This window comes from Chelonia mydas, chromosome 10 (genome assembly GCF_015237465.2).
Source record: "Chelonia mydas isolate rCheMyd1 chromosome 10, rCheMyd1.pri.v2, whole genome shotgun sequence".
Lineage (NCBI taxonomy): Eukaryota > Metazoa > Chordata > Testudines > Cheloniidae > Chelonia > Chelonia mydas.
The window spans coordinates 81855517-81999695 of record NC_051250.2 but is presented as its reverse complement, the minus strand read 5'-3'; the positions used below and the strand labels follow the sequence as shown (position 1 = coordinate 81999695).

The 144179-nt window shown below is 40.7% G+C and overlaps 2 protein-coding genes across 7 annotated transcripts; both read left to right on the top strand.

The window, feature by feature from the left end:
* The first annotated feature begins 18774 nt into the window (after positions 1 to 18774).
* Positions 18775 to 50403, top strand: GOLM2 (golgi membrane protein 2). 5 transcript variants are annotated; one of them, XR_006284176.1, is made up of 11 exons: positions 18778 to 19415; positions 24090 to 24144; positions 26028 to 26130; positions 28683 to 28773; positions 30463 to 30607; positions 31027 to 31107; positions 31513 to 31611; positions 34571 to 34747; positions 44104 to 44271; positions 48000 to 48406; positions 48895 to 50403. XR_006284176.1 is itself a non-coding variant. In XM_037910087.2 (10 exons), exons 1-10 carry the CDS (start codon positions 19089 to 19091, stop codon positions 48963 to 48965), a joined length of 1317 nt encoding a protein of 438 aa, XP_037766015.1. In that variant the 5' UTR covers positions 18778 to 19088; the 3' UTR covers positions 48966 to 50403. The 5 variants fall into 5 exon arrangements, 3 of the variants coding, with proteins under 3 accessions (XP_037766016.1, XP_037766015.1, XP_037766019.1); XR_006284177.1 differs by lacking the exons at positions 48000 to 48406; positions 48895 to 50403 and adding an exon at positions 39561 to 39725 and having other exon boundaries at positions 18777 to 19415; positions 44104 to 44252; XM_037910087.2 differs by lacking the exon at positions 48000 to 48406.
* Positions 50404 to 64584: 14181 nt separating this feature from the next.
* Positions 64585 to 137099, top strand: CTDSPL2 (CTD small phosphatase like 2). Of its 2 annotated transcripts, XM_043523758.1 has the most exons (14): positions 64695 to 64875; positions 88715 to 88756; positions 95893 to 96102; positions 101066 to 101204; positions 104809 to 104958; positions 105429 to 105644; positions 106462 to 106540; positions 106833 to 106944; positions 107877 to 107963; positions 126211 to 126273; positions 126378 to 126457; positions 130085 to 130211; positions 134392 to 134487; positions 134986 to 137099. In XM_043523758.1, exons 3-14 carry the CDS (start codon positions 95917 to 95919, stop codon positions 135049 to 135051), a joined length of 1401 nt encoding a protein of 466 aa, XP_043379693.1. In that variant the 5' UTR covers positions 64695 to 64875; positions 88715 to 88756; positions 95893 to 95916; the 3' UTR covers positions 135052 to 137099. The 2 variants fall into 2 exon arrangements, with proteins under 2 accessions (XP_037766687.1, XP_043379693.1); XM_037910759.2 differs by lacking the exon at positions 88715 to 88756 and having other exon boundaries at positions 64585 to 64875.
* The last annotated feature ends 7080 nt before the right edge of the window (positions 137100 to 144179 follow it).

Here is a 144179-nt window from a genome sequence, read left to right as displayed (position 1 = left end):
AGAGTTACAGGATTGCCTCGGCTATGGCTGAGCCATTGTGGCGCTCTCAGCTAGGGCAGTTGTGACCCTAACACAGGGTGCTCTTTCCTGTAGTGGCATTCTTCTGCCTGCTCAAAAGAAATAAATCAGACCCAAAACACATATTGCCTGTCCTCGCCCCTTCTCCCCATTCCCATCAACCGATGCTACACCACACTTGGTCTCCAATTTAAGGCAAGGCTCACAGGCCACTCAGGAAAGCAAAAGCTGGGCCCAAGAGGCCTTGCCTTCTTGAGCTCTCCATTAGTGCAGGTGATCAGGCTGAGTGATGTGACTCCAGCCCCAGGGCTTTTAGGGAGGCGGCGTCTACACGCAGTGGGATGGAGAGGCAGAAAAGGAAAGCAATCAAGCTGTTGAAAGCTGCTGCATTGCTTCTCCTCTCCTGGGATGCAGGGGGTGGAGCAACATCAAGAAAACGCAGACTCCTAGTATAGGTCCTCCATCAAGGGAAGAGAGTGAAGGCAGAAAAGGCCACTTCTGCTTCTGCTTCACAGGGAGAAGTGAGTGGCCCAGGAGAGGAAGCCCCTCCTCACACTTCCCTTTGGGGAAGGAAAGGAGGAGACCAGACCATGAGGGCCTCTCATGTTTCTCTCCTCCAGTGAAAGGGTGTTTGGGGGGTGGGGGGGCTTCCTGCATGTGGAGCAAGCTTCGGGGTGGGGGGGCGGAAAGGAAAGGGAAGTACATGGGAGACATCCTGCACAGGGGGAGTACATGTGATGGACATCAGAAGGGGGAGGAGGGCCATCAGCACCGTTCCCTAAATACCAATGCCTGTAGGAGAGTGGTCAGAGGAGGAGCAAGAGAAGCCAGTCATCAGGTTCTCCCCCACCTAGGGCAGACCCTGATGGTGCCTCCTGTGTATCTTATTTGTAAAGGGTGTCACAGGGTGACAGTGGCCCTCTGAGGGAAGAGGTCAATGCACCCATGACTCCTCAGCTGACCTCAGTTTGGCTTAAGAGAGGACACCTGAGTCACAGAAGGAGGAAAGTGCTGGTGGGTCAGAGCTGCCTTGTAGCAAAAGAACAGCAAGTGAGAGCTGCTAGGAGATGGTGGGAGGTCCCTGGAGAAACTGGAGGAGCTTCCTGGGGGAAGGCTGAAGAGCAGCAAGAGGGGTTTGCCAGCTGAGTTTCACAAGCAGAGGGCTGAAGGCAGACACCAGTGGAGGGTCTAACCCACTGGTTCTGCCACAGCCTGCCACTGGAGGTCACGCCAAGCGGGGTCACCCTAGACACGAGCTTTACAAGGACATTGTCCATAACATACTTCTTCTCTGATTACAGATTTGTCTCACCCCCTTCCCAGACTACACAATGGCTCCATGAAGCAGAGTCCCTCAGGCTAATGGATTTTCTCACAAACTCTTTTGATGCTCTGAGTAGTTTGAATCAGCAACCCTCAATATATAAACTATCCACTGTGCTGCTAACTGTCAGGGATGTGATTAAAAAGAACCAACCTTTTTATTTCCCTGCTGAGGTAGCTCTTGATGGTGAGGAGATAACATTTGATTTCAGTTTTTTCACTAGACTGATACTTGCTTTATGCATGGATTTTGTTGTGTAATTGCATGTTGATAGCTACTTTTTCACAATACAAACGGTGAAATTACTTTTTACATCCTTTTTGATTAGTTGCTAGCCCTATTCATCTAGAAACCAAACATGAAAGCGAAGAGGGATATTTTAACCCCCGACTCCCTACTGAATCTGACAATTCTCTAAGTGGTACAGTGAGGATGCATTACTATCCCTTTTTTAAACACAGTGGGATTAGGTAAATGTAGGAGACTAAAGATCCTTGGGACAAGAACTGTCTAGCCAGACACTTAATACAGTTCAGACACAAGAAAAACAGGATAAGCATCCAGTATGTTGGTGTTGTGTTTATTTTAATATGCAGAGTGGGCCACATTCTACTCTTGTAGTTGAACTGGGTGGTCACAAAGTTACTGTAGGGGGGATTGCGGTTCTGCTACCCTTACTTCTGCACTGCGGCTGGCGGCAGCCCTGCCTTCAGAGCTGGGCGGCTGGAAAGCGGCGGCTGCTGGCCGGGAGCCCAGCTCTGAAGGCAGAGCTGCTGCCAGCCGCAGCAAGGGTGGCAATACCAGGACCCCCCTAAAATAATCTTGCGACCCCCCTCTGCAACTCCCTTTTGTGTCAGGACCCCCAATTTAAGAAACACTGTCTGCCCCATGAAATCTGTAGAGTATTTGCTAAAAGCACACAAAAGACCAGATTTCACGGGGGGAAAACCAGATTTCACAGTCTGTGAGGTGATTTTCATGGCCAGGAATTTGGTAGGGCCCTACTCATGTGGTTGAGCTTTCACAGGCAACCCCACTGCAGGTGATAGGACGATTCACAGCCCAAAAAGCATTGTGCAACGTGCCCTAAATTTGGAAAAAGCCACACTGCTGTTTGAATTTAGTTCTTTCTGCAGTGCTTTCCTGGCACTTCACTTGCCAGTTGGTTATTTCCTCCTTTTTAATTCTTAGTGTTAAAATGTTTTCTTGTATCCAAAAGGTTTGTCTTTTTATTAGTTTTCATAACTGGGCATTTTTGTTAGAGAAAGCTTTCCTTAGAGATCGGGACATCTGGTCTTTACATCGCTTCTCTTTTGCAATCACAGTATTGGCACAGGGAAACATAACCACAACTGCTGTGTATTGTTAAATTTCTGACTTTGGAAGCTGTGTTCCTATTCTCAGGGGTCAACAACAGGTCATTCCCATTCCAAACTGTGCTTCCCTGTTATAAAGTATCTGCTTGTATAAACTTCACCTTCATGTGTTCATTTTACAATTTCAGTCCTGGAAATCTTGTTTAATAATTTTGTAACCTGACCCAACACCTCTGAGATTGTTCATCTTGATGCCTTGAACCAGCAGTCCACCCTTAACTTTCAAGCATGTGCACCGTCGCGTTGATTTCAGGGGGACCATCACACCCTTCAGCACCTGCCCACACAACGCTAATTCAGCTTCCTCTCAGCACTGTTCAGGGCTTGTTTAGCTCCTCTGACCAAGCAGCAACTTAGTTACTTCATTTCTCCTTCCTGACAGGACACATGTCCAATTTATTTCCCCATGCTGGACAGCACCAATTGCCCCAGTTTATCGTCACCACATCCAGTTCCAGGGCTCCACTATCGAGGTTACAAGTAACTCCTAGTGATTTCTAGCTCAGAGAGATATGGGATGCACCAACAAGAGGGGGAGACAGGATACTTTAATGGGACGTGGGCCACACAGACTTCCAAAGAAATGTACTGGAGTCCTGGTTAACAGCCTATTTGGCAAGAAGAGAGCAATCAGTGAAGACCCCAGCTGAGATAACCAGTGTACTGTGTAACTAAGCCTAGAACCGAGCTAGCTACTCTTAGTGCAGCAGTTGGTCTGTGTTTATATCCTGCTAACATCAATTTTGTTTGTGATTTTCTCATATCATATGCCAAATAAACTTGGCTTTTATTTACTGTGCCTGGGGCTTGATTCTCCCCATATGGAATTGCGAGTAACTTCTTGATTTCAAAACGCAAACAGCAGGGCCAGCTCAGAGTTACCTGATGACTTCATGTGTCCAATTCTCCATCTCTAGCATCCATTAGATTGCCATCTCGGATCCAGCATGTCTCTTGGGAAATGTGTGGGATGTGTCCCATCCCTGCCTGGTATATCCCTGTGACCCTTTAATCCGGAAAAGAAAAAAAAAAAAAAAAAACCCCATCAACCTAGTTTGATGCCCTTTTGTTGAAGGACTCCATTTTCTTCAAACTTCCAGGATGCTTTATACTATGCCCACGGGCCATCCCGGAGGTGTGGATTGCTGGAGCGCAGCTTGCTGCAGACATGCCCCTCCTTACCTCACCTCTCTCACCCTTCACAAGGTGGAGCTGCAGGCCCGGTGGCACAGGAGTTGGTTACACCAGCCCTAAAACAGCTGGCTCCCCAAGCCTGAGATCCCCAGCGAGGAAGAGCAGGCTGCTTTCCCATCCCTTGCACGCTGTGAGTAGCACAATAATGGATCCTCAGCCCTGCTCTCTTTATCAGCACAACTATGGCCCTATGGACACAATAATGACCCACAACAATTACTATTTTAGTGATACATAAATGAGATCAGAGCTGTATAAAGCTCATGTGATTAATAGGTTAATGCATAATCTATGTGGACAGTCCTTCTAGGCCTTGGGTCAACCAAACTGCTGCTTTTCCAGTATTAACTTGCAGAATCTTATTTATAATACAAAAAACCTGCCAAATTTCTGGTATGGGGTGTCCTTTACACAAAGGTGGCTTTAGCTGGGGTCCCTGGGTGCAACTGCATCCACAGAAATCAGGCTAGGTCAGAGTGGTGACCTGCAACACAGGGCAGAGGGTCGCAATGCCACCCAAACTGACAGGGAAGCTGGCCGTCTGAGCAAGCGGCATTGCGATCCTGTGTGCCAAGTTGCAGCATCACGCAGGATTGGCCCAGCTGCTCCTCTGTCATGACGGAGCAGTGAGACAGCCCAATTTGTGTGAGTGGACCTGGAGCGCAGAGTCACAGCACAGCTCAGGTTTGGGGCCCACCATAGATAGCGTGGGGAGCAGCTTGCCCTCCCTGGCTGGGCCCTGATCCCACTGGCATCGTCACTAACATCCTGCTGGGCCCAAGCTGACCTGCCAAGCCAAGACCCCAGAACTGGGAGCAGGGCTGGGGATGTCACTCCCACCAGCAGCGGGGCTGGAGCTCATGGAGATGTAGGACCAAAAGAGCACCCTGGCTACATGTAAGGCAGAGCTCCCCACATACCCACAGGCAGGACAGTGACCTGGCCTGGGCCCTATCTGACCTCCTGCACCCCAGCATGCATTGAATAGGGAAGTTCCATCTGTCCCTGCCTTTAAAAACCCTCTCGGATTCTTAAATATGACCGAAATATTTTCAGATCCATGTGATTTAATTATTTCTCCTGTTGATGAGTTGGGCCAAAAAGAGATGGAACATCTAGCATGTTTCTGGAGTGTCTGAGACTACAAAAGCCCTTTATAGATTTAGTCAGAGATACCAGAGGTTACCTAGTACACCAATAGTCTGGGATGCTTTTAATTTGTAGCTTTCTTAGACTACAAGAAAAACCAACCAGGAATCAAAACCACTAGCTAAGAACACAGAGCACAAGGAGCTGAATATTCAGGTAGCTGTATTCCTGCACTCAAACCTGAGGATTCTAATCCCCTGTTTGGTGCAAGCGCTCTAAACCATTTGAGTCATTATAAAGGAGGCAGGAGTGGGGCTCCTTCCTAATTACTTTTCACCACAGCACATTCTGCCTCCATTACAGAAAATGAAGCCTCCATGCCATCACAGATGTCACACTCAGAGCTCTGATCTGTACACACGAGTAAGCTTTTCAGCAGAGGAGCCAATTGTACCACGCAACTGAATTAATATATTGAGGTGTTGTAGATAACCCACATCACCATGAAAATTCAGGTACCAAGCCTCAAAACAAAAGGTTTCACCAAATCATAAGTAGGATACCCGTAGCATTTTGATATCTTTCATTCTACTTGCTCAAGGGGCAGAACAACGTTCCTACACTGATTGTCAGGGTAGGGAGCACACGGCCTCCTATGGATCGGAAGACATCTGGTTTGTACACATGGCATAAGGACATTGGCTATGCTTAAGCAGAGTTGGTTCTTTTGTCATTACTTTTTGCTTAAAGTTAATGCTTGTGAAAGTTTGTGGACTGACAGTACTGTCGACAGGCACCTTATCTACAGCACAGGCACGGCACTCTCCTTCTAGCCTTAAACGTGTCTCAGTCTTGAGATGGAGAAGCCTGGGATGGGGAGATGTGATGTGAAGAATTCTCCTTCCATTTATTCCTTGGTCTCTCTGCTGAGACAAGCAGCCATGACTGCGAGAGTGATCATGGCTTCACTCACTACAGACCTGGTCCACATTCATACCATCCAGTTAGAAGTGAAAGGTGCGGACCCATTACCACTATAACCAAGGCATCCCAATTCCAAGTCTACTATTTTCTTGCATTCCAACTCAAAAGCAGAAAGCAGCAGTGACCATTAACATAACAGGTTGGGAAAACAAAGAATTAGCACGATTTCAGCATAATTGCTTATAGCCCAGTGCACTCTCCTTGAATCTCTTAATCCTTAAAAAGGATTAATCAGTTCTTAATTGCTGATTAAGTTAATTTTAACCTAGTACTTATGCCGTAATTGATGGGCATTGTTTGCAATAGAGTTTTATAGCACTTCAATAAAGATGAAAAGTCTTGCTTCAGTTGTGTTCTTGTGTTCATGACGGCAAGGCACTATGGAAACCAGCACCACCTAGTGCTCAGACGCTGAACTGTGACACAGTTAACTAAAACACTAAGAGATTACTACTGAAACCCCTGTCTAAGAGTCTTAGTCATACTGTTTACTTTAGATTAAACGGATTTTAGTAAATTACTACAGTAGCTCTAGTTTTCCTTGAGTGAAAGAATTTTGTCATACAAAGACACAGTCAAATTGCATTGGGGGTGCATACGGAGGAGTTCTGGGAGGGATTAGACAAATTTGGCATAATCATGACACTCAAATAGCCTAATCCTGTGAGGTGCTGAGTGTCCTCAACTCCTGTTGTCTTCCATGGGAGCCAAGAGTGCTAAGCCTCTCCCAGGATTGGTCCCAAAGACAATGAAAGGGAAAAAAAAAAGAAGAGCCACTCTGTGAAATCAAAGTGTGAGCTTCCCAAACTTACAGGTTGTACTGATGAACCCAGTTATTTATGCTCACATGACTAGGGTAGGTGTTGGATGGTTCCAGGAAGATTTACTTCTCACTTATACACCTTTGACAGACAGAAAGTCCTTTATTTTATGTTACATACAAGAGGTTAAGTATATTTATTAGTCCAAAGCTACTTGTACTATAAAGCAGCCTTCCAGGATCTGCAATTATAGGTTAATGAGACTTTAACTGAGAGCCCCCCGTGTGCATCAGAGCAGAATTTGGCCCTTTAAAGTGTAAGATTAGATTTTAGTTATTGATGTGCTTTCATTGTTAAAACCAGCAAAGAGTCCTGCGGCACCTTATAGACTAACAGACGTATTAGAGCATAAGCTTTTGTGGGTGAATACCCACTTCGTCAGATGCATGCATTCAGCCACGAAAGCTTATGCTCCAATATGTCTGTTAGTAAATAAGGTGCCACAGGACTCTTTGCCACTTTTACAGATCCAGACTAACACTGCTGCCCCTCTGATGATTGTTAAAACAATTATAGTTATTCAACAAGAGGAAATCTAACTTGGGTGCAGTTGTATCTGCCAGTTGGTCAACACTACAAAGGACTTGACAAAAAGGTCAGTGGTTGGATAAATAATGTGTGGCCCACACATTTTGTAACCATGGCAAAAACTGCCTTCATATTCCGAAGTCAGGTATTTTAGCAGGTGACTGAAGCAAACTCACATATAGCCAAGTTAGCAGAAGTGTGCTAAGCTTGTCTACTTGAAAGCCTCACAGAGACGCCAACTCTTGCTGTTTTATCATGTGTCTCATGATATTTGATGCTTAACTTTAGAATTTCAGCACCCTTTTTGCAGCTTTTATATATTTGTTATTAACACATTAATTGTAGGGTGAACTTGTTCTACCAACAATAGTTTTACATTGTGAATCTGAGATATTATTTCTATTCCAGTAGCAATTGCAATGTGCAAGGTAATTTCCACACACATGACACAGAAAGAGCTTATAGTCTAGAGATCACAATTTAGAAGATGTTAAGACACTATTTAGTAGCAATCAAGGGGATGAAGTATGCCTAAAAGGGTTGAAATAATACAGGAGGTAACACATGCAAGTTACTGGGCTTTGAGGTACCCAATTGATCAATCCCTGTGAGTTGATTGCACATGTAGGGTAGGATTAGGTGTTTTTAAACTGATTGCCTTCTCATCCTGATGAGCTCTGTGTGTTTGATTTTTGGAGACTCTGAGCATCAGCAGCCACCATTAACTTCAATTGAAGTTGTGGCTGTTCAGCACCCTTTAAAAAACCAAACACCGCCGCCCCGACCTACGCCAATATTACCTTTTGTGTAGATTACGAATGTGCACTGCATTCTAGCCACCTCATAATCCAACTGTGTCAGTGGTAACCAACTCACTAGTTCTCTTTTTAGTTCTCTCATGTGAGCACGACACCAACACCTGTTGCCAGAAACATGTCCAAATTACAATTCAAATACACGGTGTCCAGGAAATCTTGTGGCACTGGAGATAACTGAGGTGCAGAAAGGCAGCACGTTATTCTTTAGAACCATTCACATGTCAAAGAAAAGCTGAATATCTTGAAGAATTAGAGTCACATTAAATGCACACAACAGTCCTGGGTTAGCCTTGCTTTGTAGAGAGTGGAGGAATGTTTATTAGGAGGGTATTTTAAAAAAACAACAACATGCATATCCTAAAATAGTGCCCAGGAGTCCTAACTGAGATCAGGGCCTCATTGTCTGAGGTGCAGTACAACACATACAGACAGCCTCTGCCCCAAGAGACTATGACTGTATCCGAGTGACCATAAATGTAAAGGGAAAAGGACACAGTCAGAATATTTACAGCTTTTAAAATTTACATTCTTGAAACTCTAAGGGCCTACTTGTGAGACTTGTTTCCTCCTGGTCTTACTCTAGTGCCCACAGATAACTACCAATGCAATGAATGACACTTGGACATCTCTGTGCCTGAAAACCAGGCACCATCAGATACGTTATAGGAGGAACTGGTAGAAACTAGATTTAGGTAGCTCAGCACCTTTGATTATAAAAGATGCTTGAGATGTTTTTGTGGGAAGATCTAATACCTCCATTGTTTGAGGATGGTCTTTGAAATCTGGCATGGAGGTAGCCTCAGGCTAAAGAAGTGCCTTTTCTTTGTCTCATGAAATTCCATCGAGGTTTAGCTGAGTTATAAAGTATTTATCACTATTTCCCTTCTCTTGCTTGTTTTCCTCAGGAAAATGCTGGCACACACTAGAACAAGAGCCCGGGTCACACCACCACTACAGCAGTAGCAGAAGCAATGCACACAGTCTGCCCCAAACCAAACTTTCTGTACCCAGAACATGGCCCCAGCATCGCATCCCATCCCCAGCTTTGGAGGCACCAGATAGGCAAGAGACCCCCACATACTGGGGTGGAAGAGCAAGATGCACACACCCTGGCCAGGTGTCCCCTAACTATTACCAGACCCAGCACATGACACTAGTGGGCTGTCCCCCTTCTGAGATGAACAGCTTTCTTCTGCTGAAAGTCTGCATAGTTATCCTGTAGCTCAAGAATTCCCTCGGCAGAAATCTACGCCTGTTTGAAAGCAGGGTAGATCAAATCACAATACAGAACTTCTAGTGAGCAGAAGGGCCCATGCAAACACTTAGTTCATGACAGGCCATTGCGGGATAGATTTATACCCCAGCTTGCTGTGAATGAAGTGTTTGTGTAGACAAGCCCTTAGACTGGAAAGTCAGGTGATCAAAAGCTAGCAAATACCAGATTTACAGTTACCAGTCCAATCTTAATTCTGCCCACTTGTATGAGTGTATTAAATTAGCTTTTAATTATGTGACCACATATTTTCCGTAAAACTCCTGTCTCATTCAGTGCACAAGTTGGATATACAAGGGGGCAGAATTAACGTTACACAGACAACCATAATTCCAGCATTTCCTAGCTTTAAGTATTTGATTTTGCAACCTAAACAATGCTCTTTTAAAGTAGTTCTTGTATGCTCATTAGCTACACATATGGATAACGCACAGCCATATGAAAACCAACGTATTATGCATTCAGTCAGCGTCCTCTCCCCTGCCCATTTACCTTAGTGTGTCTTTACCTTGACAACACCAGACTTCAAAATCCATATCACCATGAACTACACTGTATGTTTTCTTTTTGCATAATTTCAGTACTAATGGGTATTAATTAAAGATGACTATTACTCAGTAAATACAGGATTTAAAGAGACAGGTGTTCTTTATTTGGTATCCTATGTATTTCCTTTAATTGGTTTCCTTTGTATTTGTCTAAGAGGTGATTTAAGGGGTGCAATCTTGTTCAATAACAGCTGGTGCCTTGGTTACCCCCCCCCCCCCCAACTGTGCCTCAGTTTCCCTCTCAGCTGGCAGGACAATTGAATTTAGCCCAAAAAACAAACACACACACATAGTTCTTCACCCTTTCTGGACCACAGCTCCCTTCCTAGGGTCCTTCTCCCTTAGTAGCAGCGGTTTCCAAAAGTCATCCTACCCAGGCTGGAGGGAGTCCAAGCTCTTCAGCCACTGCAGTACCAGGTTCTTGCTGGGTTTAGGACCAGCTCTCACTCCACTGAAGGAGGAATGGGGGTATGGGTACTTCCTCTCCTAGGAGGCCCAACCGTGGGCCCTGCAAGCAGTTCTGGTTAGAGCACCATGGCCCACCTGGCATCAGAGCATGGCATTGCAGGGGTCTCCATCTCCACCACCCTGGCTGACCACTTCTTTGGCACTATAATGGCCTATCTGTCTGCATCTTCCATAGCCTAACCCTCCATCCAGCTTACCTTTAATTTCATGCACCTTCCAGGTGAACAAAAGTCCAACTGAAAATACAGATAAGGGATTCTTATGTCTCTCTTCAGCTCTGCTCAAGGTCCCTGCTCCACCCCCCTACTCGCAGAGTTCTTCTATGCTTCCTAAGCAGAGCACTGCCTCCCAGGGCTTTTCTCCTGGAGGCCCTTCTTTCAGCAGGTTTCCCCACTGCCTGCAGTCTCCAGGGATCCCAGCCACTTCTCCCAGGAGTCTCCCTGCTTCCAGACCCCCACAGGAACATAACCAGGTCCCTATAGGCTCTCTTCTACCTACCTTCAATCAGAGCAGAAACCTGTTCTCTTCCCTTTCTCTGCAGCTCTCCCTGACCCTTCCACAGCTGGGATCACTAGCTGTAACTGAATTCAGAACAGGATCAGCTAAGGGTTTACTGCTAGGTCCCCAATTCCTCTTAAAGGGCCAGCCAGCCTGTGCTAGGACCTTGAAAAGGAAGAAGCTGCTCACCCTAGGTTTTCTGCAAGCTCTGTCTCAATGTCCAGGGTCTTATCCTTCCCCCACTTCTGCAGCCCGTTGGTAGACTAGATTACAGCACTGTTCAGGCTGCTTTCTGCAGGTCCTACCAAGCCCCCAGTCAGCTCCTCCTTGGCAAGATCTGACAGCAGCCCTGGTCTATCCAAATCTATCCCTGTTCACAGAGTGATCCATAGCAAGGCTTTCTTCTTCTCTGGTCATTCTTTCTGGAGAAAAGGGAGCTCTCTTATCTCTGTGTACCCTTCCACAGCATATGTTGCTGGTCAGCCTCTGTCTCACCAGATTATGTCCACCAGAGCTGAACAGAGACTGCACTCCCCTTCAGGAGCCCAGCCCACAGTTACAGGTGACAAACCCTTTCCCAGGGCCACTTCTTCCAAGGACAGTTCTTTTGGTGCGGCAGATGTTATATTACAAATAAAGAGTCTAAAACAATACTTCACCTTTTTAATAGCTGTTCATAATCTCTAGTGGAGCCTTTCAGAACTTCTTGCTTTTTACCCACACTACAGAGGTTGTTTGTTGCTGAAGGAATATCACAGGTACATGGATGCCTGGAGGTCTGGAATGGCACCACAGTAACTTCCATTTTAAAAATTACTCTTTCTTTTTTGCAAGTGTGATTTAAAGAAGGCATCCCCTCTCAAACTGCCTGACTCTGCACTGAAACTCCCCAACCACTCCTCAAGAACAGATGTCTCTCCTCTTCCCGATTGGCTTGAAACTTCAAATCAGTTACTGTTCCCTGTACACAAGTGTATTCTTTAGACTGTTTTTTTCACAACATTCTGCCATTTCACCTGATTCAACCACATTATAACCCCAGATGTGTCGCAGCTTGTTTTCATAATGCAACATATAGCAGTAACAATCCCCAATAACAACCTTCCAAGCTACTTATCCTCAAAAAGCCTTCCATAAATATTACTCAAAGGGACTTCATTTACATAAAGAAATGTATTGATCTCATTGCCATTTTTCCCCAAGCTGTTCCATGTATAATTTTATCCCTAGAGGTAAAAGCACATATTTTCCCCTAGTAGAAAACATGCTTTAATATTTGCCTTTTGCAGCCGAAGATTCATCTTATCTCAGTGACTGGGAGATTGTTGTTTAACTGTTTATGAACTGAAGTTAGAACTCAGGCTAGTGATTCACAACCTTTAATTTTTCTTGGGTCAGCTCCCACCCCTCCAGTGTCCCTTTACAACACATCCCAACACCTCCATCTCCCCTTTCACCATCTAGTTTCTCTCTGTCTGTCCTTTTCTTTTTATTTTCCTGGTCTTTCCCTCCCTTCTTCACTTTGCTCTTTTACAAGCGTTTGTGTGTATGTTCCTCTTCCCAGTGGTCCCTACTCCTATAGCTTTAATTCCTGCTCCCACATTCCCCGCACTTGCTGGAAAGTGGCAGGTTAATGGGTGTGGAATGCATCTGTTACTGCCACCCAAGAATGAACTGAGAAGCTTGGGCTCGAGGAAGGTGGCTTGTAAGAGCTTTGTCCGTGTGAATGGCTCCCCCAACTGGTTACTTTAGGGGAAGTAAAGGGAGCAGGGAGAAAAGGCTGAAGGGGCTTTGAAAGACTCAGCTGCTGCTGCACCTGCAGATGTAACAGTACATTTAAACAGTATGTATGTGTAGGGAGAAGATTTGAGGTCCTGCAGCTTTCTTTATAAACACACAGATGCTGTCCTTTCCTCTATGCTCCCCCACCCCAGGAGTAGTCAGGCACCCTGTCAAGGTTCCTCCCCCACTCTGAACGCTAGGGTACAGATGTGGGGACCTGCATGAAAACCTCCTAAGCTTATCTTTACCAGCTTAGGTCAAAACTTCCCCAAGGTACAAAATATTCCACCCTTTGTCCTTGGATTGGCCGCTACCACCACCAAACAAATACTGGTTACTGGGGAAGAGCTGTTTGGAAACGTCTTTCCCCCAAAATACTTCCCAAACCCTTGCACCCCACTTCCTGGACAAGGTTTGGTAAAAAGCCTCACCAATTTGCATAGGTGACCACAGACCCAAACCCTTGGATCTGAGAACAATGAAAAAGCATTCAGTTTTCTTACAAGAAGACTTTTAATAGAAATAGGAGTAAATAGAAGTAAAGAAATCCCCTCTGTAAAATCAGGATGGCAGATACCTTACAGGGTAATTAGATTCAAAACATAGAGAATCCCTCTAGGCAAAACCTTAAGGTTACAAAAAAGATACACAGACAGAAATAGTTATTCTATTCAGCACAATTCTTTTCTCAGCCATTTAAAGAAATCATAATCTAACACATACCTAGCTAGATTACTCACTAAAAGTTCTAAGACTCCATTCCTGGTCTATCCCCAGCAAAAACAGCATATAGACAGACAGAGACCCTTTGTTTCTCTCCCTCCTCCCAGCTTTTGAAAGTATCTTGTCTCCTCATTGGTCATTTTGGTCAGGTGCCAGCGAGGTTACCTTTAGCTTCTTAACCCTTTACAGGTGAAAGGAGTTTTCCTCTGGCCAGGAGGGATTTTAAAGGGGTTTACTCTTCCCTTTATATTTATGACACACCCCCTTCCCCAGATTGGGACAAACAGTAATGAGCATTTTGAAAGTTGCAGAGGACTGGGAGCCACTCTGGCTTTTGACAAGACAGATTGCTTTTACCCTTAAAAGACATGAAATCTCTTCCAAGACAGATGTTACTAGTAAACCCTGGGCATGCTGTGTAATTCAAGTAATTTGTTGTTGATAATGAGCTTTGATAAACTTTCCAAATGCAGAAAGAATTGTCAGACAAGTTTACAATTACTTTGTTAGGGTGTTGAATGTTAAGGAGTGCAAGCAGCCTGGTATATCCGTAAGAATTGAAGAACTCAAGGATCTGAATGTGGAAGAGTCTTGGAATTAGTTTGTCAAAGCTGCAGAAACTATCTGAAGCCTGCATCTTGTTGCCTGTATCTCAAACAACAGGAAAAAAATCATAGGGAAGGATTGCAGACCAAACTGGAAGAGCAAACATTTCAAACAAGTTATTAATTCCCATCTTATCGGCACTGGTGAGGCCACATCTGGAGTACTGCATCCAGTTTTGGGCCCCACACTACAGAAAGGATATGGACAAATTGGAGAGAGTCAAGAGGAGGGCAACAAAAATGATTAGGGGGCTGGGGTATATGATTTATGAGGAGAGGCTGAGGGAACTGGGCTTATTTAGTCTGCAGAAGAGAAGAGTGAGGTGGGGATCTGATAGCAGCCTTCAACTACCTGAAGGGGGGTTCCAGAGAGGATGGAGCTTGGCTGTTCTCAGTGGTGGCAGATGACAGAACAAAGAGCAATGGTCTTAAGTTGCAGTGGGGGAGGTCTAGGTTGAATATTAGGAAACACTATTTCACTAGGAGGGTGGTGAAGCACTGGAATGGGTTACCTAGGGAGATGGTAGAATCTCCATCCTTAGAAGTTTTTAAGGCCCAGCTTGACAAACCCCTGGCTGGGATGATTTAGTTGGGGTTGGTCCTGCGTTGAGCAGGGGATTAGACTAGATGGCCTCCTGATGTCTCTTCCAACCCTTATTGTCTATGATTCTATGATTAAAAGAAAACCTACAAGGAATGAAAGCTACTCTTGGAGGTCAGAAAGCACAGGTGAAAAGTGAGAACTGCCAAAAAACAAGCCGAGTTGGACCTTGCAAAGGAACTCAAAACCAATAATAAAAGGGTTTTTAGCCATATAAATAAAAAGAAAACAAGGAAAGAAGAAGTGGGACTGCTAAACACTGAGGATGGGGTCGAGATTGAAGATAATCTAGGCATGGCCCAACATGTAAACAAATATTTTGCCTCAGTTTTTAAAAAGGGTAATGAGGATTTTGGGTGCAGAGGCATGGTGGCCAATGGGAACAAGAAAAGGAGTACTTGTGGCACCTTACAGACTAACCAATTTATTTGAGCATGAGCTTTCATGAGCTACAGCTCACTTCATCGGATGCATACTGTGGAAACTGCAGAAGACATACAGAAGTAGAAATTACTGTATCCAAGGTGAAACCAAACTCAGACAGTTAATGGGACCAAACTGGGGTGGGGGAGCTAATCTGCATCCCAAGATTATTAAAGGAACCGGCACAAGAAATTGCAAACCTAATAGCAAAGATTTTTAATGAATCTGTAAACTCGGGGATTCTACCTTATGACTGGAGAATTTCAAATATAGTACCTATATATAAGAAACGGGGGGCGGGGGAGGGAACTGATCCAGGAAACTACAGGCCAGGTAGTTGACCTCAATTATATGCAAATTCTTAGAACAAACTTTGAAAGAAAGGGTAGTTAAGGACATAGAAGTAAATGGTAATTGGGATAAATACAACATGATTTACATAAGGTAAATCATGCCAGACCTACCTGATCTCTTTCTTTGAGAAGGAAATCATTTTCTAGACAAAGGAAATGCAGTAGATTTAATCTACCTGGATTTCAGTAAGGCATTTGATACAATTCCACATGGGAAATTTTCACTTAAATTGGACAAGATGGGGATTAATACAAGAATCAAAAGGAAGGTAAGGAACTGGTTAAAGGGCAGACTACAGTCAGTCATGCTGGAAGGCACACTATCAGGCTGAATGGAGGTTACTATTGGAGTTCCTCAAGGATCGGTCTTGGGGCCAATCTTATTTAACATTTTTATTAATGATGTTGGCACAAAATGATTTTATTAATGATGTTGGGAGTCTACTAATAAAATATGTGGCTAACACAAAACAGGGAGATATTGTCAGTAAGGAGGAGGACCAGAATATCATACAAGAAGATTTGGATGACCTTGAAAACTGGAGTAATAGAAATGGGATGAAATTTAATAGTGTAAAGTGCAAGGTCATGCACTTATGGACCAGCAACAACAATTTTTGCTACAAGTTGGAAACATATCAGTTGGAAGCAACAGAGGAGGAGAAAGACCTGAGTGTATTGGTTGATCGCCAGATGACTATGAGCCACCAATGTGATCTAGCTGTGAAAAAAAGCTAATGCAATCCTAGAATGCATCTGGTGAGGTATTTCCAGTAGAGACAGGAAAGTGTTATTACCATTATATAAGGCACTGGTGAGATCTCATCCGGAATACTGTGTGCAATTCTGGTCTCCCATGGTTAAGAAAGATGAATTCAAACTGGAGCAGGTGCTGGAGAAGGTGTACTAGGATCATCAGAGGAATGGAGAACCTGCCTTACAAGAGGAGACTTAAGCTTGGCTTGTTTAACCTAACCAAACAAAGGCAGAGGGGAGATATGATTACCCTCTATAAATATGTCAGAGGGATAAACACCAGGGAGGGAGAGGAGTTTTTTAAGTTAAAGACTAATGTTGGCACATGAACAAATGGATATAAACTGGACGTCAATAAGTTTAGGCTTGGAATTAGACAAAGGTTTCTAACCATCAGCACAGTGAAGTTCTGGAACAGCCTTCCAAGGGGAGCAGTGGGACAAAAAACCTAACCTGTTTTAAAACAGAGCTTAATAAATTTATGGAGGGAAATGGCATAATGAGACTGCCTACAAAAGCATACAGCCCATGCACAACTGCTATTAGCAAATATCTCCAACAGCTGGCAATGGGACACTAGATGGGGAGAGCTCTGAGTTACTACAGAAAATTCTTTCCCAGATTTCCGGCTGGTGGGTCTCACCCATGTGCTCCAGATCAAACTAATCACATTTGGGGTCGGGAAGGAATCTTCCCCCACGTCAGATTGGCAGAGACCTTGGGGAGTTTTCACCTTCCTCTGTAGCATGGAGTACAAGTCATCTTGTTTGCTTTTTTGACCCCAGCTGCACACTGAGCTGAAGTCTTCAGTGAGTTGTCTACAATCCCATGTCCTGAGTTGTTACAATTAATTAAGAAATTCATTATGTGCATGACTGATTTAAATTTTCCCTCTAATGTAAATTTTATTTCCCATCACATTGCCTGTTCACCTGGTGTGGTTGGATCCCTCTGAAATTCCTCAAAATCTCCTCTGGTCCTTAATAATCTAAATAAGTTTGTGCCATCTACAAACTTTGCTACCTCACTACTCACCCCCCTTTTATGATCTTTAATATATTAAACACCACTGGGCCCATTAAGCCAGCGTTTCTCAAATATGGCCACCAGGGGTTTTCTTGTGGCCACAGACTCCTGGGCAGTGACTGGGGGAGAAAGGGAAGCAGTGGTCCCTCCACAAGGGCCACCAGCAGGGATTGGACCCTGCCTCTCTCTGGAGACACAAATACTGGAAGAGGAGGCAACTAGTGAGTTCCTCACCTTCCTGGGGATGTAGGGTTGGGCTCCTGGAGTGGCAGGCAGAAGGCTCTGATCATGGGGCTCACCCCCTGCTGCCTCTGCCAGCCTGTCATGCATTCCTCTTCCCCCCTACCCACCTCCCCATCCAGGGCTTAATTTGTCCCCAGGCTTGCCAGGACTGCGTAAGTCTGCTGCTGTGAAAAGCGATATTCGTATGTTTGGCACCTTAGAGACTAACCAAGTTATTTGAGCATAAGTTTTCGTGAGCTACAGCTCACTTCATCGGATGCATTCAGTTGAAGTGAGCTGTAGCTCATGAAAGCTTATGCTCAAATAAATTGGTTAGTCTCTAAGATGCCACAAGTCCTCCTTTTCTTTTTGCGAATACAGACTAACACTGCTGTTACTCTGAAATTTGTATGTTTGTTAATATCACTTTTCACAGCAGCAGACGTACTAGCTCGCGAGTCTTTTTAAAAAAGCAACCCAAAAAAGGAAAAGAAGCAACAACAAAAAAGACAAAGAGCCTGCAGAGCACCTTATTTGTGTTTCTGTTCTGTTTAGGTCCCGTAAAGAAGAGAGACACCTCCACATTATCTTTATTATGGAGTCTGCAAAAAGATTCAGTAAATTTACAATGATTTGGACGCGCGTATGTGCATCTATATTTGTTTTTCCTGAAGTTAATTAAGGATTTTAGGGGGAAATGTCAGCAGGGCCCCCAGGACGAGTTGGCGGCTGCGCTGGAAGGTCACCCAGCAGCGTGTTGTGAGGGAACCGGCAGGCCCCCGGCTGCCCGCCTCGGGCCAGGAAGAGACCGGACCAGGGCACCCTGCTCCTCGCTTCGCCTCCAAGGCAGGTTTTGACCCAAGGCAACGCCTCGTCTCTCACGCCAGGAGCTCTCAACCACAGACCTCAGGGTGGCAATTCTGCCACCCCTCCCCCCAAAATGTCAGAAACAGAAGCTGCAGCCCTGGAATTAATGTGCCAACTAGACACCATCAGACTGGGCCTGAGTAAAGACTGGGAGCGGCTGGGTCACTACAAAACCTTAATCCCCTCCCCCAACTTCTCTCCCCGCTCCCCTCACGCCTCGACACCCGCCCCCGCCACGCGGGCTTCCCGCCCAGGAGAGCGCGCGCGCCCCCGCCGCTGTGCCCGCCTCTCAGGCGCCCCAGGGCCTCCCCCGCCTTCCTGCGGGTGGGGGCTGACACGGCTCCCCCCCGGGGGGGAGCGGCAGGCCCCGCGGAGCGAGGGAGGCCGCCGCAGCCCCGCCACGCCCCCCGCTCGCGGCAGTGGGGCTCTCGCGAGAGCTCGGGGGGGGGGGCTTTCTCGCGAGACGCGGTAACGCGGAAGTGGCGGGGCCTGCCCTGGAGCCGCCGGCCGGGGCCCGGGACCGGCGCGGGAGGAGAAGAGTGCGGGCGGGGTCGGCAGCGGTTCTCCCGTGCGGGGCGGGACGGCGCTCGGGGTCCCCTCGGCCGCCGCGAGCTGCCCCTGCCCCGCCACCCTCTGCGGCGGCCCCCCTCGTAGCCCTCCCCCGGTGCCCCGAGGGGCCTCCCCCCGTCCCGCCGGGTCCTGAGGGGCCTTCCCCGGGCCCCGTTCTCGGCTTCTCCCCTCAGCGGTGGGCGGAGGCGGCGCGCGGCGAAGCCCCCCCCCCGGCCTCCTCCATGGTGGGGTTCGGGGCCAACAGGAGGGGCGGCCGTCTGCCGTCCTTGGTCTTCGCGGCGCTGCTGGTGCTGATCGCCGTCCTCGCCTTCAACTACTGGAGCGCCGCGTCCCGCCAGGCCCTGCTGCAGGAGGAGGTGGCCGGGCTGCAGGGCCAGGCCAGGCGCGGCGAGGTGGCCCGCGGGCGGCTGGAGAAGAGGAACTCGGACCTCATGCTCAGGGTGGACTCCCAGCAGAAGCAGCTGGAGCAGAAGGAGGCGGACTGCCGGCACCTGAGCGGCCAGCTGCAAGCCAAGGACAGCCAGGCTACCAGATGCGAGGACAGCAAGGTACGGGGGGGCGGGGCCCACGTCCTGGCAGGGCTGGGGGGTGGGTGTGAAAAGTGCCCCTGGAAGTGAGAGTCCCTCTGTACTTCCGGCGGTGCTGTGCTCCCTGGTGTCGGGGGTCTCGTCTTCTTTCCTTCGACTCTCCGTCCTCTCCAGTGCCCAATATAGAGAAATAACAAACCTCAGGGGCAGAGCTTGGGAGTTACTATTGCTGCCTCTTCTAGGACTAGTGCCAGGTTTCAGAGTAGCAGCCGTGTTAGCAAAAAGAAAAGGAGGACTTGTGGCACCTTAGAGACTAACCAATTTATTTGAGCATAAGCTTTCCTGAGCTGCAGCTCACTTCATGGGATGCATACTGTGGAAAATACAGAAGATGTTCTTATACATACAAACCATGAAAAAATGGGTGTTTACCACTACAAAAGGTTTTCTTTCCCCCCACCCCACTCTCCTGCTGGTAATAGCTTATCTAAAGTGATCACTCTCCTTACAATGTGTATGATAATCAAGGTGGGCCATTTCCAGCATAAATCCAGGGTTTAACAAGAATGTCTGAGGAAGGGGAAGGGGGGTGTGTAGGTCGGAAAAAACAAGGGGAAATAGGTTATCTTGCATAATGACTTAGCCACTCCCAGCCTCTATTCAAGCCTAAGTTAATTGTATCCAATTTGCAAATGAATTCCTATTCAACAGTCTCTCGCTGGAGTCTGGTTTTGAAGTTTTTCTGTTGTAATATCGCAACTTTCATGTCTGTAATCGCGTGACCAGAGAGATAGAAGTGTTCTCCGACTGGTTTATGAATGTTATAATTCTTGATATCTGATTTGTGTCCATTTATTCTTTTACGTAGAGACTGTCCAGTTTGACCAATGTACATGGCAGAGAGGCATTGCTGGCACATAATGGCATATATCACATTGGTAGATGTGCAGGTGAACGAGCCTCTGATAGTGTGGCTGATGTTATTAGGCCCTGTGATGGTGTCCCCTGAATAGATATGTGGGCTAGTGAGTTTGTTATCCTAACGTTTTGCAGCTCCTGAAAGATGATGGGATGGGTGCAAGAAACAAACTCAAGGCTTTACCCAGTGTGGGATATTGGCTATTTGACTATAACCTTGGAAGTGGGTTAATATACTGCAGGTCAGCTCATTTTTTCTTGAACTCATTTTCTTCCATTGATCTGATCTGTTCTGACTAATGAAAAAGAGATCCGAAGCTTTAAAGCTAGGGAACTACTGTTCTGTCTAGCTTAATGGGTGACCTGTTATGGAAACATGACTCGTTTAAACAGCACATTGAAAAACCAAGATAGTACCTGCCTGTGCACTTTTCTTCACCATTTTATCTTGCAAAACTCTATATAGAAAGTTTATTTTGATTTTTGAAAGATCAAAAATACCTTTTTTTCTTTCATAATTTCCTGGCTACAATCAGTCATGGCTGGTGCTAGTCCACTCTGTAGGGATATTTTAAACTAACTATGCAAAATGATATTTTTCCATTTGGTTTGTCATGGAAAAGAGTGCATGAATAGATTTTGTGCTAGTGGGGTACATTTTCATGACAACTTTGCCAGGCTGTGTTAAACAAGCAGCTCTTTTTAATAGTAAGAAACTAAAGATGTGGTGGTAAATAGTTTGAGATGAGTGATGTGATTGAATATTGTAAGAAACACTATGTGTGGTAGTAAGTGCAGTGTCGTTTGAATGGAGTTGGGGATCGTGGTCTTGTGGTTGAACAGTTTGTACTTTTCTAATTACTATTTTTGTCATAGAATTTAAGGAAATACCATTTGTGTGAGAAATTTTACTGCTTTTTTGAATGCCTTTCTTTCTGATTCACATCACACACAATTAATTTTGCAACAAAATATCATGATCAAATAGCATAATATGAAGTGTGATGGCGTAGTTTGGTAAGTGGAATTTGACTAACCTGCTGAAATAAGAACTGTCAAGGTTGGTTTTAAAAACTGTCCTACTTAAACAGCAGTTATCCCATGTCTAAATGAAAAATGCATCTTATTCCGATTAGCAGGAAATATGGTAGGAGAGCACCACAAATTTTGCCTCTTAAATGGCAGCCCAGCATATTTTGGTCTGTCTGTAGTGAAGTCATTATTTCCCACTGCAGCAATGAATGAGCTATATAGATCTTGCCACTGAGGTGATAGGTTTTTCCAATAATTCAGTGTTTGCTGAGAATTAACTTTTGAGTGCTTTGAAAATAGGCAGTGTGATTAAGTATGTATTTTTAGAAGTTGGTATATCTCTCTGGAAAACAAATGATACAGAATTTAAAAAAAAAAAAATCATACTACTGCATTTGACTTCGCAGCTATTTGTGTTTGGTTAATTACTAAAAAGTATGTTCTACAGGGATACTAAAATTAATTGAAAATTGTGACCCGTAAGGCAGTTGGAAAACTACATTGTACAGTACCAGGATAGTGGTGTGGTTTTTTGGGTTTTTTTGTTTTGTTTTGGTTTTTTAGTGATTGGAAAATTTCAGCCAACTGTAACTTACAAAACTCCAATTTTTTTGTTGAGTTTTTCATCACTATTTCAGTGAAATCAAGTGGTGGGGTTTTTTTGTGTGAACTTTATCAAATTCATCCTACTTCTTGGCCAGCTCTCTCTAAATATTGCTATGACACTAACTAAGAGACTGTCTTATATTCTAAAATGCTTGGCTTATTACTTTTTTACTCTTACTGCATGGATTTTAAAAGCCAAATGTTTAACAGCATGTACGGTATTAAGCATATTTAACAGGTTTCAGAGTAGCAGCCGTGTTAGTCTGTATTTGCAAAAAGAAAAGGAGTACTTATGGCACCTTAGAGACTAACAAATTTATCTGAGCATAAGCTACATGCACTACATGCATCAGATGAAGTGAGCTGTAGCTCACGAAAGCTTATGCTCTTTTGTACTACTTCAGATCATAACCCTAAGTCTGCTGCTTGAATTTTACCTAAATGTAGTCATCCTGAATACACATATTCAGCTAGAGATACAGTATTACAACTGACTTACACAGAATCTGTGGTAGAATAAAGAACTCTTCATTAGTACATTGTTATAACTGGCAACTATAAAACTGTACTGGGAGCACTCCATGGTAAACTGGTAGTGACTGGGTTAAATTATATGACTTGCTTATAACAGAGAACTGGTTTTTTTGGGGTTTTTTTTTTAAGTCTGTCTTCTGCAGCGAGGACTAAATCTATTTTCCCACTTGAAAAGGCTTATGAATACTTCCCTGTGGTTTTAGGGTTTTTTTTTTCACCTGTACTTAATTAAAAAGAGATGAATGTTAACAATTGAAAGTTTATGGTTATTTAGCTGCATTTATTATTTTTAAGATAGCAGTTCTATAGAGAGAGGTATTATATAAAGTACCTACTTTTCATAGCACTTCCATTTATTCCAACCTGAGAGCAGATGTAGCTTTAAAAAAAAAACAAAAAAACAAACAAACAGGTATTCCAAATGCCTGACTCAAAGATATTAAAACTTCAGAAAGTAGGTGGGGATTGAAATATCTAATACCCCTTTGCTTTGGGGAAAAAAGGGATATGTCCATATTGTACAATTTTAAAAGTAACTATAAATAAATTGGTTTCAGAGTAGCAGCCGTGTTAGTCTGTATCCGCAAAAAGAAAAGGAGGACTTGTGGCACCTTAGAGACTAACCAATTTATTTGAGCATAAGCTTTCGTGAGCTACAGCTCAATTTGTTAGTCTCTAAGGTGCCACAAGTACTCCTTTTCTTTTTATAAATAAATTGTGGCTACTTTTTAAAAGGGAAGATAATTGAATTCTAATGTTTAGTTTAAACCTAATAGTCTAGCAGCCCTACTGGGGAATACTTGTGACCCCAACAGAGACAAGTTTCTTTCAAAAACTAACTGTGCAGGGGTCAGTTTCTGACATAATTCCTTGTCTCTGCATGGTGTTTATTTGGTTCGAGACGTTCCCTCACTTCTAACATTTTTCGTCTTTGCTTTGGTTGATTCGTTGTTTGAAAAAATAAAGAAATATAAGGTATTTTGGCATGATAATAGCTTTATATTTACACTTGGTTGTAATTGTTAGTGCTTTTACATAATAAAAATATCTAATCAAAAAATCCTTCGTAGAAGTCTGGCTCCATCAGAGCTGAGGCAGATCTCTTAAAGACATGCTTTCATATTAAAAGTATTGTTTAAAGCAAATATTCTTAGTTGTTTGGCCATTGCTTTTCACTTTAGTACAACTGAAACATTTGTAAATGATTTTTCACTATTAATACTGTTTACTTTGCAGCACTTAGGCTTGGACAGTGAAATCGTGACTCGTATGTTCAGTTTTTCATGCAGTACCACAATGCAATCTTAATGTTACAAATGATAGATTTAAAGATAAATATATCTACTTTGTTAGTTTTCAGAAAATATTTCTATTAAAGGTGGGTTTAGCTAAACCTGTCTCAGCAAAACTTAGGGACTTAACTTGTAAGGGAAATGTATGATTGATTTTACTTGCAGTACCTTCCATCTGTGATTTCTGAAAGCGGTTCACACAAGTTTGTAAAATGACACTTTTACTTAATTGTGGGATCAAAATGTGTTCAAATGCTTCTGGCTTATTTAGGTGTAAATATATATTTACATCTTTAAACTTCTTTCTTTGCAGATCAAACTACAGAACAACATATCATATCAAATGGCAGACATACATCGTTTAAAAGGTAAGGAACTTACTGCTTGCACATGGTTTGAGAATAGCATATGAACACTAAAATCTTTTAGAATTCCCTAGGTATTGAGGAGTGCATGCTGAAAGAAGAATCTAGGGTATGTCTGAGGCTGGAGTATTAACAAGTGGCAGCTTGGGTCTTTCAGCTGCGGAAGTTTTATAAAATGTAATTCTTTATCTGGCTTAGATAATAAGGGCTGGATGGATTTCCATATCAGCCTTTTCATGTTATGCAGTGGAGGGAGAGGATACATTCTACCAAAAACTTTTCTAAAATACCCAAAATCATTTTCAAGGTGAAATGTAATGTAATATTCTAGGTACCAGTAATATCAAATTTGTATTAAGTAATTTGTCTATTGATGTAAAAATTATGACTGAAGGAGTGAGGGGAGAGAGAGTCTGACTCCTGCATAACATAGAAAATTATAGAAATAAAAAAAGGACCAGAAAATCCATCTACGACAGTGGTCACCAACCGGTCGATTGCGATTGACTGGTTGATCCTAGAGTATCTCCCGGTCGATCCCAGAGCGGAGCTGTTGCTAAGGTAGGCTCCCCAGCTGCCCTGGCCCCATACCGCTCCCGGAAGCGGCCAGGGCGGGGTCTCTCTCTGCATGCTGCCCCGCTCTGCAAGCATTGCCCCTGCAGCTCCCATTGGCTGGGAACGAGGAGCCGTGGCGAATGGGAGCTGTGGAGGCGATGCTTGCAGAGAGGGGCGGTGCTTGCAGAGAGGGGCAGTGCATGGAGCTGCAGGGGCACGTTGCCACCTTTCGGGAGCGGTGTGGGGCCGGGGTATGCAGGAACCTCCAACCCCTGAGGTTCCTGCAGCTGGAGGAGATTTGTGAAGGTGGGTCCAGTATCCCCCTACTCCTGGAAGCGCCCCAATCAGGGAGCTCCTAGCTGTGTCCCTGCTGGGCTTGGGAAAGACAAGACTTGCCCTTCCCTTGCCTGGCAGCTGCGGGGGAGGGTGAGAGCAGAGGGGAGATCAGACCCACTTTCTGGGTACCTTTTGGGTTGGGACCCTCACGATTACAACATTGTGAAATTTCGGATGTTAACAGGTGAAATTGTGAAATTGACCAATTTTAAAACCCTCTGGCCATGAAATTGATCAAAGTGGACCTGAATTTGGTAGGGCCCTAGTAGTGTGGACTCCTAACTTGCTTAGTATCTTGGTTTTCTGTTTAAAGCAATTACAAGTAGTTAATACCAATAAATATGAGTAGGCATTTTAAATCTCACATTTGCACCCAAAGCAGCAGGGAGGTGAAACTTCTAAAGTAGCTGTTTTGAAAACTAAAGTGTATGTTAAATGTTAATGTAGATAGGTGTAAAAGTATGACATGTATTCTTTTAAAAAATTTCTTGGAGTAAAAGAAGCACAGAATGTCTGCTGCATGCTAAGGATGATGATTATATAGTGTAAATGGCTGACCCTATAGCGAGAGAGAGGGTTCCATTTATAGTGCTATATTTTTCAAAATAAGACGATACATTAGGAGAGAATATAATATATAAGGAGATTAACATGAAATTATTTCTGACAAGTAGGTGCATCATATAGCCCTTTGGAATGAAGAGTTAAATTTTTACCATATATTCTTATCCTGAAAGTATCTTATCACAAGTAGTACTCTTAGCTTCAAAATAAATGTGTATGAATTGATTTCTAGTTTACAATAATAACTTATTTCGCATGCTGTGTGGCTATGCAATATTTTTTAAAGATTCCTTGGGGGCAGGGAATCAATAAATACGGTAGAGATCAGAAAGATTTGAAAATGAGCATTTTTCATCTAAGAAGCATCAATGGTAAAAGGTATTAAAGGGGGGCATTTTTCTACTCACGTTGATTTGTGCAATTTGGCCTAGAACAACTAGCAGAATTACGCCAAGAATTCATTCGTCAAGAGGACCAGCTTCATGAGTACAAGAAGAACAATACTCGTCTTGGGAGGAGGCTGGAGTATGAGAGGTATGATGCTTTTCAGTGTTTTGTATTAACCATAGATTTGTGTACCGTTCCCATAAATGTGAACTCCCGTTAAATCACAAACTAGTCAAATAGATCTTTATTCCTCAAATAGACCTTAACCAATAGATAGCTGACAAATCAAAGAAGCTGTCAGGATTTCTAATGTAAACCTTTATTTTCTGGTGTTTTGTGTTTTGTTGGGAGTGGGAAAGTCTCTAGAGAAATGTGACTTCCCAGAATTGTGCTTTTTATTCAGTTTGACTTAAATCGTACTTGAGACAATATGTGATTTGAGACAATAGAAGAACAATTATATTTAATCAAACTATGGGTAATTGAAGTGTTACGGGTGTGCTTATCAAGGTCTTCGTGACCAATTTATTTGATTGGAATTGAGGTAAAAATACTATGCTTAGGCTGAAATTAACTTGAAATGTCGGCTATAAATTTAGAAGAAAAATCAAATTTCAGGAAGCAATTCTTTCCCCCCACATATTGTAGGGAAGGGTGAGACACAGTAACACTGAGAAAAGGCTTAAAACTTCTGAAAGCACAATTTATAATGTGTTTGGTTTAAAATATGTGTATTGGAAGCTTTCAGGACAAAATACATAGAGTAGAAAATTTAAAGCTTTGCAGGGCTACTACCTCTTCACATGTTATCCCCAAACTCCTTAATTTGTGGACCATCCTTGGTTCACTTCTAGGCCTAAAAACTATTTTTAAAAATAGCTTTAAGGGTCTGTTACTTTCATATTTGTTCATGTGCTCCACCTTTCCTTCTTGAAGCTGCTGTGATAATCTCATGCTCTTTTGTCATCAGTATTAATTGGCTGTGGCTAGCACATAAGATACTCCCTTCCTCTCTGTCAACTCAAGCCTTACAAGAGATAAAATAGAGAGAGTAGAAGGAGGCAGACATAACCACCCTGGGTTTAACTCCTGAAAGCCTAATGGAGTAAGCCAAGCAACTCTCCCATTTTGAGATGATAGCCCTTTACTTGTTTCAGTTATGTGCCCATAAATAAACATTGTATGGAATGGAACACATTAGAACTGTCACTTAGCATAACTGTTTATTCAGCCAATATACATGCACAGGAAGGAATGCACTGCACTGTATCCTGGTTCCTTTTAACTTGAACAAACTTCTAATAATTAGAGAAACCCTAATATGTCCTTGTGGACTGCAGTTTTATAACAGTAATTTGCTGCTATTTTAACCAAATTAATGGGCGCTTCATCTAGGGCATTCTTAAACATACTGTTAATTTTACAGCATGTAGGAATTTATTTGTTTCCATGATCGGTTCTGAAACTTATCCAAAAATATTTAAATACCTTAATTATACATTTCAGATGTAAGATCCATTTTGAGCAAATAAACACAGTTCTAATAAATGTTGTTTCTTTGAAGATAAGAATTAGTGATTTCAGAAGAATAGAGAATTCAGGTGGGTGAGAGTGTGTGGAAAGTTACTTTGTTTAACTGAAAGGGTTTCTAAATCTGTATTCAAAATCAGTTTACTGACCACTGGCTTTTCTATTATAAACAAATATGAAACTCTTGCAGAGATTCTCTTCTCAATATAGAATTAGTAATATTTTATATACATACTTGGTACACATAAACGGTATTAAAAACATTAAGGTTCAAATTCAAGCACTCAGAACTTAAGTAATGCCATAATTAAGGTTTCAGAGTAACAGCCGTGTTAGTCTGTATTCGTAAAAAGAAAAGGAGTACTTGTGGCACCTTAGAGACTAACCAGTTTATTTGAGCATGAGCTTTCGTGAGCTACAGCTCACTTCATCGGATGCATAGCATATCGTGGAAACTGCAGAAGACATTATATACACACAGAGACCATGAAACAAAACTTCCTCCCACCCCACTCTCCTGCTGGTAAGGTTACCTGTGCAACTGTAATTTGGTCTCCTTGTGCATGTGCATTACAATTGTCTTTAATTATGGTCACATTTCTTTTGCATAGTACCTTAAGTATGGCATTTCCTAACTGGAGTTCTTTACTCTGTACCCTTAATATTTTTATTATAGTTTTGTTTGGTTTTTTTTTTTTTAGTTTTTTTTTTTTTTCTTTTTAAATCTGACAAAACATACCATCCTAGTGCATAATATTGACACCCACATAGTTGATCAGCATGGTTGGAATCTTTAGATCCACTGCACAGACCCTGTTACTAGAGCCAACAGAGTATCTGGTAGTAGTAGTAGTTTGCCATCCTTTATGAGGATGGGCACTGGAGAGGATGAGACACTTTACTCGTGAGTTTCACAGATATTTGCTGATAGAGGAATGGTGAAACTCAGGAATTTTGGGTTCTTTTCCAGGCTTGTCAGGGAGAGTACTCTGCTGGTCACAGACCCTTCTGCTCACCCCACCTTTGAAACCTTGGTATTTTCTACTATATCCCAGTTTCTACTCCTCAAGCTTCCTGTGCCAGTCCATTTTCTTTTTCTCCCAGGCAATTATGGGAGACTTGGTATAATCCAAATCAAATGTGTAACTGTTAGTGTGCTTCCAATTAAGTTTGCAGTGTGGACAACAAATCAAAGACATGAAAATGCAACATGAAGAAAATATAAAGAAGTTAATGGACCAAGGTGTACAAGAACAAAAGGTAAATAGTGGCTAAAAATAATCCTGTTGTTGAAATAGGGGATTTTTGTTTCAATTTAATATCATCATCATCTTGAGCAATAAAATCGGAACTAGTTTGGATGTCTAGCACACTGGCTTGGGTTCACCAAAATGTCACCTTGTAATTATTTTGTTTTTTTATTTTGTTTTAATTCTAACACATTTAAGGTCTGTCTTGTGAATCAGCAGCTCTAGAAACTCTTGCTGTATCCCATAGTGGAGCTGGATGCTAGATTTTGCTCATGAGATATGCGGTGGAACTACCTGTTAGTCCAAGGCCTATGTATGGTAACTTCCTACTAGAGGCAGAGTGGTAGAAAACCTATTAATGATAAAACTAATTTTTTCTAACCTTTACTGTACACTATAGTACAAGCAAAATACATGTATTATGGTGGAGTAACTGTTTTCTTGGCAGTCCTTTGGGATGATTGTGATATCTGCTTCACAAATTGTATAAGTAATTCCGCCACTCCAAATTCATGCCAGTGAAAGCTTTGTACAACCACACAATCCTCCATTTTCTCTCTAGATATAAATGTGAGGGCACACTTTCAGCCAGACAGCAGCCTAGCAACCCTATTTGTGGGTGAAGTTCTTGTCTGTAAAATGAACTTCAGGTACAAATCTGAGTAATTGCACCTTTGTTCAGATAGAGGTATACCTACTCTGTAATTTCACCCTTATTCTATTCTGGGGATATAAATTGTTCCTGCAAAAGGGAATTACTGAACTGAGCACCATATAAACCAGTTAAGATCTGTTTTGCTGTAAATGGAGTCATTGACTTGGTACAGGGTATTCAGGAATCCTTACCCTTGTGATGCACCTGTTGGAGGAAGAGAAACATGGTCAAGGTGGGCCCTTTACAAGCCATAAGCCTAGATTCGCTCAGGGACCTCTGTGTTTGTGTTCGAAGTCTGCTTTTGTGTTACCTTTCTGAAGGCTCTTTTCCCTCTTGCCCTGAGACACAATGTTCTTGAATTGGCATTTCTTTCTGATAGTCTGTTCCTGCACAACTGCAGGAATTGACTCATGTTTGGCGCACAGTTACCAACTTCCACACAGTAAATAAGCACCCCGACTTTCACAATAAACCGAAAATCAAGCTAATCCCATTTCAAAACAAGGCCAAAACAAGCCAATCCGTAAGAACCCCAACACTCTGTGACTAGATTTCCTCCCTGGCATGCAGTCTGGGACTGTGGTGGGCCTGCTGTGCACCCCGGACTCTATCTTTTCTTCTTCCCCCCATTTTGCCCCTGCTTGCCGGGAGCCAATCAAAAAAAAAGAAGCAACAAGCTACAACCCAAAAACTAGTCAACAAGCAACTCACAAGCCAATTAAGCCAAAAACAAGCCCAATTTTTGTGTGTGTGTTTTTTTTTTGTTGTTGGGTTTTTTTGGTGGGTTTGGCATGTCTGGTTTGGAGGGCACGGGCAGCACATATGCCTGGCAGGCAACGGCAGATGTTGGTCTATAGGGGGTCTGGCTCATGCTCTGTCATATTACCCACTGCTCTCAAGGTTCATTCTCCTAAGGAGCCAAGACATAGGAGTGAGAACTCTGCAAGATATGTTCAGAGAAGCAGCATTGCAAGGTGGTGTGAGTGATTTCCCCTCTCCTTTTAAGGGTCATCTTTATTAATGTTTAATCTGTTTTAAAAACAGGATGCACAGAGAATCCAGCCAAGACAAGACATTGAACAGGGTTTGAATGATGATCAAGCGATATCTAAGACTATTCAAGAGACACATGAGAAAAATTTAGTAAAGAATGAAGAACCCTCAAGCAATCACATCCCTAATGGCAAAGGTATTTCCTTTTTGCGTCACTGGATAAATGTGTTAATTGTGTTCTACCCTCCCCATCAAACAGAATCATTATTGTTTTTGAGGTAGGACAGTCAGCAGTTTGCCTCAGTTCAGTTGTGATTGGCTAGATATTCGGATTACAAAAGCTACTGCTATGATGCCCTTGTCCTTCTCCGCACAGAGGGAAAAGACGGAGTTCCAAGTCCTATCTGCCCTTTCATTGGTCCCTCCAGAACAGAGTGGAAGTCCGCTAGCAGGGCAGTGTGTGGAATCTTGTGCTGTCATTGCTGACACGCTGCCTGGTCTGTGGATAACGGACTCAATTCCAGTGCTGTCAGCCCAGTGCCTTTCACCAATGCGAAATTCACTATTAAAGTCAAAAGAACAATACAGAAGAACTTCATGTTTTTATTTTGACAGAGCAAATCAAATCAGGAGGTGATGCAGGCATGCCTGGAATAGAAGAGAATGATCCTGCTAAAGCTGAAGATACTCCTGCTGGTTGGAAAAATCATGTTCTAATTGGATAGGATATTGCTATTTGATATCATTCTGATTTAAATCTGTGAAATGTTAGACAGCCAATTAGTCAGTGAACATAGTCCAGATGATTTAAAACCCATATATGTTAGGAGTTGTGTCAATACAGACTTTTCGGTCAGAAAACATTCGGATTTTTGGTAGAAGGTAAAAATGTCAAGTGCTTAAGTCACTGGGGATTAAGCTGCTTCATCATTCAAGCTCTTTTTTGAAAACTTTACCCAGAAGTTTTAATTTCTCAATTGTAGCACTGGGATTTTAAAATGAAATTTTGGTATAAATAGAACTTTGTTAAAGCAAAGCCTAGAATATAGTGGTGGTTCTATTGGACGAAACTCTTATTGTGAATCCATTTATTTTCTTTAGCTTTAAAGAAGCCTCTTATTTCAACTTCTCAAAGTGAAGGTCATCAACCCAATCTGAATCTTCCTACTTTACAGCCCCATATGCCAAATATGGTTCCAGGTATGAACTCTAATGGGCAACACTTCAAAATCTCATAAGATCTTGTTCAATAGCTAATTTCTGCTACCAAATCATTTAAGGTTAGCTGCAAGCATCCACTGATTCTGACTTTTAAAACCACAAGAAACAGTAAATTATTATTCTAAGCCTAACCAGTTAGATTTAGTTCTACTAATGTCAGGCAGAGAGCAAGGTTACAGAAGATGATGATGTGGGTTTGGTTTCTGTTTTTGAAGTCCTGGGGAAAGGTTGGATTCTGTCTACACCATAGTTCAAAATGCACGTTCAAATGTTGTTAGGAAGGTGAAACATAGTTTGTTTGTGTGTAAATTGACCAAACAGCTTTAGGATATTTATAAGTTGTGCCAGTAGAACTGCCAGTGGTCAAAGAAAAAATATGTCCCTTAATGGTCCATTGCAAATTCTTAAAGAAATTAAACTTAAGATACTAAAACTAGTGGATTTTTGTGTTCAGAGTTTGCATAGGTATAAGCTTAAAAATGTTTTAAATATCCAAATAGTAGGTCTTTAAGAAATGACTCTTTCTACATCTATTTCTATAATTGTACATGGCTCTGACTTTGTTCCACAAAAGCTGTTTCATTCTGGGTAAATTAGTTTTCCTCATCTGTAAGAAAAGCAGTAGAGACCGTGTGAAATCTTGGCCCCACTGCATTCAATAAGAGCTTTGATTTCAGTGGCAATGGGGCAAGGATTTCACTTTCTGAAAGGATTCTCTGTGCTCCTTATTCATGTGTATCTGCCACCCCATTTGCAGTGGCTTTGCATTTGAATTAAGGCTGTCAAACGGTTTAAAAAAAAGTCTCAATCACAGTTTTAATTGCATTGTTGAGCAATAATAGAATACCAATTTACATATAATTATAAATATTTTTGGATTCTTTTCTACATTTTCAAATATATTGATTTCAGTTACAACACGGAATACAAAGTGAACAGTGCTCACTTTATTTTATTTTTTATTACAAATATTTGTAATGTAAAAAAGAAATACAGAAATAGTGTTTTTCAATTCACCTCATACAAGTCTACTCAGTCCTATTTCTTGTTCAGCCAGTTGTTAAGACAAACAAGTTTGTTTACTTTTACAGGAGATAATGCTGCCTGCTTCTTATTTAGGTCACCTGAAAGGAAGAACAGGCATTGGCATGGCACTGTTGTAGCCAGCGTTGCAAGGTATCTACCTGCCAGATATGCCAAACATTCATATTGTTATACCAATAAAATAAAAACCAGCAGGATCTTACTAAACAGGAAAAGGCAAAATACCACATTTATTGTGAATACAGAAAGAATCACAGCAAGCAGTTATAACATTCCATTCAATCTCATATTCTCTCTCTCTCACACACACACACACACACACACACACACACACACACACACACACACACACACACACACACACACACACACACACACACACACACACACACACACACACACACACACACACACACACACACACACACAGGTTCTGCAAGGTTGTTATCATAGTTACCAGCCTTAGAGTTGCTCATGCCAAGCCACTGGCCAGGTGGCCTGGACATGAGGAGGGAGCAGGGCCTTGTCAGATGCTCATCTGATGCTCCTGGAAGTGGCTTTGCAGAATCAGACCCCCAAAGTTCTCACTTTCTAGAGTCCATTTTTATAGGAATTTCTTCCTAGGCCAGTCTATGGGAATTGCTTCATCATGCTGTTGCTGAATCAATCAGCAGATAGCACATTCCTGATTGCTCCCTGCTGCTAGATGTTACCTTGTTCTTTGGTTCTCCCATTCTTGAGGCTGTTGGGTGGATTCCAGTCTGCCCTCCGGGGGTCCTCTGGTTATTTCCACTTGACGCCTTCTTCAGCCGATGGACACTGGATTCGTAGGCTGGCACCTCCCTGATCATTCAGTTATTATGCACACCAGGCATCCATCCACATACATCCTCTATCTCTATTTTAATCACAATTGTTAATGCAACAAAAGGGCGGGGAGTCTCTGGGTGCTGTTTCTGTTGTTTCAGAGTATTGCTTTGAGTCTCTCTCTGTGTGAATTGCTTTGAGAACATACTCTGTCTTAGAATGTACTAACGCAATTAGCAGCTTGCAAGTTTCACAGATAGAGGGAGAGAAACAGTACCAAAAACCAAGAGCCCTCTTAATTAGTAATACCCTGGAATTTAAACTATGGGGAATCAAACTCATTTGTGATTTTAATACAGAACTTCTTTAATATGATGCAACATAATGACCCTTCATGCTTCAACTTGTAGACTCTATAAAGTTTTACATTGTTTTGTTTTTGAGTGCAGTTATGTAAAATAAATAAAAGTAGTTCTACATTTGTAAGTTGCACTTTAACAATAGAGATTGTACAACAGTACTTGTATGAACTGAATTGAAAAATACTATTTCTTGTTTACAGTGCAAATATTTGTAATCAAAAACAGTAATATAGAGTGAGCACTGTACAGTTTTTGTATTCTGTGTTGTAATTGAAATCAATATATTTGAAAATGTAGAAAAGAATCTAAAAATATTTATAACAACTTTAAATTGGTATTCTGTTTAAAGGCACAATTAAAACTGCAATTAATCAGAATTATTTTTTAATCTAGCTAATTTGTTTTGCATTTATCGCTTGAGTTAACTGCGATTGACAGCCCTAATTTAAATCAGTACTCTTGAAATCTTAAATGCTGTACAGGAGGTACTGATTAAAAATCCAGGACAGAATGCATGTGGGGAGGAAGCTTAGCACAATCCTATGCTTATGGGGTCAGAAACACATTGAAAAGTATCTGAGTGAAGCAATCAGTGCCTTGCCCTCGTCATTAATATAAGTATGGACTACACTAAATTATCTTTAGAGGAAACTTTGTAAGCTCCCTTTTGCATGGCACTGAAGGAAAACTAAAAGGACAAAATAACACATTTCTTCATGCTGTAGATTTAAATGCTGACAATGAAGGAAATGTTAATATTGTGAAGCAGATACCTCCAAATCCTCCTCAGCTCTTGATTCCTGAACAAAATTTGGAAAGTAAAAAAGAACACAAAATTAAAACTGAACTTGGAAAACAAGCTCCAAAGGATAGAGTTGGTGACTTCCAGAAGATGAAGCAAAGTAAGTTAGTCAATACCATTGTACTTCAATACCTTGGGATGCATCTGTCTTTTCATTTGTATCTATTGCAATAACACTCATTAAAAACAAAGTGACCAATTGTGTGGGTGGCCTTATAGAAATTAAACATGCAGAAAATTTAAGTATGTAAAGATATTACTACAGAAAGTACATTCCTTAATTTTCTTAAGACAATAGCATGTCACTATTCAGAGAGATTAGTTTTAATTATTAAACTATCTTTATGGGTATTAAAAATGTAGAAATTTATAACAAAATTTACATTTTAAATAAGTATGAAGACATTCAATCAAAATATTAAAATCAGTTTGTATTTTGCAGGTAGACAGTTGCTTGTATCTATCAATATGACTTAACTCCGTTTTAACTTTTTCTTCTTAGTGGCTATGTCTTGAATGCTCTTACCAAAGAAATAGTTTGGTACTATAATGGGGGAGGAAATTGACTTGGTTTGGTTGCTTTTTGCATATTGTTGAGAAGCTTGTTCTGTTCCAAACATATCTTCCAGAAGAACCCTTATGTTGCCTTATATCCGTGTTGGAGAATTGTTTTTCTTCTGACAGAAGCAAGTTGCACTTAATGTGCAGAATGAGTTGTTGTCCTGCCAAGGATGGATTAGTGAGCAGAGTGTAGGTGAAACAAAGGTGCATCACAAATACAATTTCACGTGGCTCTGTAATTTATCATGTGGACTGCATGTTGTGTGTTACACACATAGTATGTTTTGTTTATATTTCATCTTTAAATTGTAGTTTTCAGTCTTTGAAACATCAAGTTTTTCATGTTAGCATTGAGGATACTCTGCTCTTCAGTACATCTTAACCCAGTTATTTTTCAAGACCTAATTTCAACTGTTTAAGAATTACTTGTTTACAATGCCTTTGGGGTGAGAAAAGGCCATTTACAATAACTTTAACACTGTATTTTATTTTGTCTTATTTTCCTGGCAAGTCTCTTCTTCTTGTAAATCTGTTGACATTTAGTAGCGTTAGAAGCTCAAGGTTGCACTGGCATGAGCACTTACATTGATTTATATATTTCATCCAGGTTTTTTTTTTCCTTACATCAAAACAAAGCTCTTCAAACTTTTCAGATGAAAAGTTCCCTGTGAAGTGTGGTTCTATGTACTGGGATAGGTTTTGTACTTCCTCTTAAAATCCCAGATTTGTGCTTTTTATAAAAAAAAAAAAAAAACACAAAAACTCTCTTCTGCTTGCTTGTGTTTTTTTCCAATTGAAAAGCATTTTATAAACATATATCTGTAAAAATAAGTGACTTCAGGAAACTTAACTTTTGTTTACTATTGACTTTTTAAAAGCACATTATCCAAATGGTGTGCATGTTATTCATGGAAGAAACAAAAGACAAGTTTTGGTGATTAGACGTTCTTAAATCTACTTCTGAATGTGAAGCTTTAGAACAGTGAAAACTAACTTGTCTATAGTAAGTCTGAAACACTTGGGCTCCTTTTAGGCAGGAAGGGTATAACAATTCTTTTTTTTTTTTTTTTTTAAGTAAAGCAGAATCAATTAAATGAATGAACTGACTTTGATTCAGAGTAATTATTTTGCATACCTAACAAAATGTGAACTGGACAAACTTTCTCCAACAGTGCATTGTAGTCTATTATTCTAGTAGGAACAAATATCTAAAGATACTGAAATATTTAGTTAATGGAATTCTTGTGTTGACTCTTTGGTTTCCCTTGCCTTTTGGAAGGGAACACTGTTGCTATAGAAGTCCACAAAGAACAGCTACTTTTCCTAAAGCCTGTTCTTTCTTTCTTTGACTGATTTGTCCACATGTATTTCAGTTTTTGTGACTTGCAAGCAGTGAACTCGTGTTCAGTGTCACTGAAAAATGACTGTATGATAGCTCTTCCAAGGAACGTATCAGACCTGGAGCTCTCTTCCAAGAATTAGTGCTGGGTAAAGGTGTGACCTGAACTCCAGGTAGCTGTTCTACACATCTGAGATTGGAACACCTTAGTGAAACTGCAGAAGCTGCTTGAGCTCTGGGAGAGTAGGTTCTGATCTGTTTAGGTGGGTCCCAATGTTCTACGTCAAACATGTTCTAATGCAGTCCAGAACCCATTTAGATAGTGTGACAGGGTCGGGCCAGATGGCTACAGGAGAGTAATAGAAGGCAGATATATTAGCCCCAGGTTAAGTAGGTCCCTTTTCCCTGGGTAAGGTAACAGGGAAGGTTCTAGAACAATCAGGAACTTTCTGGAGACAATTAAGACAGACAGGCTGATTAGAACACCTGCAGCCAATCAAGAACCTGCTAGAATCAATTAAGGCAGGCTAATCAGGGCACCTGGGTTTAAAAAGGAGCTCACTTCAGTTTGTGGTGCGCTGTGTTTGAGCTGGGAGCAAGAGGTACTAGGAGCTGAGAGTGAGAACACGTACTGTTGGAGGACCGAGGAGTACAAGCATTATCAGACACCAGGCGGAAGGTCCTATGGTGAGAGTAAAGAAGGTGTTGGGAGGAGGCCATGGGGAAGTAGCCCAGGGAGTTGTAGCTGTGTCACAGCTGTTCCAGGAGGCAGTCTAGACAGCTGCATTCCACAGGGCCCTGGGCTGGAACCCGGAGTAGAGGGCGGGCCCGGGTTCCCCCCAAACCTCCCAACTCCTGGTCAGACACAGGAGGAGTTGACCTGGACTTCGGGTTCACGAAAACGGCCAAACTGAGGGCTGCTGTGAAGCTCCAAGGTGAGCAAATCCGCCAATAAGTGCAAGAGCCACCAAGGTAGAGGAGGAACTTTGTCACAACTGTCTTTGGGTACAAATGGGGTACAAATTTCACTCTGTCAAATGCCAGAAACACTCTAGGTGAATTCCTGAATGTTCTTGTTCAATCCAAACAGTAAGAGAGAGTCCTGATCTTAAAAGTATGTAATCTAGCTTCCACCCCTGACTGGTATGAGGCTTGGGGAAGAAAACTAGCAGGTGGATCGCTTATTTAGGTGAAAGTCGAGGACTACTTTAGGTGAGGGCAGGAAAATCAATCCTGTGGTTCTGTGTGGTTGTCATCTGCGCTGTCAAACCTGCCGATGGGAGTGGAGGAAGGGTCAGAAGGTTGTCTCCTCTGGGACCTCTCCCTCTTCCTTGGAGGCTGTGTTATCTGTTGGCCTGTATTGCTTCCTCCTGGAGGTGGGGCTGTATGCCCCCAAAGAGCACAAGGTGGCTCATGAGTCTTTTAGCATAGGTAAGGCCTCATTCGTATGGTACTGAGAAGGTTATGATCCTTGAATGGCTCCTCAGTGGTCATTTGGGCCTCCTTCAGAATACTGGACAACTGCAACCATGCTTTGCATGTAGTAGTTGGGGTTGCTATGGTGCTTATTGACATCTGAGACATCTAAGGATGCTTGTAAGGAGGTACAAGTTACCAGTTGCTCCTCAATGATGAGTCTTAAGTTCTTTCCTATTTTCCTGAGGGAGTGTCTCAATAAAATGATGTTCTGGCCCAATTCAGGAAGTTGTATCTAGCTGGAAGTATTTGGGAGTTTGATAGGTGTGTCTGTAAGTTGGCTGAGGAATGGGCTTTACAGCCAGAGAGGTGTTGCTTTGGGTGGTCTCTGTTTAGACCTCTTCGGGACAGCTGCAACTACCAAGGATCCAGGTATGGGGTGATTATAGAAATACTAATACCCCTCAAATGGGACTTGGTAGTGCCTATCTGTCTTCTGTGACGTGGGTGTCACTGATCTTCGGGTCTGCCACAGATCCCTTGTTTATTCCAAGAAACCTTTTGATATTTTGGCATTGACAGTCTTCTGGAAATTGAATATGGGATATCAAGAAGTATGTGCAACTTCTCTTGCGCTATTTCTACTGGAATTTCCAAAATATCAGCCATTCATTGGAGGTGCTCCTGGAAGATCCAGTAATCACCTGACTGGGTTGGAACAGTTGGAGTGACAGCTTCATTAGGTGATACTGTATTGCCATTGGGATAGGCTGGACATGTCTCTTGAAGAAATTTTTGGTCTAAATCCTGGTCCAGATGTTGGGAAGTATGGTGCACCAGTCGCCCTTCTTGATGTGGTCTAAGATGTGAGGGAGGACCTGGTTTTGGAGACAGAAACAGTTGATGAAACTTTCTGCTGTTGCATCTCCCAACGGCCCCAGAATGGCTATGATTGTATCTGTTTGGGATGTGGTACTGTTGGCCAGAGAGGATTCCCCAAGAGGGCCCAGGGATGAGTTCCCTCCCTCCCCTTCACCTACTGTTGTCCTGTGGAATTTTGTCCATGTCAGAATGGCTTCGCTCAAAATGAGGAGAGCATGGTAAGTATGTGGGTGACATCTCTACTTTACTTGGCTGAAGTGGAGGAGGGAAGAGTATATGTCCTCCAGAAGTGGAGCCATTCTCTCAGGCAGTGTAGATGGTTCCTAGCTATCTTGTATACAAACTGAGGTGGTTGACCCAGATGCCCCCAGAGCTAGGAGTTTATTATTAGTGGCCAGCAATGGCAATTCTGGGAGGCTGGTTACTGTTAAGTCTCCTGGTACCAAAAAGATCTGTTCTGGATGTGCATCTCACGCATTAGCAGGTAACACGGTAGGTGGTTTGATGCCGGATGTTTCAGTGCCGGTGTTTTGGTACTAGTCAAGGCATGTACCAACTCATGAAACAGTGCAGAGGCCATCTGGAAACCTGCTGGTGTTGAGGTGTCAGTGGCACAACGGGTCTCAAACTGTCTCCTACTCTACTGGGTGCTGATGAGTGAGATCTGTCTCTCCTATCCCTTTGAGAGCGGTGTTCTTTCCTCCTCTCTCCTCAGAACTCTGCAGCAAGGAGAGTTTGGAGGTTTTTGCTGATTCTGTGATGGATGTATGGAACTTGCTTGATGAGGACTGGACCCAGGGCTTGCAGGAGCACTAACTGACACTGTCTACTCTGGCTTGGAGGATACCCTCAGGGACCTTTCCATGAGGAAAAGTTTTAGGTGGGATTCCCTCTGTGTGTTTGTGTGTGTCTGAAAAAGCATGACATTGAGCACTTGAGCAATATGTGTGAAGCAGAAGAGGCACTTTAGGTGTCCATTATTAATATGAATAGTGGCTTTGCAAGAGGGACAGGATCCTGGGGATTTTGATTTCACCATGACCAGGTGGTACTGTACTGGAGCACCTCTTATCTAAATTTTTTTTTGCCAATGAGTTTAAAATTTTTACTAATCTACCTAAAAATTATAACTACAATACTGACTTAAAAACTTGATAGAGAAGGAAACTGCACAGTGCTCAGCATGGGTTCCAGCTTGTCTTTGGTAGTAAGGAGATGAAGGCTGGTTGTGGCTGTCCAACCCATATGCCTTTGGTGACAAGGCACAGGTGAGGCCCCAGGGGACGGTGCTGTTCAGAAGAATCCAACTTTGTATGCATGGTGGGAGGGGAGGCATGCACACCAGAAGTGGAAATACTTGTGGACAGTTTCCTAAACTGTAATGGTTTTGTAGGAGCGGTTACTTAGCTTGTTTCCATACCTAGCTGCAATCAGCTCATTCAAGAAAAAGGGCAGATGATGGATCATATAAATATAATAATTTAGCTCTTGGTGCTTCTGAGAGTCCATACACTTTACAAATATTAATATAACAAAATATCAAGCTTTTGCAGGGCACATGGTAAAGAGTGAGAGTTTAAGTAAAAGTGAAATCTCCAGGAAATCTGTTTTGTAAATTAACAGAATTCTTACTACAAGCTTTAAATGGGAAAAACTCAACACCTAACCTACATGACCAGTTTACCAAAAGCTTTTGTTTTCTTGTTGGGTGCAGTGGTCCCTTATTTTTGTAATATCTTTTGGAATTTTCTATAGCACCTTTTTACCATAGTATCAAAACCTATATTTTTCTTTTTCTCTTGTAGTACAGCGATATAGTACACTGCTTGCTTTAGATTATCCTTTGTTTAGATTGTTAGACCCTTTGGAACAAGGAGTGTGTCTCATACCTCGGGTGTGCATATAACAGCTAGCACAGCAGAGCTCTGATCTCATTTGTACTTCCATAATACAAATAAATAATAAGCCTCTGTGCTTCCATAATACAAATAAATAATAATCTTGTCACAACTTGTAGGAACACCTGGGTATGTTAACTAAACAGAAAAGTAACTCTCATGCCAAGCTCAATCTCTGTAAACTGAATATTTTTAAATATACTACAGATTTCCTTGACATTGATCGGAAATTATATGCCCTTATTTTTAAGTTGAGAAACTTGGTGTGCGATATCAGTGAAATTCATTTTTTTGATCTTTTTAAGGACTTGAATGGTTTTCGTTGCCAATTTTACTGTCCTGTTGAATCACACTTGGTCTGCTTTATTTTATTTTTTTTTAATTTTTTTGAACACTAGAAATTGGTCCAAACACTTCATCTCCTGCTTTCATGTTTTACATTGAGGCTTAACTTTTTTAACGAATTCTCAGAATGATTGATGTTTTTCATGTCTTATATACTGAAATTTGATTTTTTTTTTTAAACATTTAAGCAGAGTGTCATGCAATTGAGATTAAACTATTTCTATTCACGTATCAATGGACAAAATACTGTATTATACGAATATTTGAAATCAGGAAAATTTAATGGAACTATAGCCATGGAAGTTGTTTGAATCTCCAACAAAAAATTTCCCCAAAGTGAGTATGTTCTTAATAGCAAATTAAGGTTCATCTGTGCATATGAATCTCTTTATTTGATAGTATTTATAACTAATTTCAACGAAACCAACCTAATAGGCTGTTTAAAAATAAACAAATATAGACTATTCTGTTTAGTTTTCTACTAAAGCTGGGCATATGTAAATAAAATAGTAACATTGGAGGCGAGTTGAGTGTATTAAAAGATCATTTTGTGTCCTTACATGTGTTCCATATAGTTTTATCCTTTTAGAAATTCTGAAGGGCTTGGCATTTCTTTGAAACAAGGGTATGGAACTCCCTTTTAACTTTTTTATCAAGTGGCACTTGTCCACCTTATCGTGCCTTCTGGCTGTTCACAAAACCCATTCTGTTGATGGACTGAATATCTGAACCACTTGGGGCCCTTCCTAGTCCTGTAACATGTAGGTAGATGGCATACCAGTCTATCTACGTGCTATATGCTACAGAATAAAGCCTCAGATAGTAAGAAATCTTACAGTAATGTCCCAAATACACACTTAAACAATGACTCTGCAAAGCTAGAAAACAATCGAACAATGAAAAAATGCAGAACCTATAGTCTTGTTATATCAGTTGGCACTGTGCCATCTGTTGGCCATAGATTCTCTTTTTAGAGGGAAATTTTATTCAAAAATACAATTTTCTGATGTTTCTGGCACATGATGGCTACAAGTCAGTACCACAGAATCACTTGGGTTGATAGGAACTCCTGTTTGTCCTCAGATATATTGCTTCATTGTGGCACAGTGGGTTTAATTATTCTTAAATAAACTTGATAAATATTTATCCATTCTAGCCTTCAATATCTGCCACAACTCTTTAGCAGCTATGTTCTGTTTCCTACCTGTGTGCCTCAGTTTTTAACCTGAATTATCTGACTGTAGGTTATGCTAACTTTGGCTGACTAAAGTTGATCTATTCTCTTCATATTTGAAAACTTAACACATGTACTTCTCTCCTGAGTTCTGACCTTTATTTGTTTAAAATGCAGTACCAAGAATACACGCAGTAATTAACTTAGTGCTAATTAAAGCAGTTGTCTCTAACATCTTTTCGATACATTCCGCATTTCACGCTCGTATCTAAATTTGACTTTTTTGCTTGTGAGCTGGTCATAATTTCTTCTAACCTGTTATATGAAACTATTTTTGTGAGTTGTCTTTTATATATGGATTATTTTTGAGAAGTTCTGAGAATAGGTCGGTACCGCTCAATAGACATGTGCACTACCTGTGATTGCTCAAATAGGAAACATGGTATTGTTTCTGTTTCCTGTGGGTTTTTTGTTGTTTTTTTTTAAATAAATGCATGTAGTACATACCTGTGCATGTAATCTTCCAATTTCCTTTCTGTGGACACTTGTGCCAGTTAAACTCAGATTTGCTTTCTGTGAATCTTAGTGCAATAAAAAAGATGTACAAACATAGCTGAAGAGAACTCACTTAAAAATTCAAGCAAATATTTGTGGAAAACCTTACTCAGTATTTGCCAATCTCTGTTAATCACATGTTACTGTACACAATGAAGCATTAGCTTTTCCTAAAACAATGCCACTCTGTCAGATCATCCACTGCACGCACACTTTTCTCTTATACTAATGTTGAAGTGGCATTCTCCCATTCAGTTTTTCTGCATTTAATTGCTTTTTACATATGTGACTTTTCATCTGTCATGATTGTGGTATAATCAAATCTCAATTTTCTGCTCATCTCCAATATATAAAGATTGTATTGCATTTTAATCTAGTCTCCAGTTGCAATCCTTCCAGGTTCATATCTGCGAATTTGATTAGCATATTGCACTCCCTCCTCCAAGTAGTTGACAAATTTATTGAATTGTAGTGGACTCGGACCCCCCTGGATACTCAACTGAACACCTGTTCTCAAACCATTCATCTTTCCTCATATATTTTTAGTTTGTGTATCCGTTTTGTAGTTCCAACTAATTCACATTTTTGTAGTACTTTATTTCATTGTGGAACTATTCCTCATACCCGTTTAAAAGCTTAAGAAGATATTTACTATATTTTCGAAACCTTTAAATCATAACAAGAAAGTTAGTATAAAGATATAGTAACTACATAGTTCAACAAAAATATTCAAGACTCCACACAGATCTTTGTTGGATTGGACCCACAGACAGCATGATGCACTCAAGAGACTAGCTGAATTCCTTTTGAAGTATTTATACTTCACCACTGTGAGCAGAAAACCACCAATGTGCTTTCTAAGGAGAAGATTTTTTGAATTTTTGCCAATGTGATGGTAAAAGTCAGGCAAATCTAAATTCAGAATTCTTCATTGTCATGGATAAATCCTGGCATTCGAGGAAAAGTGAATGGTATTTCTGGGTCTTCATATATGGAGCCTTCTATTTAAACACTTTTTTTTTCTCCAAATTGTGAAGCCCATAGTAACCAAATGCTGTAAGAGCTAGCTGGCATGTGCCACTGACCAGCAGAATTCTCCAAACTCCTTTTTAAATAATCAAGTAAATCTTTTTGCATGGAGATGTTTTCATAAAACAGTATTCGTTTTTCACAACTGACATGGCTACGAGGATTGAAGAATCTAACCTATGATCTGCTTTGTTAGAATCCTTTCTTTTCTTTCCTTTCCTCTTTGCTTCTGACTTAATCCTTTGCCTACTTCACAGGCCGATTCTTTGATGAGAATGAATCCCCTGTTGATCCGCAGCATGGCTCTAAATTGGCGGATTATAATGGGGATGATGGTAACGTGGGTGAGTATGAGGCAGACAAGCAGGCTGAACTGGCCTACAATGAGGAAGAGGATGGTGATGGTGGAGAAGAAGACGTCCAAGGTGAGCTTGGGCCTTGTCTCCATCCCACTAAAGAAAAATCTACACTGAGTTTACTTGTTGAATTTGTGTACAGCTTCAATATTACTAGCTAATCAAAACTGCCTTAGCATAAAAGAAATGTTCTTCAGGCAGTCTTTCACTTATGTCTATACTTACTGTTTCAAAACCAACCTTATAACGGTTTTCAATACAGTATATTTTAACATTGTATAAATCTTTGAAAGAATCTGCTTTATTATGCTAGTAAAGTTAGCATGACTGAAATTTCAGGAACAGTTTTATTTGCCTGCAATAATCGTGAAGTCTCATAGCTAATTATTTTGAACATACATGCTTCTGCATTTATTAAAACAATTTCAAAGGCATATTAACATGTATTTTGAGACTACTACTTATATCTATAGTATTCACAACTATCTTAGGGTGTTATATGTTTGCTGATCATAAAATTTATCAGCACTTAGTAGCTAAAACTATACTAAACATTTTTGTGCTTAATACACAGATTCAACAGACATTCAATTTACCCTATTAACTTCAAAACTAGTTAACTCAGTGATAGTCTAATATCCACTTATATGTGCATGCCTCCATCTTTTTCGTTCTGCGGGCACTTCAGTGTATTGACTCTTCATTGCATGTTTCCAATTACACTATTAATGTTGTATGGTAGTGTAGTAGTAGTTTGTGAAAAGTTTGCGCAATTTCATGGAGAAATTGTTTCAGGTACTAAATATATCTCCAGCTAAAACAAAATTGCATAAGACAAAATATTTTGAAGTTTTATAGGTGCCTCTTCTTGATCATCTTATTGTAACCGCATATTCTTTTCCTGAAAAGTTCCCAGATCACAGGGTTTGTACAGCAGGAAATAAATTTGAAAGACTTTCTTCTAAGCGTAGTTAATAGAGACCCTAAATATGGTTAGAACCAACCGACTCCTGTAGCTGTGCACTTAAATATGCATCATGCTGTGGCCGTGTTGGCGTGGGGAAGCTAATGAACAGGTGAAAGAGTACGTAAGTACAGATCAGAACTTTGAGCAATGAATTAACTTACTGACAAACAAAGCCTAGTGCTGCTCTTCCAGCATGAGGCTCCTGTTCTTGCAGTTTTGATCAGCGCTGACAGGTGCATTTCTAAATGCTCTGGATTACTGTCTTCTGTTTCATCTGAATAGGGCTGCTATGTCTTCAGTTCTAACTGTCTGTAAAACCCACTTTGTTTCTTCGATTTGGAGATATGACCAAGTAGAATACATAGCCTGTTTATTTTATTGCCATTGACTTATAGAAGTATGGGATTTCTGCTCTTAACCATACATCTTGTAAAGTTAAGGAAAGAGTTCTATCTAGACACTCATGTGTAACTGTCTAAACCATGCATCCAGATTTTCAAAAATAGGAGCTTAAAGTTAGGCTTTAGTCTGGTTTTTGAAAAGAGATGAGCATCCAACAGCTCCCTCAGTAGGTACTTGTTGGATGCTCATCTCTTTTGACAGCTCAGGCTGGTGACTAAATATGACTCCAGTTTTTTAAAACCTTGGCCATATTGCCTAGCTTTTCATTTTAGTCCCTACAATACTACGACCACTCTTAAATCTCCTCAAAGTGCAAGTTTTCTGTATTCTACTCAGTACAGTCCCCTCTCTCTCTCTCTCTCTCTTTACTGCTGTGCTCTATGAATCATAAATTAGAGATGGGGGAAAAACTGATTAGGTCATCTAGTCCGATGCTATGGACGAGTGCAGGATTGTTCCCCCTGCAGTATGCAGCTCTTGCTCAACTGAATAGATCAGTGTGTGAGTTCTTAGGTTGGATTCAGTTTTGACTGACCTTTCAATACTAACCCAGTGTCATAGTGGTTTGTATTCTACAGAGCAAGTGATGAGATTGAGTACACATAACTTGTGTTGCATGCCATTATAAACAGCATATTTTAGTATACTATTCTGTACACTAGTTCTTACAGCACGATTCTATAAGGTATGTTGGTGGGAAATTGAAAAGTCAGAGGCACAGAGAGCTGTGGTTAAATTGTATTTATTCAAATAAGCCTTGGGTTGTAAATTGCTTTAACTTGTTTGTACTTAATATCGATTTGGATCAGCTGGTGGCAAAGAGAAATTGCTTTGTAAAAGTCTTGGATGTTTACAGATATGATGCCTGACAATTCAGTAATCTGGGTTCTGCGGCTTTATTTTGGACTAGCAGATAGGAAACTTAGATTTTTGGAACTCATACCGTATACATCAAAAGTGATAGTGGGCTTAATTTTTGTCAGTAAAGGTCAGTGTGTTAACTTGTGAGCATCTGCCTGAAAAGAAGAGTAGCAGATATGATCTCTACAGGTTCAAGATGAAAGAAGTGGCTTGGAACTGAAGGGAAAAGGAATGACAGCTGGGTATTTGCTCTGTTTTTCTGTGTGCTGGTTATTTGCCTGATTTTGGTGTACAGATCAATGGCAGGGAAAAGCCAACAATACTTTGCTCAGGGGAAGCATTAAAAATGTGTTTAGTCAACGCGCTTTTTGGTGACATGGCTTTATTGTTGTAATGAGTGGAAGGGAAAAATCTCAATGGTCTTTGGCTAAAGTGAAGCCGAAATGTTTTTGGAAAATATTCTGTGGCTTTAAAGGCAAAGCAGAAAGTATTGTAGGTACAAACAAATCAAGTTAAGCAGCTCTTGTTTTTTATCACAAAATGTTTATATTCCAGGTTGTATTTAATAGCAATATCAGTGTTTGAAAATTTCACATTCATATAAGAGACATCACCCAGGGGATGCAGTCTTCTTGAGTGGCTTTAATTGTTTAATAATTCTTGACACCTGTATTATGAGTCTTTGGCTCAACTGAAATACCCCTGAACCAAAGGCAGCCTGGTTTCATTGTAATGCGCATTTCACAGAGGTTAAATTTGAGACTTGGACTACTGCAGTATGTAATATGACGGTAAGACTCCTTCCAGAATTGTTAGAAGGATACTACCCCTTAAAACTGACACTTTCCAGCTTGCAAATGCAAAGTACTTTAGGAAGGAAGATTTCAGTGTGAACTTTCTGAATAAGACACACTTTGAGGAAAGATCTAATTAAACCTCTTCCAGCAGTCAAACTTGCCCATGTTACTTCTAGGAATGGGAAGGATGCAACAAATTTGGAGAAGGGGAGCTCTAAGCTTTGAAATATCTTTCAGAATTTGCCATTGCTGTATTTGGAACTTCAGCTTTCTTGGTTTGAAAGCAGGAAGGAAAAGGCCAGAGCCCCATGTTAGGTTGGAAAGAAGAAAAAGAACAGGACAGTAAAGTTTGACAATTGCTGTGGTAGGCTGTTAGGGTATTGGAAAGTTCGGTGAAAGTGAGAACTCCTCTTCCCTTCCAGTGGTTGAGGATGAGGTTACGAATCTATCAAAAGCCTACCAATCAAAGGCTGATATGAAGGATACAATCCTCTATGTGGTGTTCACACATGGTATCTGATTAGAAATTCGACCACTTTGCAGCATCTGGAATTAGCAGTGGGGTTGGGCATTTCCCTTGGATCTCACCCTCCAAAGAACTCTTTCATCTCTACCTCTGGCTAATGTCTGGCTTAAAATATTTTTTTCCCCCAAGTCCTGAGCAGGTAAATGTCATAAATTACATGGTGGATATCAGTCAGATGATAACCTTTCTGGATAACTGCATTCATCTTTTGAGCAGAAAGGGATAACTGAGAATTTTATCATAGGCAGTATGATGACATTGAAGATGAACACACAACAAAGATTGAATTGACCTGAAGACGAAAGAAAAATATAAAAACCGTATTAGAGCTAATATATAAAATATAAGACTGAAGCTTAGAGTTTGCTGTTTAAAGACTTCATAAGACACTGTACTATGGTGTCTTAGAAGCACAAATGTGAACTTTAAAATAGCAGACTTCAAAAACACTGATTAAAAGTACAATTTGAAATACTGGGCATGGATTCCACTGCTTCACAATTGACTGTGCCAAAGATTTTTGGAGTGTTCCTCCTTTTTATGCTCATGAGGAAGAGAGAGAAGAAATGTATAGCTTGGTTCATTATCAGACCATATACAGCTTTTTTGGCAGTGGGAGCTAGAGGCAAGAGTGTAACTTTTCTGCATGAGGTACACAGTTCTGTTGTGTGGTGTTTTTTTCTTGTAATGCACTGTCTGTGAAGGTGGGGGAAAATGGAGAAGGCACAAAGTCTCATTCTTCTGGAAAGGATTTGGATCTAATAGGATTGTCTGGCACATTTAAAAGGGACATTCTCAACTGATAAATATAACCAGTCCTAGAATGTCTTAAAATCAATCAAATCTCTGAAACTCAGCACTCCAAAATAAGGGTATCTAGCACCATCAAAATCCCACTTCTTCAGCAGAGGCAACCCAAAAAATGAAGACCACTGGGTTTGTAATTAGATATAGCCATCATGGCATCTCTGGCATGTCTACTCTATTCTTGTGAACAGGCAGATTTAATGTGGTGTGCACCCATGTCAGTACCCACATATATCTGTAACCGGATGTGTTCTGGAAAGCTATTTTTAAATGAGTTTCAGTAGTGATCATTTAGTTGTATATTAATTTGGATCTGAATATTTCAATTGCAGATGATGAAGAGAAAGAACTTCAAATGGACCTTGGAGACTATAGAAAGTCACGCTTCAATGATGTGCTTTAAAGCCTGAATTAATATCTAAGAGAATTTGCAACAGAACTGAAGCACTGCAAAACTGAACCATTTTTGTTTCAGTAATCCTTAAGATGGTAATAAAGAAACAATAATAGGGTTACTTAAAATAAATTTACTTAATGTTAGTTAAGTAATGGAAGGAGACATAAAATGCTGTGTGTATATATGTACATAGTTGTACTATTGCAAATTGTATTATCAAAATGACATTTCTGTCCTGTTATAGTGAGCCAATTAAATTTAAAGACTGTACCTTACCTGTAATCTTTGCTTTTAAAACAAACTAATATATTATCAATTTAGGCTGAATTGTTTCTGCGAATTAGGAAATCTTGTAAACTGGAGAACTTGTACAGTTTGTATCTTACATATGGAACAAATATACTGTGGAAACAATTGGACAGCCGAAGGACTTCTTTTATACAGGAATATATCATCTGTATGAATGAAAATACCCCTTTGTTTTCCATGGGTGCTGTATTTTGTATTTTGCAGGTAAGCTTTCAATTGAGACAACTGAATGAAATGTGTAAAAATATTTATGGGTTGCACCTTCCTTAATAAATTAAGGACAGAGATAGGTGACTGAAACATTCTACAGCAACTTTCCAGAAATCAGAGCCATTTAATCCTAGCACACAGTGACCAAAGTTTATATCCATAGTTGGAAATCAGTGATATTAGAGTATTAGTAACTTCATCCATGATGGAAGAGGTATGGCTAGCTGATTTCACCAGTCAAACTAAAAGCTGAATCAGTATTTTAAAACTTCCCTTAACAAAGCTGTAGGAAACTTATTTGCTAACACCTTTAAAGGGTACAAGTGTTTCTTAAATTAGAAGTAGTCTACAACAGTTCTGTATAAATAGCTCACATTAGAGGAAAACTAAAGGAAAGTATGTGCAGTCTTTGCAATCACGAGATATAATCATATGAACCCTCTTAATTTCATGAACAGCTCAAGTCTGTCATTTTAATTTAAAGTTTAATACTCTGATACAGATCTCTTCAAACATTTGACATCTGCACTGTTGCTTTTCTATTTCAGAAGAGTTTGTACTTGTTTGTATTCTGGGTTGAAATACTTTCTGAATTCCACAGAAATGGTTTTGTTTATTTACAGTAAGTTCAAATTTAAGGTTATTAACGCTACCTGCCTCTCAAAAAGGGCTACTGGGAATAGAATTTATGGGGCCTATGACAGAGGTGATTGTACTTTGCTATCTCTGTACTCAGGTTCAAATTTAAAATAGCATCGTATTACATTTAAGGTTCATTGTGGTGATTAAGTGAACATTTTGAATAATTTTTTTGAGTAAATAGTAAAAGGTCATCAGGTTTTTTTACTTCAGTAACAAGTCGTAGTTATACAATAACTTCCTGAAAACAAAGCTTTGAGAAGATTCTGCTTAAGCAGCTGACTTTTTTTTTTTTTTTTTTTTGAAGACTTGAGCTTTGTCGACTTAAGCCAGGACTATTCATTACACACTTTAAAAATATTGCATGATGTGAGTATTTTCAACATGAAAATAAAAAGCTGAACCTGCTCAGTGAGATGCCATAACAATACCCCATTACGATACAAATCTTAAAATTCTAAATTTGCAGTCTTCAGTAGATAACACTGTACTTTGTACACTGCAAGATTTTACTTAAGATGCTTTCAAAATGTAACTTTTGTCCTGAATGAGGTGTTCAAGATTCAGTTACTGAAACCATTTATTGGGTTCTAATAAATTAAGTTGTTAAGTTTTCACTGTCTCATTATTGGCTTTGTGGGCTATTTTAGACAAATCATATGTATCTGAAGTTAATTCTTTTCACCTCGACTTCTTGTGTGTGGTGTTGGGTTTTGTTTGTTTTTGTACTGGATTAATGTCTTCATAAAAGTGATGGATTGCTGAATACTAGCCATGCGTAAGCAAATGCTGTGAAAGCTGCTGTTTATATGCCAACCAGCATAGTTATTTTGGATGAGACTATTCACTTGTGATTCTAAATACAGGATATTAACCTAGATTTTCATACGCAGAAAGGCTAGGCCACTGCAGAACCTAGCTCCCCTTCTAGGTTGGTTTAAGAAAGTTATAATTTTCCCTTAATACCAAATGCCGGAATGAAATGTGGACACGAAATATTTTAATGTCCTGAGAAAACAGTAAAGTAGGTGGTGTCAAGGCTGATTCCCCATTCTGACACTTTGAGTGCAGACGGTGGGGCCTGCAAGGATTTTAAAAATTAACGCTGTCTACTCGAGGCTGGTATTAAACTCCAAAGGTCACAGCTTCTCTCTGACCGTGGATGGGTAGATGCTGCCACTACCCAAGTGCAAAAAAAAAAAAAAAACCCTTTTGAGCAGTGGGTCTCAATCTTCAGCCTAATCAGCACAGCTGCGGCCCATGTGACATCCTCAGGGCCACACAGGTAGTATTGGATGTGGTCTACAATGGTAAATAGGTTGAGAACCACTGGCTTAGAGTAACTTTACTGATATGATTCTTTCCTTCTTTAATGAAACACCAACTTGACAACACTGCATATACCTATTACATAAATCTGTCACTATGTAACGCAGTTGTTTATTTTTCAGATTTAACTGTTCAGTCCTCTCTAAGTCTGATTTGTGTAATGGTCTCTCTCTGTTACACCATTTCATCAGGAACTCCACAATCATAACTTTCTTACCTACGTTTGGGACTCTGCCCCTTTTTGAATATTTATTTGTGAAACAATGGATTGTCTACTTTAAAAAAAAAAAAAAAAAAAAAAAAAAAGATTGGTCCTAGAAAAGATTTCACCCACCTTGTCTCATTTAAAAAAATGTCTTGCACCAAAATTGGGTGTAATATTCTGCCATGCACTGGCACATCTTGATATGGTTAGTAGCTCTGTCTGAACAAATATCCTATCTGGAATAGGTCTCAATATTTTACATCCTCTGTGGCTGCTGTCGCCTGGCAACATTTGTTATAAATGGAGGAAATTATGCAATCTGCCATTTTTAGACACTAGTAAAATCACTAAAGTGGATACAGTTCATATGGGATGGTTGGTGTACTCACCATCTAATACCATTCTTGCTGTGAATTATAATTAAGCCCCTTTGTTTTCAGTTGAATCTGATTTTTACGGGGAAAATTCCTGGGTTTTACAAGAAGTATGCATTTTCCAATTTTTACTCTACTTTTGTATCATTCAAATATATAAAAAAACTTATGAGGAAAATACAGTACATTGCATGAGATATTTATTATGATACTACATTTGTCTGTGTATATATGCAAAGCTGCCTGTTGAAGTAAGGCTCTATTGGTCCAGAAGATACACTTCAGAGCTTGTGTACCTCTTTGTTCAATGTGCGTATGTGCATCTGAACATACTGATGAATCTCAGGCCCCCACGTACACATTTCAAGCTGTTAGCAGATAACAGTTTGAAGATTTGATGCATGAAAATGGGAAGAAAATGAAAATCTATCCTGTCCATTAAAGTAAACCCTGATATTTATCCAGAAAAATTCCTAATTTTTTGCACTGATTTTCAGCTGGTTTTGTTGTAATAAACACCAGTAAATTCCTGTGGAAAACCAAAAACAAAGGGCCCTAATTGTAATGCAGGGGTAGTCATTGTCAAACTTATTTCATTTCATTTTTGTGATCTTCAGACAGATTCAGTATTGGCCAAACCATTCAGGTGACAGTGGCTGTCTGTCTACAGTAGTCAAAATGACTTGTCAGATCATAACCAGTGAGACTGCATTGCCCGGTCCTAACATTCAATGTCCTAGGCATGCATACAGGCCAATAATTTACATCATCTAGACAGGCAGAAGAAACTATAAATGTCCACACTTGTTCATGCTGTTTTAATAGGAAAACAGAGGAAGTTTCATGTTGGTACTGTTAGAAGGGATAACCTATTAACTCATTATGAGTAACTCAATTCTTCTTTGAAATAAGGCCCTATATTAAGAATTAAATTTAGGTTCTGAGGACAAAAGTAACAGGTATGGCTTCCGCAGTTTATTTCCTAGTTAATCAAAGCTATAGAATGACGATGAAAAATGTCAGAGTCTAATCCTGCCTCCTGGAGTAGGAGTCCAGAAAAACATAGTGCATGCTGATATTGGTGTCTGGATCTCTTACTGAGAGAATTCCACTTCTTGAGGGCTTTTAGCAGGGGTGCTCTGAGGAAGGTTCCAGCTATATTTGACTACTGTGGAGAGAGATTGACTATCCCTTTATAGCAAAGCGAGTACAGAGGTAGAAATCTCATTTTCTCCATAGTTCTGGAAAATATTTAATTACAAACAATAGAAACATCTTTTGGTGGTCACAGGGTATCAATTTATGGAACCTAATTTAGGTCACTGAGCACTTTACCCTTCATTCTTTAGTGAGCCAACGTTTAAAGAATTTTGTTCCTAATGTGAATTATACCGTCAAACCAATCCCACTTCAGTGAAAAAAACCCTGCATTGTTATGGGAAACTGTCAGTTTTTCTTTAGAGGCTATATGATGATCTATTCATGCCAAAAAAGACATTATTCCAGCCACTGCTTAAACTAGAAAAAAAGGAGAACAAAACTAAAGCTGTAAGCTACAATCAGCGGCACCTTCATTCTCCAGTAACTTCCAGAGTAGAGCAACAAAAAAGGTCTAGAAAACATGACCTCTCAGGGAAGATTGAAAAAACTGGGTTTGCTTAGCCTGGAGAAGAGAAGGTGGAGAGGGGACACGACAACAGTTTTCAAATACATAAAAGGTTGTTGAAGGGAGAAAAAATTTCTTTTTAACCTCTGAGGATAGGACAAGAAGCAATGGGCTCAAATTGCAGTAAGGGCAGTTTAGGTTGGACCGTAGGAAAAACTTCCTAACTGTCAGAGTAGTTAAGCACTCAAATAAATTGCTTAGGGAGGTTGTGGAATCTCCATCATTGGGGATTTTTAAGAGCAGGTTGGACAAACCCCTGTCAGGGATGGGCTAGAGAATACTTAGTCCTGCCTTGAGTGCAGGGGACTGGACTAGATGACCTCTCGAGGTCCCTTCCAGTCCTACGATTCTATGTGCTCAGTCCCATCCCAAATATAGAATTTATACTTTGGACAATAGCCTGAGTGGCTATAAGTATGGCTAGTTCAATCCTAATGCTTAAGCTAATTATATTGTGGCACCAATGAGTTCTATAAGTAACACTCTTGCCTGTAAAAGGGGTATTCATAGAGGAGATTCACTTCTAATCATAGAATCTTCAAACCACTCGCTCCAGCATGAGGAGAGAATGGCAATGCAGGTATATGATTAATCTGTTTTTTAGTCAAGAGGTTCTCAACCTTTTTCTCTCTGACACCCTCACAACATGCTGTGAAAATTCCATGACCCCGCTGGGCCACAGCAGCTGTTTGTCTGCATATAAAAGCCAGGGCCGGTGTTAGTGGGTAGAAAGCCGGGCAATTGTCTGGGGCTCCACACCACCGGGAGCGCTGCAAAGTTCAGTTGCTCAGGCTTTGACTTCAGCCCTGTGTGGTGGGACTTTGGCAACCAGGGCTACATAACTGTGCGGTGGGACTTCAGCTTTCTGCCCTGGGCCCAGCAAGCCTAATGCTGGCCATGCTTGGTGGACCCCCTGAAACCTGCTCGGGGACCCTGGACCCCTAGTTGAGAACCATTGTTTTAGATGGTACTAAGATAAGGTTCAAACTCTCAAGAAGTCTTAAAGGTCTAGAGCTCCCTAACTCACTATTGGAAGATTAATTTTGTAAATTTGACAAATTGCTGAACGCTTGTACTTCTTACTCATTTCAATAGATAAAAATATTTAATCTGACTTTTATGGGGAGTGAGATGTGAGTGCATTGCGAGATCTTATCATCCTTCAAGTAGATGAAAGGAGGAGACTGGTGCAAGGGTTTTTTAAAAAGTTTTTTTTAAGTAAGTGGATCAATTTTTAAAAAATATTTTAAAAAAATTAATTTAATCACAGGATTTTGCTACTGCAGAACCATTTGAGCTGACTGCTTTCCTAGGAGCAAATATAGAACAGAGCCTTTGAAATTTAGCTATGTTCCGTCCCCTGCTACAATTAAAACTGACACACAGTCAACAAAAACATAAGTGACTTTAACCTATCCAGTTTTTTAAAAATGGGTAGTTTAGAAATACCCAAACCATTCTTGCTAAGTCAGTATCAGTTTCCATGGAAATGGCAGCATACAAAACGGTGACAGATTTCAGAGACACTGCTTCTTGAACACCTGCTTGCCTAAAAACACCACCTAGACTTCAAAATTAAATTGATTCCCACAGTCTGTAGTATTAGTTTAAAAAGAAAAATTAAAACAAAGCACCTTTAAAGGACATCACCAGGGTTTTCTCTATACGTTGATGTAAATAAGAAAATAAAAATAGTCAAGCTAGTCCTGATCTGTGTGCGCATCATATACCCACACAGCTAGAATGGTATTCAGCTCATCAAATTCTTGTTTTAATGCCCACAACAAAGTACTCTCTCTAGAAAGCAGCTAATAGGACCAACTGGCCATCCTTTTTCAAAGCTTTACATAAATTCAAATTAGATTCTCTTACACTAAATGCTACATTCTTCCTCTAAAGCTTGTATCACTAACTGCTTGGCCTTGTCTACAGTAGGAAAATGGAAGCATGGCAAAAATGGCCACCTGCTCTACACTAGAGTGCTACACTAGTCCACAAAATATTTTACAAATGTTCCTATTGGTTGTCTAAAACATTCTAGGAATAATTTTAACTGAAAATGTATTTGAGTTTTAAACACAGCTCCTTAAATTAGGTAAAAAGCCTTGAGGTGAGAACTGACTATGTGTTTGGGCTTTCCAGTAAGTAATTTGCCATCGACTTAAATTCAATAGTTTCCCTTTGGGGAGATAAAAGGGACAGAGTGTGAAGTAGTGCAATAGTTTACTATTTTTCAGTTAAAAAAATTTTAGTTCCTAACTTTTTTCAATAAGGTCTTGTGAATACTACTACTTCTCTTTTCAGAGTAACAGCCGTGTTAGTCTGTATTCGCAAAAAGAAAAGGAGTACTTGTGGCACCTTAGAGACTAACCAATTTATTTGAGCATGAGCTTTCGTGAGCTACAGCTCACTTCATCGGATGCATACATTCATCCGATGAAGTGAGCTGTAGCTCATGAAAGCTCATGCTCAAATAAATTGGTTAGTCTCTAAGGTGCCACAAGTACTCCTTTTCTTTTTACTTCTCTTTTGACACACACGCAGTAGAGCCAATAAAGGAAGATAACATGAAGTAGCCAAGTAGTTTTTTTCCCTAGCCTATATTTTAAATGTGCTTCTTATTGATACTAGATTCATCTGTGTAAATGAATATGTTGAACTAACCAAACCTCTGCCTCCACCCTGCTATAAATAAATAAAAATATATATAACCTACCACTTCCCTAAGACAAAAGCCTCAGTAACCAGATTAGTTTTACCCCATTCGCTGAACCTCATCAAATGTGGGCTCTGTCAGTGCAACGAGGGAAGTAGGTTCCAGCCACAAGAGCTATATGCTGAAAAAGCCCCATTTGCTGCATCCAGAAATTCAAAGGTAGAACCTGTGGGTGAGAGTGCATCTCAGTAGTTGTGGTAATACACAGCAGAAGTTGTCCCTTTGGTAGCAAGGACCAAACCATGCAAGGGTGTAAACATCAATGTGAACACTTTGAATATCACCTAGACATGAACAGGAAAACTGCAACCTCTGGAGCACTATTACAGGTTTAGATCACTGCATATTTCAACAGCTTTAATTTCCAATTTACCTGCAAGCTGCACATGGAGCTAATTGTACTAACTTTGTGGAGGTGACAAAAGCAGTGTTGCCAAAATTGCAGGTCTAGTTATATTTAATGTTTTTCTTAAAGCCCCTGTTCCTGGATTATTGTTACGTGAGACTCTCAGCTTTCATTACAAAAAGTTTCTAGTCTTTATAATTGTGAAGAAAAACTTGAAAATGGGAACTTAACGGCTTTAAAAAGACAAATTAAAAGAATCCCAACTTTATTTATTAAAAATCTCATGATTTTAAACATGTGAGGTGGTCAGTACTATAAAGGAATGGTTTACTGAGGCAAAGCCCATTGGAAACTGCCGAATGACAGGTTTCAGAGGAGCAGCGGTGTTTGTCTGTATCCGCAAAAAGAAAAGGAGGACTTGTGGCACCTTAAAGACTAACAAATTGTTTACCCCCTCCCTCCCCCGCCCCCACTGTTCCTCACATGTTCTTGTCCACTGCTGGAAATGGCCCACCTTGATTATCACTACAAAAGGTTCCCCCCCCCCCCCCCCCGGCACTCTCCTGCTGGTAATAGCTCACCTTGCCTGATCACTCTTGTTACAGTGTGTATGGTAACACTCATTGTTTCATGTTCTCTGTGTATATAAATCTCCCCACTGTATTTTCCACTGCATGCATCCGATGAAGTGAGCTATAGCTCACGAAAGCTTATGCTCAAATAAATTCGTTAGGCTCTAAGGTACCACAAGTACGCCTTTTCTTTTTGCCTAATGATAATAGCTAGACAAGTGGCTTGAGAGTGATTTTGATAACAAAGCATTCACTTACCTTACTACCTTACACGATGCCCAACTGTTGTGTTTTGCCCAATTTACATTGTAAGCTTTCTGGGACAGGGACTAGTGTTGTCTTCTGTGTAGTACCTAGTACAATGGGGCCCTGACCAAGTTGGGGCCTCTGAGTCCTATCATAATAGAAATAACAACTATTGATGAAAGAAATGAACTGGCTACTGCAGCCTTTCAAGAGTCTAGGAGAAACTGGTGAAGTGGGAGTACCCAAACAGTGCACCTCAAGACAAAGGGAGGCAAAACCATGTCAGTAATGAGGGAAGGAGGAGAAGAGTTTTTATAAAGGCTTCCCCCAACCACTGAGCAACAACTTTCTTCAGTTTCCTCAACCAATTTTAATGTATCTTGCCCTGGCACTTGGGGAAGCAGACACTGCACTGTTCAGATTCAATGAAAGAGACATAGAACTTTGAACTCTATTTTCTTACATCAGTGGTTCTCAACCAGGGGCACATGTACCCCTGCGGTACACAGAGGTCTTCCAATGGGTACATCAACTCATCTAGATATTTGCCTAGTTTTACAACAGCCTACCTAAAAAGCACTACCCAAGTCAGTACAAATTAAAATTTCATACAATGACTTGTCTATCTTGCTCTATATACTATACACTGAAATGTAAGTATAATATTTCTATTCCAACTGATTTATTTTATAATTATATGGTAAAAGTGAAAAAGTAAGCAAGTTTTCAGTAATAGTGGACTGGGACACTTCTGTATTTTTATGTCTGATTTTGTAAGCCAGTAGTTTTTTAGTGAGATGAAACTTGGGGTACACAAGAGAAATCAGCCTCCTGAAAGGGATACAGTAGTTTGGAAAGGTTGAGAGCCACTGTCTTACATCATGTCCCTAACTGTATCTGAGCACCTCATATTAACATACTGAGGCCACCACAGCCCAAGCAGCCTCTCTGTATCTTGTTTGGCTTCACATACGTTGAGAAGAGAAGAACATTTAAAAGGTTGGGGGGAAATACTACAGTTTGAATCAAAAGTTACCTTTTCTTGGTATTGCTATGAACTTTGGCTCAGGCCTTTGCTTCCATATTCCTCCTCAATCCTCTTTTCATTTATTTTTCCTTCCAGAAAAGAAAATGGAAACAGAGATACATACTAAGGATTTCAGCTCTGCAAGTTAGAAATCAAAGTAGTATATTTATTTATTTGCCCCCTTTTCTGGCACTTTCCCAATGTGTCTCCTACTAAGCTAGAAACCTAAAAAAAAGTTAAAGCAGCTTTTAAAACCAAAAACCTTTTAAAGTTTGGAAACCTTAATTTGTCTAGCAATATTAACAGCTGTTTATGGCACAGCAGATGCTATGGTGACTGGTGCTTTTTGAAAATTTCAGATAGTACACAAGGCCATTTATCGGCTTTAGGGGATGATTAAACACTGAAGTGCTAGTGCCATTAACATCCAATTATAATATAACAATAATATTCTTCTTGCTTTGCAAGTTCTGCATTGTTACCTTCTTGTACTTTTTGGGGTATGGTTTAAATAAATAATTGTCCAAAGACAAATCTAAAAGGTGACTAATTGTTCAAGAGCACGTCACTGTGACTGAATAGTAATTATTGTTGAACAATAACGATGTTAGCAAATTGTGTGAGAGAAAATGGTATTTATGGTTTGTGCCTACTGAAATCCTAGGAATATTTCTAATATTAATCTACTGCAATTTTGCAGTTGTAGTTAGGCACGACAGGGCATGTGTTATGCTATAACAGAACCACTTCTTGGATGGCTTTCTTAAATCTCATGCTTTTAATACCTAAGGCATACTGCAACATAAACTTTCTCATTACTGCTTAATTAGCATAATTAGTTCCAACTCACAGCTGAATCAACAATACAGCTAGTAGTCATTTATCAGATCTCTTAACTTATCCAAATAATTCTGCATTTAAAACATAGACCTGGAAAAGTTTGTGAAGGTGTAACCCCCAGGCATTGTTGCACTCCTCACCTATTCTTGATTTTTCAATCCACTGGAAGAATTCCTAACTAAATTTATTCTACACCTCAAACTCAATGTGGTATCCTAAAACTCAAACTGCATGCTTTCTTCATATATCCACAATACAAATTGTGGAATTCTAGTGTAACTGGCAAACCTACTGATTTGGAAGAGAACAGAATACAACATGCTCTTTGTAGTGCTGACAACAGTAAGCTGATTTCTGTCACAAAATGAATGACTAAAATATAGTGAAATGATACATATAGTACAAGGGACCAACTATTACAAAATCACTTTCCTAACCTAAAAAAAAAAGGAGTACTTGTGGCACCTTAGAGAGTACTCCTTTTCTTTTTGCGAATACAGACTAACACGGCTGTTACTCTGATACCTTTCCTAACCTAGTTTATTTTAAAACTGAATAAAATCATTTAGCAAGACAACCCACCACACAAAGATTTCCACCCAAAAAATATACTCATCCTTCAATAGAAGAGACACTAGAAATCCATGTGTGCAAAATATCCATACATATTTGGATGTTTTCTTCAGAATTTAATATTTTATTTTTTCTCTCTTCTTGTTTCAGTAGCTAATATGTTCTGTATCTATCCACTGGGTCACAAAAATGTTGAACAGGACAAATTGTCATTGCACTGAGACATCATGCTGGAAATTGCCCTGATGTCAACTGGGGAATTTTGGGATTGACAAACTCCCATAAAGCAAGTTCCAGAATTTTTTTCCTAGTCTAGAAGTTTCCCAAAATTAATTGTACCATAGTGGTTACTGAGAGACCATGTAATAATTGCCCAGGTAAAAATACTGTTGTGCCAAAAAGCAAAATTGCTTTCTGGATATCTTCAGTTGTTAGGGACATCCAAAATCAGATTTATCATCAGATTTTCTTATTCAACAGAATCATCTGAGACTTACAAAATATAGTGTAGACTTTGTCTGCAGTAGGGTGGAATAATTTAAATCAAAGCAATTTAAATCACCAATTTTAATCATGATTTAAATCAGCAGACAAGAAACCTTGATTTAAGTAATTGATTTTAATCTTGTTTTGCATTTATACTTTTTAGTTTTTTTTCCTGAAGGAAGATTGAGTCTCATTGGTTGGTAACCTTTAAAACATTTTGATTTGCAGTTAAATATAGCTTTTACAGTAAATTAGCTGCTTTTTTTGCTACCAGTAGCAAACACTACATCTTATAAACATTTATTTAAACAATTATGTAGTATTTATTCAGATTCTTAATGTTTACATTTGTTAATGTTAGAAAATGGTGAATGATACATTTCTTATTTACTACATGATAATTAATTTTTTACTCACGATTTGTGTCAAACTGTATTTGGATAGAAACTGGAATTCAATTTAAAATGCACAAAACAGCATTTTTTTATTAGTTAAATAAAATTATCTTGAGTGTGCTGGATATGTAAGAACCAATAAGTTTTTCAAAACATGTTTTGCATTTAAAACTAATTGATTTATTGAAACAAATGAAGTGTTATCTGTAGTCAGTGACTTGAAATGAATATTCTGAACACTGTCTAAATATTAGGATGGGTGAACTAGAGAGCATGGCATTAAATGAGGTTATTGATATAATAGGCATTATGGAAACTTGGTGAATGAGAATAATCAATGGTACATGTAACACCAGGATAGAAAGTACATAGGAATGACAGAGTAGGTCGCACTAGTGGGGGAGTAATACTATATGTGAAAGAAAGCAGAGTCAAATAAAGTAAAATTGAAATTAATCAAACTGTACAGAATCTCTATGGATAGAAAGTCCATGCTTGAACAGTAAGAGTATAGCAGCAGGAATATACTACCAATCATGTGACCAGGATGCTGGTAATGGTAATTGTGAGATGCTCAGGGAAATCAGAGAGGCTACAAAGGCAGAAAATACAACAATAATGGGAAATTTCAACTGTCCTCATACTGAGTGGGTATATGTCACCTCAAGAGGAGATGCAGAGGTAAAACTTCTAGACACATAAATGACTGCTTCTTGGAGCAGCTTGTCCTGGAACCCACAAGGGGAGAGGCAATTCTTGATTTAGTACTAATGGAGCACAGGATTTGGTCCAAGAGGTGAATATAGCGTAACCACACGGTAACAGCAACCATCATGTAACAAAATTTAACATTTTTGTAGGGAGAAAAATGCCAAAGAAACCCACCACAGTAGCATTTAACTTCAGAAAGGGGAACTATGCAAAAATGAGGAAGTTAGTTAAATGGAAATTAAAAGGAATAGTCACAACAGTGAAGTGCCTGCAAACTGCATGGGGACAACTAAAAACACCATAACAGAAGCTCAGACTAAATGTATACCCCAAATGAAAAAAATAAATTAGGAAGAGGACCAAAAAATGTCACCATGGCTACACAGCAAAGTAAAAGAGATGGTTTAGAGGCAAAAAGACATCCTTTAAAAACTGGAAGTCAAATCCTACTGAGAAAAACAAAGGAGCATAAACTCTGGCAAGTCAAGTATAATGAGGCAGGCCAAGAAAGAATGTGAAGAGCTACTAGCGAAAGACACAAAAACTAAAAGCAAAAAAGTATGTGCATAACAGCCAGGAAGCCTGCCAAACAGGCAGCGGGGCCACTAGACGATTGAGGTGCTAAAGGAGCACTCATGGAAGACAAGACCATTGGAGAAGCTAAAAGAATTCTCTGCATCAGTCTTCACTGCAGAGGACATGAAGGAAATCCCCACACCTGAGCCATCCTTTTTAGGTGACAAATGCAAGGAACTGCCGCAGGTTGAGGTGTCAATAAAGGTGGTTTTGGAACAGATTGATAAATTAAACAGTAATAAGTCACCAGGACCAGATGGTATTCACCCAAGACTTCTGAAGGGTACAAATATGAAACTGCAGATCTACTAACTGTGGTATATAACCTATCACTTAAATCGGCCTCTGTACCAGATGACCAGAGGATAGCTAACATAATGCCAATTTTTTTAAAAGGCTCCAGAGGCGATCCTGGCATTTACAGGCTGGTAAGTCTAACTTCCGTGCCAGGCAAATTGGACACCATTACATTAGGCCTGAATAAAGACTGGGAGTGGTTGGGTCATTACAAAACCTAAACCTAATTTCCTCCACACTAATTTTCCCCTACTGTTACTCACACCTTCTTGTCAACTGTTTGAAATGGATCACTCTCATTACCACTGTTGTAAGAATGCTTGATAGAGCTCTTGTAGGTGTTTGTCTCTGTCTGAGGGGTTGGAGCAAATGTGGTTGTATCTTAGAGCTTGGCTGTAGACAATGGATCATGTGGTGTGGTGTGGTGTGGATGAAAGCTGGAGGCATGTAGGTAAAGTCAGTAGGTTTCTGGTATAGGGTGGTGTTTATGTGACCATCACTTATTAGAACCGTAGTGTCCAGGAAATGGATCTCTTATGTGGACTGGTCCAGGCTGAGGTTGATGGTGGGATGGAAATTGTTGAAATCATGGTGGAATTCCTCAAGGGCTTCTTTTCCATGGGTCCAGATGATGAAGATGTCATCAATATAGTGCAAGTAGAGTAGGGGCGTTAGGGCACGAGAGCTGAGGAAGTGTTGTTCTAAGTCAGCCATAAAAATGTTGGCATACTGTGGGGCCATGCGGGTACCCATAGCAGTGCTGCTGATTTGCAGGTATACGTTGTCTCCAAATGTGAAATAGTTATGGGTGAGGACAAAGTCAGGACAGGGCTCTGCATCTTACTGCGTTGCTTACTGCTGCTCTCAGCAGTAGGCCAGACTCCTGCCCTGACTGTGCCTGTCAGTACTAGCACTGCCAACTGCATTTCACCCATGGGAAAAACTGGGGAAAAGACTGTCTATCAGTGTTGCTATAGCCACATTGATCCCAGAATATTACAGAAACAAGGTGGTGAGGCAATATCTTTTATTGGACCAACTTGTGTGGGTGAGGGAGAAGCTTTCAAGTTCACACAGAGCGCTTCTTCACGTCTTGCTGACCAGACCAGACCCGAAGAAGAGCTCCGTGTAAGCTTGAAAGTTTCTTTCACCCACAGAAATTGGTTCAATAAAAGATACTAGCTCACCCACCGTGTCTCTCGAATATGCCTGTCCATCTATTTATCCCATACCAATCACAAGGGTATCTGAACCCACTGCCTCCTCACAGTGCCGGAGTATGGGCCCCTCTCACACTATAGTGTAAAGCAGTGCTCACCCAGGCCTGCCTCCCGCTCCAGTGTGAGGTGCCCCCTGCTACTCACAACCCTCTTCTGCCAGTGTGAGGTGCCCCCCACTGACAGCCCCCTCCCAGTGTGAGCCGCGCCCCCCCCAGCCTCCTCTCACTGTTAGGTGCCCCCCCACTGACAGTCCCCTCCCAGTGTGAAGCAACGCCCCCACTCAGAGCCCCCTCTCACTGTGAGGCAACCCCCCCACTCAGAGCCCCCCCCCAGTGTGAGGCAATGCCCCCACTCAGAGCCCCCCTCCCAGTGGGAGGCAACGCCCCCACTCAGAGCCCCCTCTCACTGTGAGGCAACCTCCCCACTCAGAGCCCCCCCCCCAGTGTGAGGCAATCCCCACTCAGAGCGCCCCCCCCAGTGGGAGGCAACCCCCACTCAGAGCGCCCCCCCCAGTGGGAGGCAACCCCCACTCAGAGCGCCCCCCCCAGTGGGAGGCAACCCCCACTCAGAGCGCCCCCCCCAGTGGGAGGCAACCCCCACTCAGAGCGCCCCCCCCGTGTGAGGCAATCCCCACTCAGAGCGCCCCCCCCAGTGGGAGGCAACCCCCACTCAGAGCGCCCCCCCCCGTGTGAGGCAATCCCCACTCAGAGCGCCCCCCCCAGTGGGAGGCAACCCCCACTCAGAGCGCCCCCCCCGTGTGAGGCGCCCCCCCCCAGCTCTCGCCCCACTGACAGCCCCCCCAGCGTGAGGCGCCCCACAATCCCCTTCCCAACGTGAGCCCCCCCCGACAGCCCGACCGCCCACTGACAGCCCCTCCCGGTGCCGGCCGCTCCGCCTCAGCCGCCCGCTCCCCTCGGCGTTGCCCCCCGCGCGGGGCCCCGCTCCTCCCCGGCACCGTCCCGACCCCCGCCCCCGGCAGGGCTGCGCCTGCGCGGCGGCCCCTCTCCCATCCGGGTCCCTCCGTGCGGTGTAGCAGGTCGGTAGGCGGGAAATGGCGACTGGCTGCTGAGCGGCTGCGGAGCCCCGGCGGCGGTGTAAACACAGCGGCGTCCGCCCGGCCTGGCCGCCGGGGCCCCGGATACCGGGGCCCGCCTCCTCCTCGGCACCCCGCACCCACAGGTAGCTGACACCCCCTCCCAGCCAGCGCGGGGTCCCGCCCGGGATCGGGGGGAGCCAAGGGGGCTCGCTCCCAAAGTGGCCCTGGAGGAGCCCCCCCTCCGGGCCTTGCCCCCCCTTACTAGCGGGCTCCCCCCAACCCCCGTGTAAACCCTTCCCCGTCGGGGGCTCCTCTGCCCCGGGTGTGAGGAGACACCGCTTCCCTGGTCGCCCTCCCTCCCCACCTCAGAGGCCACTCAGTGCACCCCCCTCCGGAGAGGGGCCCCAGCCTCCCCCCCGAACCCCCCTGTGCTGGGGGAGGGGGCTGGGGGACTGTCACCTCCCCCCTGACACCCCGAGCCTCCCCCTTCAGGCCTAGGCCTATGGTGAGACGACTCCGCCTAGAATCCCAGCTGCCTCCCCCAAGCTGCTCCCCCACCTCCGGGCTGCCCCCGGTTATTCTGGGGGGGCGGCGTGTGTGGTTAATGCTCCGACTCGGTAGGCTGCCTGGGTGTCCAGTGGGGGGTACCCCCCTGCTGCTGCTGCTGGCTTGTGTGCATCCCAAGTTGGGTTTGTTTAGGGGGCGTAGCTCTGCTGGCTGCATCTGAGTCCATGTTACACACAAACACGCGCACACACACGGGGAAGTGTGGGGAGTGCAACACAGGACCTGCCTGTTGCTGACTCTTGTAGCAATTATATTGGGGAGTGAAGCACTGGACATGGCTGTGGGCTATAGCACCGTAGTATGGGATGAGCCTGTCCTGGACTGAATAATGATGCTGGGGAACACTGTGCCTGTGCATGCCTGTCACTGACTCTTATTGCAGTGATATTGGGGAGCGCAGTGCCAGCTGTCCCTACCCTTGACTCTAACAATAGTAGGAATGGGGTGAGTAGTGCCAGATAGGCTTGTTACTCTGTCTGTTGGTAATAATAATGGGGAACATAACCTTGGATGTGCTTGTTGCTGACTGTTAAAGGAATAATATTGGGGAGAGCATCACTGGACGTTCCTGTAACTGACTACAGTAATATTATTGGAGTGGTAGACAGCCCTGTAGCCTTTTACAGTAATTAATTGGGGAACTGCCACAGTGGACGTGTCTGTCTCACTATGATAATATTGGGGACCACTGCATAAGATGTCCCCGTCACTGAGTTGTATCATAATATTGGGAATGCACTGCTGCACTTAATGTGTCAGTTGCTCACTTCTGTAATGTTGGGGAGTGCAGCAGTGGGTTTGCCTGTTGCTCATTTTACAATAATACTTGGGACTGCATCACAGAATGGGCACAATGGTCATTTTTGCAACAATTTTGGTAGGCTCTATGTCAGAACCGGCTATCACTCCTTTTATCATAATACCAAAGAGTGCAGTGCTTGATGTGTTTGTTCCCTTTCATAATGATGATTTTGGGGGATGTAGTTCAGTACCTGTCTCACTCTGTTTTATTAGAATATTTGGTTTCACAACTTCACATATATTTATTTTTCATTTAAAAAATAATACTGAGGATCACAATGCTGCATATGCCTGGTTCTTTCCTTTTTTGATGACGACAGTACTTTTCACTCTTATAGTGCTGTGGTCTATGAGAGGATCTCAAAGCACTTTATTTATTAATTATTTCTCTGTTGCCTCAGGCAAGTCACTTAACCTCTTTTCTGGTTTTCTCATCAGTAAAATGGGAATAATAATACCTCACAGGGGTGTTGTGAGGATTGATTAGTTCATGTTTGTGAAGGGCTGTGAAAATGAAAAGACCTATATAAATGTTATGTATTATTATTAAAGTGTCATGACACACTGAGGTAAGGTAGTTATATTGTACCTATTTTACACATGGCTGAACTGAGGTATAGCGAGGTTATGACTTACTCAAAGTTACACAAAAAGAAAAAAAAGAGGACTTGTGGCATCTTAGAGACTAACAAATTTATTTGAGCATAAGCTTTGTAGCTCACTAAAGCTTATGCTCAGATAAATTTGTTAGTCTCTAAGGTGCCACAAGTACTCCTTTTCTTGTTGTGAATACAGACTAACACGGCTGCTACTCTGAAACCTGTCAAAGTTACACACTGAATGTTTGACAGTGGCAAAAATAAAATCCTGGAACCTTAATTCTTACATGCTGTGAGCACAAGAGAACACCACTACTTTTATTTCTGTCTAATGGGTATATTATAATATTTTCTCAGATATTATTTGTCCTAGGAAGTGTTATGATTTTGGTGAAGCTATTTTGTTTTACTTAGTTTTGGTTTTGCACACGTCTTGCCCATTTGTAGACTTTAAAGATGTCATGGCACTTTTTGTAAGAATTAGGGGTGCGTGCCCCAGGGTTCTGGACAAATTCAGGTAATTACATTTCGCCTCTCTAAATTCTGTTATTCCTGCCAGGATATTTACACTGTGTAAAGCATTCTTCACTTTCCTAAAGTATTGTGTGGCATTCTGGTCAAGACTTGATTGTCTTCTCACTGACTTCAGGGGTACAGAATAAAGTTCCTAATCATTACCCTGTACCGTCTCAAATATGACTGCATTTCAGGGATTTGTCTTTAGATATCCCTTTCCTGCCCCACACAGGTTTTCAGAGTTTTAATGTTTGTAAAGTTATTGGAGGTCTCTTGTTAAGGGTATTATAGAAGTTGAGGATATTATTTTGTAAATGTCCATGCATTTCAGTAACCTAAAGGTAACTTTACTTCAATAGGGTGTAAATTTAAAGCTGGAGGGAAAGATGGCACTAACAGGTTACTGTGAAAAAAGTCTTACTTTGTTCATCAAAAGAATGACATAATGACAAAACTTATTTTTGGAATAGCCAAGCTGAGTGGTGTTCTTTGTTTCCTTTTTAATTACGTTATACTCTTCAGCCATTTAGCACCCTTAATTTTACTGTGTTTGTCAGTAGCAGTCTTTTTCATGATTCATATAAGTGCTTATTTCTTTTCTTGACACCAGTTAGTGAAATTAAGGTTGTGACACTAATAAAAGCAAGGAAATACAAAATTAAAACTGAGACTGAGGCCTGTCCTATTGTAACTGGTAGGTAATGAAGCATGATTTATTTATATATAAAATAAATCACTGTTAGGAGACTCTTTGCAGTAGGGCTGTAACAGGCACAGCTTACACATGGGGTGACAGCAAAAATGTGACCGTTTGCTCTTGTTTGTTTGACTCAAAATTTGAGTGTTAATTTTGAATAGTAACTATTTTTAATCAGAATTTTTGAAGAGGTGGAGAAGAGAATCCCAAAATAAATAGGTTGAAGAGTTGAAATGTATGTTAACTTCATTTAAGTTTTAGTTTTTAGAGTAATTGAGTATATATTTATTAACAATGTATTTATGAGCAGATGGTAATGGTTTCTTTGGATTGTTTACGACATTCACGGACAGATTGTCTGCTGTGCCCATATACATAGACTGCTTAAAATAGTTTTCTGGTCTCTTCTGTTTTACCATCCTTGAGAACCCCATGTAGCAGTGACCCTTCATCTAGCTGAAGACCACTGGACATGACCTCCTCTGGAGCCAAACTAAAGCTACCCTGAGGAGTCACTTGGAGAGGTTTCTTAAGTATAAAATAATGATTTCTTCCCCGAAGAGGGACAGGTGTTCTGAATCTAAAGAACTTTTAGCTCTTGACTCCATGTTGAGTGAAGAGCCAAATTCTGTCTACAAGCTATATCCTTTGCTGGGCTGATTTTTACCATTTCTATTCTTTCAAACACAGATTTAAGAGACTTCTGTTTCTTGTCATTTGGATTGGGCAGAATTGTGTACTGTTTGTTACTAGAAGACAAACTGGAACTTTCAGAAGTGAAGTAACATGTACTCATGGATTTTTTGTTGGCTATTTCCCTAACTTCCAGTCTGTTCATTCTTGGAACTCCTGGTCCCTGTCCCCCTTGCTGCCAACTGGTGTGCTTACTATTTTAGCCCGGCCTCCCCTGGCCAGCCAGTGAGTATCTCACACTGTTTATGGACTGCATTGATGTCAGAACAGGACTTTAATTCAGGCTGCCAAGTTTTCTTCCCTCTTGATTCCACTCCCCTTCCTTGCTTTGTCTTAGGAGCATTCCTGTTGACAAAGTGCTGTTGTGATGCACGAATGGATCAGACAATGATGCTCCCAGCTTTTACGGTCGCAGGAAGAGGAGGACTAAGCCTGAATCAAATTCTGTTCCTTCATGTAGTAGCACTTTGCATTACCAGTCATTAGAAGGAGCTTTTCTTTACTATTTCACACTCTCCCAATCAAATTCATAGTAAGTTATACTTAAGGATGGAATTTTTTGTTGGGGGAATCCTTCTCTGATTCTCCAGCGGAATAGTAAATTCTCCCTATAAGCTTGGTCAGTAAAGTAGAATTCTGGTTCACATTGCCTTTGGCATTCAAAATGTCAAGCCCTGTAAAACATTCTTAATATTCGCAAAAAGAAAAGGAGGACTTGTGGCACCTTAGACTAACCAATTTATTTGAGCATGAGCTTTCGTGAGCTCATTGGATACTCATTGGAGCTCATACTCATACAGTATGCATCCAATGAAGTGAGCTGTACCTCACGAAAGCTCATGCTCAAATAAATTGGTTAGTCTCTAAGGTGCCACAAGTCCTCCTTTTCTTTTTGCGAATACAGACTAACACGGCTGTTACTCTGAAACCATTCTTAATATTGTAGGTTGTTATATGCTAAAATATAATGCCTGTTGCAGAGTAATGTTGTATTGATTTGTATTTTTTTAGTTTTGCTTTTCATAGATCAAGCTATTTGGAAACAAATCTGTTGATGTATGGTTGTGTTAAACTGTCTACATTGCCACTACTTTAAAATATAAAGTGGATTTATTAGTATCAGTTTTACATTTCTAGGTGAAGGTCTTAATTTTTCAACTACTATTGAAAAATTAAGAGACGATCCATAGACTTCATGGATCCCTACTGTGATCACTTAAAAAATGGGATTGGTGGATTTTCAATTGTTGGCATATTTCATTTTATGTTAAGTGATTTCCATAAAGTGAGTTTCAGGGATTAGTTCAACCAAGGCTTTCTTAGGGTTTGCCTACACAGGGCCATTCAGAAAAGATATATCCAGATTAATTGAAGGTATGAATTTAAAGTGAATTAGTTAAACCACATAAACCCCTATGTGGATGCTCTTATTCAGAATTAAAGTGACCTTAATTTGGTTTAGGAAATTAATTAAAATAAGCTGAAGACCGACCTCTAGTTCTGAAAGACTGCACCTTCACAGGAGCTTGTTGTTTAACTAATCCACTTTAAATTCAAACTTTAAGTTAATTCTGATTAGCTTTGAGTGTCCCTGTGTAAACAAGCCCTTAGTCATGTGTAAAATATTGTAAGTGGCTTTGGTTTTACCTGGTTGTCTAGGGAAGGAGATTTGGGGAGGGAAGAGGGGGACATTTCAGATAGGATGGCCCAGTGACACTCTTGAGTGTCAGGAGGCTGGTGCGTTCCCAGCTCTGCGAATGACCTGCTGTGTGACCCTGAACAAATCACTACCTGTGATTAAGTTTCCTGATCAGTAAAATGATTTATCGTAGTTTATAAAGCATTAAGATCTATGGGCAAACCTGTGTGATGCAGAAGTATAGCTGGTGCTGAAGAATATTCTCTTTACTAGCAGCTGCATGTGATTCCTTCTATTGTAGTGGGAAATCTAATGAGTGTAGCTCCTGACAGCTGGTTTTATGAGAACCCAGCCCCCATCAACCAGCCTTGCTAAAACTAACATTAAATACAATGCTTAAAGAACCCCCTACGTGTTGCAGCAGATCTAAGCGGGATCCACTGTCTAAGGGCTTGTCTACACTTGAAATGCTACAGCGGCCCAGCTGTAGCACTTAAGTGTAGACACATACCAGAGCAATGGGGGAGGTTCTCCAATTGATTTAGTTAATCCACCTGCCTGAGAGGCAGTAGCTAGATCAATGGAAAAAATAGTCCATTAACCTAGGGCAGTCTATACCTGGGGTTAGGTCAATTTAACTATAGAAGCAGCAAAGAGTCCTGTGGCACCTTATAGGCTAACAGATGTATTGGAGCATAAGCTTGTAGGTGAATACCCACTTGGACGTGCACCTGACAAAATGGGTATTCATGCACAAAAGCTCATGCTCCAATATGTCTGTTAGTCTATAAGGTGCCATAGGACTCTTTTCCGCTTTTACAGATCCAGACTAACAGCTAGCCCTGTGATACAATTTAACTATGTCACTCAGGGTGTGACTTTTTTGCACTCCTGAGACACCTACATAGGTTGACCTAATGTAGGAGTGTAGACATGGCCTAAGTTTTGTGTAGGCAGACAGTGTTGGTCAACTATGAAAATGTAGGCCATAGAAAATTTCTTTCAGAGCTCACATTCAGACTTCCTGTTAAAAGTTGGAGAAATCAAGCAAAAGATACAAAGAAAGCATAAAAACTAACTCTTCGGGAAATTTCACGCTGTTCTTCCACCTGCCTTTAGGTAAACAGGAATTTATGCCCCATTTTAAGCCCATTTTACTGTGCGTAGTAACTATGGAGTTGTTACCAGGCATCTCCATAATCATGGAGGACATAGGTGAGGAAATACTGGTACAAGCATACATGTTTTGTTTCCTTTTTTTTTCCAGTTTTGAATTTGCAATACTTATTTTGCCTTCATATAGTTTAATCAGGTATAAAATTATTTAGTGAGATGCCTCTCCCATGATTAAACAAGACTTCACCTCATTTAAAAAAAAAAGTGGCTTTTTTCCGGTCAACAGTGAGTTTCACTTTGCAGAATTACCAGCTGCTGTTTGATGTGATGCCCCAGGATGCATACTGCTGCTACCCATCTCATCCCAAAAGCTGGGGTATAAAATTAATTTTAAAAAAGAATGATAGGAATTTCTAAATAAATTTAGGATTGCCTTTACTTCATAGGTAGGCTCCAATATTTATTGCTTTTTTGTGGTGAGTGTGACGTTGTCGAGTGATCAAGCTGGTGATCTGCAACACATTTGGACTTTGTGGAATATGCAAGTAGCGGAAGGCAGGCAAGTACACAAGGCCAAACTTAGACTTAAGAGGCTAGACTTTAAAGGTGTAATATTATGTAGTTACCTACCTCAGGTTAGGGCTAAGCAATTGTTCTTAGGGTGAGTTATGCTGACCAAGTTAAAGCTTTAACAACCATATGCTAAAATTCAGTTGCTTAGACTTAAACTATGTTCAGAAAGCATTAGCTAGATTGAGGTAGGTTACTCAGTCTAATATCACATTTGTAAATTCTTGTCTAGATATCTGCAGCTACAATAGAACTACATGATAATTGCAGGTGCTGAATATTTCTTAAAATCTGGCCTAAATTTGTTTAATTATCCTGTGTAATGGATTCTTACCTCATCTATTGTTCAACACTTCTGCTGCCTTCAGTGTATCTCTTTCCATAAACTGCTACTGCTGGTGGTTTTGAAGTAGTCTCTTCTTGATAATCTGGTTTACTAACATGAAACACAGTTAAAACTAGTTAAAACATCCGATGAAGTGAGCTGTAGCTCACGAAAGCTCATGCTCAAATAAATTGGTTAGTCTCTAAGGTGCCACAAGTACTCCTTTTCTTTTTGTGAATACAGACTAACACGGCTGTTACTCTGAAAACAGTTAAAACTAGAATGTCCCAGCCTTCTTCTCAGGGTTTTGTAATCTCTTTTGCCCCTTCATTCCATCTGAAGGGTTTTGCTCCTCCCCCTCCCTCCAGGTAGCTCCAGCTTTCCTGCTGGCTGGTAGGGAAGAGCTTCTTCCCTGGGTCCCCTCTGGATTCCTTCCAGTTCTCTCTCCTTTTTACCCTTATAGCTCAGTGCATTAGATGACAGCTCTGTTCAGCCTTTTCTAGCCCTTAGTCTCCTCACCTCTGAGGCAGCAGGTGCCCTTTTATAGGAAGGACTGCCCTTGGGCTATAATGAGGTGCCTGCTCACCTGACCCAACCACTGGCTCAAGCCCAAATCCATCACCTGTGGGGCTGGGTCCATCTCCCTTAAAGGACCAGCCCAAACTGTGGTATTCTGGCTGTTTAGAGCAATGTGCACATGCTTGTAGTGCGTGTATGTATAGGTACACACTTTATTTATACATTTTGAAAATGAGAGCTTCTATCAGAATAATTAAAAAAGCATAGCTGTGAAAGAGTTACATTGCTTCTGTGAGGAAAAGGATTATTAGGACTGCCTGAGGCCATAAGTCAGAGATCAGTTTTCTGGAAACAGCAGACAGGAAGTTACAGTAGATAAAGGTAATATATAGATAACAGAAATAGCTATTAAAAAGTTAAATGTATTTACAGACCTTGTCTAGACTAGATTTAAAGGTATGACATTAGATTGAATTACTTAATTCGGACTAGTTAACACCTTTTAAAACTAATAAAGACAAAGCAATTATACTTTTTTAAACTGATTTAGTTTAAACATGGTTGAAAAACACCCTGTTAGCCCATCAAGACAGGGCCCATGATTGTTAAAGGAAGTGAGCCAGGAAGTTCTTTGAACCTTGACATTTTTAGTGGACATTCTTAAAAGATCAGTAAGTTTGGAAGAAAATTCTGAGAATTTGAAAGTGGCAAACATGATTCCATTGTTTAAAACAAGTGTCAAAAAGTTACTTGAGTTTAGGGGTATCCTGCTAACCAAACTGTTGGAGTTATTTAGAGGTATTTCTGCTTGATAGGAAAATTCAGTTGATTTACTGCACTTAGGTTTTCAAAAAACATACCATAATGTTCACCTTCAAAGATTGATAACCAATATAAATGTGTCCTGGACCAGTGCATGAAGTAGGGTTCCAAACTGTAAAGTGGCTTGAGATCAGGAAATAGAGGTCTGTCATAGATGGTTCCCTACTTTTCAAGTTAAAAAGATATTCCAAATAGAGTGCTCTTGCAGCCTCTCTCTCCATATATTTCTTTCTTCTCCTTTTTGTTTCAGGTGGCAGCAACTTTAGAGATGGAGGTGTGACAAAGTGTGCTCCTGCATATTCACACTTTTCCAGTGGTAGGGGTAATTTGAAACTGGCCTCAACTACATACAAATTTTGTACTGGCATAACTATTTCAATTAGGGGTTTGATTATTTTTTTACCAAAATAATTATACTGTACAACCCCTAGTAAGGACACAAATAGACTGGTATAGATTATTCACCTTGCTGTATGGATAGTTATAGCAGTATAATCACTTTTATACCGGCATAACAGCACCCGTACTGTGGTCAGTTGCACTGTTTTAACTATACCAGTATAGTTAAGTTAGTACAGCGGTTCTCAAACTGTGGGTTGGGCCCCCAAAGTGGGTCGTGACCCTGTTTTAATGGGGTCACCAGGGCTGGACTTAGACTTGCGCAGGCCGAGGGCTGAAGCTAAAGCCTGAGCCCCACTGCCCGGGACTGAAGCTGAAGCCTGAAGGCTTTAGCCCTGAGTGGTGGGGCTCAGACTTCAGCTTCAACCCTGAGTAGCAGGGCTCAGGTTACAGTCCCGACATTTGGGGATGAAGCCCTCAGACTTTGGTTTGGGACTCCCATCCCCCCTCCACCCCTGCTGGGGCAGCAGCGCTTGGGCTTGGGCTCAGGCTTTGGTCCCCCTTCTTGGGGTCGTGTAGTAATTTTTGTTGTCAGAAGGGGTGCAATGAAGTTTGAGAATCGCTGAAGTAGTACAGCTTTTGTATGCAGAAAAGGTGTGTAGATAGTGTAAAACCAGTTGGTCTCATGCTTCTGTGGCTGCTTTCAGTCAGGAAAGCACTCTTCCACATGAATGATTTGATCATTCTGTGAAATTCCCACAATAAAAATGAAATAATAATAGTTGGGGGGTTGTAGGAAAAGATTTTGATGATTCTGCATCCAGTGTCACATTTCCTTAACACAAAGTGGAACAACTGAAATGGTATTTTCCTATTTTCAGATTCAGAGTACAAATTAAAAACTACAGTGTCTGACCGGGACACTCCCTCTGAAGTTCAGAATTAGTGACATCTTAATTTGATATCAGGGTGGATAAAAATCAATGTGTGTTTTTTTTTAAATCAAAAAAATCTGATTTTTTTAATTTAAATCGGATTTTTTTTGATAAAATGCTTTTTGAGGAAAAAACCGATCTAAAGATAGTTTTTATTAAGATACATTGTAACTCAAAGATATCTCATCATGGAATCGGGATTATAAATTCTAATTGTATAGTATGAGACAATATATTCATGTAATGTTTAAGAAAAGTTTTGTAAATGAGTTTCAGTAGTTCATGGATTAGGGACCCAGTCTTATGGGGTTTCAGGGGCTTCTGTATAGATTATTTAGGTTAATCTTTCTATCTACCCAATGGGACTCAGTGCTCAGAAGATACCATCAGAGATGCTTAGTTTTGCGGTTCTCAAACTGTGGATTTGTGTCCCCAGAGATAACATGCTTGTTAACAGCAAAAATGTTTTAAAATAAATAAATAATATATAGAGGTGAGAAATAGCAGACCTCAACCCTATTGTCCCTCTGCAAATTTGTGTACACAGAGTGAATCCCTCACCTCTCTCTAAAAGTGCAAAGTTTCAAAAAGTTCAATGAATAGGTGCATTTGCATGAGCTGGCAGTCATAGTGTCTCTGGAGCCGTGGTGGGGTCACCAACCTAGCCAGATCCTGATAAGCTCCTAGTGGAAATAATAAGGGAAATGAACTGTGGTGATAAGGGTACACTCAAACTTGCCTACAGGAGTAAATGGAACCATTGCGGGGGAGGGATAGCTCAATGGTTTGAGCATTGTAAATTCAATCCTTCAGGGGGCCATTTAGGGATCTGGGGCAAAAATTGGGGATTGGTTCTACTTTGAACAGGGGGTTGGATAGATGACCTCCTGAGGTCCCTTCCAACCCTAATATTCTGTGATATTCTGTGAATAGAAGATTGTTGGTGGCGGAATAGAGCTGGGCAAGGAGAAGCAGTCTGGAGATAAATGTGAGAAGGGAGGGACAGGCAGTAGAAACAAAAGTGAAACTGTTTGAGCAGCATATTCCAGAATGCACTTTTATGTAGAAATCCATGATTAAATCGAGTCTTCCTGACTAATGATTTCAATAATTATTTTAATCAATTTGATTTAAATCAAATCCACCCTGTGTGATATTCAAAGGCGCATGAGGTCTCAATCAAAGCTCTGCAGAATTGATTAATGCATTCTTCAATCTGTTTTCCCTCAATCTCTGACTTCTAAAAACATGTTTTGGGGGAGTGTTCTACCATTGTTGTCTCTGATGCTACCCGCTACTCTGTCTACCTGTTAAAAATTATAAGTATTTGAAAATAAGGGTGTTTTTTTTATAAATAATTGGGATTTCTGAGCTTGCTATTGGTGGGTAACTATCTTGCTAAAAAGGGTCCACAGTTGTGACACTTACACCATGAGTGAGCCTTATGGCCAGGAACAGAGCTTGGGGAAAGTGTTAAAGCATGGTATAGTTAAAATGGCTTCTCAACAGGTTTTTGTCAGTAATTATGAGTTGGGACAAATTGTGTTAAATGTTTAAAACAAACTGTGCCTAGGCTAGAATGCACTTTTTAAAAAAAACATCCTTAACTTGTCCACATTAGCCAACTAAAATGTTAGAAGTCAGTTGTGTTGGACTTTGTTCAAGCATTATTTCCAAATTTGGTTCCAAGCCCACTGTATACAGGACATAAGGAAGCTAGAAATTAATGTCTAACATTCTTCAAAACTGATTTAACACTTACGGACTTGTATATGTGGGCTTGTCCTACATGCAGGGCTTGTCTGTGCTGCCCTGCAGTTCGGACTATGGGGCTGTCAACAGCAGTGTGCACCAAAGTACTGCACTGAAGCTCCCCTGTCTGGACACTGCCTGCAGAAACCAAAAGGTTCCTAGTTCACATTAAAACATTAAACACGTTGATGCGCTTTGCTGTTCCTACCTGCAGTGGTCCAAACTGCAGGGCAATTCAGGCATAGCCTCAGTAAAGTTAATCTGAATTAACTTTCAAAGTGGTAGTTAGACCACATTAAATCCCTGTGTGGATACTCTTATTCAGAATTAATTAAATTGAATTAAGCTAAACTGAATTAAGGCCACTTTAATTCTGAATAAGAGTATCTACACAGAGTTTTAAAGCAGTTTAACTTATCTACTTTAAATTCACACCTTTAATATCAATTGGATTCATTTTCTTGAGTGGCCCTGTATAGAAAATTCCTTATGCTTTTTTTTTCTTTTTTTTCCTTCCCCCTCGCCCCCCCTTCAGTCATGATGTATAGTGAAGAAGGGCCTGAAAGAAGTGTTTGGGTGAAAGGAGGTGTTCCTCTTATTTACATGAGAAATATTAAGAATTTCAAGAATGGTCTTGCCTGGTTTTGCTGGTGAGCTTCTTAAGAATTCCCCAGGATGTTTATTGTGAGCTCTCACCTTAATTGAAGAGGTAGAGGTGATGACTACCTTTTGTTCCAAGTATTTGTTAGGCAGTGAAGTTAATAGTTAACAAAAATGAACAAAAAAATCTGGCATTTTAAACAGTGTGACTATCCTTTCCTGTCTTATATGCTCACTTCTTGGTCTCTTGTTTCTTATGATGTCAAAATTTCTCTAGCTTTCTAATTGCTGTAAAGTCTCCTATGTTAGAGAAGACCTGAATTTCTAATATAAAAATTAGAAAGCCTCCCCAATTCACCCTTCCCCACACCGAAGCCCCCCACCTCCTCGCCAAACCCACAAGTCACTAACAGCAAGATCTCCTTTAAATGTCATAAACAACAAAGAATACAAGACCATTTTTGATCCTTGCAGGTCATTTTTACCTCTACAGTTTTGTAATGCCATATGAATATATATACATCAGTATATTGTATACAACTGTGTATAAGGATGGAAAATAATGAATTGGATGAAACTTGAAAATAGGAGATGATAAGGTTATTTTTTGTTATGGGTGTGGGGAAAGGAAGATAACGATTATTCACATCCGTATTAGAATCCAGAGGATTCCCCCAAACAGTTGTATCTCTTACTTTTATATAAATCACTCTATCACTGCAATCATCCTAATAGTCAAGGAGGACTAGACTAGAATCCCTTTGGAGCCTGGCATCATTATTCCCTAAACAGCTGCTTACTCCTGGGGGAATTCTGCATCACTGTACATGCCCAGAATTCATGTTCCCTGCAGATTTCTTTGCTTCCCTGCAGAAAAATGACTTCTGATGGGGGAGCAAAAGAAAGCTGCAAGAGCAGTCATGCGCCCCTCCCTGGCATCACAGGCAGGTTGGTTCGGGTGCCCGGAGCAGCCAATAGAGATGTAAATCACCAGCTGGGGTGTGTGAAGGGGTGGGCAGGCGTGCATGAGAGAGAGAGGCACTCTGTCCCTCTCGCTCACTATTGCGGAACGCTTATCATGGAGGGAACTGGGATTGTTTAGTCTGTGGAAGAGAAGAATGAGGGGGGATTTGATAGCTGCTTTCAACTCCCTGAAAGGGGGTTCCAAAGAGGATGGATCTAGACTGTTCTCAGTGGTAGCAGAGGAGTAATGGTCTCAAGTTGCAGTGGGGGAGGTTTAGGTTGGATATTAGGAAAAACTTTTTCACTAGGAGGATGGTGAAGCATTACCTAGGGAGGTGGTGGAATCTCCTTCCTTTGAAGTTTTTAAGGTCAGGCTTGACAAAGCCCTGGCTGGGATGATTTACTTGGGGATTGGTCCTGCTTTGAGCAGGGGGTTGGAGGAGATGACCTCCTGAGGTCCCTGCCAACCCTGATATTCTATGATTCTATGAGGAGCAGGGCTTCGGAGTGTATCTGAGGAAGTAGGTGTGGCGCAGGCTGTCCCCTCAGGCAGAGCAGAATGTAGCAGCCTGCCTGCTTAGTGAATTGTTCCCATTGACTTTGTGAATTCTCCCAGGAGCATAAAACAGGTGTAAAAGTTTTAAAGGTCCTTTACACGGCCAGAGTGGTGTAAAGGACAGTATGGCCTTATAGATGCTTATGGTGCTTTAGTGATTAGAACTGCTCTAAATTTTTGGACTAAAAAAATTTCTCATCAGAATGTACTCCATGAACTGTTTGCTACTGATCTTTCTGGAGATGGTCAGTAGTCGATATAAACTGTGAGTTTGATTCCCCAGCCGTCACTTGTTCTCCAGTTGCCTATGAAGTAACACGGTGCATATGGATGCAGATATTTGTTGACTAATAACTAGAAATAAAGGGTCAAACCTAGCTACATTACTATTAGGCAAGGGGGCTTGGGGATTTCCTCCAATGCTCCCCCCTCCCATTCTTCATCCATTGTATTGTAGTTTAAATAAATTGCCTAATAATTGAATACATTACCTAATAATTGAAACCAGCGTGATTATATTACATTATTTTGACAAATAAAATATGCAGAATATTAAAATATGATGTGCAGAATTTTTAATTTTTTGGTGCATAATTCCCTCAGGAGTAACAGCTGGAGGGGTTGCTGATGAGAGACGCAAGGCATTCCATCTCTTCCCCCTTCCCAGGGGGGCTGCCTCCACAGCAGGGAAGGATTTGAAAAATCCAAGAACCACATAAATTCACAAGTACTGTTTGCCAGTGTAGACAAGCCCTAAAAGATGCAATGTTAAAGTGCTGCCGTGGAGGTGTTTTAACATGGCTTGTGTAGTCGCGGCACAGGGCTGGGAAAGAGCTCTCCCACTGCTCTAAAAAAAACCCACCTCCACGAGGGGTGTAGGTACCAGTACTGGGAGCTCGGCTCCCAGCGCTGGTGTACTGTCTATACTGGCATGTTACAGTGCTGAAACTTGCAGTGCTCAGGGGTGTGTTTTTTCACGCCCCTGAGCGAGAAAGTTGCAGCGCTGTAAAGTGCCAGTGTAGACAAGCCCTTAGTCTTGCAGCTCTATCATAAATGTTAACTAAAAAATCTCAAGTTACACACCACACTAAAATACCAACTTGTTTACATTTTCAGCACTTGAGAATGTGTCTGTGTTGTATAGATTTAATAATAGTAATATTTAATAATTCTCTAGCACCTCCTTTCTGAGGAACTTTTTAAACTTCAAAAAAGAAAAGGAGTACTTGTGGCATCTTAGAGACTAACAAATTTATTTGAGCATAAGTTTTCATGAGCTGCAGCTCACTTCGTCGGATGCATTCAGTGGAAAATACAGTGGGGAGATTTATATATATAGAGAACATGAAACAATGGGTGTTACCATACACACTGTAACAAGAAAAGGAGTACTTGTGGCACCTTACTAACCAATTTATTTGAGCATAAGCTTTCGTGAGCTACAGCTCACTTCATCGGATGCATACTGTGGAAACTGCAGAAGACATATTGCATCCGATGAAGTGAGCTGTAGCTCACGAAAGCCTATGCTCAGATAAATTGGTTAGTCTCTAAGGTGCCACAAGTCCTCCTTTTCTTTTTGCGAATACAGACTAACAGGGCTGTTACTCTGAAACTGTAACAAGAGTGATCAGATAAGGTGAGCTATTACCAGCAGGAGAGTGGGGGTGGTTGTGGGGGGGAACCTTTTGTAGTGATAATCAAGGTGGGCCATTTCCAGCAGTTGACAAGAACGTGTGAGGAACAGTGGGGGGAGGGGGGGGAAATAAATGGCAACTTGTGATGTTTTTTGTTGTTGTATCCTGAAAAATGACAACATAAAAATGGCATCGTCTTCCTCAACAGATCTGGTTCCTCTATATTTTGAGTCACCTCTGCTTACTTTTATAGTGCAAAAATACGTCACTACATTTTACACCTGTTAACATGGCAGAGTCATCATTGGTAGAATAAACTGGAGCCAATTAGATTGAATCAATTTAAGTGCCGCTCAGGGCAGAATTTGAGAACAGTGGGATCATACTGATGTAGCTGAAGACAGACTTTAGTGTAGAGAATTGTTATTTTTTTCATTTTTTCTTAGTGCACTTGGGAAATCTTTGTGATAATTCATTTAATCATTATTTAGTATTTATACTTTAGTAGCACCCAAACACGTCTTACAGCTACAACCTGTTCCCCCACATAGTCAGTCAGTTTTGCCCTTTCTGAATAGATTGTCACACAATCACGGGGAGGAAAAAACATTTAACAAAATAGGAAAATAAGGTTGCTAAATCACAAAAATTGGCTAGGGGACTCATCTGAAACTGACTAAATTTGGAGTTCACCATGTCTCTTCAGTGTTTTACTGTTATGTCTAAATATATATTAAAATAAACAGTATAAAGCAGCACTGAAAAGTTAATATAGCTATTAGAACCTTAACTCTTGGAGAAAAAATACTTTTCGCATTTTTTAACTGGGCATCCTTAATGATCCATTAACACAATTTTTTGTGTGCACACATATATTAGCAAGTCACTTTGGATCTCCCTGTATGAAATTGACAATAATGCAGCTCTTCAGGGAGAAATAAAAAATGGACCAAATTTGATCAGAGGAAGAATAGATTTATATCCGCATAAATATGTGTTGGAAATATATACAAATATTGAATATATGGTGTTAATAATTGATATTGAAAAAAACTCAAATTTTAACTATAAAATAAGAAAATTTGAATGTGGTAGTATCTTGGGGGTTTTTCACAGTGAGGTTGAGTGACTTCATTTCCTTTAGCAGAAAATTTGTACAAAAGGAACATTCTGAATAGTCCCAAATGGAGGAAGAGAATAATTAAAAGTAGTTTAAAATATTTGTGGTGGTAATATATTTTTTTTGCAACAAGGCAATAGAATAAAAACAAAGCTGTGTGTGTGTGTTACTGATGTTTTGAAACTTGTAATTTCAAGGATGTTAATGATGTGCATTTCCTCAATACTCTCACACTTAAAAATCCTTCTTACCTTAAAGATTATGTAATTATATTTTTGTGTTTCCAGCTGTGGAACAATTAGGGAACTATTTAATTGTACGTTCTATTGGAGATAATCAAAGAACAGTATGTACAGGAGTTTGGATACATTGTGCCCTTCTTCTCTTCCTACAGACTGGATAAGATTTCCCTCTGTAAGGGTTTTTATACCTCCAGCCCAATTGTGCTATGGAGAAAGGCATTTTTTTATGCTAAGTAGTTTTTTCAGGATTTTGGAGGAACCCAATTCTCTCTTTCTTTTTTTTACCCAAACCTAAAGTTCAGGTGTTTCTGTAGGGAAACAATAAAATTGTTCTTTATTTACTCTAAAGGAGTCTCATTCTACAAGGAGAGGGTATATTGCTGTTGGAGCCAAGGTAACAGATCCTTCATATCATTTGTCGTAAGCTTTCTAAAAGATAGATAACACACATGACAAAGTCATATGTAATATGTGGCTGTGTCTCTAATGCTGTGGGAAGATAAAGGTAAATGGGAGTAAAAAAATTTTCCTGATGAAACTCAAGCAAACAAGGCTCTCTTATTTGCCCCAGTATTGTAGTGCATATGACCTTTCCACCACAAATATAGGAGGGCTATTCCATAGTCTTCTCACCACAACACAGTTTAACTTCCTAACATCTTTAAATAAACGTGTTTTCCAAGTACAACTGGCATATCTGAGCTTGCCTTTAAGACTTTCTCACACCTCTTCTTTAGGAAAGAGAGTTGTTCATGGAGATCCATACATATCTTCAAGATGTTTCTGATTCTAAGATGTCATTGACTTTAAGACAGGCACAGGAGATGATAAAAGCAGTGCTTTTTCTATATAGCTTGTCTGCTTCCTCTAACGCAGTTCCTCTAGAGAATTCAGGTGTCATTTACATATTCTGCAGAAGAAATTCAGTAAGGTGACGGTGGTACCCAACCCTAAGTCCTTAGAATCTGCATAACCATATAATGCTAGGTTTTTGTTTTGCTTTGATACTGCTTTTGAAATATGTCAAGGATAACATTATATATTACAGCACAGAGTGGAAGCTGATAACAGCTTATTTAAAAAAAAAATCCCTATGAACAACCATAGCTGTTGACAAGAAGAACCTCTAGAATTTCCTATATTTCTGAGCTTTTTTATTTAAACTTACTAACATTCATGAGGACATGAACAGTTCAAAAGTACTAACAAAATTATTATGTGAGGTCATAGTTTTCCATGACAGCCGGTTGGATATGTTCAGGAAGTGTTTAGCAACCTGGTCTACACCAGGATTGTAACAAGACTTCCAAAAATAGGCCTCTACATGCCTTACAGCATGAATTAAATGTCCAGTGTCTCTAATGTGTCTAAAGCTGGTTCATTCCACAAACACAACAGGAATAGTGTAGGTTTTAGTGGAATTTATAATTCACTCATTTAAAATAGAGCATTCTGGTCATCTAATCCAGAACGTTTGACTTTCAGAAAGATCCACCACTGTTCAGACATCCTACTTTTAGATTATTCTTCTGTTCTAAAAATCATACATTTCCATGCACTGGCCCTTGCTTTGCCTATATAGTTTTGTTTTGTTTATGGTGCAGAAGTTGGAGGTGCAAATTTCTTCATTTATAACATATGGTCTCCCAGCCTACATAAGACTGTAAATTATATGTTCTTTCTGCTATTTGAGACTGTCAGCCAATTTTGATATATGTTAACTATTTTAAGATAGATTCAACCTCAACTTGTCTCCACTGGGGATCGTCTGAGTCAAAATACAAAGACTTACTTTTTATCATTTTAATGTGCATCATACTATCAAATACTATCAAACTACAGAAAATGCTGCGAGAAGTCAACACAAAAAGCAGCCAACTTGGGCTGAAAATTAACCACTCCAAAACGAAATTTATGTGGTTTGATACCTTGCCAAAAGCCCAAATAACAATCAAGGGAGAACAAATAGAAGAAGTTGAGCCATATGTCTGTTTGGGCCAAGAAATTAACATGCTCCACGATCAGGAAGGTGATCTCTTGAGAAGAAAGAAAGCAGGTTGGTGTGCATTCAGTTCTATCAAGGATGTCCTCTTCAACTCAACAGTACTGCCAGCAATGTTGTACGGCAGCGAAACATGGGCGCTGATCAAGATGGAGGAGCAGCGACTCATGGAGAGGGCGATGGAAAGAAGAATGCTGGGAATTTCAATCCGCGACCAAGTCCCCAATGAAGTGATCAGACAGCAGAGTGGAGTGGAGGACGTCGTTGTTGAGAGCAGGCATAGTAAAATGCAATGGGCTGGGCATATAGCAAGGCTCACTGACAATCGATGGACTGCAGCTGTTGCTGAGTGGTACCCACGGGACCTGAAACGACCACTCGGCCGACCTCCAAAGAGATGGGAAGATTTTATTATGAAAAGACATGGCTGCACATGGAGAAGGAAGGCCAGGATACAAGAAGAATGGAAGACATGTTGTGATCGGCGTAATCTATACGAGGGCTGAAGGACTGATTGATTAAGATGATCAAGGTGAGTGTGCATCGTTTGTTACAGGGAGAAGACTTTTGTATGGAAAAATAATAAACTAAGAGCAGCATTTCATTTTTTGGGCTATCTAGGCTGGGAGATCATGCATTATTAGTGAAGAAATTTGTAACTCCAGCTTTGCAAACAAAACTACATAGGTAGGCAAAGCAAGGGCCAGCGAGTGCATGGAAGTTTATCATTTTTAGATCAGAAGAATAATCTAAATGTAGAATCTGTTAACAGGTGCTAATTACAAACAAACCCTCTTCATTCCTAGTCAAAGATATAATCTTTCTAAAGGAGGCAGAAAGTTATTGTGACATGTGGAGTTGATATATGATAGTTATGAATACTTCAGCAGTCCAACGAGTGAGTCTTTGAGTTTTTAATTTTTAAAACTTGGGTCACCTCACAACAATGAAACTTGCTGATGTGATCTGACCAGGATGATTCATCTAAAAGGAATTGAAAGATAACTTTTACTCTAATTAAATTTCTGTATCTCTGAGTCTGGCTTTTGTGTTACTGTTTGTCCCAAATATTTTAAAAGTAACATTGACAAAGTTTCTTATCAATGAGATCTGTTTAGCTGAGGTGATTGTTAATGGAATATTGAGCTTTTCACTTCTAGGGTCACAGGTTCAAATCTAGACTAAGTTAATAGTAACAGAAAGTTGTCATTGGAGCAGTTTACTGCTCTATATAAAGTGAGTTGATCACAGACAAGTGTCCACATCATAAATGGCAGTAATTGACATCTTTATGAATAGTCTCAGTAGAGGGATAACTGAGACTGAATTACCTTCTTCTCTTTGAGAACATTGTTAGAGATGCATGGATGGGGCAGTGTGGGAAAATGCCAGTCTACAACTCTAACACTTGAGCACAGATGAGTATAGTATAAAGATACCTTCCTTCTTCCATTCCAACCCTTTACCCTAAACAAAGGATGTTCCACTCCTCCACAAAAAGTCATCACTGGCCAGGAAGAGCCTCTTCCTGACATCAGCCAAGCAGAATCTCCTTAGTCAGAGCAGGGAGAAGAATGAGATTTTTTGAAATGCACGTGGGTCTACATATCTAATCTGACCAGAGAATGCTTAGGTCAGGGGTGGACAAACTTTTTTGTCTGAGGGCCACATTGGGGAATAGAAATTATATGGCGGGCCATGAATTCTCACAAAATAGGGGTTGGGCGGTGTGAGGGCTCTTGTTGGGGGTGCAGGCTCTGGGGTGGGGCTGGGGATGAGGAGTTTGGAGTGTAGGAGGATGCTCTGGGCTGGGAACGAGGGGTTAGGAGGGCGGGAAGGGGATCAGGGCTGGGGCAGGGGGTGGGACGTGGGGAGAGGCTTAGGGGTTCAGGCTCCGAGTGGCGCTTACCTCAAGCAGCTCCTAGAAGCAGTGGCATGTCCCTTCTCCAGCTCCTACCCAGAGGTGTGGCCAGGTGGCTCTGCACGCTGCCCCGTCCGCAGGCACCACCCCAGCAGCTCCCATTGGAGCTCTGCAAGGGGCCATTGGAGCATGTAGGAGCCAGAGCGGGACCATGCCGCAGATTCCGGGAGCCGCGTGGTGCGGCCCCGACCCTGTGTGCCGGCTGGAGCGCTGGGCAGCCCCTGACCCCGCGCCCTGGTTGGAGTGGGGCCGAGCTGCGTGGTCTATCCCCTGACCCAGCAGGAGCTCACAGGCCGGCTTAAAACAGTGTGCCGGCTGGATTCGGCCCGCGGGCTGTAGTTTTCCCGCCCCTGGCTTAGATACTACAATGATGGGTGCTGTAGGAAAAAAACAAACAAATGAAAAACAACTCCAAACTTTTTCACATACTTTGCTTAGAATTCATTTGCTCCTGCCACTCATTTAAACCACACACCAACAGTGACTTTAATTTCAGTTCCTGCAGTGCTGCTATTAATCGTCTACAGCATATACTATACTTATTCTTGGAATATATAGGCTCTTGAGGGATGGCAGTCCAACATTTCTGGTCACCTCCATAATTCTTAATTTTCTTGTCAAGCATAATTTACCGTTAGCATTGTCATGTGTAGCATTGTTCTTGCTGTTTTACCTTCTAACTGTTTTGTCTTCCAACTTTTCAATTTGGGTGGCATCTTCCTTAAGTAGTCTTTAGAGCTTTAAATTAATGGTATGTGCACACTTAAATCTGCTTTTAGTAGTTTCATAGAAAATTAGTTCCTGCTCCAACATCAGTGACGGAAAAAATTAAGAAAAATTCATCCCTGATTGAAAATTGTGCAGAAATATGCTCTTTATTTAGAAATGCTAGTCATGCAAAGGAGGCTCTTTCCCGTACACGCACAGTATCTAAGCTGTAGAACAGAGATAATATTTAAAAGGTGGTGAACCTTTAGAACTCAGTACGTAAGAACTTGAGGGAATAGAGAGAAGCTCTTTAAACTTCTTGGTTTTAACTGTTCCTTTATTACTTATTTTCCCCTCTGTCACAGAGTGCTGAATCAAGGTTGCAGTTATAATCAGGATGGATTTGTGTGAATCAACCCGATTTAAATCACGAAGTGGAAAGCATTGATTTAAATAATTTTAATAAATTTTTCCATTTGTATTACAGTTATTTTTTAAATTCAGATGAATTCTTATTGGTTGATAAACCATTAAAACATGTTGATTTACAACTAAATAGAGCTTTTAAACTAGATTTGGTACCTCTTTTTGCTACTTAGGAGGGTAAACTATAATTATATACATTTATTTAAGCAATGATATAGATTAATATTTTCAGATTCTTACTAATTTTACATTTTTAGTGTGTTAAAAATGCTGAAAGATGTATTGCTTATTTACTAGTTAATTAACTTTTTGCTCATGATTTGTGTCAAGCTGCATTAGGATGGTGCTTGGAATTAAATTAAACACACAACAGCAAATATGATTTATTTTTATTAAACAAAACAAATGTTTTGTACACATAAACTTCTATAAAAGTATGTTTCACATTGTAGTCTGTTAGTTAAAGTGATTATTTCAGGTCAGCCTGGGAAAATTTTCAAATATGCCTAAGTGAAAGGGATTGGAGCTTAAGTTCCTGCTTGCCTGACTCTCTTGAAAATGAGACAGTTTCCTAAGTTACTTCGGCTGTCCTTCAAACTTTAAAACTAGTAGATCTCACCCCCGGCTTCCTTGTTTTTATTCATTTTAAACAGGTTTACAATTTTATTATAAATTAAATAACACAATAAAAACATTTTATTTTTTTAAATAATTGATTTTTATCCACCCTGGTTATAATCCCATTCTACCCATTCCTTTTCTTTAAAGAATGAATTTCAGAATATTGTGAACTCATAGTTTCAGTCTCCAACCTTTCATCATATGTTTACTTTGTTATTGTTTAATTTTTAAGAATTGGACAAGGAAAGAAGGGAGGCAGGATATTTCTCAGAATTTTTATGTTATATAAATAAAATACGGGGACACCAATGACTTTAATCTTTTAGTGTTGGGCACATCTGTGGTAAATGTATTTATTAGTCTTCAAGCTCTTTGTGCTATGTTAACACCTTTATCAGCTTTTCATGATGTTATGTAAATGATGTTATTTTATAAGGTGGGAATTCCAGATTGGCCAAGCTATCTGCTCTTGAAAGAGACTGCTGCAAAGGAATTTGTTTGTTCAAATTATTTTTTTCTACCAAAATCCCAAAGGCAGTACAAATATATAGTTTATATGCATCCTCTTTTGTACTAACATTGTAAAGATACAAGCAAGTCTTGTCTTAGCAGAATGTGGTTAAGTGAAATGTTCAGTTACATAATATATTGCTCAGGCTCTTAATTTAATAGGATACTATGGTCACTATCTGAATAGTATGTGTGTGAGCAAGGAAATTCATGTGCATGTTTAGGCTAAAGTATTTGTACACAGTCTAGTAAGTCAGTTTGTTTTGTGCATGTTTTAAAAAATCACACAAAAAGTAATACAAGTAAAAGCAGCACACTGCTGGCTGCACTGAGCATTAGGAAAGCAAACTTCTGTCATTGAGAGGATTGTAGGTAACTGTTGCTAAGTCCATTAGGGATATTTATAACTTGAGGCTTGATACCCAGGATGTGAAGTAAGCCAAAGAACTCTGTGGCATTAATGTACGGATGAGTTGAACAGTACCTTAACAGGATAAATATATATACACCATTTGGAAACATTAACTCAGTTCATATTTTGATTTCTTAATTTTTGTTCCCTTTTTGAAACAGGCTACATAAGTTGTAGTTATTGTATATTTTATGAGAGATTTCCTTCACAAGTTCTATGTTTATATTACTAATGTTTCTTGTAATTAAATATTCTTTCTGGTATCTGAATTTTACAGGTATTTGTATAAACATATACATGCACATTTGCTTGTTACAGTAGAACTTAGCTCATTCAGACCCCAAAAATGTCAGTCTTTCTCTGTTTCTCATCAGAATTTTATTAGAAGATTGCTGTAGAACTGTCATATTATTAAGGTTTGTTATTACACTAAATATACTGCAGTACTTTTGCTAGGACTTTATGAAGCATAAATAAAATTTGTTCATTTATTTTAACAACTGTAGTTTAACTTTTGGGATATATTAAACCATGCCTTATTTTATTGTTTATTCACTTAATACCTAACTTGTAATATTCAGTATTTGATAGGTATCTCAGTCAAAAATGTGAATTAGTGAGGTTCTGCTGTGTTCTTGTGCTGTTTTTTGTTTTGTTTTTTGTTTTGGACTGGATAGACAAAAAAAAATCTACTAGAGTATAATTTTTTATAATATAATTAGGAGATAATGAATATTTGAATGATCTGATGAAAACTATTCCTAAAGTATAAGATCTAGAGTTCATGGAATATGTTATTGGAAGTTTCTCTTTCTTTAGATTGATCAGTTTACGTACTTATGACCTCCCATCACATTAGTGTGATTGTCTCATAAACACTAGGGAATTTATTTTTATAACACCCCAGTGAGGAAAACTAATATTTATCTCCCTTTTCAAAAAGGAGAGCTGAGAAACAGAAAAATGGTGATGTACAATGATCACACAGGAAGTCTGTGGCAGAATTGACCCCGGATCTCTGAGTTCCAGTCCAGTATCTTAATCTTGATGAGCAAGAAGGGAGGAATGTCTCAGATTTGACCTTTCTGTCACAGTAATTTGGCCATCGATATACCTATGGGTACCCCTATTAGTAATTATATATTATGTTTATGTAGCATCTTGAATACCAAAAAAGACCTGGAGCAATATGTAAACTTTGCCTGTTTAGGAATCATTGCAGCCATCTCTGGGGTGGAATTGGCAGTTACTTTATAACACCCTGCAATACTATATAACAATTTAGGAATACTGTATTAGATTGAAACTACTGGAGAAATTTAAATAGATTCACAGATTTTTCTTAAGGCCATAAGGTTATAGTTATTCAAATTAGAATTTGATTAGGATTCTGGGCTTAACTCTTATTTTATTTTCAGATATAGCTATTTTACAACTGTTTTTATACAGTTAGAATGCAGGCTGGAAATGGTATTGGTTAGTTTTGCTTGAATTTTTTTTCTGTTTGTTTATAATATGTAGTAGAGTTTACATCGCTAATTAGTAATGTATGTATTAAATACATATCATCCTAATAAACTACCTTAAAAGAATGTAGTAATTGTAAAGTCAAGCTCTCAAAAAGTTAGGAAATGCCAGAATCAATGTTCTGTGTACAACCTTAATTCCCCCCCACCCCCCCGTGTATATGCATATGTAATTAAAAAATGAATCATAATGCACAAGCAAAAGGGAGATGAGTTAGGGTTGCATGGGCATTATTAATTTCGGCATTTCCTAACTTCTGAGAGCTTGATTTTGCCTTATATTTCTGTCTTTGAGGGGGAGCACTGAGAGTTGAAGAGAGACAGTCTCTCAGTTCCTGTTGTTACCCAGGGTTTTCAGAACCCAAAGCAGTGGTAACTTAACTTTTCACTGCAGGTGGTACCAGGAATAAATCAGTGGGAACACAGCACTTTCGGCTGATGAAAGATTAAGGCAAGTAAGCGTGCTCTTATCTAAAACTACTGTTTTTTAGATTTAAGTACCCATAGACATAAGCAATAGGTTAGAACATCACAAATAATTACCTAGAATCTGAGATGGTACTGAGTAATTAGCAGCATGTTAGCGATGGCCATTTTTTTCCCCACCAGGAAGCATGGTGTCAGGAAAAAAATCTCAGGCTAGCTTCAGAGAACTGCTCCAAAGTACACTCTATTGTCTAGTCTTTTTATAACTAATTTTTAGAAAACACATAGCTCATAGTGACCTCTGTTGGGTCATCTCTTCTCCTAACTTCAATAAACTACTTATCAACAAAACATTTCTAACAGTCTTAGGCTATGTCTACACTACGCAGTTTTTAGCGACACAGCTATGCCGCTACAGCTGTGCTGCTAAAAGGTGCGCAGTGTAGCTGCTGTTTGTCAGCAGGAGAGCTCTCCTGCCAACAAAAAACTTCCACCTCCAACGAGTGGCGGTAGCTTTACTGGCAGGAGAATGCTTCTGTCGACAAAGCGCTGTTCACACCGGTGCTTTTCCTCGACAAAACGTTTGTCTTTCGGGGGTGTGTGTGTGTGTGTTTTTGTTAACACCTCTGCTAGCGTAGGCAAAGCCTTAGTCATAATAAGCTTCTGTATCAAAGGTGGCCAAACTCAAGATCTCCATCCACTTATTTTCCCTCAGTCTCTATTTGTTGACCCTTTTCTCACCTTCTCCCATACTGATTAGCAGAAACTGCAGGTCTGCAGCTAGCATTTGACCTTACTTCCAGAAGCTCTACCTGTTCAAATTAACCCTTAACTATGTGGTGTTCTGTTGTATTAATTCATGCTGGCTGAATGCACACAATATGGTTGCAATTAGCTTGTTCAAATTCTGGGATAACACACTCCTCCATTCCGGGGCAGCACTGTGCAAAGCGCCAGAGTGGCCCCTGGAGGCTGGAAGAACAGTTGTAGGAAAAATCCTGCTCAACTCCTGCAGCCTGAGGATGACGCATGCTCTATGAGGACGGTGCATAGGAGCTATGAGCTAAGTTCTCTGTAAGCTGCGTGGCCATGCAGCAGCCTGTTTAGCGCCATGCAGGCACTTAGGGAATCCGCCCAGGGACCTGCTGGAGATGGGACGCCCCTCCCCCAGCCCCAACCTAGCCCAGCCCCCAACTTGCTGTGGCTGGGGTGCCCCTCTGCCGGCCTCAATTCTGCTGTGGTCTGGAGGACCTGCCATGGCTGGGGTGCCCAGCCCCGCTGCGGCTGGGGCGGCGCAGCCGGCCTGGCCTGGCCCAAGGCACAGCTCAGCTCGGCCCCAGGCACGGCTGGGGCACTTCCCCTGGCCTGGACGTGCTGTGGAAGGGGTGCCTATCCTGCATCCCCAGCCCTGGAGCTGCTGTGCCACTGAGAGGCGCCTCTCCCCCAGCCCAGCCGACATGCTGCTGCGGGGAGAGAGAGCTGAGGGGGAGTCCTCTCTCCCCGCCGTAGCCCTGGAGCACCCTCCTGTACCCCAAGCCCCGCATCCCCGACCTGATCCGGAGCCCTCACACCCGTGCACCCCAACCCTCTGCCCCAGCCCTAAGTCCCCTCCCACATTCCAAACCCCTTGGCCCCACCCCCAGCACATGAATTTTGTTATGTGTACCAATATAGATGTGATGTGTCACACATCACCTCCATATTGGTGCACATAACAAAATTCATTCTGCACGTGGGTGGGAAAAATCAGAGGGAACACTGGCTGTGAGCAAATGGAACATGCACAATGCAGACAGAGCCTTTGGAACAGGGGTCCCCAACGTGGTGCCCGTGGGTGCCATGGCGCCCGCCGGGACATTTTTGTGCGCCCACAGCACACCCCGCTGCCGAGAAGCGTTGTCGTTTCTCGGCAGCATTTCGGCGGCGACGCTTCTTGCCGCTGCCGCTTCTCGACGGCGATGAAGTGAGCTATAGCTCACGAAAGCTTATGCTCAAATAAATTTGTTAGTCTGTAAGGTGCCACAAGTCCTCCTTTTCTTTTTACTCTGTTAAAGTGCCCCTACTATAGATTACACAAAAAATGAATTTAGCAGCCTCAGATCATAAAGAAGAAAAGATAAGACACAAATTATATTAGTAAATGCTGCTGTTTTACACCTTCATGTAAAAAAGTTGAAAATAACTTCATGTTCTTTTTCGAGTGATGGTCCCTATTATATTCCACTGTGGCTTATGCATGTGCACCATAAACCTGGAGACAGAAATTTTGAAGGTAGTGATGGTTGGTCCACATGCGAGCCCTGGCTCATCTCGTGCCTCCGATGGAGGGGATAAAAGGAAGGGCAGATCATTCGCTTCTCCACTTCCTTTTCACCGCCGCGTGGTCCAGGTCAGAACCCTTAGTGTCCGCAGCTTTGACTTCACCTACAAACAAAGAACCTTATTGTAAATAGTTATCAATCTTAATCATTTATAGTTTTAGTAGTTTTAACAGTAGTTTTAGCATTAGATTAGACTTCATCAGGGTAACCCTAAATTCTGTCACCACAGGGGTGTACCTGCTTGTGGACAGATTTCAGACCATGAACAGTATCATAGCTCACATCACAAGCAACCCTCAGGAACTGGTCAAAACATGTCTGTCCCTACTAGGTCACATGGCTTGTGCACTTATATCACCCTGTTCTCAAGTCTCCAGTGTTGTTGCCTTTGAACTTGGCTATAGTCAGTATGCTCCCCAAGCCATCATTCCATGAACCCCATGGTGACAGTTCCAGCCAAGGTACTGTCCTCCCTGTTATGAAGGACAAAATCCTCATCAGGTATGTGTGGGGGTCCCCTTTCTCTCCAGACAGGATCATTGTTACAGACACATCCCAAATAGGTTGAGGAGAGCATAAGAACAACCACTGAGCTCAAGGGGCTTGGACAGCTCGAGAGGCCAAGATGCACATCAATATCTTGGAACTACGGACAGTATGGAAGGTGTGCAAGTCTTTTTTTCCATCCGTGCTCACCGTGTCCTTATGTCAGACAACACTACAGTTGTCTTCTACATCAATAAGTGAGGTCTGCCTCCCTGGGTGCAGAGGCTGTCAGCCTCTGGAACTGGTGCTTCAGCACCCTGTGAGCAGCCTACCTTCCGGGAAAGCAGAATGTATTTGCAGACTCCTTCAGCAGACATTTTGCATTTGACCATGAGTGGGAGCTTCATGATGCAGTACTCCGCAACATTTTGACTCTATGGGGAACCCTGACCAGGGATCTATTCGCCTCTCAAGCAAACAGCAAATGCACCACATACTGCGTCAGAGGATCCCTAGGTCACCACTGCCAGGACGATGCTCTGCTTTTTAATTGGTCAGACCACTTCAACTATGCGTTCCCTCTTCCACCACTCCTGCCATGAGTCGTATGGAAGATCAAGCAGGACAGAGAGTCATCTTGATCACCGCCTTCTGGCCCAGACTGTTCTGGTTTCCCAACCTCCTAGCGTGTCATCCTGCCAACCAATCATCCTTCCAAAGTTCCCCGAGCTACTTACCCAGTGGAACAGCAAGATCAAACACCCCAATCCGTGGCTGCTCCACCTCTGGGCCTGACATTTGGAAGGGCAGCATCCTTAGAATGTTCCTGCTCTTCAGCTGGATGAGACATTCTCTCTAATAGTAGAAAGGAGTCTTCTAGAAAACGTTACCTAGCTAAATGGAAATGCTTTTCATCTTGGACACAACAAAGAGTCATTCTACCAGAGACTATAGATATTCCTCTCATCTTAGACTATATCCTGTGCAGCGGGGTAAGAGCTCATTCCACAAGTGTGCAAGCAACAACTGTAGAGACTCTTCAGAAGGTAAGCCCTCCTGGACATTTGTAAAGTGGCCTTACGGAGTTCCATTCACACATTTGCAAGGGGTTATGCCCTGGTGCAGGACTTTTCTGCTGATGCCTCCTTTGGGATGTCGGTACTCTGCTCAGCCCTTCCGTCTACGTCCTCGCACCCTCCTCATATTTAGGTATTGCTTGTCAGTCACCCACAGTGGAATACAATAGGGACCAGTACTCAAAGAGGAGGAGGAGGTTACTTACCTGTAACTGGAGGTTCTTTGAGATGTGTATCTGTATTCCACTACCTACCCTCCTTCCCCTCTGCTTTGGATCTTATCTGATTCACAGTAGAAAAGGAACTGGAAAAGCGATTGGTTCACCCTGCCCTTTATCCCCTCAGTCAGAGGTATGAGCTGAGCCAGGGCGTGTACGGAGATCAAAATACGCTGGTTTTGAATTCCACAGCTCCAGCCTCATGGGGCGCATGAGTAACCCACAGTGGAGTGCAAATAGGGACCACATGTCTTGAAGAACCTCCAGTTACAGGTAAGTAACCTCCTCTTTTGGTGAATGGGTGGGAAGAGATAAAATGGATTAAAGTCTTATAGAAGGTTTTCATTATTTCTTTGCCTTAACCTTTCTGTATACATTTTTTCACAACTAAATGTGATTTTATTGTAAATATTAATATGAAGACATATAAACCTAGACCCTGAGTAGTAATGCTTCTGTTACTTGATACACACAAGATTATAAATGGTCAATTTTTATAAATTTGTGTTACAGTTTCTGTGGGCCTTCATTAAATTTTGGAGAACACTAAGTATTTATTCCAATCTTTGAAAAACCTTAACTCCTTTTACTCTTTGATATAATAGTTGGCGAATTTGGTGCTGGTTAAAAGTGCCAGATAGGGCTTCATTTCCCACAGATGTCAATGTTTGTCAACAGTTATAGAAAGTACAACATAACTAGCAGCAGCATAAATCATTCTAATGCAGTTCAACCTTGTTCTGTTGAAAGGCCCTGCCAGTTCATCACTTTGCTGCCTGTTGAGTCTACTAAAAAGCATGTAGGTAGTGATACTTTTTGTTACATGATCATCTCTGTACTAGGAATGGAATTGAGACTACTCAACTGCCAGCGTTTTTTTTGTAACTTTGGTCACTGTTTACTTGGGTTGGATTTGAAGTGGCCTACGGGTGAAAAGCTCAGAATCATATCATTGTGACCATGAACCATCCATTTCCCTGCTGGTATCTTTTCCTAAATCCTCAGAACAGTTGTTGTTTTGCAGTACCTAAACCTCTACATATGATAGTTAATTTCATCTGTCTACTCAGCAGTTGGAGTTAGAGGAGCACTAAAGAAATTTCTGAGAAAAAAACAACAACCATGTGATGCATATTTTATGACTAAGTCCTATGTCGTAAACATGTTTAGGACATATCCGTCAGTCTCTTACGATAACTCCAGGTATGGTAGTCCAGGAGATCAGCTTTCTATTCCTTTGGTAAATTGTGATAGCCTAACACACATCTAATGCACAGTCTCTACTATGATTTATACTTTGATGCAAAGCGTGACACCAAGTTAGCTCTATTGCCTGAAAATGCAGTATTCTTTACATTAAGGGAGATACATAGTGAGTGAAAAACTAAGCACAGTGCATCAGACGAATGTTTGTAAATATATGCCTGCGGGGGATTCATACTTTCAGGCTTAATACAGTGCCTCAGTAACCTACTGTTCTTGTTTTCCCCTTTTTACAGGTTTACATGTGGTACACGTAGAAAATGAGGCTGAGAACGCGGAAGGCCTCTCAGCAGTCACATCAAATTCACACCCAGCGTGCTTTGCGGGCAAAGAGGAAACATTCAGAGGTAGAAGAGAGCTTACCTGTTGGAGGAGGAAAACCACAGCAGAATGAAACCGGCCTGTTGTCATCAATTAAAAAATTTATTAAAGGAAGCACGACCAAGGTATGAGCTCAGTGTTTTGTTGCTTTTTTTAAAATTTTTGAGTCGTATTCATTTTTTCTAAAGTTTGATCAAGTATTGTCTTAAGAAGAATAAGCATTTGTGAAAGGCATGTTTTATGGAGGCAGAACAGCTTTATAAACAATAGAATACACAAATTGCCCCATAATAGTTGTGTGTGAATTCAGATATAGAAGTTAAATTGCAAAGTTACTGATACTGTCCAACTCTGTATAAAACAATTACAGACGTTTATGATAGTGCCGTAAGTTTGAGGACTTAATATCAGATGTTTCATTGGAGAAATAAGAAATGTTGCCTTATAAATACAAGAGGCCAAATTCAACTATAGTATAATCAGGTATAATTTCCGTGTGCCTCAGTGAATTTTGTGCCTATTTATCGCACCTTAGACATGAAGTTTCAAGGCTAAATTACTGAATCTCTTTCAACTCTATCTAGACACAGATCTGAAGCACACAGATTTTCATATTTAAAACTTGCTCAGTGCAAATTATTAGGGGAAGATTATATACAGTACGTTACTTTTTTGAGTGAGTGCCACTTTGAAATAGTTTTCAAAACTGTTATTTTTATTGTTTTTTAAAAAGATGGTCTGATTTTATAAAACCTTTCTTTAGTAAGTCTCATCAGTCTAGAAGTTCTGATATTGCCATTTAAAAACTGTAGATACTAAAAGAAGAACAAGAGCCAGGATGCCAGAAACATACAAAAATATTTCAGAGAAATACATGGCAGATAAATTAGTTTAGACTAGAACATGTTTTTTATTGTTAAAGTGAAGTGTTAAAAATGGCAGTTTTATAATTTTGCATTATAGTTAAAATAATACGTAAAGATGCAGTGAAGTATAAAAAATTCTAATCAAATTGTCTCAGAAAGCTGGGTGACTAGGCAACAAAATGGCAGATGAAATTCAGTGTTGATAAGTGCAAAGTAATGCACATTAGAAAACATAATCCCAACTATACATTCAAAATGTTGCGTTCTAAATTAGCTGTTAACACTTGAGAAACAGATCTGGGAGCCATCGTGGATAGTTCTCTGAAAGCATCTGCTCATCTACAGCAGCAGTCAAAAGAGAAACAGTGTTAGGAACCGTTAGAAAAGAGAGAGATAGTAAGGCAGAAAATATCATAATGCTACTATATAAATCCATGGTATGCCCATACCTTGTGTACTGCATGCAGTTCTGGTTGCCCCATCTCAAAAAAGATACATGAGAAATGGAAAAGGCAGAGGAAGGGCATAAAAATGATTAAGGGTATGGAACAGCTTCCATTTGAGGCGAGATTAAAAAACCTGGGACCGTTCATTTTAGGAAAGAGATGACTACGTGGGAGTATGTTAGAGGTCTATAAAATCATGAATGGTGTGGAGAAAGTGAATAATGAAGTGTTGTTTACCCTTTCACATAACACAATAACCAGGAGTCACCCAATGAAATTAATAAGCAGCAGGTTTAAAACAAGCATAAGGAAATATTTCTTCATACAATGCACAGTCAAACTATGGAACTTTGTTTCCAGGTGATGTTGTGAAGGCCAAAAGTATAACTGGATTCAAAAGAGAATTACATAAGTTCCTGAAGGATAGGTCCATCAATGACTATTAGTCAGGATGGTCAGGGACACAACCCCATGGTCTGGGTGTCCCTAAATCTCTGACTGCCAGAAATTGGGACTGGACAAAAGGGGATGGATCACTTGAAAGGTCCAGTTCTTTCAATTCCCTGTGAAGCATCTGGCACTCGCCAGGATACTGGGCTAATTGGACCATTGGTTTCACCCAATATAGATATTCTTATGTTCTTAGATACCATGCAGCTCAGTGTGTCCTAGGAATTTGTTCAGCACCCATTGTAGCAGGAAATAGGCACTGACTTAAAGGAACTGTCAAATCATATATATGTTAACATTTTTCTTTACCTGTGGAAAATTCTGTATTGTTAAAACTGTTTAAATTTTGCATATTATTAAACTCAGGCAATAAATCGATTTTACTTTCTGACTCCTATGCTCTAGCACAAAGCAAAATACTTTGGGTTGCGAACACGTCAGGGATATGGTTAAGTGCAAACAAAAACAGTTTTCATTGGAATTAAAAAAATAATTGGGAAGATTTCTGATGATTTAGATTTTGGAAAATTCCCCCATCCCTTTTTTAATTGTAAATATTCATCCTAAATTTTATCTTCACAAGTTCCCTTTAAATATAAAATTCCATGTTTTTCATAAATATTGTCTGTCTTGTCTTCTGTGTCCAGAACAGCACTTGTAGTGGCAGTGGCATTAACATTGCATGCTATTGATTGATATTGCTGGGCTATACTGCAAAGCTCTCATGACAACACAAAGTAGTCTTGTGGTTACCATGGTAACATCAGAACTCTTTCAGGTGGTATGTGTGTTATATTATACAATAGTTCAGTTACCTGTATATTATAATATAAATTAAGAGATAGATTGTATGGATCTGTGGCAATAAATGTATAGCAACATATACTTTAAAATATACTAATTCTGACATCAGAGTCATAGTCCATCACTCTGACATCACACTGATGGCTTGTGGGGGTGGGTCATTAAACCCTCCCCCCAAAAAGTTCAAGCTATTTACTTACATAAAAGTAACTAAAATATGGTTAATAAAATTCTGATGACATTGGGCCTTATCTTATAATCTACATAATGCTCTCAACTCCCATTTAAGTGAATAGATAACTTTAAAACAGTCATACTAATTCTAATATCAGAGTTACAGACCACCAGTCTGACATCATAGAGAAACTAATGCAGATAAGGATGTCGTTTAGATCAGGCACCTTGCAGGACTGAGCCCTGTTTAGAAAGCATTTTTAACAGTTTCTAAGAAGTTTAAGATAGTAGGTTTTTTTAATGATAACACATCCAGTAATATTTTTTTAAGAGTTTTAAAACTTGAAACATTACAACACATTGACTGAAGTAAGTTATACCAAATTTATTTTGTTTGTGGGTTCTGGTAACATCATAAATTACATTAGCTTTGCTTTTGTGACTTGCAGTGCATCCTCTTCTTTGAAATCATTGCAACCCATTCATTAACTTGCATTTTTATTCCATGGTTTCTGAAAAATCTAAAGAACAGATATCCTATTGATATCAGTGTGACATTGCCATATTAGTTTCAGTATGATGCAATTAGTAATACTAATTGGATATATTCAGGATATTAATTGTAAACAGAAATCTTTACAGTAGAAATTTGCTAATATAAAGCACATAGAACAATGACATAATATTGTGCCATTTTATTCGTGAATGCTGTTGACAGACACTTAACTCCACTTTTGTTGATCGTGATTTTGCCAGAACCGCTCTTGTTCATTGGCTTTTCTTTCCTTATTATATTTATTTGTTTTGCTGCTTTTAGTCTTTTCTTTGGATATTTTATTTTAATTCTTTGTTTGTTTTCATCAAATAAATATCTTTTAGAAGTGGTGGAGTTTTCTTTTGGCTTTTCTTACAGGAAAAGGAAAGTTGTCTCTACAGTTTGGGTTTTAACCTTTTTAGTGACTGTAATGCTCCTGAGAGGTGCAAAATTGACAGTCCTGGAGACTGAAATCCATTTTCCACAGAACAGTTACAGCCAGGGCAGCAGCAGTGGTAGCTTCCCCACACCACCGTGGTCTATTCTTTTGGAGGGACCACCTCTAGGATGAAAGGGTAGTTCAGTCTCCGTGCTCATTCAGTTCTTTGCCTCTCTTCTGAGACTGTCAATAGGAGTTCCACTAGGTGCCAGTCATGATAGTGTTTTTTTGTGATGATTCTGTATCTGTCCACTAGGAACTGGAATGAGAACACCAATGCTTTTCACTTAGGCCACTGAACAATCATGTGCTCCAGCCCCCTAATCATTGTTGTTGCCCTCTGCTGGACTCTTTTCAGTTTTTCCACATCCTTCTTGTAGTGTGGGGCCCGAAACTGGACACAGTACTCCAGATGAGGCCTCACCAAAGTCGAATAGAGGGGAACGATCACGTCCCTCAATCTGCTGGCAATGCCCCTACTTACACAGCCCAAAATGCCGTTAGCCTTTTTGGCAACAAGGGCACACTGTTGACTCCTATCCAGCTTCTCGTCCACTGTAACCCCTAGGTCCTTTTCTGCAGAACTGTTGCCTAGCCACTCGGTCCCCAGGACCGACCCTTGGGGCACTCCGCTTGATACCGGTTGCCAACTAGACATGGAGCCATTGATCACTACCTGTTGAGCCCAACAATCTACCTTATAGTTTCAGTATGCTGCAGATTGTCATCTTTAGGTTTCAGATTTAACATTCTATTAAGATTCATGGATAGGGCCCTACCAAATTCATGGTCCATTTTGGTCAATTTCACTGTCATAGGAATTTAAAAATCATAAATGTAATGATTTTAGCTATTTAAATCTGAAATTTCACGGTATTGTAATTGTAGGGGTCCTGACCCAAAAAGGAGTTGTGGGGAGGGGTTGTGGTACTGTTACCCTTACTTCTGCACTGCTGCTGGTATGGTATGGTATTGCCACCTTACTTCTGTGCTGCTGCCTGCAGGGCTTCGCCCTCAGTAAGCAGCCGCCCAGCTCTGAAGGCAGCAGCGCAGGAGTAAGGGTGGCATGATACGGTATTGCTGCCCTTACTCCTGCATTGCTGGTGCCGGGGTGCTACCCTCAGAGCTGGGTGCCCGGCCAACAGCCGCCGCTCTCCGGCTGTCCAGCTCTGAAGGCAGCACAGAAGTAAGGGTGGAAATACTGCGACCCCTCTAAAATAATCTTGCAACCCACTCTGCAACTCCTTTTGGGTCAGGACCCCCTATTTGAGAAATGCCGGTCTCCCCCATGAAATCTGGTGTTTTTAAAATTTTCTGGTGTATTTAGTGGAAGAAAGGACACTATTCAGTGTGTTTTTCCTTTTCTGTTTTAAGGAAGAAAGAGAAAATCCTGCAAAGAGAAGTAGAATTGAACGTGATATAGATAACAGCTTGATTTCTTCCACACCTCGAACAGGAGAAAAGCCTAACAAACAGATCTCTCGAGTAAGGCGGAAAAGTCAAGTAAATGGAGGTTTGTAAATATTCCATTCCTATATTGATAGGACAGAGTTAGAGGGTCAAGATCTAATACTTGTATGGTGACATATTAATACAGGGCTTGACTCTGCCCTGCTGGAGTAAATGCAAATTTTGCCATTAACGTCAGTGGGAGCAGAGTTGGACTCACAGTATCTGAAGTGTTCTTTCCTGGAGAGTAATTGTAAGTATACGGCGTGGATGAGACTGAGAAACAATCTGATTAATATGATTTTTCTTTTTAAGAACCATTCAGTTATGGGAAAATCACCACATATCTTGGAACTATTTAGCCATAGCATTTTCCACTTAGAAAGGCAATAAGAATACTTCGTTATGTGAAATTGCTCATCTTCACAGTGTTTTACGACAAGTGAAATGTCATTCCTTAACAGGTAGTTTGTATAAGAATCATTCCACTTTGCAGGTGCTGAAGGCACTTGGTGAAATAAGCGCAAGAAATGAAATTCTTTCACAAAAGCACACACAGGCATGTATTATTCTGTGCTTGTAGTAATGCCAATTTTAAAATGTAAAATTTATATTCATATTTTAACATCCTTAACCACCTCTGCTGTTCTAACCCTAACCTACTCCATAAAGTCAGGCTTCCAGCTTTAAACAGATTTCCCACTGAACTCATAACTTAAAATCCCGCCCCCCCTTTCCCCTCCCTGCTTTATTGAAAAGCAAACCCAGAAGTGTCTTGTTCTTTGCATTATTTAAAACATTTTAAAATCTTTTTAGGGTTGTTGAATAGCTTTGTGATCTGGTTGATAGATAGACTTTCTATTTTCAACTTGTGTGTTTATTGAGATAATTACATGACTTGGAATTCTTTGTCAGCTGATCAGACTGCAGCTTTCAAGCTATTTTCTAACTAGCCATGACTTGTCTGGTGCAGTAACAAAGGAATGTTCTATTTTCAGAGAATGTAGGGATTACTTAGTGCAAAATTTTCTTAATGAACTCATTATTTTACATCAGTTGAATACAAGTTCTTATATTTGACAAGAAAAATAGTTGTATAAAGAATAATGTGTTCTTAATTACCTAGTAAAGCAATAATTCCATCATTCGAAACTGGTGATAATGACCTAAACCATGAATCCTATTTTAGACCAGAATAGTCTGTTTGTCACCAGTATCCCAAAATGAAATTACTTTAATGGGCTTTGGATTGAGCTGATAATACATAGGTTGAGGAAAACAGTTTATTTTTGTAGTTGTGTTTCATCGTCCTTGTCCCTGTTCTTACTTCTTCCCCTTCTCCCCCACTTTTTTTGGTATCTCAGATTCCCTTTGTCCTCCTACTTTCCTTGTTTCTCTCTCTCAGGACAGCTTGCATTGATGGCTGCGAGGTTGGCTGTGACCAGCCATTCAGATGCAACACGGATTTACCTGTAGAAGTTTCTTAAAATGTGCTGTCATCTGTCCTTTGGTGAACAGATCAAATAAATGTCTGCTAGGGAATTATGATTTTTCCCTACCCCTTTCAAAGATTCGGGTGGTGGTGTTCTGGTGTTCAGTAGTGGTACAAGAGGTCTTGTTTCCAAACAGAAAGACATACCTAGTTAAATGGAAATGCTTCTCGTAGTGGAGTCATGTTCACCACTTGGACTCTTCTGTTCAGAATATAATGGACGATTATTGTCTTTGAAACACTCTGGATTCTTATTTAGTTCTGTTAGAGTTCATCTAGTTTCTCTATCAGCATATCTCCTGCTAGAGGCAGGTCATTTGATTTTCTCTGACCCAGTGTGTCTAAATTTTTTAATGGCCTGATTCCTGCATTTCCACCAGTTATAGAGCTTTTCCCTATCTAAGACTTGGATCTTTTTTGAATGCATGTCATCGTGTTCTTTATATCACTTTTCTGTTAAGACAATGTTTTTGATAGCCTTCACATCAGCTCTCATAGTGAGTGAAATACAGGCTGTGATGACTGGCTCTCCATATGCTGTGTTTCATAAGGACAGAGTCACTTTCAAGCTAGATCAGAAATGTTTACCAAATGTGGTTTTGGAATTCCATATGAACCAGTTCATATGCTTACCAATATTTTTTCCTAAACCTAATGACTTTCCTATAGAGGTTAAAGTCCATGTGCTGGATGTTTCTAGGGCTATACCTTTTTATTTATCCAGGACAAAGCCATTCTGTAAATTCTGTAAATTGGCTAGACAGACTTGTTACCAAAAGTCACATATAAAGGGGCCAAAGTTGTCATATCAGAGACTCTATATGGATGGTGGACTGTGTTCGGATTTCCTGTTCATTAAACAAACTACCCCTTCCCTATCGAGTCAGGGCGCATTCTATCAGCATCTGTAGCTTGTTTTGGAGAGTACCTGTTTCTGAGATTTGGTAGAGTAGCTGCTTGGAATTTGGTTCATATATTCATCAATCGCTACTCCGCTGTGACATTTTCTAGATCAGATGCCCTGTTGGGCAGAGGTGTCTCAGTCATTTAGATAAGATTCCTGTTTCCTTAAGGGGTAACTGCTTGTCAGTTACCTATAGTGGGATCCATGTGGACAAATGCTCAAAGCAGAAGTTATTTATGTTACAGTAACTGGAGTTCTTCAAGATGCCTTTGTCCACATGGAACCCATGGTCTGCTCTGCTTTCCAGTTGGATTGGAATCCTTACATGGATATTCAATATTAGTGAAGGAACTAAATGGTGGTTGCAGCTGCTCCACCCTTAATACCCTGGTTGTAGGGGGCGTGAGGGCATCCAAGGCACATATGCAGCTCTGACGGATATTGCTGGCTAAAAGATTCCAAATTCGCGTGTATGAGGCATACATACCTGCGGTGGAATCCGTGTACACAAAGGCATCTCAAAGAACTCCGGTTACTCTAAGGTAAGTAAGTATCTTTGTTTCAGCATCAGAATGACACCACTTTATTTTTTAGCTCTTACCCAAACCAGTTCTGAGCTGGCACTTTTCAGCTCTGGGATGCACATGATAATACACACACATTAATAAAAAGCCTTACTCAATTGTTAATTAAAACTGAGATTTGCTTAATTATGTTCCATGACTGTTGGTATCTGTGGTTACGAAGAATAGTTCTAGTATTTTACTAGAGAATCAAAAATGGCATACAGAATAGCTAAGTAAGAGCTTGATCCTGGGAGGTGACAAACATACTCAATATCCATTGGAGTCCTGTTGACACTGGAATCAGTAGGCACTGAAAGTGCCCAGCACCTTGCAGGAGGCATTCTGCACCTTGCAGGATTGATTGCTAAATGTTTAAATAAAGTATTTTATAAATTTCTACTCATTAATTTTAACTTTTTTTTCTCTTTATAATAACTGATTCTTGCTAATTTTGATTCCTTATTTAAAGTGCTATAGAAAACTGATGTTGTTTTTGATGGTGAGATATTTAATTTTCAGTAAGTGATGGTTCTTTTTTAGTAAAATTTGTATGTCAGCTTATTTGACCTGTGGTGGAGAATGAGGAAAATTCACTGTAGCTCATATAATAAAATTACAACAAGAAAAGAGCGCAAGTAGACATGAGGAATAAAATCAGTCCACTGCAGTTTTATATCTCTTTTTTTTTTTTCCTTTTCTTTTACAGAAGCTGGAAGTTATGAAATGACAAACCAACATGTAAAGCAAAACGGAAAATTAGAAGATAATCCTGCCACTGGCAGTCCGCCCCGGACTACATTATTGGGGACCATATTTTCTCCTGTTTTCAATTTTTTCTCACCAGCAAACAAAAATGGTAATTATTATCTAAAGCTACATAATATATATTAACATAAAAGCTAAGTATAATTCATATTTTTTAAAGTTGTTTAGACCTCTAATGCAACAGATGATCCTTCTTGCTGACCTGCAGAGCAAGAGCTACAGTTGCCATAAAGAAAACTGTACCTAACTATTAGAAGGGTTGCTTGAGCTATATAAGAGGAGGCATGGGCTTAGTTGCATTAACATATTTGTTTCCTTGTTGTATATGTCTAACACTTCACTTTGATTTACAAGGTGTAAGAAACTAATTTGGTATTTTTCACCCTATCCAAAATAGATTTCTCTTTCTCCACCCACTTTTGGTTTGTATTTTAATATCATGAATTAAATTAGGGACATCTTCAGTTATTTCAGAACACATTATCTCTGCATCTGCGAATATTAATACTCTGTGAAGTAATTCAACGTTAGGATAATGATTGTACTGAAACCTCATTTCAGGAACATCAGGATCAGATTCTCCTGGGCAAGCTGTTGAAGCTGAAGAAATAGTCAAACAGCTTGATATGGAACAGGTGGATGAGATCACTACCAGTACTGCAACATCGACCAATGGAGCAATTTACACTAGCCAAGCAGTGCAAGTTAGATCTACTATCAACAACGGTTTGGAAGAAGTGGAGGAAACAACTGATCGTGATCTACCACCACTTACAGGTAAGAAACTTGCATTTTCCTGGTACTCTTAAGTTAAATGTGCAGTAATAAAAATGTGTTTGCACATTTGAGTAGAAGCTTTCTAGCCCAGAGTGTTCCTGTATTTTATATAAACAAAGATTCCGCAAAGCATTTACTTGCATGCTGATTTTCGTGAGCAGTAGCCTGGGAAACACACTTTGTTATTCGCCAAAAATAGAATTTCATTGTAAACTTCTCAGGCCAAATCCATTCCTGGTGTGACTCAATTGACTTCCAAATTAAAATAAAGCCTAATTCAAATGAATATTGTGATTCCAGGTGTCAGATTTTCTGAGTCAATATGTTTAATGCCAAATGTATTAGAATAAAATGTAAACTCTTGAAATGCCCATCACCAGAAAAAAGTTCCCAACCCTTTGGTTGCTGTCACCAAAATAACATAGACAAATGACAGATTTATATAGGTCCCTCCTTAATTTACAGTGTTTCCTTCAAGAGAATCATCATGTTCTTTTCGGATGAAAATTCTTGAAACATTAAATTTACCATTGTGCACAGGGCCATCACAAGCCTATGCACTATTTAAGTCTCACTTTAAAGTTTCACAAAATTGGTATTTAAGTAGAGCGTAGCTTTGTGTGGGTTCACTGCTGGGAGGTGAATTTCACCCTACAAGACGTAGGGCTGAGGTGAGGAGAAGAAGGTGGAGAATTTTCATGCTGCTATGAAGACTTGCGCATTAAGTGCAAAATTTTCACATTTTAAAACTGCACTAATAAGACTAGCTCTTGTGGGGTTTTTTGTTTTGTTTTGTGTTTTTTCCACTGAATTTTAGCACCAGTATCTCCAGACAGTGGTTATTCATCAGCTCATGCGGAAGCCACCTATGAAGAAGACTGGGAAGTCTTTGATCCGTAAGTGTTAATATTTTTACTGAAACATTACTTTTATAATTTTGGGCATTGGATAAAAAAAACCTTTTATTTGAACAAGTGCTTTGTCATGTTTAGAACTTGCTTGCTGTGAACTCTATTTGAAAACTGCTAATTGTAAAACTAGTATATTATGACTGTTCATGGCTTGTTATATTCAGTTTAAATTGTTTCTTACATTGTCTTAATTACTTTAAATTACTTTAGTTGACTTAGCATTGTCAGTTAAGGTAATGTGAATATAGTTACACAACAAATTCTCTTTCCTTTTTAGATATTATTTCATCAAACATGTTCCACCACTAACTGAAGAACAACTTAATAGGAAGCCAGCTCTTCCACTGAAAACAAGAAGCACACCAGAATTCTCTTTAGTTCTAGACTTGGTAAATATGCATATAGACATAAGTTAGTAGTGGGGGAAGAGTGAATTTATGTTCCACTTATTTTACGTATTGGACACATTGGGAACATGATGCTCCCATTATTAAAAAGAGACCTTATTAAATGCACATGTTGAAAGACTATAAATTATTCAAAAAGGTTTAAAAATTTTCAATTAAAAAGACACCGAGTATAAAGAAATAATTTGAGAAACTGTCACTGAGTAACAAGAATGGAAAATTCACTGCATTTGTTGCATGATTCAACATTTTTCTTAAACATTTAAATTTTTTTTTTAAATCTTCATGAATAAAAGTTAGCTGACCCTCCAGAGGTCCTTCCCAAAGGAGTAGTGGAGAAAATCAGATATAATAAAGGAGAAAATTCAGCATTACCTGTATTTGATGAAATACTTACAAAAGGATGCGTCTCCCAGTGAGATTCCCTTAAGTCTGAGAGAACTTTTCTCACAGAGAAGAAAGCATGCTTCTCTTTAGAACTATTTGTTTTCACCCTCTGTTGATCCATTTTATTGTATTTAAGCAGTTGTTACTGGATAATTCAGTCACTGGTTATATATAGTTGTCATTTAATGAATAAAGAAGTCTAATTTTTTTAATGAAATGGGGGAAAAAACAAATAACTCTAGGAAGACTCATTATATAACAGCTAAAGTTGAGATTGATATTATAAGCACTGTGTTAATGCCACAGTTACAAATGAAATTCTTTCAGATTTGCAACATTAATGAATTGTATAATATACTAATAGCTGTCTTTCAAACCTTAGCAGCAGTACATTAAAAATTAAATTGACCAGACTGAATTATAGAGTATATTTCCCTTCCAAAAGAACATAAAGAAGCAAATAGTCCTTTTCAACAGTCCTGTCACAAAAGCATCTTAATTTAGTATGATCTTTTTATTTTTTCTAGGATGAAACATTAGTGCATTGTAGTCTAAACGAGCTAGAAGATGCTGCACTCACTTTTCCAGTGCTTTTCCAAGATGTCATTTACCAGGTAATTAGAAATATATAGGAAAAATATACTTTTTTGTTTGTTTAATAGATAAAGAGATAAAGTTATCATGCCTATGTAATATCTTCATGTCAGGAGAGAGATAAACATTGATTGGCATCTAAACAGCCATTTGAGTTATACGTTGCAGATTTGAAATTTTGTTAGGCAGGTGGTCATGTATTAGGAGTATTGTGGAGTACTTTTTATTACTACAACGTGGTAATGATGATTAATAGTAAAAATGTCAACAATGGTTAGTAAGAAAATGTAAATATTCTTTTTAGCAGCAGTATTCTATAGCAGCCTTTCTCCTTTCCAGCAGATGGAGGCAGGAACATTGAAAGTTCAGGCAGTATCGTTTCCCATGTAATAGTTTGCCACAACTTTCTTCCCTGCCTGGGGAAACCAATTCGTGCTGGTTGATCATTTCTTACTGTGAAAAAGGCTAATCTCCAGAGCCTGAAGTTAACTAGCTTCTATCTAGCACACCTAGTCTTGCATATCCTTTGCCGGTAATGTTTCCACCTCTTCCGCCCCAGCTAGATTCTACTTGGTGATTACAGTTACTTTAGATTGTCTTGTGGAAACTGCTAGTCATTTTTCCTGCTTCAGGCAGTATTATTAGCTTTATATGTTTTACATTGACATACCATAGAGGAACAAGCATGGGAAAGAGGAGATCTGTTCCAGCAACTGCCAAAGATGCTGCACTGACCCAGGCTGTTGTTCTCAGGTCCTTTTGTGTGATGTACCTGGGAGAGGCAACAGCTTCCCCTCCATGTAGTTCGCACGATATTGGACCCCTCTGTAGTATCTTTGGAGAATGAGCCAGTCATCAGGCACCTTAAAAGGAGACTTGTCCAGGTATTTTTCCTAATTTTAAAAATGTTTTTCTTCATTGTTGCATATAAAACCCCTTGGAATTTTGAAACTAAAATAATTTTTTTAAGGGTTTCTTAACTTGTCTCCTATTTGGTGACTGCCATTCTCAGTTTCCTCCTGGATGAGCTGGAAAGGAAGCTTCAAATTAATTCTTTGGGGGCAAATATACTAAAGCCTGTTTTTTCCTTCCCTCTCTGAGGATCTCAGTATGATTTGAGTATTTCTGGCTGTAACTATGCTCTTTTGGTGATGGTGTGTTTTACTGAGTGTAGCTGAGAGCCAGCTTAGGGTCTAATCAAAAGGAAATTTAAGTCAATGAAAAAACTATCTTACAAGGTTTCTGTATCTGTATTTAATAACATTGTACGTAAGCCTGTACTTCTTTTTATCCAATAAGATGATAATGTAGTTTCATCTATTGTGCCTTAGTTATCTCCCAAGCTTAGAATTGCAAAGGAGCAGTACCTTCACAAAGTAGACTTGATAAGGACAGCCTGTGTCTACATCAAGTATGTTGTTTTAGGATTCTTGCCCATCTGTTTATTTTATTGAAGTCCTTATACACCAGACATGGCAACCCAGAAAACATTCACCTCTTGCTGCGTGAGGGATAATAAGCAGGAGACTAAACTGTCAAGAATTGAGTTATAACCGTAAAATTCAGATAATTCCTGAACAGAAACTGGTTAATATTACATACATTCTTAGCTTTGTATTATAGACAATAGCTAGCTATTTCATCTGCTTTTGAAAAGTGATTCTTTCAATTATCAATTTGGTCATCTCCTATGCAATAGGCCCATCTGAATTTCACATCTCCAAACTCGCCCATAGAGTGTCATTTAAGCTTTCACTGGTGTTGTCTCCTCCTGCTGGCAAGGAGGAAGTAAATGTCTGAGCAAAAGTTGAAGACAAATTATTAGGTAAGAAAATACTGTTATGTGTTTATAAACTACAATACAGTGTAGCTCATTGAAAACAATACCTGACATGGAAAATCAGTTTGTGAAAATGTTTTCTATTAGTCTCTGAACATTTTATGCCTTCAGTTAGACTCTTTTAAGAAATACTATGAAATTAATGATCAAAAACATACTTAAATCTTTTTTTAAGAAAGAGTAAAACTTAGCTCAGTACTACTTTTCCTACAGGATTTCTCCATTCTCTCACACCCAGTTTCACTAATAATTATGCAGATGGAGATCTGGGCTTCATACCATTATGAATTCTCTACCTAACTGAAGGCCATGAACCGATACTTTTGCAGTAGTGGGAGGGTGGATGAGCAAGCAGCTTACTTTGAAGTATATTCCAAAACTGGCCAACAATGCTGCAGGAATGAAGTGATTATAAATATAGTATATATTGAATGCTACAATACTTCTGTCTCTGGAGAACAAGAGTAAATGTTTAATTCTTTAGTACTAGTGTATGAATTTATTTTATAATGTATTAGCACTTTGTGTCGGGCACTCCCTTTTGTTACTTGGTTAAGAGGTTTGCACTGTATTTAGTTTATGCTGCAGAGCCACCAATCCTAGACACTAGGTCATCTTGCTCCCTCCTCCATCCATAGAATAGCTTCCCTTTACAAGTAGGCCTTACTCAGTCAACAGATTTCTTTCTGTTCACTCAGTTCTTGGGCTCAAGAGTCTCACTGATCTTCCTGTCAGCTACATAGCCCAATAGTAGCTGATCAAAAGACATTTCACATATTCTACTCCACTGCAGCCAAACATAACTGGATTGTTCAACTCATTACTATGATAGGATGTGGCAGGGGTATCTGAGAATTTTCATTCCCCTTTTGGTGAAATGCTATTCCAGTAGTTTCTCTAAAAGAGGAACAAAACCAGCAGCCTTTGGATCAGTTGTTCAGGCTTCAGTCTGTGGTAGACACCCACAAAGAAAGCTACGATCAGATTGGGACCTCTTAGCCTCGATCTAATTGGACTTTTAGAACTATGTTTTTCTCACCTGGAGAGCCACAATCAACTAAGAACCTGCTGTTTCTGTTCCTTCATATGATGATCTTCATCTTGAGTCTTTTACGATTGGGTAAGATGAGTCTAGTTGCAAATCCAGAGCTGCTGAACTTCATTGACCTATAACTCCTCAGCATTTCTTTCAGGGACAGAGGAAAAAGACCCCTAAAGCACTGCAGAGTGGTGGACATCTAATTTAATAGGAAATACACATCCGGAGTTCTGCTCCTGTTACATTCTTCCTTTAGTAAAATAGCATTAAAATACAGGTCAAGACTGTTTATTTGGCTAGGTTGCTGCTGCTTATCTTAGATTCCTGAATTGTCACTCTTTGTGTCATTCGGAAGCCTACAATGTCTGTTGAGTAAGTGTGAAGCAATGGAAACAGCTACAAACATGGTTGAGAGCTCTTTTTGTTTAGAATGTCACCAGGTTACCATCCAGTTTTAAAGTTCTCTGCCATTTGACTTTACAAATTACATCCATGTGAAAGTAAGGCATATATCTATGCCATGCCAAGAGTCTCAGACCGTTGTGACATCAGAGGTAACTGAGCCAATCACGACCCTTATGCTATGGCTAAATGGAATGCACTGGTTTCATTGGTTGTATGGGGGAGACTGTACAGATGGTGGATTACTTGGCCCAACTTTCACATCTGTGCAAGAGCATGGGCTTTCAGCTACTAGTAGTCGTCATCATCTGATATCTGGGTAACTAGACAGATATTTCTGTGGGACATGAAAGAAGGAAGGGAAAAATAAGTAGTTAGTTCATCTGGTATGATAAAGTCTTAATGATTGTCTAGCTAATTATGGGATTTTTATTTAGAGCTGTGTCAGAGTGTTTACGATATTACAGAATATTTTCTCCTCCTCTTCTTGTTTGTAATAATTCCTTAGAAATTTAACTAAAATTTATGTCCTAACCAGTTTCTACCCCTCTTCTGCACAGACATTTTGTTGTTGTTGAGGTGCTGGCATTGTTGTTTAAAAAAACATAGTAACAATATGGAAACATTGTGGGGGTGGGGGTTGTACTTGTTTTCATGGATGGAGGTCGGATATACACAGTTACATGGACTATATATAGGAAAAAACTGCATGGCGCAAATTTTAGCCTATGATCATTAATGTCTCTATGTCCTTGTTAAGAGAATGTAAGGTTTTCATTAAAAAACAAAATAACTTCTTTAACGAAGATTAACTAGCTAACTTAACCAGATCATGTTTAATTTTTCTGTTTGCTCTTGCAAATTATTGGATATCATTATTAAACTATTTTAAAATATCTGTTTACTTTTTTCATTCTTACCGGTTTTGAAGCTTGTAATTGATCATTTTTGTCTTAAAAATATAGATTACTCATTCTGAGAATCACTTTAAAAAGTGCAGGTTCTTGAGTTCCATAGCTCTTCATTTGATTTATTTTTCCTTTAGAAGAATTTGTTTCATGCTGTATATCAAATAAAATAAATGCTATATGCTTTTTCCAAATTAGCCACTTGACGACATTTTGAAACACTTTGTAATTACAAATAATTTTGGTTTTCTCAACAAAGATTGGCTAATAGTTAAAGTCTGACAGCTGGCTTGAAAAATTTGGTATACATTTTCAAAAATGCTCTGGTCAATGTTTCAGAGTAGCAGCCGTGTTAGTCTGTATCCGCAAAAAGAAAAGGAGTAATTGTGGCACGTTAGAGACGAACAAATTTATTTGAGCATACGCTTTCGTGAGCTACAGCTCACTTCATCCGATGCATCTGATGAAGTGAGCTGTAGCTCACGAAAGCTTATGCTCAGATAAATTTGTTAGTCTCTGAGGTGCCACAAGTACTCCTTTTCTTTTTTCTGGTCCATGTTGTGGCTTTTAAGTCATGGCTCGAGCTGAAGGGGTGCAGTGCTGCAGAAACCCCATAAGGAATCCTGATTTAGTCAGCTGGTGTTCCCTCTCAGGGGTTCCAGGTAGTGCACAGTGCAGGGACAGTTCCACCACCCTTTCAACAGGTGTACCTGCCTCTTCACTCAGTGGGAGTGGAGCCACAGAATTTAGGCATCTAGTGCCCCTAGTGGGCTAGCCAGGAGCAGAGCCTGCATTTCCCCTCGGGATTGTTCCTGGTCCCTTTACAAGGGCACATGGAGGTCAGGCTCCTTGTGTCGTTATCTCTTTCCCTGCTCTTGTACACCAGATTAGACAATCAAGCCTTGTGTTCGTTACCTGTTATGATTGTAACTTACTCTCTACACCCTACTACTTTGAAAACATGAGGCACTGCTAGTACCTCTCTACGTTGAGACAATACTTTATTGTGCAAGTAAGAGACAGTCTAGTCTAGTATTCTTATAAGTTTTAATCTTCGTTCTGCCACTGACTCAGTGTGGCCTGGGGCAACTGAGGAAATCTCTCTGTCTCAGTTATGGAAAGTAATGGCAAAAATGACCATTAATCATAGCTATTTCTTTTCAAAAACTACATGGTGCACCAGATTCAGCAGAAAATGCTGGAGCTGGGGGTGGGATGGGACGGGGCGGGGCAAGACTTTATGTGTGTATGCACATGCAAGGGAATGTAGGCAGTGAAGGAGGGTAGGCAGAAAGTGATGTGTGAGTATGCAGGACAATGAAGGGATGCAGGTGGGAAGGGTACACATGTTTGTGTGTTCAAGGGAATTTACGGTGCAGGGGAGAGAGGGAAACTTGGGTTGTATGAAGGAGAATGTAGAAGAAAGTAGGGAGGGGGCATTTGGCGTCTGTGCACAGGGTTATGTAGGGAGTGACAAGAGAAAGGGCAGGTTTGTAGGATGGGGAAAGTGGGATATACTCTCCAGTTGCTTTACTATGCTCTGGTGAAACAAAGCAGCTGTAAATGCAATTTAACTGGCTAGTATGCTCTTGCTGCAGAGTGCCATAAAGGAGTCTCAGCACACCAGTGAACTGACCATAAAAGTTAATTTTTTTTTTTTTAAGGTTGATACTTCATATCTTCAAACAATTGGAAATAACACATGATAACATTCTGTTTGGGTTATGAAATTTTAAATTAAAAACAAACTGGGAAATTCTTAGCCCTGGTCTACACTGGGGGAGGGGAATCGATCTAAGTTACACAACTTCAGCTACGTGAATAACGTAGCTGAAGTCGACGTACTTAGATCGACTTACCGCGGTGAGTCGACTGCTGCCGCTCCGCTGTCGACTCTGCCTGCGCCTCTCACGGCGCTGCAGTACAGGAGTCAATGGAGAGTGCTCAGGGGTTGATTTATCACCTCTAGACTAGACGCGATAAATTGATCCCTGCTGGATCGATTGCTGCCTGCCGATCCGGCGGGTAGTGAAGATATAACATTAGAGAAAGGTATGTTAATATGGAGGTAAGGGTGAGAATACATATCAGTAAGGCTACGATTTTGTCATGGATATTTTTAGTAAAAGTCATGGACAGATCAAAAAGTCACGGAAATCATGACCTATCCCTGACTTTTACTAAAAACATCCCTGACAAAATGGGGAGGGAGGAGGATCCAGCATCATGACAGCGGGGTTGGGGCGGGGGGTGTTAAAATCTAATGTACATTTAAAAATCAGTTTAATCTAACCTGGGACCAGCAATACTAGAATGCTGTAATCCTATAGGCAACTGTTTGATCATAGTGTATGTGTAAAATGTCTAGTCAGGTGCCTGATGAATCCGCTTTTGGTTAACCAGCCGAATTCGGGAGCGACCCAGCTTGTTACAAATTTCACAGATTCATGTGTTCTTCTTTGAGTGCTTGCTCATGTCCATTCCATATTAGGTGTGTGTGCTTGCCACATGCACCAGTGCTGGAAGTTTTCCCCTCAGTAGAATCCGTAGGGGACCAGCTCTGGCGTCCTCTGGAGTGACGTCCGCATGGCACGGTATAAGGGGCACCGCTGGCTCCCCCCACCCTCATTTCCTTCTTGCTGCCAGTGATGGTGCTGGAACATCTGCTGCTTCGGCTAGCATTGTTTCGTTCTCTGTCCTTGTGAACTTTGAAAACCTGTAATATAGTTGTATATAATTAGTAGTTGAATTAGTTACACTTAGTAGTAGTTCTCAAACTCTTAGTTAGTCCCGAACGGGACTCAGCCGGGGAACGGGGCATGTCCCGGTCGCCAGGCTTTAAGCCCTGCAATCGTTGCAAACAGTTTATGCCCGTCAGCGATCCTCATAGTAGGTGCTTGGGTGAGGGGCACATAAGCGACAAGTGTTGTCTTTGTAAGTCCTTCAAACCCAGCACAAAAAAGGAGCAGGACAATCTCTTGAAGGCCCTCCCGATGGAGTCAGCATTCACTCCGGCACTGGAGCAACAATCTGACTTGGCACCGAGCATTGCAGCATCGGTGCACAGTGCTCCGCCGTCGACATCCATGAGTCGCCACCAGTGCCCCTCTGTGGCTCCGGCCAAGATGACAGGAAGGGGAAGATCCCCTACCTCCTGCGAGGGAAAAGAGAGGGCTGGGGGTGAGCCAAGACCCACACTGGGCAGCTCAATACCCCCTTCGGGAAGTCAGGCCCCAGCTCAAGACAAGCAGTGTAGTCCATCCCATGCTTTGCCTGTGACTCCAGATAGTGGCACAGGCCTCTGTCAGCTCCAGGTGCCATCGATGCCTGAGGCTCTGCTGGCAGCTCAGGAGATTGTGATGCTTCCAGTGCTGCCCACACCAGCACCAGCGGTACCCAGGTCTTGGGGTAAGCCCGCCTTGGGATCTCTGCGTATGTCCCTGCCCCAGTGGTACCGTTCCCCATTGCGTGGGAGGTCCTGCCACCACTTGCCCGCCCGAACCCGTAATGCCTCAGATAGGCAGGCTCAGCGAAGCCCTCTTTGGTCCCTGGACCTTGGGCACTGACAGCAGGATCTGAGGCGTACCTCGACGGTAGCCTGGCACGGATCCACTGAGGCATGCTCCCCCCTTCCCCCCGGTAGGAGCACTGAGACCAACCCCTGCATCGCAGAGAGCTCGGTACACATCCTGGGACCAACTGAGGGATTGAAGTCACCGGATTGCCGTTGTCAGTCTCTGAGACGGGGATCGCCACATTTGGGGAGTTCCTCCCGGCAACTGGCATGTGATAGCTCCTGGTCCTGCTCGACGTCTCAGTACCAGTCGGATAGCATAAGGTATAGATTGCCAGGTTTCCGACACCAATCCGCTGAACACCGTCAGTCCCCGAGGCCCTGACCAAGACGTTAGTCTTGCTCAGACAGGTCTGCCTCCAGACTCAGTGACGAGCACTGATCAGATAAGATCCGCCACTCCGCCAGATCCTGGTCGCTGGATAGTGACTGCTCTGGCTACAGTTCCGGCACCCAGCAGGGCTTCCTAACTGCAGGGCAACCTCCGGTGCCTGCGTTGTCACCTACATCATCAGCACTGAAACCTGTCCCATGGCCCCAAGCACAGTGGCCAGCATCATGGTAACCATGGAACCCCTGGGGGTTCACCCAGCCTTCTCAGGCTGCCTGCTCAGTGTTGGAAGCCTCGGACAGGCCAGTGGCCTCAACATCCTGACTTCCTCCAGTGCCCGGAACTTCGGGAGGAAGGACCCCACAGGTCCAGGAGGATGCAGGGGAGCAGCCTGCTGGACCACCAATGGACATGGATGCTCCTGTGGTACCAGCATCGTCCTTGTCATTGCTGGACGAGGCTATCACAGAACCCCCTCACCCAGTTCCTCAAGATGACGCTAAGGCGCACCAGGAACTATTGAAGAGGGTCGCATGTCAGACTCTGTGTTTGATGTCCTCTGCTCCCTGCCTGCAATTGAGAGTGGCCAATCACCAGGCCCTCCTTGGCCGCTATGATTACAACATGTGGCAGGCCATGGCCAAGTTCAAGACTTTGCTCCCTGAAGGAATTCCGGGCGATCCTCGAGAAGGACACAACAGCGGCCAGAGTGGCCCTCCAGGGGGCTTCAGACGCGGCAGACTCTGCAGCCCGCACCATGGCCTCCACTATTTCCGTGCAGCGAGTTTCCTGGCTGCTCCTCTCGGGCTTGTCCACCGAGGCTCAGCAGTCGATGCAGGACCTTCCCTTCGACGGCCAGGCCCTATTTGCAGAACAGATACCAAGCTGCATGGGTTAAAGGACTCCCGTACCATCCTGAAAACACTGGGGCAGTATGTCCCAGGCCCGGCACGTAAGCGGTTCAAACCGCAGCAGCCTCAGGGACCAGGGAACCAACCTTGGCAGGACCTGCCTCACAAGAAGGCCAAGGGCTAAAAGTGCCACCCGAGCCACCCCATGCTCAGTCAGGCTCCATCTGGAATAAGCAAGGGGCCAAGTGACTGTTTTGAGGGTGCACCCAAGGGCGACCTACCAGACTATTCCCTGGATCCATCTTCTCTGTTTTTTCCCAACTGCCTTTCCTTTTTCCTCCCTGCATGGACTGCAATAACCTCAGACTGTTGAGTCCTGAACACAGTGGCGCAGGGCTATACCCTCCAGTTTCTTTCTGCTCCCCACTTGTGCACCCCCTTCCCTGTCCCTCTTCAGGGACCCTTCTCACAAGACTCTCCCTGTGCAGGAGGTTCAAGGGTTGCTGCAGCTGGGGGCCATGGAGGAAGTTCCTCTAGAGTACAGGAACAGGGGGTTTTATTCCCGACACTTTTTAATCCCAAAGGCCAAGGGCGATCTGGTAGACTGGTATGCCGCCCTTGACCTAAAGGACAGTTACTTCCACATAGTAATCTTCCAAGGGCACAGACGTTTTCTCCGATTCACGGTGGGACCTGGCCACTACCAATTTACGGTCCTCTTGTTTGGCCTGGTGACAGCACCGAGAGTGTTTACCAAGTGCATATCGGTGGTGGCGGTTTACCTCAGGTGCAGGGATATTCAGATCTACCCGTACCTCGATGACTGGCTGGTCAAGGGCAGCTCCAGGTCTCAGGTCCAAAAGGATGTTGCGGTATTGCAAGCCACGTGCTGCTCCCTGGGCCTACTGGTGAATGACAAAATGTCTACATTAGTTTAAGTGCAAAGGATAGAATTCATTGAAGCGGTGCTGAACTCAACCTGCACGAGAGCGTTCCTGCTGCTAGAAAGGTTTTGGACATTGACAGACCTTATCGTGGAAGTGTCCGCGTTCCCCCTGACTAGGGTCTGCCTGCGTCTGCTGGTGTCACGTGGCAGCTTGCACATATGTTGTCCACCATGCCAGGCTCTGGATGTGGCCCCTGCAGCAGTGGCTGACAACTGTCTATTCCCAGTCCAGAGATCACCTGAAAAAGATGGTTACCATCCCCCCGGCAATACACACCTCGCTATGATGGAGGACCGATCTCGAGAAGGTCCTAGAGGGAGTTCTGTTCAACAGCCCCCCTCACTCCATCAAGTTGGTGTCGGACGCCTCGGACCTCGGCTGGGGTGCGCACCTTGGAGATCTCCAGACCCAAGGTATGTGGTCCCCGAAGGAGGTGGTGCTCCGCATAAGTGTCAAAGAACTCCGAGCAGTCCGATTGACATGCAGCATCTTCCTACCTCACCTGTTGGGCAAGGTGGTGAGAGTCCTGATGGACAATACAGCCTCGATATTGTAAATCAACAGGCAAAGGGAAGCGCGCTTGTCGGCTCTCCGCCAAGAGGCACTCCATCTCTGGAACTTCTGCATCGACCACGAGATCCACCTGGAGGCTTGTCACCTCCCTGGCATCAAAAACATGCTAGCGGATCACCTCAGCAGGGCCTTCTCCTTTCACCACGAATGGTCGCTCCACTGGGAAGTAGCCTACATGGTCTTCTAGAGGTGGGGAACTCCCCAAGTGGACCTGTTCACCACCAGGCAAAACAGAAAATGTCATCAGTTTTGTTCTCTGCAAGGTCTGGGCAAGGACTCCCTCTCCAGTGCCTTCCTCCTGTCGCGGTCGGGGAGCCTGATGTACACATTTCCTCCGATTCCACTCATCAGCAAGGTCCTGGCAAAGATCAAGAGAGACAGAGTGCAGATTATCATGATCTCCTTGGTATGGCCTCGCCAGCACTGGTTTGGCATACTCATGAACCTGTCAGCGGCCCCTCCTGGCCCCTGCCCAACCGACCGGACCTGCTGCCACAGGACCACAATCAGCTCTTACACCCCAACCTTGCATTCCTCCATCTCTCGGCATGGATACTGCATGGCTGAACCTGGAGGAGCAGACCTGTTTGGAGGAGGTCCAACAGGTCCTCCTGGGAAGTAGGAAGCCCTAACTAGACTGACTTATCTGGCCAAGTGGACAAGATTTTCCCGCTGGGCATCCGAGCATGGCATCTCTCCCTTGTGCTCTTCCATACAGGCTGTCCTAGACTACCTGTTTCATTTGAGGAACTAGGACCTGGCACACTCTTCCCTTAGAGTGCATCTCAAAGCCATCTCCACTTTTCACCTGCTTTTCACCCCTAAGGACAGACATTTGTTTTCCCATGACATGACAGTCAGATTTTTGAGAGGGCTTGATATACTCTTCCCGCAGGTACAGACTCCTGTCCCACAGTGGGATCTTAACTTGGTCCTCTCTAGGCTCACTGGCCCGCCCTTTGAGCCGCTGGGCCCCTGCTCCTTTTCCCACCTGTCATGGAAGCTCGCGTTCCTGGTGGCGGAGACATCGGTGAGACGAGTCTCTGAGATTAGAGCCTTGACCTCAGAACTGTCGTACATCGTCTTCTACAAAGACACGGTTCATCTGTGGCCCCACCCAGCCTTCCTGCCAAAGGTGGTATCTACCTTCCTTATGAACCAGGACTTCTTCCACCTGGTGTTCTGTCCCAAACCGCACAAGACCAGCGAAGAGAGGTGTCTTCATGTACTGGACGTCCGAAGGGCCTTGGCTTTTTACTTAGAACATACCAAGCCTTTCCGTAAATCAACTCAGCTCTTCATCACTATAGCGGATAGGATGAAGTGCTTTCCGGTGTCCTTGCGAAGGATTTCCAATTGGATCACCTTCTGCATAAGGACCTGTTACGACCATCCAGATTGGATGGGATTCTGTGCGGTCCTCCCAGCTTTCTACACTGATGTAAAAGGATGTCATATAATTTTTGCACATGTCGTGGTACTGCCATAAAGGGCGACCCCACTTTCTAAAGCTGTCTCGAATGTCACTGTACAAAATGTTCTTGGGAATATGGTCTTCTTCCATTCTCCTGATATGACTGAGCCATTGCAACCTCCTCTTCTTGATAGTAGTTTCTAAGTGTATCTATCATGTGCGCTCCAGCACCTCTGTGTTTGGTATTTTGTCTTCCTGCTCTATTTTCTGGATCTTGCCCAGCCATCTCATGTGGAAGCTATTCAGTCTCCTAATGTGCCTAGCATATGTAGTCCATATTTCTGAACATAAAGCAGGGATGACAGCACACAAGTCTCATAGATTTACATCTTCACCTTTGGCAATAGTTTGCTGTTATTCCATGCACGTTTCTGTAATAGCCCAAAATTCTTAGCTGCTTTTCTGATTGTTAGTTCAGTCTGATGGGCAAGATTTCTGCTGATCATAGAACCCAAGTAGCAAAAGCTGTCAACAACGCAGAGATTTACCCTCCAGAGTGATGTCAGGCATTGGTTCTTCCACCCTTTGGTACACGATCGCAGTCTTCTTGAAACTAATTGTCAACCTGAAGCTCTTGCATGACACACAAAATCTACCCAAGAGATTTTGCAGGGAAGATTCACTGTGGGCAACCAAAGCTGCATCATTCGCAAATAGGAAATCTCTCAGAACCAGCTCTTTCTCCTTGGCTTTCACTCTAATTCTTATGTTGAACAAGCCTCCATCTAGTGTGGTTCGAAGATAAATACCATCATTGCTGTCCTTAAATGCATGAGAGAGCAGGAATGCAAAGTAGAAGTTAAAAAACACAGCGGTTAGGACACACCCTGTTTCACCCTGTTGTTGATGTCAAAGGCACTTGATTCCTAGTCAGCAACGATGGCCCAGCGGTTAAGGTGATTAACCTAGATCTTGGGAGACCTGGGTTCAATTCTGTCCACAGACTGCCTTTGTGACAATGGGCAAGTCACTCAGTCTCTCTGACACTGTTCCTCATCCTGTGCTTTGGATGATTTTGTTAGCTATTTTTTAAAAAAGCCTCATCCACCTTCTTTTTGGGTTAGGTGGTCTGTAGTAGACCGCTATCATGACGTGTATTAAGGTTCTTCAAGTATTTGTCCCTGTGTGTTCTCCACCAGAGTGTGTGTGAGTGCCTGTGTGCCCCCAGTTGGAGATTTTAGCAAGCAGTGTCTGAATACACAACTGCACACCATCCTTCGTCATGCTCCAGTATCAAGGTTTATAAGGAGGTGCAAACCCACTACCACTCCAATTCCATCTCCATAGTCCTTTGCTCAAGATGTATCTTAACAGTGTCCGCTGCTAGATTTACAGCTTCCTTGCTCTTGCTTAGTATTTTATTTTAATATGTTTTTTTCAATGTTAATGTTTGAGCACACATTTATGCTTTTTTGAGGGAGCGGTTCCCACATCTAATCCCTTTCCTTTGTCAGAACTTTCACTTTCAGCCGTTGCGTCTTTTCTGTCCTTTTCCTGCCTGGGTTATTCCAAAGATCCCAGGCTTTAAAACCTGCTAGACCTGCCAAAGGTCTTTTCCCCTCAGTGACAGTGATTCCATTGTCTCTGCTGTCTTGGAGAGTTCTGCGTCCTTTGGCCACGGTCTCTCTGACTGTGCCAGTGCCTTCAGCCTTGTTGAGTGAGGACCATGGGTCAGCTTCAGAAGTGAACCATTCCAAGGGGAAGAGATCCCACTCCCTGGCGAGAAACTCCAAAAGAACAGAAAAGTCACCTTCAAGGCCAGGACTTAAGGAGAGCGTGCATCTAGGTCAGTGAGGCTCTTTATGCTGGCCCTGTGGACGTACGGCACCAGAAGGTGCCAGGGCTGACCAGATGCATACTGCTAAGGGAAAAATTTCCAGTGACTGTACTTGGGGCGTGCACATAGCTACAATGGAATGGACATGTGCAAGCATGTGAAGAAGAACTTGTCATGAACAAGTCCATGATTGGTTGAGCCCATCTGGAAAAGGTCTGAACCAATTGGTTCTTCAGGGACCACTCATGCATCTGTGAGGCATCTCTCCTGGGGCGATCTGCAACCACGTTGTTTCCCCCTGCCAAATGTATTGCTACAGGGTAAATGTTGTGGCGGATGCACCAATCCTATTTCTTTATTGCCTCTGCACACAAAGAGGCGGAGTGAGCAACCTCGTTTGTTTATATAATACATTGCCGATATATTGTCCGTTACTTCCTGCACAATCTTCCCTTGCAAGTGAAGAAGGAATGATCTGTGGGCCAGGTGAGCAGCTCTTAATTCCAGTACATTGCTGTGCACCGTTCTTTCTTGAGAAGACCAGTGTCCTTAAATCATTAAGTTGCTCAAGTGTGCTCCCTAATCCTTTGTTGATGCATCTGAAGTCACTGTCCAGCATGGTCCTGGAGGAGTGAATTACACACCTTTGAGCATGTTGGTCCCGTTTGACCACCAGCATAGAGAGGCTGTAATTTTCCGGGACATGGTGAGAGGCAACTGAAGACAGTCCAAATTTGGACTGTAGACAGGGATGTCCAGTGTTGCAAAAGTATCATTGTCAGAAGGGCAAATGGAGTCATGTAGATAATGGCTGCTGTAAACCCCTTTGAGATCCAGGAGGAAGTTTATCATCAATGTGGGGCAATTTCGGATCTTCAGTAGGCATTGCTCCATTTTGAGAAATCTGTCTTCTGGGAGAAGGGCTCTCCCTGCTGTTGATATGCAATATGCAACCTATAAAGGGGATCTTTTGAATAGGACAAAAGACCAATTTGGAAAGCTGAGGAAAAATTCTAGATGTGATAAGAGGTTGGTTATGGCTACAAACACTGTAGAAAGCTTTCTGTTCAAGTAAGACCAGGTCTTCAGTGGTCAAGAAATGGATGCTTCCATCAGAAGACCAAGATCCATTGCAATATGACTGTTGACGATATAGAACTTCCTATTAATCTGTGGAGTTCCCTGTTTGTTCCTTCTGAGTACTCAGGCCTTGCCTACACAGAAAATTTACACCAGTTTAGTGAAATCAGTGCAAACCCTGTGTGGACACTCTTATTTTGGTACAAGAGTGACTAATTTCAGTTTAGCTTAAATTTGTTCCTAATTGACTGAAGGGTATACAAAAATAAAGCTGATTTAAATCAAAATAAAAGTGCACAGTCTTTTGCACCAGTTTAACTAATTGGTTTAAAATAACACCTTTACTTAAACTGGTGCAACTCTATATGCAAACAAGTTTGTAAAAAAGGTAAACAGAGGACAATATCCCCATCCTAGCCCTTTGGTAGCCTTCCTGATCCTGGTGTCCAGGATCTCATCGCTGCTCAACAGTAGTAGAAATTTCCATTTGCCAATTGTAAAATCTAGTGTCACAAGGCTGGTGGTATATGACACTTTAAAATCCTGTCTAAGAATCCGTCGTCTTAATTAAATTTTTGATTTTCTGCCATGTTCAAGATGTAGCAGCTAAGATTATGCTGGGTAATACTGGTGGTTTGCCATTTGACGGTGAGATTTCTTTTTTGTGTGTTTTCCAAAATGAAGTACAAATGCAAGTAGGTAATTTTCATGACTCCTAACCTAGTGCTATAGGTATTTCTTCAAGCCCAAACCCATATAATATAGGTTTCAGAGTAGCAGCCATGTTAGTCTGTATTCGCAAAAAGAAAAGGAAGACTTGTGGCACCTTAGAGACTAACAAATTTATTTGAGCATAAGTTTTCGTGAGCTACAGCTCACTTCATCGGACACATTCAGTGGAAAATACAGTGGGGAGATTTATATACATAGAGAACATGAAACAATGGGTGTTACCATACACACTGTAACAAGAGAGTGATCACTTAAGGTGAGCTATTACCAGCAGGAGAGTGGGGTGGACGGGGGGGGGGGGGGGGGGGGGGGGACATTTTGTAGTGATAATCAAGGTGGACCATTTCCAGCAGTTGACAAGAACGTCTGAAGAACAGTGGGGGGAGGAGGGGGGGAATAAACATGGGGAAATAGTTTTACTTTGTGTAATGACCCATCCACTCCCAGTCTCTATTCAAGCCTAAGTTAATTGTATCCAGTTTGCAAATTAATTCCAATTCAGCAGTCTCTTGTTGGAGTCTGTTTTTGAAGTCTTTTTGTTGTAATATTGCGACTTTTAGGTCTGTAATCGAGTGACCAAAGAGATTGAAGTGTTCTCCGATTGGTTTTTGAACGTTGTAATTCTTGACGTCTGATTTGTGTCCATTTATTCTTTTACGTAGAGACTGTCCAGTTTGACCAATGTACATGGCAGAGGGGCATTGCTGGCACATGATGGCATATATCACATTGGTAGATGTGCAGGTGAACGAGCCTCAGATAGTGTGGCTGATGTGATTAGGCCCTATCATGGTGTCTCCTGAATAGATATGTGGGCACAGTTGGCAACGGGCTTTGTTGCAAGGATAGGTTCCTGGGTTAGTGGTTCTGTTGTGTGGTGTGTGGTTGCTGGTGAGTATTTGCTTCGGGTTGGGGGGCTGTCTGTAAGCAAGGACTGGCCTGTCTCCCAAGATCTGTGAGAGTGATGGGTCGTTCTTCAGGATAGGTTGTAGATCCTTGATGATGCGTTGGAGAGGTTTTAGTTGGGGCTGAAGGTGATGGCTAGTGGCGTTCTGTTATTTTCTTTGTTGGGCCTGTCCTGTAGTAGGTGACTTCTGGGTACTCTTCTGGCTCTGTCAGTCTGTTTCTTCACTTCAGCAGGTGGGTATTGTAGTTGTAAGAATGCTTGATAGAGATCTTGTAGGTGTTTGTCTCTGTCTGAGGGGTTGGAGCAAATACGGTTGTATCGTAGAGCTTGGCTGTAGACAATGGATTGTGTGGTGTGGTCTGGATGAAAGCTGGAGGCATGTAGGTAGGAATAGCGGTCAGTAGGTTTCCTGTATAGGGTGGTGTTTATGTGACCATGACTTATTAGCACCATAGTGTCCAGGAAGTGGATCTCTTGTGTGGACTGGTCCAGGCTGAGGTTGATGGTCGGATGGAAATTGTTAAAATCACGGTGGAATTCCTCAAGAGCTTCTTTTCCATGGGTCCAGATGATGAAGATGTCATCAATGTAGCGCAAGTATAGAGTAGGGGCATTAGGGGACGAGAGCTGAGGAAGCGTTGTTCTAAGTCAGCCATAAAAATGTTGGCATACTGTGGGGCCATGCAGGTACCCATAGCAGTGCCGCTGATTTGAAGGTATACATTGTCCCCAATGTGAAATAGTTATGGGTGAGGACAAAGTCACAAAGTTCAGTCACCAGGTTTGCCGTGACATTATCGGGGATACTGTTCTGACGGCTTGTAGTCCATCTTTGTGTGGAATGTTGGTGTAGAGGACTTCTACATCCATAGTGGCCAGGATGGCATTTTCAGGAAGATCACCGATGGATTGTAGTTTCCTCAGGAAGTTAGTGGTGTCTCGAAGATAGCTGGGAGTGCTGGTAGCGTAGGGCTTGAGGAGGGAGTCTACATAGCCAGACAATCCTGCTGTCATGGTGCCAATGCCTGAGATGATGGGACGTCCAGGATTTCCAGGTTTATGGATCTTGTGTAGCAGATGGAATACCGCAGGTCGGGGTTCCAGGGGTGTGTCTGTGCGGATTTGTTCTTGTGCTTTTTCAGGGAGTTTCTTGAGCAAAAGGTGTAGTTTCTTTTGGTAACCCTCAGTGGGATCAGAGGGTAATGGCTTGTAGAAAGCTTATGCTCAAATAAATTTGTTAGTCTCTAAGGTGCCACAAGTACTCCTTTTCCATATAATATAGACACACATACACATTTTTACTGAGTTACTAGGTATGCTTATGTTTTGTCAGCCTGGGGCATTTGAATTGGTGGAACTTCTTTATTGGCTTCTGATACCCGTGTATCAGATGTGTAATTCTTAATGGAAGAAGGTCATTGAGAAGGCTGACTAACTAGATGTTGACACTCATCGTCTTGTAACGTGTGGCTGCTGACTGACAGAACCTGAAGCAGATTGATCAGAGTTGCAAAATACAATTTTTAGTTAAGAAATTATTACCTGGTTCCTGTATTTTTAAAATGATTTCTGACTGCATCAAGTTTTCCAGTAAGTCAGTTAAAGATTACTTTACCATTTTACCTTTTCACTCATATTGCAAGTTAGTTGAAATATTTTGAATACTCAAATATTACTATATGAGTAATTTATCATTTCTGTTCAGTGTATTCATAATGACCATTTTTCTTTAATAATCTGTACAGACTGTCTATAGCTTCAACTGTCCCTACAGTAAAGCCACTTCGAATCTTTCTGTATTATTTATTTAAATCCATCTCTTATTTCTATAGGTTTATGTGCGGTTAAGGCCGTTCTTCAGAGAATTCCTGGAACGTATGTCTCAGATTTATGAGGTAATAATACTTACATATGTCCCTGAAATTTTTTTTATATTATATTTACTCATTTATATATGAAGCTAAATAATGATGCAACATTTTCCTCCTCTAATTTATAGATCATTCTTTTTACTGCTTCTAAGAAGGTGTATGCAGACAAGTTACTGAACATACTAGATCCTAAAAAGCAACTGGTCAGGTAAACTTGATTAAAAACTCGTATAAATATCTAATGTTAGGATAACTGATTTCTTAATTATAATTTTATGAAAAATAAATGGATCATTACACATTAACTTCTTCGTTGTAGTGTGCCTCACTAAATTGACCTAGTGTGTATGCATGAAGCGGGAAAATGAGAGGTAGAAAGGTAATTGAATTATTGTACAAGGGATACTAGCGACATAAATCCTAGCCATTTTTGTACTCCAGTCTGACGCTTAAAGCGTATGTATCCCTTGATCCATCATAACATATTTGAGATTTACTCATTACATCCGATGAAGTGAGCTGTAGCTCACGAAAGCTTATGCTCAAATAAATTTGTTGGTCTCTAAGGTGCCACAAGTACTCCTGTTCTTTTTGCGAATACAGACTAAAATGGCTGCTACTCTGAAACCACTCATTACAAATGTAATTCTTCTAGCACCTCTTTCTCTGCTACATCATCAATATTTGACTCATTTTTAAGTGTATATCAGGAAAACCAAATTGTTTTTGTCAGAAAATAATTCATTATTTGATGACTTTTTAAAATGACTTTTTATAGGACAATTCATAAAACTAATTTTAAATCTATTATCTGCAGGATCAAAATATTTGCATCTTTCATTCAAGCATGAAATGATTTGTTGATGATTCTGGTAACCGTTATTTAGCCTTATTCATTTCCTAGTCTCTTTACCTGAAGCCTGGGCTATGATGTAGGGGAGTGTCTTGTATTGCTCAAGAATAATTCCTCAAGATTTTTAAGGAAATGTTGGAGGGATTTGCATAGTGATCCTCATCTGGAAGGATGACAGACTTTTTGGATGGGAAAGCTGAAGCAGAAAAAAAGGAGAAATCCTCAGGGATCCATCCGAAATGTGATATCCTTATTAAAGGGAATAAATAATTTCCGCTTTCTCTGATTAGGGAATGCAAGATACTATGCCCAAGAGCTCATTTGTAAACTTCTTATTTGCATCATGTTAGCTCAGAAAACAGGGTGAAATCCCAGCCCCATTGAAGTATATGGAAAAACTCCCATTGACTTCAGTGAGATCAGGATTTCTCCTGTTGTTTTTAAAGTATGGAACACCGATCATAATTTACTTTAAGACTTTAAAGATATATTATCAACTTGTTTTAATTCAAATATTTTATACTTTCTAAAACTTCAGTATTCTAGTAGCATTTCACCTAATTGATATTTTTATGTAAATACTAAGCACTGTGGGGTAGGGACTGTCTTTTTATTACCTGTATGTACAGCACAGCAGAGCCCTTGTCGATGATTGGGACACTTACGTGCTATAGTCATACAAATAATAATAAAGGTTTACCGTGTATAGATTCTGCATCCAAGCTAAAGCTATATTTAGGCCTGGCAGAATTTGATGTTAATTTTTTTCATAATTTGACAGATATCTGTTTATTTTTAGGCATTTTTTTCTTTAATTTTTGTTGATTTAAGTTTTCACGGTTGCAGGACGTTATGGGAAAGTCCGATAATAGGGTTCTCAGACAGTAATTTAATGATCGCTATTAAGATTCAAAAAGTTAAAGCTTTATAACTGTTAAAACACTAACTGTCAACATCCCATGTCAAAATATATAAAATAAATACCCTCAAATCAAGCTCTAATAAGTTTTCAAGCAGCATTTTTCTTACTTTGCCTATCTACATTTTTTGATTATTAACAATGCAAATTTTTGTTGTTGGTTTGTGTGTGTGTGGTGAAATCAACATTTACAGACATTTACTAATCCTGCCAACCCTAGCCATATGCTAGCCTAGCTCTAGGAATTATGTTAGGGAAGTTGTATGGCCAGTGTTGTACAGAAAGTCAGACTAAGTGATCACAATTGGCCATTCTGGCCTTGGAATCTATGAGTTTATATTTAAGGACTATAAATACAGAAGTACTTTTTATCTATTTATGGAATCTAAACTGTGTGAGTTTCAGTTAAATAGATCTTCAGTATTGGTGTGTGGAATCTGGACATATTTCTTGTACCTTTTTAAAAGGCGTTTATTCACAGATTCACTACTGTTATATTCATCATGCCAGTGTCCTCCTTAACATGCAGTAATAATATTCTTTTTGGACTCTTTTTAGGAAACCTAAACAAATGTTTTTAGATGCATTTTATCTCATTTAGTCAGCATTATAAATTTGTTTTTGATGAAAGTCTTTAAATATAATCAAATATGAATAACATAAATAGTAATTGTAAGTATTAAAGGAATCTGTCCCATCAATGTGTGGGAGGTTACATGGCTATCTCATTCTTAATGGGAGTAACCTATGTAATACTTCACAAGTCTCTGAAAAAGTCTTTTACAGCTCTAATTTTTATGACTCAGAATGCAATTTTAAACTTATTGGGACAGGATAGATATAATGGAATGGGCTGGTGCATCTGAACTAAATTCTAAGAATTTGCACTGGATCCACACTTGTGATTCATATGCCACTGAAAAGCTGACATCAAGGCTTGATTAGTTTTGACTTTAGCCTAAAGGTAAACTTCTCAGGCACTCCACACATATGACTCAGAATTTACATATCAAATTGTTTGTCACTGAGCCGTCAGCTTATTTTCTTCCATAGTAACAGTGGGAGCTCCACCCCTTTGTGAAATTAAACATTTCAGATACAGCTTTTTTTTAAAAATTTTGTTTAATCAGGTTTCATAAGTTGTTGAGCAGCCTTAGAGAGATTGTCATAATAAGAAAATTTAAAGCTTAGAAAGATGCACTTAGATTGTAATATGATTTTAATGTAACCTATATTTGAAAGTCAGTTTATTCTATAGTTGATAAGGTGATGAAGCTTCAGTTGTATTTTTAATACTACTTTAAACAACCTGACTCCTTGAGCACTATCCGAACATTTCTAATTATTATACAGCCTCTCTCTGTTGAATTAAATGGGAGCAGGGTAATTGGGGGGAAAAAAGCAGTTGATGGAATGTTTTGGCCTTGAGGCTTTTCTTAAGTTGTTGTAACTGAAATAGGTTAATTGCCAACACAGGTAACATTCAACAGAAAACATTCCTTCTAATATTGTCTATTTTGGCATGTACAGGGATCGGGAGGCTCTATTCTCTACTGGTTAGAGCAAAGGACTGGAAGCCAGGGTTCCACTGAGGGGCTAACCCCTGACATACTATGTGACCTTGGGAAGTCACTTGAGCTCCTTGTATGCCTCTGTCAGCTCATCTGGAAAACTGGTTAAAAAGCAGGACCTCACTGACAGCCAGATGCTGCATCTTAACTGTCATGGGCAAATGAATTACAAAAAAAAGTACAGAATTTTATTAATCCCTCTCTTTGGTTTTAAACATTATATGTTTAGAGAAACACACAAGTTCCATGTTAAGGCATGGCAATACTTGAATATAAGGTCTACCTATTTGCTAAGAATTTTGATGATGAAAGAATAGCCCAAAAGAGAGAGTCTGTTTATAAAAGGGCAGGTTCTTAAGAAGAGCTAAGCACATCAAGAAAGAAAAGTTAAGATTTTAACTTCCATAACAGTTGGCAGCATTTAATTTTCCTTTTCTCTGTGCAACATATTTTTTAAGTTACTAAATTAATTAATTTTCCTTTAACCCATAGGCATCGACTTTTCCGTGAGCATTGTGTTTGTGTACAAGGAAATTATATAAAAGATTTAAATATCCTTGGTAGAGATCTTTCAAAAACGATCATAATTGATAATTCACCACAAGCCTTTGCCTATCAGGTAAGCATTTTTGTGATAGTCACACTTTTTAGAATTTGTAAAAACCTTCTCTGAAAATGAAAACAAAAACTTTTAATTTAACTAGGTAAATTCAGAAAATGGTAGGTGTAAAAAAAAAAAAAAAAAAAAAGTACCTCACTCATTTGTAATAAATTCACCTCAAAATATGTAGGGTACTTTTTTAATAGGAACATTTTTGCATTTTAGGTGTTCCTTGAGCATTTCAAAAATAGTTTAATTTTAAAAAATAAAATAATGTAAGTGAAAAGAATTTCTGTGTGGCAAACGTTCTTCAGAATACTTCACCATACTCACAACATTTCCTTTGTATTTTGATTATTTTTAATTCTTTAACACTTTTACTCAATCAATTACCTCTTTTAGAAATTCAGCAAATTCCAGTCTGTTAGGACTACTCTGACTTGGGCCGTGTTCACAAAATACACCCTTTCAGAACTAGTAGAAGAATTATGAGCAAACAAATTGCTGATTGAGGTGAAGTGTATACAACTATCAGACTCCTGTATACTAGAGGTGTTCAAGATGCATTCCATGATCCAGATTTAGTCCAAATATATGCGCGCGCTCTCTCTCTCTCTCAGATCCAGTCTCCATAATTGTATAGACATGAGGGAAATGGAGAGATTAATCTCCAGAGTCCCTCTACATTAGAGAATAGAACTAGTGTTGAAAACAGTAGTCTGCCACAGGGGGGTCTCAACCATTTTCAGTACCTGTTCAAAAGCTAGTGATACAGTTTTGTTGTCTATAAATTCTGCACTAGTTCAGGGAAATCCACGGCTCACAACTGATGTCAGCACGATTCAGTTTCATATTGTAAGCTGGGCTTCTGAACCAAGATCATGATCCAGAACACACCTGAAGTTAATTGAAGGAAAGGACTTTTTCTGATGTCAATGAGTACAGTACAGGTCCTGATTTTGCTCCCGAGATGTTTCCTGGATTTGGCGGGCAACGAAGATCATGTTGGTTGTCCCACGGGATGGTCTAAAACCGCACTGAGATTCCAGCAATATTTCCTCAGCAAGGGGAAATAATCGATTTAAGACGATACGGGCAAGAATTTTCCCTGCTGTAGATAGCAAGGCAATGCCTCTATAGTTTCCACACTTGACTTATCTCCTTTCTTAATGATTGTAACAATGTTAGCGTTTCTTAAGTTGTCTGGAATCTTCTTCTAATACCAGATATGAAGAAAAAGTTTGTGGAGCTTCCTTACCAGTTCTTCACCTCCAAACTTGTAGACTTCAGCTGGTATGCCATCAGGCCCTGCTGCCTTGTTGTTCTTAGTTTGCATAATGTCTCGTGTTACTTCTTTGAGGGTGAGGGGGGTCAGCAAGAGATTCTTTTTCATGTTGTTGAGGTATAGATTCGATCCTGGCATCAGGGACAGTTGACTCACTGTTCAGGAGAAACTCAAAATGCTCCTTCCATCTGGCTTTGCTGTCCTTACAATACGTTGACTCATCTTGGGCTCGGAGTGGTGTGGATCCATGGGAGCATGGACTGTAAATGGCCCTTACTGCCTGAAAAAAAACAAAACTACTCATGTCATGTTTATCAGCATAAAGCTCAATCTCCTTGGCCTTTCTCGACACCACTTATTTCTGATGTCATGGATTTTCCTTTGGGCTTCAGCCTTGAGTTGCTTGTATGACGTTTTTTTCTGCTGGTATGATGTCGTTTTGCCACATGCGATGAGCTTTTCTTTTCTGGTTGAGCAGGCCCTGAAGCTATAGGGCTGTAGGGTTAGGTGCCGCCACCTTATGTGCAGGTTCCAGTCATTCCTGTCATGGAGTCAGCATAGAGGAGCATGATCTGTGATTAAGGAGAAGGGGCTGCCCAGCAGGTAATATCGAGGGAGTCCACAGCCCACTGAATCACTAATGCCTTCTTTTCAGTAACTGAGTGAGCCTTTTCTTGATGGAATAGCTTCCTGCTCAGATATAGGATCAGGTGTTTTTCCCCCCTCCAAGTTATGCAAGAGCACGGTGCCAAGGTCAACATCCGAGGTGCCTGCATGTAGTATGAATGTATGGGAAAAGTTGGGGCTGATGGGTTTCAGCCGCGGGGCCCTGCGGCCCCCCGAAAGGGCTTGAGACCTCCAGCTGAGAACTGCTGCCCTAGCAGACTGATGGTTTTATTCGTAAACAGCTGGAAAATGATTGCAACTCCCTGGAGTTCTGAATGCCTGAAGGGGTTGAGAAAGAAGTTTTCTCTTGCGAGGATGGGAATAAAGGGATCTGTCAGAAATCCTTCATCAGTTTATTAGTGCTCAGGTACTTCACTGGTCCCAGCCACTCTAATAAATTGTCTACCCATAATATCAGATAGGCATTGAATTTTGAGATGGAGTTACCTTTCCTGAAATTGATGCAAAATCGAACCGTCTGGTTTGGGAACCACAACTATGGGGTTCTTCCATTCGCTTTTTGACTCCCTGATTATCCCAACCTCCTTGATCATGACTTCTCAGACTGTGTCCCACCACCTCCATGGTAAGGGCCTGGGGTTCTTCCTGACACGTTAGCCCAAGGTGGTTTCTAGGTAGTGTTGGATTAACTGTGTTCTCCCTGGGCAGAACTAAAATACAGTAGCAAAGTCATTGGTCAGTTGGAAGAGTTGCCTCCTCTTTACAGCGGTAAGTGCCTAACCTGCAAGAGTTGGTGTCGGGTTTTGGCCACTGGGTGTTTGGAGTCCTAGTTCAGGCTCCGTAGGGAAGAGAGTGAACAGCAGGTTTTCCTTGTGTCTTCTAAGGTTTAAGAAGATTCACATGGTAAATTTTGGTTTCCTTCCTTCTGCCTGTCATTTTTATCTCATCATCCACTGGCCCTTCCTGTTTAATAAATTCAAATGGACCCTGCCCCTGGGCATTAACTTTGACTCGGCCAAAGGAAGCAGTAAAAAGACCTGGTCACCCGGGTAAAAGACCCATAGTCATGCCCCTCCATTATAATTTTGCACCTGCACTTATTCGACCTTTCTTAAATTTCCTCTGGTGAACACCCCTACGTCCCTGAGTCATTCCCATCGTTGTATGATGTACTGAATCACACTTAAAGCACCTATGTCTTGTTCCTCCCAGCCCTCTCAGAGCAAGTCCAAAATTCCCTGTGGCTGGTGGTCATAAAATATCTTGAAGGGAGAGAACCCCGTAAAGGCCTGCAGGACCTCCCTTATGGTAAAAAGGAATGGTTAGACTAGCCAGTCCTAGTGCTTAGGGTCATAACTAACAAAGCGTTTCAACATCCCCTTTGGAGTTTTATTAAATTGCTCCAGTAGGCTTATTAGTGCTCAGGTGGTACACTGGCTGCGGGTGGTACACAGAGGTTTTCAGGGACTTGCGCTTCAGAAAGGCACATAACTTGTGCATCATCTGGGAGGTGAAATTAGTTCCTTTATCTGTTAGTATTTCTTGGGGAAATCCCATGCATGAGGAGCTTCAAGAGCTCTGGGGTTATAGCCGTAGTTTTCACTGAGCGAAGGGGAACAGCCTCTGGGTACCTAGTTGCTTAGTCAACAGTTACTAATATGTACTGGTGTTTGGATGCAGTTATTTCCAGGGGCCTCTCTGCCTTTTGCATGGTAATATCCGTATAAATTGTCCGTTAACAGTCAACATGGGCAGTGGGTTTCCTCAGAAATACTCAAATGGTCCAAAACGGTGAAATTAAAAATGTATTTACTCTGTATGTCAGAATTAATGCTGTTAGGTTTTGAAGGAATTTTATATGTTCTAAACAATTACCAAAATACAAATTTTGTCAGTTTTATGTCATTAATTTCAGTGGGCAGCTGTTAAACTCAGCTTCACTTGTGTATGTAAACTGGGGTCAGCGTTGGTTTTACAAAAGTCTGCAGTATCTGCCTGTATTTGAACACTTTCTGAACATTTCTATGTATTTCAGTCCAGCAGAGGTTTTAGTGCTATTTAGGTCAGCACTGATGTAGAGTATCACTAGTGTTCCTTTTTAACAGTTTTGTGCAAAGGAGGGAAATTTTTTACAAGTGGATTTTAAAACAACTTCTAGAACAAAAAATATGCATTGTTAAGTTCTGTTGGCACAAAATATATTTTACATAAAATGCACTATGTCATCAGTGGTCTTTTCTGGAGATATTCATCATAAAAATTAACATATCTGTGATTTTATTTTAGCTTTCAAATGGAATTCCTATAGAGAGCTGGTTCATGGATAAAAATGACAATGAACTCCTAAAATTAATTCCTTTTCTGGAGAAACTTGTAGAGCTGGTGAGTAATGTATTCATCTTTTTTCATATACACTCTAGGTAAAATTTCAAAATAGTCTAAGTGATTTAGGAGCCTACATCACTTGGAAACTTCTGAAAATGTTTTACTTAGGAACTTTCCAAAACTGTCTTGTCTGGACAATAATCCAAAATATGTATAGGGAGTACTTATTTTGTTAGTAAAAAGCAGAATGTATTGGATTGAGTACATGGCTAGAAGATTAGTTCCAGCTCTGACACTACCTATGGGACCTTCAGTTAAGTGATATGCCTACCTGCACATCTGTTTCCTCACTTGTAAAACTGAGATTCTACTTATCTCACTGGGTTTTTGTGAATGTTAATTAGTTAATGTTGTAAAGCTCTTTGAAAATATAAATCACTGTAAATGGTGTTGTATTATTATGTATACTAACATAATTTAAAAACATAACTCTTAAAATCTGACATGTAGATACTTCTATTATTTTAAAAACTGTAATTTTATTTTTTTCTGCAGAATGAAGATGTCCGACCTCACATCAGAGACAGATTTCGCTTGCATGACTTGCTACCCCCAGATTAAAAACCAAGCCTTTTATCAAATTACTGAAGGGGGAGAAAATGCAGGACCCTTTTGGACTAAAACAAAAACATTGCCATTACTGTTGAAATTTTGCATTTTTGTACCCCGTCTTGCTTTTCTTATCTTTGGTGCCCAACAGTAATCAAGGGTTACAGAAAGAGACTTTCTATATCTCAGATTGAATACATACAGTACAATACAGTAGGTAGGCGAGAACAGAAAAGTCTTTAGAACTAGTGCAACTCCAATGAAATTTTTTTATGTACAGGACATCTGCAGTTTATAAAGAATTCTGTTTCTGCCACCAGCAGTTTGACCTGTAGAAACACAGGATTTTATGATATAACAGAGATTGAAAATGGACTCTTATTTTCTCTCTGTTCGGTGCTCTAAGTGGGTTTGTAGCCACTTTTCTGTTACTTTAAGATTCTCATTTCAACAGGAATGGCCAGTAAAAGTTGTTTTATTTTTCCTGTTAAGGTTTATAACCTTTTTACATTTTTGACCTGTATTAGCTTAGAATTTCATTATGCATTCCTTTTAGTTGAGGCGCTTCATAGTTTTTCTGGAAATAGCCAAATTTTATTAGTTTTTTATTATACAATTGAATGGCCGTTTTCCTGCTTTGTCTGCCTGCATACTGTATATTTGTTTAAAAATATTCTCTAGTTTTAGTCCATGTAAGTTTCATTTAGAAATACCTGCATTTATATTTTGTTTCTGTAATATTCTACTGTAGTTGAAATCTTTTCAAAAATCAAGAGACTGGCTAGATAAGAATATAAGAATTACTAATATTCAGAATATTTAAACCATTGTGATGGCATGTACTCTGGACAGACAATATCTTGCAGTGGCACGCTCAATTGATGGACAAAGAATACCTCAGATTATACTGTGCATACAAATCTTTAAGGAGAATTATTTGGTCACCTGTTGGGTTTGATGCAAATCAATTACTGCTGCCTTCGGATTCCTCCAAGAATGAAGTATTCTGCACAGTGGCTCAGTATTTTAAGATGTTTTGCATGGGCTGGTGGTACCTCCTGTTATGCTGTTTGTTTCAATCAGTTTTAAACTTTGTGTAACAGTGAAGGTACCTAATAGTAACTATGCATAATCCTGTGATACAGTACACTCCCATGCCACCAATGCAGTTAATATGCTATCATAGTGGTTTTCTATGCTATATGGAAATAGTCTTCAAGCCTTGGTTCTCTAATGCAGCTACCACAAGAGGTTGATATTTTTATAATGGTGTGTACTCTCCTTTTCAGGAGGCTTTTTATGGAAGGTATAATTTGTAAAAGTTAGGATGCTTTGCCTCTCGACTGCATTAACATGCCACAGGCTTGGACTGTTTTTGTGTAAAGGATGTCACAGAACGGCACTTTTTCTAAAGAGAAGTTTGATATTTTGTATGCTTGTTAAGAAAGTACAGTATTGGAAATTAAAGGTGGACAACTGATAATTGAGAAGTATGTCAATTAATTTTTTATGTATATTACCTGTTTACTTGTACAATTTTATTGTACAAATTACATGCAGCTTCATTTTCAAATGAGTCCTTAAAATAAGGAAAATCTTTTTAGGAAAACATTTAATTTTGTATTTTTGATTTTAAAAGGCATGAGTTATGTCAACTTTTTCCAGTGTATTAATGAAGATTTTAACTTTTCATCAGGTTGAGTGTTTTCTTACTATATTATCTGTTGTGTATGTAGCTAGCACATTGTGTCAATGAACTGTTAAAAAAAATTAGCATGTAGAGCAAGCCTGTTTTGTGGAAAATCCGTATTCATTAAAAAAAAAAGTCATCATGGCAGATTTTCTGCAAAAAAAAGTGAAAAGCATTTGCAATTCAGAATACTGTTTTTTTTTTTTTTAAATTTTTTTTGTATTTAAAGAAAGGTATTTTGCTTGCAGGAAAGAAATACTACAGATTCATTTTAATGAGAATCTTTTAAATGTATTTATCTTTAGGGCATCTGGGCATCTTTACGCTGTTTGTCTTATGTCTTTATTGAAATAAAATGTACATAACATTACCTTTATATATGCTTTTGCGCAGACGTGTGAACCCCAGAACTACCCCCACCCCTGCTGCTTTTATGCTAATATAATGGATACCCTTACAGATTTGAAAATGGTCAGTTTGTGTTTGAGTTGCTGCAAGATTCTCCCACAATTTTTAAATTATTATTATTTTTTAATCTCCCTCTCAAACACAAATCTAAGACTTTTTAAAGTTAATTTAACAATGAACTCCTCTTCAGAATGGAACTTCTTCCAAATTACCATAAATAATATGCTATACCTTGTTAGGATTTTTTTTATTCATTGCTAAATAAATCTAGCATAATGGAACTACCTTGAATAAGTTAATCATGGACATTCTCTGTCACTCAATAAAATGGTACAAGGTTTCCACCAATTAGAATCATTTTCCTAAGCATTTGCATTCTAATTTACGCCATTTTGAGTAAAACTGTTACAAAATTGGTCTTTTTGGTTAAGCCAAAGTACACATTTCATTTTATACATGTATCTGTGTCATGATTTCAGATCACTGAGGAAAATTAGAATGTGAGATATTGCAATCTGGTTTCTAGGAAATGTAGGGAAAATTGGTGATTTGGTACTACCTAGATGAACAACAAAAATAATCTGTATAGACTGCTCCATAATACATATTAAATACTTGAATGTTAACATGCTGCAAATCTGATTTTTATAATTATAATCCTGCTTTGCTGAGAGAATGTCTTTTTAAAAAAATTAAGCGTATAAAAATGTCAGACACTTCTGATCTACATAATCTTTCCATCTTGTGTTCTTAGATGTAATCAGATTTTTTCCCGTTTTTCATTTTGTTGGATTCTATGATGGGGTGGAATGACAAGAATTAAATACTACTCTGATCTTAGAATATCATACATAGCTAATTACAACCCATAATTATTGCTGATAACTGGGTGGGTTTTGGGTGTACAAGGTATTCAGGCTTTGGCCCTTTTTGAGTTACCTCACTATTATGCAATTAATCTTGTAACTGTATCACTTACTCTGATTTTCTTGTTTTTAGAGAATTTATCAGAGGCATAGCATAACATCCTCTTTCTACAGTAAATTCTTGGTGATTTTATTTGCCGTCTTTCACTACAGCCTGCTGTTTGTATAGTGCTTTTACGTGTTCTGCACATGTTCCAGTCTAGCTTTGATCATTTTTACTTCTGACAGCAGAACTATGCTCGGGTGAAAGATTATTACAGTTTCTTAGGATTTTGCAACATGCAATATATGTGGAAGCTTTTTTTTTTTTAATTTAACTGTTTATGTAGAAGGGTAACTGCCTCGATTTTATTGTTTTGTTTGTTCACATTCAATTATTTCACCTTCCATTTACATAGTAAAATATTTTCATTATTACTCAGAAACTTTTAAAAGTCTGAATTTTTTGAGGCCTGATCAAATATTGATCAAAGGCATCCTTCTGTTGGCAGTTCTTTGTCAACCAAGTGTAAACTAAGGACACTGTGTCAACTTCCCTAAGACCCCGATTCAAGCATTTAAACACTTGATAAAAGTTAATTATGTGTTTAAGTGCTTTATTGAATCACGCTTTCATTCACAGAGCTTGTTTTGGATATTTGACAAACATTGTACAAGAAAGTAAACAGTCATGTGTGCATCCATTTTCCTTTGCTTTCTCTTCTGGCCCTAGCTTCCTTGGAGTGTTCGAATTGCTAATCACCTTACTTTATTATTCTTTGTCTAAACATCTAGCTCCATTCTGTTATCATATTACAATTGATTCTAAGTATTACAGGTCATTTGGCAATTTAACTTCAAATTGCTAAGTCATCATCTGATGATACTTGATCAGAATTGACAAGAATATGCTTTCTTTATTTCTGACATTGAAACCGACAGATAAGAATTCATTTCACTTTCCCATCACTTTGTGGGTTCTGGAAGGCAAATGGGAGTAGTATAAACTTATTGTTGTCACTAAAGTCAGCAGCTGTGAGCCAGAATTAATGAGCCATTGTCATTTTAGCATAATTTTTCTAATCCCTTTAAGTTTTTAAGAGCTAAAGTGGCCCCAATTTGGGGCAGCACACAATCTATTTTGCACCACTCCATTGGTGCAAAGCACTCCTAAATCCAGTGGATCCAATCAATAGAGAGTCTTACCTTCACAGGATTCTTGGGTTGCAGAGCCATAGTGAGTCCCTGTGGTCAAGTTATGGGATATGGCTATAACATCCATCTGCCTGGTGATCTGTGACTAAGGTACTATCCTTCCCCTATGATTGGGGATGACTAGCACAGAATGGAATTGGGGGAATGGAATAGCTGACTTTGCACCCTCCTTCCATCCCACAGCACCGCCAAGTACTCCTTGATGGCAGCTCGATGTGGCCCCTATTATAGAAGCCTTTGTTAAACTAATAAACTTCAAAATTATTGAAATATAAAATTCTAGATTTAGAGAAAAGATGCTTAACAGGATAACACTACCCATAGCATGTATGTAGATATTAAACCTGCTACCAATTAAAAAACAAAAAGTGACCAAGTCTGACTACTTGTCTTCCTGTACAAATTCAGACTGACAAGTTGCGTTTCTACATTCTCAGCAGGTGCAGAGAGAAACCAATCTCAATGCTTTTTTTTTATTCCATTGATAGTAAGACTTCAAAAGCTGCAGCATTTTTCTAGTGTGGAAATTATGTATATATACGTGGCAGGGGAAAGCATGCCATCCAACTAGTCAACAATCGTTCCGGTTATATAAAAGCAATTAACCCCTTCAAGATTTTTTTAAACTACTTAAAGACTGACACAGAGGTAGATTAATGCAAGAGCTTTGGATCTAGGCCCTGGTCAAAAAGGACCCAGATGGAGCAATGAGGTAGGGCAGTGGTTCTCAATCAGGGGTAGCACATATCCCTGCGGGTACACCGAGGTCTTCCAAGGGATACCTCAACTCATCTGGATCTTTGCCTCATTTTACAACAGGTTACGTAAAAGCCGCTAGTGAAGTCAGTACAGACTAAAATTTCATACAGACAATGATTTGTTTCTACTGCTCGATATACTATACACTGAAATGTAAGTACTGTATTTATATTCCAATTGATCTATTTTATAATTCTATGGTAAAAATGAGAAAGTCAGCACTTTTTCAGTTAGAGAGTGCTGTGATGCTTTTGTATTTTTATGTCTGATTTTGGAAGCAAATAGTTTTTAAGTGAGGTGAAACTTGGGGGTACGCAGGACAAATCAGCCTCCTGAAAGGGGTACAGTAGTCTGGAAAGGTCGAGAGCCACAGAGGTAGGGTACTAGACAGCCATGCACAGCTGATTGATGTTGGCCAGCTGCCTTGTGAGGTAGGCTAAACTTCCTCTTTTGGGAGAAAGACAACTACTTGTCTGGGGGAGGGAGAGGTGCCTCAAGGTTGTTTTTCCCCCCTTTTTTTTAGGGCGGTGGGGAAGTGATTTTAATGGATTAGCATCCCTTTACCATTAATCTATCCCTGACTATACAAGTGTGTATAGGATTGTAAGTGTTAATGGTGTTTTCCAGGCTAGAAGAAAGATGAGAGCTTACAATCTACGTAAATATGTAAAGAAAAGTATTTCTTCTGAAGTCATTCACCTGAGGTTAGGTTTCAATAGTACAGCCTTTCTAGGAGAAACTAAAGGGATGCACTCAAGGATTGCTTAGTCTAACCATGTGTCACTCTAGATTTACACCATTGTTCCTGATACTGAATATTTAAAAAAACCAAAAACTTTAAATGAACCAGTGTGTATCTGATAGGAAGTAGCATACCTGTATCATTTTGTTTACTATAAATTAAATATCTCATTATGCTGTTGATATTTTTCAGCACAGGCTGCAATCTTTTTCTCTCTTCTTGTGTGGGGAGCAGGCAAGGACAGATGGATGAAGGTGAAGATTTATTCACTTGGTCCACTGTTGAGGCACATAAAATTTTAGCTTGCTAACCCTGGATGGTAACATGAAACAATTTGTTTTGTTCTGATTGATCCTTGTGTCAATTCAGGTACTGAATAGTGCTGAATCCCAAGTAGGTATTTTTATAGAGAACTGATCTACCAATTTGTGCTGCTTCTGACAACACTGCTAATACTAAGAATCACAAGATTTGTATTAAATATTTGTTTTAGCTACTATATTGGGATTTTTAGCCTATGTTAATTCTTTCAGCTGGCATTTATCAGCAAATGCCCTTCCTGCCTACACTCCCTGCAGAAACAGTTTTCTTCAGAATATGAATTTTATGTAACTTTTAGGCTCTAAAATCGGAGGAAAAATAAACTTGTTCTTTTTTTAAAAAGTCAGTAATGGAGATCAAACAAGAAAAAAAAACCAAATACATGTACTTTATCTGATAAAATTGTTGTAGCGGGTTCATTTTGATTAGTCTTGATTTGATTCTGATGTTATATATTGTACACGGTCCAATGCATATCTTTTATATAACTATCATAGGGCTTTAGGTGAGCAATTCTGACCTATATTATCTTCTAAGCAGGAACCTTTAGATATGGAAAGCATTTATATTAAATGAGAGTGTGTGGCCTAGGAGATAGGAGGGAATTGAAGTCCGAGACTCATAATTCTGCCACTGATGCAGCACGTGATGTTTGGCAGATTATTTTGTCTATCTGTACTGTAGCTTGCCCTTCTGTAAAATGGGAATGATACTTGGACGTTTTAAAGCAATGTGAGGTCCTGGGTGAAATGTGCTATAGAAGTGCATAGTATTTTTATAATTAACAATGCCCTCTTCCCCCCCACCCCATATTTCGTGGTGGTCTCATAAAGATGACTCCTACCATGGAGCTTATGAAAATGTGTTTGAACTTGATGGTTTTAACATTTAGTTGTGTCTTTGCTTCTATTACTTCTGCTCCTATGCCAGGTAAATGGGCAACAGAAGAGGAAACCATGTATTTTGAAGTCTTTTTTTCTCCAACTGATTAAAATAGATCTTCAGAGCATCTTCCAGTTGTTAAAAGCCAGACTGATAGTGTCTTCAGAGGAAGAAGAAATTTCCCATTATCTAATTTTCCAAGACTTTTTTCAATCTCTCACTTCAAGCAAAGCCACAGAGAAAGAGCTAGTGAAAGAGCACGTTCATCGTCTTTCCAGGAAGTCAAAAAGCCAGTATCCTTTTAAAAAGCATAGCAAGGAAAATTAATTCAAACATGATGTTTTCCAAAAGCTCACACATGTATATGCAAAGAGATTCAACCACTTTGTATAACTACAGAAAATATTTAAATGCTAATAATGTATTCAGTGCTACACAAGATGTCGTTTCACAGTTGAGGAGCGTACACTTTACAAGACAGATACAGTAAAAAGATACATTCATGTAGGAAAATGAAAGGTTATACTACTAGGAACAAACAATGTTAGTCACACTCATAGGTTGTAGGATTGTGTCCTGTAAATGTGACTTACATTCTTTGTTCTTAGATATATAACTTGTGATTCTGAAAAAGGATGTGGGGTGACAGAGAATAAACAGAGGTTTCTTACCTTGTGCAGTAACTGAAGTTCTGCGAGATGTGTTCCCCTATAGGTGCTCTACTCTTGATTTGAGATTTTCATTAGCAGTGTCCGTTTGGCCCACGCACATGCTGTTGGTATCCTCATGCCCTGCACCGAGGCTATGTCAGACTGCACAGGCAAACCACCCCCTCAGTTCCTTCTCCACCACTGAGTCTCAGAAGAAACTACGAAGCAGAGGGGAAGGAGGGTGGGTAGTTGAGCACCCATAGGGGGATACATCTTGAAGAACTACAGTTACTGCACAGGGTGAGTAATCTCTCTTTCATCTGTGAGTAGGGTCCCTATGGGTGCTCCATTCTTGGTGACTCCCAAGGAGTATTCCCAGAAGGAGGGGAAGGGGCTTTCAGAATGGAGTCCATCACAGAGGCGAGAACTGCATTGCCAAATGTAGTGTCAGATCTGGAGGCATCAACCAGGATATTGTGTCTAGAGAGAAGGCATGCACCGAAAACCATGTAGAGGCTCTGCAGATCTCTGAAATAGAAAATTTTTTAAGGAGAGCCATAGAGGTAGATTGTGATCTGTCAAGTGCGTCGGTAGAGGTGGAATGTCGATACTACAGTAGCATACTACAATACACTTGGAAATCCATTTAGAGAGTCTCTGGGTAGAAATGGCAGACGTGTCTGCAACCAAAACAAAGAGTCTAGTGGATTTACGAAATGGTTTAGTTCTATCCAGACAGAAGGATAAACGCCCTCGTGACATCTAGAATTGGAAGTATATGGTTTTGGAAGGTTGGAAGTATGTGGTTTGGGAAAGAAAACTGGTAGGTATATGATATGATTCAGACGAAATTCAGAAGTTAGTTTAGGTAGACACCTGATCCTTGTAGAATATTGTGACGTGGGGGAGAAGGTCTGCCATTAAGGCCCCAATCTCTCTGACTCTGCAGTCTGAGGTAATAGTCACTAGGAAGGCTGTTTTACGAGATAAATCCAATAAGGAGCAGGTGAACGTCAGTTCAACAGGGTTTTCGGAGGCTTTTGAGAAACAAGTTCATGTCCTAGGCAGGGATACGAACCTTTATCTACAGGAAGACATTCCCTAGGCCTTTTATAAATCCTGCAGTTGTGAGGTGAGCAAACAGAGAGAACCCCTCAATAGTAGTATGAAAGGCTGTTAGGGCCACCAGATGAACCTGGAGGGAATTATGAGACATGCTGATTTCTTAAGATGTAGCAGGTGCTTGAGGATGAGCGAAGCGGGGCAGATTCAGGAGCAGCATCGTGGAGTTCACATCAGTGGCCAAATCATGTCTCCTTTTGAAGGTAAGACGTTCTGGTGGAAACTTTTCTACTATTTAATAGTATGTGTTATATCTCACAGAGCAGGATGACTCTAGCCCTGTAACCATTAAGGGAACGACGCCTTCAGGCAAAGAATGCCCAAGTTGGGATGTGTCAGAGGACCAGAGTCCTGGGAGAGGAAATTAGCAGCTGGGAGATTTATCGGATAGAGAGCAAGATGAAACAGGTAAGGGAACCATGCTTGCTTTTACCATATCAGGGCTA

Bases quoted from the DNA above. Each gene is read 5' to 3' on its own strand.
- GOLM2 (XM_037910087.2), top strand. From the start codon at position 19,089: ATGGTGGGGTTCGGGGCCAACAGGAGGGGCGGCCGTCTGCCGTCCTTG. The intron at 31,108-31,512 runs GTTGGAAAAATC...TATTTTCTTTAG, and splicing joins AGCTGAAGATACTCCTGCTG to CTTTAAAGAAGCCTCTTATT. The intron at 31,612-34,570 runs GTATGAACTCTA...TTCATGCTGTAG, and splicing joins TATGCCAAATATGGTTCCAG to ATTTAAATGCTGACAATGAA.
- CTDSPL2 (XM_037910759.2), top strand. From the start codon at position 95,917: ATGAGGCTGAGAACGCGGAAGGCCTCTCAGCAGTCACATCAAATTCAC. The intron at 104,959-105,428 runs GTAATTATTATC...ACCTCATTTCAG, and splicing joins CTCACCAGCAAACAAAAATG to GAACATCAGGATCAGATTCT. The intron at 105,645-106,461 runs GTAAGAAACTTG...ACTGAATTTTAG, and splicing joins TGATCTACCACCACTTACAG to CACCAGTATCTCCAGACAGT.